The sequence below is a fragment of the Pelecanus crispus genome, chromosome 3 (assembly GCF_030463565.1).
Source record: "Pelecanus crispus isolate bPelCri1 chromosome 3, bPelCri1.pri, whole genome shotgun sequence".
Classification (NCBI taxonomy): domain Eukaryota; kingdom Metazoa; phylum Chordata; class Aves; order Pelecaniformes; family Pelecanidae; genus Pelecanus; species Pelecanus crispus.
Genome location: NC_134645.1, coordinates 94838929 through 94971658, shown reverse-complemented (window position 1 = coordinate 94971658; position 132730 = coordinate 94838929). Strand labels below are relative to the sequence as shown.

The 132730-nt window shown below is 43.2% G+C and overlaps 1 protein-coding gene across 1 annotated transcript; it reads left to right on the top strand.

The window, feature by feature from the left end:
• The first annotated feature begins 22861 nt into the window (after window positions 1-22861).
• SH3BGRL2 (SH3 domain binding glutamate rich protein like 2) lies at window positions 22862-75316 on the top strand. The gene is made up of 4 exons (XM_075707948.1): window positions 22862-22945; window positions 46181-46366; window positions 68695-68775; window positions 69923-75316. The coding sequence occupies exons 1-4, from the start codon at window positions 22901-22903 to the stop codon at window positions 69935-69937; spliced, it is 327 nt and encodes a 108-aa protein (XP_075564063.1). The 5' UTR covers window positions 22862-22900; the 3' UTR covers window positions 69938-75316.
• Window positions 75317-132730: the final 57414 nt, after the last annotated feature.

Genomic DNA, 132730 nt, shown 5'->3' with positions numbered 1-132730 from the left:
AATACCAAAGAAGATTCCTTTTGGCTCGTGTAGCCTTCACACTTTCTCATGCTTCCCTCAGAATAGGCTATATGATACTGCCTCGCACATTGGAACAGATGCATGAACATTTATACACATCCCTCTACATGTACACCAGAGGTAGTATCTTGCATCTATACTTGCAGAAAAGCTTTGTTCCAAATCCAGGAATTGATGCTAAAGAGATTTTGGATCAAAGCAGTTCTGCAGATCTGGGTAGCCAAGAGTGCCAGTTTAGGCTGCTCTTTCCAGTAGCAAGGTAGATATTTGTTCCCTCTCTCCACAGCTATGAAGGTGGCCTACGATGTGACTAAGATCTCAGTGTTAGAGCATGAGTATGGATGTAGTTAGGGTCCAGCTGAAGGTTTTGGGTTTTTTTTAACATATGTTGGAATATTCTCCTGCATACAAGATAGATTGTGTATGAGCACATACTTCCCTTTGCCCTCAATTATCTGCAGTCATACAATCAAAATATTTTAAAGTCTAATGCAAATAAAATTAAATGTCAGTCTGTTTTGATGCTATAAATATTCATGGTCTCCTTGTACTTTTTAATGCATTTATCAAAATAAGATATGTTTTTGTTGGAGGCCAGCTGCTTTTCTTACTGCATGCTCACATACCCTGAGAAATGAGAAGCCCAAGATCACTTTCAAAGCTTGTGTCCCATGCCCTGGACTCTAAAGTGACCTGAAATCTTTTCACTGTTTCTTTTCTCAAGTGCTCCCAAGTCATCTGCTGAAAAGTGACCGCTCACCTTTTACAATTTAGTGTTACAGCTCTTTGAAAGAATGTCTATTGATGTCACTTCTCATACTATGACTAGTTGCGACCCCCTCAAGGGGATTTTCTTGAGCATTCTCTGACTGCGGTGGCGTTGGAGCTGTGACGGCGTTACTGACACTCCTTTTGTGTCTCTGACAGGCAACAGAGAATGGGCTTCCGTGAACTCAGCTGAACTTGAAGATGTATAAAAGAAGCACGTTGGGCATTGTTCGTGGGGAATTGTTTTTAACAATACAATTTTCCAAGGCTGTGAAATACTGAAATATTCAAGGGAAAATATAGTGCAATGAAAGAAACATTTACATATACTTCACACCACTAGTTGATTTCAGGAATTTTACGAATTTGTTAAAATTCTTTGGTTTAGTATACCTGCTTGGATTTTGAGCCTACAACTGCCTTGTGGAGAAATACTAGGTTAATAACAAAAGTAGTTGCTGGTGAATCACAGGAATATAATTTACAATCTGATGAATTAACACTTCCACATGATAAAATAAGATGCTCCATTACTACAATATGAAGCTTTAACTGCTCATGTTATGGATATAGGTGTGTTTTAACAAGGTCCCAATTTAAAACAATGTAATTCTTGCTTATGGGCGGCTAGCAATAAGTATTTTATAAGCAATTTAAAAAAAGAAAAGCCCAGTAAAGCCTGGGAAGGTGCAGAAGATTCTGAGGAAACAAGTATTGAATGTTCAATTAGAAAAAAGTATTATTTGAAGGAGACATTTCAGTTAAGGACATCTTTCTCCAGAAGACATATGCTAATGGGAGGAACATTTCATGCAGATTGTTCAGGATCTGGCAGTTTTATGTTAAATGCTGCATTTGTTCTTAGAAGGTTTTAGTAACATTTTTCCAGAAAACTGCTTTTTGAAGGACAAACGTGGTATCTGTGGACTTGTTTCTGCTGCTTTTGCATAATCTACTATTTCATATTCACAATATGCATATTAGTCTTTGAAAAAAAATTAATGCAGTGACCAAATAATTTTGACATATTCTTTAATCAAAAGCAATATGTGTTGCTTCTGAACATCCATCTCTTCTGGCTTTAAAATTCATTTCTATTGCTAGGATAGCAAATGAATTGTGTTCTGTCTCTGTAGAGTTTAGTGATATAAATTATGTTGTAGAGAAATAAGGTCAAATGTATCTTTGAAACCAGGAAAAGGAATGGATGTTATATCAAAATAAACCTCGGTGTTGAATGTGACTGCTTGGAAAACATTTTTATTGTCCCAGTTACACAAGCGTCGTATAGGGACGAAGAAAAATCTTCCCCTTAAAAAAAACTTCATTCAAAATATAAACACATCTTGATTATTAGTGTTAGACTCAGAAAGAGGCCTAGGCAACTCACACTGCTTCTGGGCACCTGATTGTATCATCAAAATTTTGTTTTATGTTTTTTAATGCAAAAGGGAATGCTTCCAGTGAGGGGGGAGAGGTGCCAACATCTCAGCTCACAGTCTTACGTATCACAGACTTTGGGCAAGTAGGAGGTAGGGATTTGTGCCCACTCAGTTAGAGGAGGGAGTTGAAACTTGGGTCCTTGGATTTCTGGATGCGCCTCCCGAGTCAGGCTTGTTAAAGGAGTGTAGGCAGACCGAAGTTATCCCTGAGATACGTCCCGAGCTGCCCATCACTGCAAAGGCTGAGATGCCTCTGAGCATAACACGTGCCTTGGGAACATTGGGCACTACTGATTAGGACAGCAGCTTGGAGACAGCATTCTTGACTTAATTACCTTAATTTGTTAAAATCCTATTTAGGGTAAGTCTGAGCCTTTACACCTTGAAGTGTATAAACTCTTGCAATGTATACATCAGCTTACTGGAATTCTCTTTATTGGAATTAAATAACATTAAACCAACATCCTTTTCATCTTCTCAGGATTTGCAGTAGTTTCACTTTTTTTTGGCAACAAAAAAGCTAGAATATTCTATTATTCATGTTGCGCCTCCATAGTGTGCTTCAAGGATGCTTTGATTGATGAAGACTGCTTTCTGGATGTTTTTTCCCTTTCTGTTTTTATAACCAAAACTGTCAATCCTCTCCTAAGACCTAGTAAATGATGAGATCAATCATTGTGTAGTGGGCGGAAAAGCAAGGACAGTGACGGAGCCAACCCTGGACTGTGGGTGAACAAACAGGGGAGAAATATTTCAGATAGTTAAAGCAAAATCCTGGGCCAGCTCAGAGAGATTGAAGGACTGCCCGAGGGATGTTTACAAAGGCTAATGTTAGGCTTGAGGGGCTAGTCCTCTGGACAACCCCTATCATCAGTAAAAAGGGAGAGACGTCCATCCAAGCAGAGCAGGTGAAGTAGGCTTTACTCTCATTTGCTTTATCTCTTTCTGTTCACCACGCAGGGAACCTTCTGGTAGCCCAGCACAGTGGCATGAACTGCCTCGCTACTGGATGCACCATCCAAAGTGTGGTGAGCCAGCTACTACAAGATGGGGGAAGGCGGTGATGGGGAATGCTTCCTCAAGAAGGGACTGGATTCACCTGTACCACAGAGCAGATTCTCCTCCTTTCTTTCTGTCCTGCACCTTTCAAGGTCATTTCCAGTCTGGGGCAGCCTCTGTGTGACAAGGATAGCTGGGTATATGTGCCAAGGGGATAATTAGGTACTGATCGCTTGAACTTAACTTACTGCAGTTCTGGAGATGGAGAAAGGGTCAATTTGTAATTGGGGCCTTAAGTCCATTTTAGTTAAAGTAATAAAAAAATTACAAGAAGTATTGATCATTGGGTGCGTATTTTGGAGAGGAAAGTGGCATCACATCTTTCTGTGCCACAAGTGAAACGTGACAACTGAAATAAGGTAGGCAGTTCTGGTGTCCACACTTGAAGAAAGGTTTTGAAAAACTAAAAAGGCTTCACAAACACATTTCAAGAATCACTGGGGCCCATAAAACTTGATGTTACAGGGAGAGACACCCAAGAGAAGATTCAATACAAAAAAGGGTCGAGAGATCATTTGATAGCGAGTTCTGTTGTTCCTGGTGGTAGATGGCTTTTGGTCTAGCAGTAAAAAGGTGCAATGAAACTTAGTGGTTAGAAGCTGGAGCTAGTTCAAAGCAAGAAAGTGCACATTTTTAACAGTGAAAGGAAGTGCTTTTACCCAGATGAACTGAGAAGAGATGGGGGAGTTTTAAGGCGTGAGTGCCCCCAGCTGTCTGCTCTGTCCCACTGCCGCACGTCACTGCTCTTGCAAGAGCCTACAGAAGGAGGTGAGGGGCTGTATCTGGGGTACTTCAGAGGAAGTCTGGTATTTTTAGTCAAAGTCATCTTCACTGGTGACTGAAGCTGCTGTTCTGGGGAAGGGGGAATTGTATCACGCAAAATTACCATAGCAGTGTTTGCCAGAACTGGTGGGTTGTGTCCTCATTACACCATGAGAACAATGTGGAAGGCCTGGTTCACTGTGACTACGTGTCCCTTGGTGAGGTAAGTGTGACGATGCAGGCTGGAGTAGTTCTCAAAAGCAGGATGCTGAAATCAGTTAACCTTGTGATTTTAACTAGCTCCAAGGTCATTTCCAGTCTGGAGCAGCCTCTGTGTGACAAGGATAGCTGCGTACCCGTGCCAGGCAGATAATTAGGTACCGATCGCTTGAACGTAACATATAGCTAAGTGCGTGCTAGGATACATCATACATCATTGTATGAGCATTAACTTGAGCCAGCAATGCACCCTTGCGGCAAAAGCAGCCAATGGCACCCGGGGCGGCCGGAGGGGGAGTGCTGCCAGGAGGTGAGGGAGGTGACCCTTCTCCTCTGCTCGGCACTGGTGGGGCACATTGGGAGTGCTGGGACCAGTTCTGGGCTCCCCAGAGGCATGGACATACTGGAGTGGGTCCAGTGAAGGGCCATGAAGGTGATGGAGGGGTTGAGGCATCTGACATACGAGGAGAGGCTGAGCAATCTGGGAGTGTTCAGCCTGGAGAAGAGAAGGCTCGGGGGGGGTCTCATCAATGCCTGTAAATACCTGATGTGGGGAGTAAAGGAAAAGGAACCAAACTCTTGTCAGTGGTGCCCAGAGACAGGGCAAGAAGCAATAGGCACACTTTGAAACACAGGAAATCCCATTTAAACGTAAGAAAACACTTTTTACTGTGCAGGTGATCAAAAACAAGAAGTTTGCCCAAGGAGGTTTTAGAGTCTCCATCCTTGGAGACCATCCAAAACCTGACTGGACACAGTCCTGGACAACCTATTCTGGCTGAGCCTGCTTGAGCAGGGGATGGGGGTGGACTAGACGATCTCCAGAGATCCCTGCAACCTCAGCTGTTCTGTGATTCTGCGATACCAGAATGCATATTACATGTGAGGAGTGCTGGGGCTGATGACACTGGTCCTAGTAAGATACGTTATCATTTGAATTCTCATGTATGCCTTGTTTTGATTAGGGCTTTTCACTGTGGCATCAGCACCCAACTGCTGTTGATTAACCCCTTGGAATTTCTTCTGATGGGGTTTTTTCTCCGTGTCCTATTGCCTGTTAGGACTTAGGTCCAGATCTAGAAATTTGATGATGTTTTTTGTTCTTAGGTGCATGAGCTTTGTATTTGGTTTGTGTGGCACAGTTTTGGGAGTGGGGGAGCTACAGGGGTGGCTTCTGTGAGGAGCTGCTAGAAGCTTTCCCTATGTCCAACAGAGCCAGAGCTGGCTCCATGACGGACCTGCCACTGGCCAAGGCCCAGTCCATCAGTGACAGTGGTAGTGCCTCTGAGATAACGTATTTAAGAAGGGAGGGGAAAAAAAAAACTTGTGAAACTGCAGCTGGAGAGAGGAGTGAGAATATGTGAGAGAAACAACCCTGCAGACACCCAGGTCAGTGAAGAAGGAGGGGGAGGAGGTGCTCCAGGCGCCAGAGCAGAGATTCCCCTGCAGCCCCTGGTGCAGCCCATGGTGAGGCAGCTGTGCCCCTGCAGCCCAGGGAGGTCCATGGGGGAGCAGATATCCACCTGCAGCCCGGGGAGGGCCCCATGCCGGAGCAGGTGGATGTGCCCGAAGGAGGCTGTGACCCTGTGGGAAGCCCATGCTGGAGCAGGCTCCTGGCAGGACCTGTGGACCCATGGGGAGAGAGGAGCCCACGCTGGAGCAGGTTTGGTGGCAGGACTTGTGACCCCGTGGGGGACCCACGCTGGAGCAGTCTGCTCCTGAAGGACTGCACCCTGTGGGAAGGGACCCACGCTGGAGCAGTTCGTGAAGAACTGCAGCCTGTGGGAAGGACTCACGGTGGAGAAGTTTGTGGAGGACTGTCTCCCATGGGAGGGACCTCATGCTGGAGCAGGGGAAGAGTGTGAGGAGTCCTCCCCTGAGGAGGAAGGAGCAGCAGAGACAACGCATGAGGAACTGACCGCAACCCCCATTCCCCATCCCCCTGCCCTGCTTGGTGGGAGGGGGTAGAGAAACTGGGAGTGAAGTTGAGCCCAAGAGGGAGGGAGGGGTGGGGGGGGAAGGTGTTTTAAGATTTCGTTTTTATTTCTCACTATCCTGCTCTGATTTGGCTGGCAATAAATTAAACTGATTTTCCCCAAGTGGAGTCTGGTTTGCCCGTGATGGTAATTGCTGAGTGATCTCCCTGTCCTTATCTCGACCCATGAGCTTTTTGTTCTATTTTCTCTCCCCTGTCCAGTTGAGGAGGGGAGTGACAGGGCGGCTTTGGTGGGCACCTGGCATCCAGCCTGGGTCAACCCACCACAGCTTGCATTTGGGTTCACATCTGCATTAACAAAACTGGACACTTTTTTAATCTCAACAAATGATCGGTCAGTCTGTATAATAGAACTGTTGGCTTTGTTGTTTTCCACATTAGCAATTTGTGTGTCATATTACAAATTTTACATGCAGTAATGCTATGTTTTTGAGGACATTGACAAGCGTATTGAAAAAATTCATGCCAAAACAGATCCCTCTGTAAGCTCACAAAATATGCAGTCCATTGGAATGAAAACACTTCAACTACAGCATATTTTTATGACCTGGTTGTTAATCAGTTTTAAAAAATGTTGTTTAATATGTGTTACATCAATTTTGTGTAGAGTTATTTTTTAAGGCAGGATTATGTCGTATGTTTGGTAAAGCCACTATTTCAACCACAATCTTCATGATCAGTCTAATGTTTAATCTCATTAAAACAGTATCAAATTTGTTTGACAGTCTGAGTTCCTGGGAAACCGCGTCGACTGACATTAATAAATCCGTAATCGGTTAATTCTTCCATTAGTATCCCATACCAGCATTTCTATTTGTTTACTTGATGACACTTGCTAGCTAAAGCTGCCTGTAGTTCCCCAAGTGACTGTATTTATCGTCTGAAACTATTGGTTCCACGTTAACGTCTCCTATATGAAGGCTGAAATTCAGATTATTGAAGTACCCCTGCCAAGCGACCTGCCGACAGAAGCACGGGATTGCCATGCAGACCATTTTGCCTTAGAATCATAGAATTGTTTAGGTTGGAAAAGACCTTTAATATCATCCAGTGCAACAATTAACCTAACATTGCCAAGTCCACCACTAAACCAATTAATGGTAGGGTAGCAATTTTGTGTTTCCTGGCTTGGTGGCTGGATTATTTTAATGAAAGTAAAAACTAGGAATCATTAAGATTGGAAAGGACCTCTAAGATCATCAGTCCAACCGTCAACCCAACACCACCATGCCCACTAAACCATGTCCCAAAGTGCCACATCTACCCGTTTTTTGAACACCTTCAGGGATGGTGACTCCACCACCTCTCTGGGCAGCCTCTTCCAATGCCTGACCATTCTTTCTGTGAAGAAATTTTTCCTAATATCCAACCTAAACCTCCCCTGGCACAGCTTAAGCCCATTTCCTCTCGTCCTATCGCTAACTACTTGGGAGAAGAGACCAACACCCACCTCACTACAGCCTCCTTTCAGGTAGTTGCAGAGCGCGATAAGGTCTCCCCTCAGCCTCCTCTTCTCCCAGTTCCCTAACCCTTCAATTCCTTAACCCTTCTCCACTCCCTTAAAGGCGATGGACGCACTATTCGCCGCTCCCCGTCCCCTCCCCACACCCGCCCCGGAGCGCTGCCGGTGGCCGGTCCCGGCGGGCGTGGCGGGGCGTGGCAGGGCGTGGCGTGGCGGGGCGTGGCGGGGCGTGGCGGGGCGTGGCGTGGCGGCGGACGCAGTATCGCGGCGATGCTCTAGGTGGGGCTTCAGCACCAGCAGAAGCAGGGAGCTGGTGAGAGTAAAACCAGCCCTTGAAGGCGATGGAGGGATTTGAAACAGCTTTGTCCCGTCTCTAAATTCGTCCTTGTTCCCTTGGTCTAATTGCCTTTTTTTACACTGGCTCGCTTGCCGGGCTGCTTCCTTTTCATTGTGCTTAACGAGACAACTTTTTTGTCTGGTCCTGTTTATCTTCCCTTAAAAATCATATGCGTGTGGCAACCAGCCAGAGCACGTGGAGAAGGTTTGCGCAGCAGTGCAAGGGTGCAGTCTTCTTAGAATCATAGAATCACAGAACGCTTTGGGTTGGAAGGGACCTTTAGAGGTCATCTAGCCCAACCCCCCTGCAGGGAGCAGGGACAGCTTTAACCAGATCAGGTTGCTCAGAGCCCCGTCCAACCTGGCCTTGAATGTTGCCAGGGATGGGGCCTCCACTACCTCTCTGGGCAACCTGTTCCAGTGACTCACCACCCTCATTGTAAAAAACTTCTTCCTCATATCCAGTCTAAAACTACCCTCCTTCAGTTTAAAAACTAAAAATACTTCTTAGCAGAAGACACATCTGCAAGTCCTCTGAACTGTTTTGAACACCTCAACCTCCCGTCTTACTGTGCTAGTGGGGAAGAGCGTCGCCTTGGCCCGACACCGAGGTGTCTGCAGGCAGAAGGAGAGCTGGCCCAGCGTGTGATTTGGGGTCTGAGCTGTAGGCTGGGACTCTGCTCCTGCAAGCAGGGAACCGAACCATGCTGGGAGCCTCTTGGTGGCACGGCTGCCAGTTGCTGTGATCTGCCCACTTCCATACCTTTAACTCTCTTAGCCTCCACGGGACTCTTAAAGATGGAGACTCGATAAGGTGGGTGATAACTGCCAGACTCAAAAGTTTGTGATCAACAGTAAAAAGTCCAGCTGGCTGCTGGTGACTAGAGGCACCCCTCAGGGATGGATACTGGAGCCAGTGCTGTTTAATGTCCTTATTACTGAGCTGGACAAGGGGATGGAGTTTGTCAGGGCTTTGAGTATATTCTCCCACTCCTGGGATTTGGCTGCTGGGCTTGGGGCTAGCTCCAAGGACAAGAGGACGAGAGGAAATGGGCTTAAGCTGCGCCAGGGGAGGTTTAGGTTGGAAATTAGGAAAAATTTCTTTACAGAAAGGGTGGTCAAGAATTGGAACAGGCTGCCCAGAGAGGTGGTGGAGTCACCATCCCTGGAAGTGTTTAAAAAACGGGTAGATGTGGCACTTCGGGACATGGTTTAGTCTAGTCTACCCTTAATTGGCTTAGAGTAGACTTGGTAGTGTGGGTTAATGGTTGGACTGGATGATCTTGAAGGTCTTTTCCAACCTAAACGATTCTATGATTCTCTGATTCCATGCCTGTGCAGCCAAGAGTGACCGCTGGGGATTTGGGGGGGGGCTCTCAAATGTGCTGTGGAGGGGTTGCAGCCAGGGCCCACCCTTGCCATTGGGAGCTGCTTTCAGCAATGACCTGCGGACGGGACCTCAGCTCATCCACAGGCAGCCCCGTGGCTGTGGGCCAGCCTGGCGACTGCAGGGTCTGGGCTGACCCCATCGCCGCCCCAGCCCAGCCCTGCTGGCTTTGCAGGTGCGGTGGGGCTGGCCCCAGCCAGTGGGACCCTGTAGACCCCACTGTCACCTCCGGGGATGGAGTAACCCCGTGCGGCAGTGCACGCTGGGCAAGTAGGGGCCAGGAAGCAGCTCTCCAGAAAAAGCCCTGGAATCGTGGTGGACGACAAGTTGAACATGAGTCAAGCGATGCGCCCTGGGATCCCCAGGACAAGAAAAACACTGAAAACCTGGAGTGAGTCCTGCAGAGGAGCACCAAGCTAGTGAGGGGCTGGACCACAGGATGTCCAAGGAGAGGCTGAGGCCTCTGGGTTTGCTCAGCCTGGAGAAGAGACACTTTGGGGAGAATTTAGTGCTGTCTACAGTCCGTTACCTGCTGGGATTGTACAGAGAAGATTGATCTGGACTCTTCCCTGAGGTACCTGGTAGAAGGACGAGAGGCAGCTGGACACACGTCACCACATGAGGAATTCTGACCAGATGTTAGGAAAAAATTGTTCACCACGAGGGTGGTCAAACACTGGAGCAGGCTGCCCAGATTCGTCGTGGAGTCTCTGTCCTTGGAGATATTCAGAACTTGACTGGACACAGCCCCAAGCAACCCAATCTAGTTGCCCCTACTTTGAGCAGATTGTCTGACTGATGACTTCCAGAAGTCCCTTCCAAACTATATTAGTGTGTGAGTCTGTGATTCTGAAATTGTGTAGCTGTATCCAAACCAGCAGTGCTCCCTGGCCTGTACTGCCTCCCAAACTGTGCACGGGGATCGCTGGGGAGAGTGCTAGCTGACTAGGGGGAAAGCCATGGCATTGGTCACGGTCACAATTTAACAGGGAAGGAGACTGAGTTCCAGTGTCTGGTATGGTTTAAGTAAATAAACACAGTTTCCAACAACAGAAACATAAATATCAATATGGAAAATAAAAAAGACTGTTTTATTTTCATGCAAATGCGGTTAGCTTGTTCATTCCATTCATTTAATTTATGGCAATAGTTACAAATGTGAAATCCCGATCCTTGCCAGGCTGTACACCGGACAGATATCACTGAGGGCTTGTGTGCACCATTACGACTATATGCAAATACCTTTTCATTACCAATGATATTTCATTTACCCTTTTGTAAATTGAAAACCCTTTTTGAAACTGAAAACTTAAATTTCAGAACCGAACTAAAGAGTTCTTACTTTTGACTGATTTTCTGTAAAAATACGTATATCTAATTATTAATTCCTTACTCCTTTTTAAGTTCCATTCATATCAAGATTTATAAGACATGATGACTTTTAAGATTGCCCCTTTTTTTTTGCATACAGAAGACTATTTACTATATACATATTTTTCAGCAGGTTTTCTGGAAAAACAGAAAGCTGAGAATCTTTCCTGCACCTTCCAAGTTCACAGTGTCATTCCTAGAGGGGGGATATAATGCAAAGCAACTGAAAATGCCCTGCCATCAGCCTTTCTCTGTTTAATCTATTAGCCACTCAGCTGTATAATGTATTATCTGACACACAGCAATAAGCAGCTTAGCTATCCGAGATCATATTAAATATGTTCGGTTTAGCCTAATTCTGCAGCACTCCATGAGGAGACACCCTGAGGTCCATCTGGAGCCCTTTTGAAATCACTGCAGCCATAGGGATGGGGACCCTCCTGCATGGCTCATGGCCTTGGAGGAGAATATGCTTTCTGATTGTCTGGTCCTTCTTTCTTTTCTAAAACCCTTTCTTCAGCTCCTGTTCATGCACTTAAGAAATGAAATATTCAAGTGAGCCCATGCCCTAGAAAACAAAAATATCCCTACAGCATATCATCCAGAAGTTTATAGGTTAGAATGGAACTGCCTTGATCTATTGTTTAATGAGTTCTGATGGAAAAACATTTCTAAAAGAACTCCTACCCTGCATTTTCCATACTTTAAAAATACATCTTTTTAGTATTTTGTTGATAGTTTATTGGAATATTGACAGTCACATCTAGTCCCTATATTCTCTCGGTAATTACTTGTAAAATTCATGTCACCTTGCAAAAAACCCTGAATAATCAGATTTCTCTTGAGTCTGCCGAAAGCCCCGACACTAATACACAGGTGAGGTAGCCGTCTTTGCCTCTTCTGACACCTCTCTGAGGTTGAAGGGATAAAGACTCCGTAATGACAGATCCTCTCAGCCCCCTCTGCACTGTGGCTCCAACTGTTCCTGGCACGGATGTGTGGACTCCTTTTGCTGTTCAGGGAGCTCCATCTGCAGCTCAGTGATCACAAGCTGAATTTTAACCAATAGATATAAATAGATTTGATGGCAATGATGAATGTGATAGTCATCCCTAGACAGTAACTGCCAAGAAAACAACGATGTTATTTAAAAAAAAATGAAAATGTTTGGCTTTTTTTGGGGGGGGGGGAGGGGAATGGAAACAGACTGAGGTGGAAGGAAGTAGTTAAGGCAACTATAGAACTCAAAAACAGTATTAACTGATATTAACATTGGCTAAATATAATTAATGCAGCACTGGCTAAAACATAGGTCTACCAGTATTGGTGGGTGACCCTGAAGTAAGAATTAGTGACTACTGCTTGTGGTAGGAAAAGGAGAACAAGCACAAGTTTCTGCTTTTTTTGCTTGACTTTTCTATTCATTCTTTGCATATTTTAAAACACAATCACAGCCCTCAGATCATCAGCTTTAAGAAAAAATCTGCACAGGCTTCTTCTCCTTATAAAATCTAAAATGCCTATTTTAAGGGGATTGCTTGTACTCCTTTTGGTGGGAAATTACATTCAACATTGGACTTAAGGGTCATATGACCTCAAAAAAAGATGGGTGCCAGTGCTGAGAAAACTGAATAGCGTGGTACAATTTCTACAGGATTTAAAATTAACCTCACTGCATGATTGGCTTACATTTCTAATCCGATATATCAGGCTAAATATAGCCTTTGAAGACAATTTCTTTCCATGCAAATAATCACTGCAGGCTAAAAATGAGTAAAAATGTAAATTAAGAAAGAAAAATGTTAAATTAAATTATAGACAAACTGTCATCTTGCTAGAATATTGACCTGAAACTGCACATATAGAAAACACCTCCAAGGGAGAGAAGGCACTAGGGAAAAATAAATGAGAAATTAGTATATTTGGATACATATTTATAGAGGTAGAGTTTCTGATGCTGTCAGCAATTTCTGTCACTGTTGACTTTCAAACATGTCGTGTTTTATTGCTGCATTTTAATCATTAACTATGAATGGTGCCCCTAGATGATGCAGGATGCAGGAGATATGAGTCATGCATTATAACTGAAACAAACTCTTTCTTTTTTTTGTTCGTTAAAATAAATAAATATGAAATAGTTTTAAAAAAAAATCAGGACAGCAAAGCCTTTAGGAAGAACTAATGTTTTAGGAAATGCTACAAACCAATACTACAAAAAACTCCAAGGTCAGAGAAGGAACCAGAAAGTGGGGAGCTGAGATTAAGACTGTATGCAGGTTTCTTTGGTTTCTTCTCTAGTCTCCTAAATTCCCAAAGAATGTCATCAAATGTATTATGTAGGCAGGTGCAATTCCAATTTAGTAAGCCCATACTAATATTTTGTAGATAAGAGAGCTGCTTCTGTGTGAGAACCAGCTCTGTGGCACTAAACCCATTTGAGAACAGTCTTTCATTTCCCATATTAGTGTAAGACATGAATTTCCATGTGACAGACAAAAAAGATTTGCTTCACTGACAAAGGTTCCTATCTCTGTTGGAATTCAGTGAGCTCCAAACATGGGAGAAATATTATAACCCAGTTCACTTGGTTTTATTTATTTGTTAGTATAACTTGTACCAAACAGTATAAATAGCCCTTAGTTCCTGAGGAAGTTCACGACACTGTTTTTGATCAGCCTCACAAGAAATTTGCTCTGAATCCCTAAGGAGTTTATTCTTAATACGTGAATTCCAGCCTATGAGAGGAACTACATCTTCGGCTGTTATCTTCATTAAATCCAAGTCCTATAAAAATCAGTCTCATTTAGTTCAACATCTAGATGAGGCTTTCAGATAAACAGGTGAGACAACCCAGGCTTGGAAGTGACAGCAACATGGAGATAGCGTGAAGATACCACAGGTAAAGCTGAATCATAGCAAGATGGAGATGTCTATAGGTATGAAAACCATGACTAACAATTATCTACTGCTTGTCATGCTTAATGGCTGCATCCCAGTGAGTGACAAAATGGAAAGAACCCAAAAGAGGTATTGAGAGAGGGACTGTTAGAAATTGCTTTAAGGAAGATATACCTGCTGCACATTAGGTTGGCGGCACAACTCAGAATCAGCCCAGGCTTCTCAGCCTGTAGGCCAGTATCTGACCACTGGGTCATGATATGGAAGGTTTGTAAGGCCCTCACCAGTCATAACCCAAAGAGAAGTCTGCTGTTTGAGTTCGCATTGATTCACAGTTGTTATCTCACAGCCTGAATCTGCAACCCAGTTTGCTGAGTATCATTCATTTACACAGCTAGTCCCATTTATTTCACTGAATGCTACTTGTCTGAGTGAGGTCTACTCGACAGGAGTAAGGACTGCAGATATGGGCTTTAGTGATTACATCGGGAGGCAGGCAAGTGAATCAAAATGAAGATGCTGAACTGGCTCTGTGGGCATATGAAACAATATTTTTCCTTTCTGTGAAGTCTTCCATGAGGTCTTTGCTGGACCCTTGCTAGTTCCACTGATGATGTGAGGGATCTCAGGAGGAATCCTTCACACTGGCCTCCAGTGGAGCCTTTTCTGCAGTCCAAAAACTCTGAGAAAGGGTTTGTTTTATGTCCTGTTATCTAGATTCCATTAAGAAATGCCACATACAATTATTATACCAAAGTATCCATTGGGATGAGTTCAATATTTCTCAGACTTTCCTAGACTGTGGTTATCAACATTAAAAAGTTAATATTGAGTCCAAGTTATCTCCTGTTTTTTTAAATAGAACTGTTTTTTTAAGTGGAGAAAGTAGACTGGGCATCACAGTTATTTACCCACTTAGGGTGTGGTATGGCTGTACTATCAGATTTGTCCATTTGTGGTCAAAAGACCACTTTCTTTATACAAGTAAGGAAATAATTGATAAAAACAATAGGTTTTTAAAAAATGTACCTTCTTTTTCAGGAGTTATCTAAGAGCAGCCTATGCTGACCAATTCATGGCTAAAATAGGTTATGAGTGAGACAGGTATGCTGTCTAAAATAAGCTAGTTTGCATGCATTGCTCTTGTAAACCTTAAGATTTGAGCTGTATTTCCACTTGCCAACCAACCTCCTTAATATTTTTTTCTTTTAAAATTTAGTCCAATCTTCAGCATTTTTACATACCCCAGGGTCATATTCTGCACTCAGATTCATCTCCAAAAGTATCTGAGAGCAAAAGGTTGCTGTTAGGTTTAGCAACATAGTTGCTTGGCCATACCTTCATTAGTTATTTTATATCTGCTGTTCTGAAAGTAATTCTAGTCCAGTCCAGCTGCATTTAGAAGAAATCAATAGCAGCTTTGACGTGCTTACCCTTGCCATGCCATTAGTACAATAGCAGACCTGACCCTGCTGGCTGCATGGTATGTCTGTTGCTTAGTGAAACAGAAACTATGTATCTTGAGAAGATGATTTTGATGAATTGAGCAAATAATATTTGTTGCAGCAAGATTAATTTTGCTAACCTCTCATAACTTCTCATTTGGCTTGCCATGTTTGTTTTACAGATTTCCGATGAGGACCAGTTGTGTGCTTTTCACCATCCTTTTCCAATTAATTAAAAAAAAAGGGGTTGAATTAGTTTTTTGTTCTTACCATCTAAGTCATGCTCTGAATAGTCTGGAAGCTGTCCTAAGCTGTGCCTTCACTGACAGAAGTAATACGTACTTACTGGGTCAACCGGCAGTTGTCCCAAAGGAAAAACATGGACACAAAGCACATCATTTTTTCTGCAAAGAAGAGCTGGTAAGGTCAAATGTGACCAGGGGTAACAGTACTGAGTTTTGTAGCTAAATTTTGGGAAGTGCTAAAAATGCCGCTTAGCATTTTCACCACTTTACATTTTAGAACTGAACAACAGTTATAGGTTAATTAGTCCTCTATGGAAAATATTACTTCCCAACCACCACCTCCCCAGTACCTTTGTGGCAGTAGAAAATAAATCTCAGATAGCTCTGAGACAGAGTAACAGCTGCATGAAGATCTGATCTGGGAAAACATGGTGCAACAAACAGGACATGTAAATGCAAAATGTAACAAAATTTATGCTACAAATCTGAAAGGAATAAATAAATGTTAGCAAATTTTGCAGAGTTACTTTACCAAAGAATACAAAAAGTGTATCTGCTTTGACAGGCAGGTCCATGCTTAGCACAAAAGAGCCCAGGTTGAGACTAAGAAGACGATGCATGGAAGGGCAGTGATTTGTCTACCCATCTCTTGAGAAGTTGCATGTTTTTTTCATTTATTTAGCTGCCATTTAGCCTGGCTTACATTGCCTCCTACATGCTCCTTTGCTTAGCACGTTAGTTGCCAGGCCAGGCAGCTGGTTTCAGCCCAGTGTGCTCCTGCTCTGAATCCACATCTCTTTCACTCCTGTCCAGGCAGGAGAGGGTCCTCTCTGTTCAAACTATCTCAAGAAATTGCAATCAGTTCCCACATAGGTCAATACAACCTGCTTGCAGCACATCCCTAATCACCGCTGCCACATTTTCCTTTTCTGCCTTTTCCCTCCACCAGCTCCAGCTCCCCTTCTTCAGTTTGGGAAACAGGACCCACACGCTTTCCCCACCCCAACCTCTGTCACCGTTCTCTTTGGCCTCTGCCCATGAAGCCTGCGATGCTGACAAGGCATCACACCCCTGTCAGTCACACGGCATCATCTCCAGAAAGATGGGATACACCTGCGACAGGGCCTGGGCCACCCATGCTGCACATGGGGACACCTTTGGCTCTGAGCTGAGGATTAGCATGGGCCAAAGACTCTTCCCTGCCACTTCCTAAAGGCCACCTCAAACCTGTGTCCGAGTACAGACTTGTGTCCCCATGATGTGAATGTGGCCTCCATTTGTGGGCTTGAACCCATGCTTGAAATGCACTGCACACATAATCTTTATCCCCAAATTTATGTCAGCTTTCCAAGTTTGAGATTTTTTCCCCTCTCTGTTCTGTGAAACATCTAAAAAAACCTCTAAGCACTATAAAAATAATAACTATTCTTAGTTTATTTGGTGCATACACTTTAGGAAGGTTGCCAGTACTCATGTACTCAGCTGCTTCTTATTCTCCACAAGATTACTCGTTCTTTGTCCTTGTATACATAAATATTATTGCTGACCCACTTCTTCTGCATCCTGCAAGAAAGGAATCTTCTAAAGTGCCTTGTCAGAGTGGAACTGGACAGACATGGAAAACCAGCTGGAAAACGGCCAGAATGAATGTGGTGGTAGATTGCTTTTCCAAGGGCTTGGCAGAAGGTCCCCCAGAAAAGGGCTGGTGGGGATGTAATGCTCTATGACTGCTCCCTGAGTGCACTTTGCATCTCGAGTGCTCGCTAATTTAAGTTTCGTTGAAACTGCAGATGGGGAAATGAGATTTGTGGGGGCTTTCATCCCTCACCCCTCTGCAGTAATGTAGATTACTAAAGGTTGTTCAGATTAGCAGAAATAAAGATGAATCTTTTCCCTAAACTGAAAAAAAAAAAAAAAGAGAAAGCTGCTCACAAGTTTGGTTTCACCAAGAAATGCAAGCCTACTGGGCTTGACATTGTTGATCCTGATTTATCTGCAATATCTTGGGCTGAAAGAGTGGATGGGGTAGAAGGCTGGGCACTGACTGAAACCTGCCTGGGTTCCTGCTCCTCAGTCAGAGCCACCAGCTTCAGCAGTGGTGGGATCTTTAAACACCCAAGTGCAAAATGAACTCAGGCACTTCTTACACAATGAAGCTGTAAGTTTAAGGAATGATGAATGATTTAATACAGAGCATGAAAGATGTTTTTACTTCCAGGTTCAGTTATTGCAAGTCAGATGACTGAGCTACATCAGACGATGAATTTCACAGGAAAATATTTTTCTTTTTGAAGGTCCTTAGTATTAGGAATTCATGGAGGGAATCAAAGCAGCCACAGATACTAACAACTAGTCATGCTTCAACTAAAGGGCAGCAGATTGTGACTTCAACTAAAGGGCAGCAGCTGAGAAGAATGGACTCTTACATAGTTTTGGAATTATCTAGGTATATTTAGATTTAAATGGCATGAAGGAACGTTTACTCAGCTCTCTCTGGTTTGGGTTTTTTTTTTCCTGTTGGTTATAAAGAGGTGGTACAAAGAACAGCCGTACCTTCCTCTTTTCCTCAACATGCCACACATTTGTGAATGCAAGAATCAAAACCTTTCTCAAAATTGCTCCAGCTCTGTCTCTTCCCAAGAGCCTGCTTTAACACCTGTGCTTTGTAGTAGCTTCAGAGTAATTCAAGTCAAAAGAGAAAAAGCTTTATCATGGGATGTTATCTCTAAAATCCATCTGGGGGGAAAACTGTGAAATGCTCTGAATGTAAACCTCTGGCCACAGTCAAGGTTCTGGAAAAAACAGAGTCCTGCATGAAACTGAGTTTGTTACTGGGACACTACGGTGTGATTTACAAAACCTCTGAAGCCATTTTTGCAAGGGATAGGGTGACCTTGACTAGGAGCTGCTTGACCTGTTCTGCATGTAAAGGACTCATAATAGTGTGCACAACCCATGACTGCAGGCATTAATGCACAACTGAGAGAGGGTACCCTGGAGGTTCCTTGTGTGATTAAATTGATACCTTAAAAATACAGTGGCTTCTAGGATGTATGTGGAGAATCAGGCTCCGAACAGCATTATCTCATGCGCTTTCAAGCTGTGTCTAGCCAAGATATTTATACGCTGTCAACCACCACACTGAGTGCCATTACTCAACAAGTGGAACAATCCTGTACTTACATCACATTACTTTGGCCATTTTGTATGTTTTAGAGCCTTTAAGTTATCTGCTTTCTCTTGGGGTTTGTGGTGCGAGATCAGCTGATGACACTCCATAGCTCTATTGCAGCTGGAGTATTCTGTTTTCTCCACTATTTATCTTCTCCTTTTGCTGCTCCCTGGCATGACAGTCAAATTTCTACCAAGGAGGATTGCTCAGGACTGTCAGAGCTTTTAATGATACTCTAAACCAGTAATTTTCAACATGTTTTGATACTTAGGATTTTTAGAAAGTGATAAATACCCCTTTAGAAATTTCAAGTATGTGGATTGTTGCAGAGTCTATGTGAATTTACTACTTCCTAGCAACCTTTCACAGAACCCAGAGAAATAACTGGTGGGTACCAACAAATCACAGACCAGAAAACATCTAAAATGCCTCAGACAGACTGCTCCTTTCAGGTGAGAGGTGAAGCGATCTTAACCACTTTTTCAGTTCTGAGTATAATATTCCATTTCTCCAGGATTTTTCTCCTATGCCTGCTGCATCTTGCTATACAAATAATCTTTTATCATAATTAGAATCTTCTTTGTCTGAGGTTGTACTTTTATACTTCTGTTTTCACATATTCGCAAGCCTTGGTTTTGTGTGTTCTTTGTTACATTAGCAGCAGCAAAGTTTTGTTTAATCTTCCATGAAGATCTGGCATAACAATGAATCATTCTTACCATGAAATCTTTAGAAACTACCCCTTGCCCCCTATAAATTCACATTTTCAACTCCAGTCTGCACCTTCTGTAAACATGGAAAACTGCTCATAAATCATTTTAACGATGTTTTTAATTTATTACGTTTCTTCTACTTAACTAAATGTTTGCACAATTTGGTCTTCAAGTCTCTAGAACTGTACAATAGAAATGGAGTTAAAGGTATGGCCTCAGGATATTTACCAGCAGCGGCTGCAGGATGGAGGGTGGTGGCCTGTCTTAACTTGTACACCACCTGAAACTGCAAAATGTCACATGGCGATGTCCAATACATTTTACCCTCCACAGAGTAATAGTTTTCTACTTAGGAGCTATGTAAGGTAAGAGGCTGCTCTACAACCTTTGAAATCTTCAGCTTCTCAGTCTAATATTTCTTTTTCCTAACTTTCTGGATTACTTCCACGACAGAACTAGCTTCTTTGCATGTATGGAAACACTAACAAAAGAGAGAAATGAAAAAGCTGTCTGGATTCTCAATGCCCATGCTACATCAAAGTTGACACTGAGAAGTTATAGGTGCAAGATTTTTAGCCTGAAATATTATAAACTTACTTATAAAAAATTGAGAATTACAAGAAAATTCATTGAAATACAGCCTGAGATTGTTCAAAATCTGTTTCAAATGGTGTTTGAAAGGACACTTTAATTAAGTTGCTGCATTCATGGTCAAGTAGTTGAATGCAGGCAGGAAGCCCCCTGCTCTGTCTTTGATGGTGTCTCTAAATATGTGTGGAATAAGGATGCTGAAGCGTTGGCTAGAAGCTGTGTCAAGTGTGGTGGATGGAAGATCTCCATGAGCTCTGGCACTTTAGCTCAATTTGGGTCTATCAGCTCTGGCCATGAGTTTGGCTGCTCAGGCTCTGTTTTGAAGTTCAAGCTGTATGAGTCTACTCACCCAAGGGCCGCAGGAACAAAAGGGAGACTCTAAAAACAATCAGAAGAAAAAGGTACATTGGCTTGGCTGGCTGGCAATCAGTTTGGGGCATTCAAAATGGAGCAGTGGGTTTGGATTCTTCTAACGGGTGCTGGTTTTACCTGATTTTACCTTTCCTACCATCTCTTTTTTTCCCCACAGCTTTGGAGAATTTATGCAGCTCAGTAATACTTTCAAGTAGACTGAAATTACAGTTGTTTGTTTTCCACAATGGGAAAGGAGACTAGATTTGTGGCTTTTGGAGCTGACAAAGTAGATAGCTCTTACAAGGAGAGGAAACAACCTTAAAAGTACCTTAGTTATGGTTTTTGCAGTCCCATTAGTATTTCTTTATTTTCTTATTTACATCTCATGCTTTTTTCCAGTTAGTGCTATTGCACTCTATTTCAGACCCTGCAACCAGTTATTGGTCATGTGTCAAGGTTGTCTCTGAGAGGTAGGAGCATCCTCTTCTGTTTAGTGAGAGTGAAAGATGTTCAGCACCCTTCAGAATTAGACTTCACTGCCTTTTTTTCTGTTTTGCTCTATGTAAAAAGTATATTAGAAAGCAGGAGTTATTAATATTATAATTTAATGCTATATATTAATGCTGTGAGAGAATCAAATACAACCAGCTGTAGTGAGTTGCCCTGATTCTATTTGTTTCATATAATAACGGTATGGCCAAACTAGAATATTAAAACCAGTATTTTCTAGTATGGAGTAAATAGGGAAGTAATTGGTAGTAAACAACTCCACCTTTTTAAGAAAATTTAGAGAAAGACAGGAAAATATCTTGTCAGAAATAATCCTGAAGTGTGAAGGAAATTCACTGAGAAAAGTAATGGGGATTTTCCAGCAAATTCCTATAATTACTCACCAATCAGAGGGTTTTAACAAGTTGCTTGGAGTTACCTTACAAACCAACATAAAACAAGTTTGCCTCCTTTGCTCCTTTTGCTGGTCGTTCAGCGGCAATTAACCAGTAAACACTTGTTGGTCACTGGTTTGTGGTTCCCACAGGAAGAGTTGCGCTCAAATGAAGGGACGAGGACTGAAGCCAGAGAATCTTAATCTTTGTACCCAAGTTTACTCCGATGAAATTTACTCTGTTTTCAGCAAGCACTCTCATGAAAGCAAAGTAATGTGTAGTTATAAATCTTTGCAAGGTTGGTACCTGAATTCACATTACAGTATTGGACTTCGTATTGCTGATTTTGAGCTCCACTCCAGAGGACAGTGAAGTCAGTGGAAAGCTTCCCAATGACTTTCACAAGATATAAATCAAGCTCAAAACGAGCCCTGAGCATCCTGATTATTTTTTTATGGCTCTTGCTAGGTACCTCCCATGAGACCTGCAGTATTTCAAAATAAATGATCAATATTAAAATGTAAAGAAAGCTTTAAGGATGTATTTGGCAGTGAGTCGAGGTCTGCGCTTAGTCTGGAAGGTGGAAGTTCACTGAGGACGGTGATGATGCAAAGGTGTGAAGAAGCCTGACACCATGCACTTCACCATCGGGGTGAAACAGTGGGAAGGGAGAGTTTAGTCAGAGGGCATGAGTAACCATCTGGCTGTGCGTAGGGAAGTAAGAAGATGAGGGTTACGACTGTAGTAACGTGTATAAGGCTGCCAGCTATGTGGTTCTGAGTCTTTAAATAAAGACAGGCCATGTCCTCACAGACCCAAAAGCTGATGAGGGCCGTAGGGATTCCCCTCACCCACTTGCAGATGAGCTGACTGATGAAGGGTTATTTGGGGTTATCTGCTTATCCTGTTGATTAATAACATCTGTTCCACGGCTGACGATATTGAGAACTGTACATCTCTACCAGGGAGTAAAAATAGACAGCGCTGTTTAACTCCTTTGAGACGTATGGTGTAGGAGAGCCCTCTCGCCCAGCGGCCCACCTCCCTCGCGTTTGTCCCTTTTGCCTGCCCTGACAGGAGCGCGCCTGCACGGCCCGTCCAGAACGGCACCATTTTCCACCCCTTCGCCGCTGTAAATGGCGGCCAGCGGGGCCGGACCCAGGCCTGGCGGAGCAGAGCTTGTGCTCCGCACGGGGTAGGAGGCCCAGGAGCAGCCGGGCGAGCCGAGCTGTCAGGGAGGAGCCGCCCTTATGGCGGAGGCTACGAATTTAAGCGCGCTGTTCACCGAGCGCTGGGGCCACCTCGACCTGCGGCCAGCGCACCTGGAGGGCGGCACCAGCCCCTTCTCAGCCTCTCAAACGCCCATGGCGGCGCTTGGCAGCCCCGGGCGTCGGGGGCACGGCAGCTTGGAGCAGGCAGGCTGCCGGCTGGGCTGGGTTTTGGCGGCGAGGCGCGACGCAGAGCGGGCTGTCCCCCGCCCGGGGAGAACTACAGCGCCCGTCGGCCCCTGCGCGCCGCCCCCACCTTTCCCGCCTCTCGCCGTTATCGCCTGACTCCTGTCAGCGAGCCGCCGGACCCGGCTCGCCCGGGAGGAGCGGGGAAAGGGGCTGCTGCAGCTGCCGGCCGCCCTCGGGGGGCGGCGGCGGGGTGGAGCGGGGCGGCCCCGGCCCGGTCCCGGTCCCGGTCCCGGTCGGGGGAGCGGCGTCCCCGCAGCCCCGCTGCCCCGTCCCGTCCGGTCCCGTCGCCGCGGCGGCGGCGCGGCTCATGAGGTGAAGATGGTGATCCGCGTCTTCGTCGCCTCCTCCTCGGGCTCGGTGGCGGTGAGTGGGGGCGAGCGCTTGGGAGACGGGAGAGGAGCGGGGCCGCTGCGGCCGGGGCTCAGCCGCCGGGGCCGGGGACAGCGCCGGGGCGAAGCTGCCCGCTGGTCGCCAGCCGCCGCTCGCCGTCCCCTGGCGAGCCAGCCCTCAGCTCCGACAGCTCGCCCCGCACGCCGACATGGACCCGAGGGTCAGCAGGCGGCTGGTCTGAAGGTGCCGGGGTTGCGTGCAACGGGGGGGGGGGGGGGGGAAAATGACAGCTCCCCCCCCCCCCCCCCCCCTCCCCGCCGGGAAAGCCGCCAAAGCTTAACTTGTTCGTAAATTGCCTTTGGCAAACCAACCCCCCCCCCCCCGCCCAAACCTCTTTGTAGGGGCCAAATATTGGGTGTGTTGAAAGGGTCTTAAAGGTGATCAAAGTGGGCTAAACTTGCCCGCTTGGGGCGGGGGGGTGTGGGGTGTGGGGTGTGTGTCAGCGCCTTGGTGCAGGGGGAGAGCGCCCGGCGGCGCGCTGCAGCCCGTCAGGTGCGGTGCCTCGGTGCCTGCCAGCGGCTGCGGGTTTAAAAAAATAAATACAAGGAGAGCCTAGAGACAAACTTCAGGCCAGTAGCACCTCTCTGCATTAACAAATACTCTGGAAAAGGTACAGCTCCTTCCAAAGTCGGTTTTGAAAGGCATCGCTGCGTCCTCTGCTTAATTGCAGCTCTTATAGCTTTCTCTTGTTGAATTAATTATGCATATGACCTATGAATTTCCATATTTTCATACAAAGTGACAGCTCTGATTTCCGTTAAGGCAATCTGAGCGTAAGCGTTCTACTGAATTTGTCCTTTAATGAGAAACATCAGAAGGATTTAGATATAATTGCTATTCTTTATGCTTCAGCAGTGAAGGCAGTGGCATTTTTGCATTGCGGAAGGATGTAGCACTGTATTTTCCCATCAGAAGGCTTATTGTATGTTCACTTACTTCAGCCTTTTGCTGTGCAATACTTGTTTTCAGTTCAGTGGCATGGTGACAGGTACGTGTTCTGATATGTTTTGGCATGAAGTGATCAAAATGCTTAGTGGCTGCATTACAGCTAATAAAAACTAATTATCCATTTCAGTAGCCAACTGAGTAAACACAGAGCATCTTCAGAACTCTATAATCCATGTTCATCAAGCATCTATAATAGAAACATCTCCTTCTCCACATGGGCCGTTGGTTCATGCTGTGGTAGCTCAATACTGCTCAGTTTAGTTTCTGTTTCATGCCTCATAGCTTGAACAGTAATGTGTAGTTTTATATGTTGTTTTTGTTGAAGAGGGGGAAAGGGCCACATAATTAGCTCACCCATATCTCCTGTTCTGACCAGTCTGCAAATAGGTTATTGATTGGAGTTTTTGATTCTGCCCTCTCCTTCCCCTGTCTCTGCCTGCAAGGTACCTATTCCGTTAGCAGCAGCAATATAACCCTCTTCACTATCTGTTAGCCCAGCAAACCAAATCTGAGCTTGACAAGCAATTTAATTTACACATCAGTTCATTTGCTGACTTTCTGTGGGTTCGGCAACAAGCAGATGACACATAATACGGATAACAGTTTGCATACTGGTGATAGTCAACTTTCTTCATCTAGGCAGCAGTACGTCCGAGTAGAGGCTAGCCAGAGAATAGAGAATTTAGTGATTGAAGGTACTGTTTGTTAAATAGGACCACAGCTGTGACATCTCTTTTCTGTCAGTTTTTCTTCATCTGTGTTATCATAGCATTTAGGAACCTTCATTATGGGCTAGGTTCCTGCTGTGCTCAGTGTCACATCACTGACGCTTCTTACTGTGGGCTTTGCAGGGGGTCTCTATAGCTCACGGCTAAGTGATTGAGCAAAATGACAAAGTAAAAATTATTATCATCTGGTTATGTGGGAATCCACATCTGGAGAAAAAAGGCAGTTACTGTATTGCACGTCTCTAAACAGGGAAGTTTTAAACTTATTTTCATCCTCCTGGAACTAAACATTGGTGAAAGGAAACAAAAAGTGTTTGAGTCACATAATTCCTTGTTGTCTCCTCCAGCCTTCAGCACAACTAGGCTAGCTACTTTTTGGGATCCTGTGCCATTCATGAGACAGGATGATTTCCCTGTCTAGAGAAATGAGTACCCCTTATAGATCCTACTCTGTCTCCTGCTAAAAACAGTGTCAGAATCCATGGTTTAATTTGAACCTATAGGTCAGCTTGAGTCAAATTGTAGGCTGCCTGCTTGTGAGAGTGAATGTGGCTGAGATTTAGTACCTGTCTTGCTGTAGTTGACCAAAAACTTCTATATGTAATATTTGCTGATAAACTAAGAGCAATGTCATAGTGACATGATTCACTTTGCTAATCTCGCTAGAGGTATTTTGTTAAATTACTCTTTATTTTAAAATGAAAAGTCTATCTCGTCTCTAGGGTAAGCTTTTGGTTTTGTTACCGCACCAGCAGCATGCTGTTAAAGCAGGGGCACTTGTCCGTCCTCTTTCCTCTTTGTGCCTGGAATAAGACTGGTTTGAGTTTGCAGAGAGGGAGGGGTGAAGACAGTGATTTGTTTAAATGAAAATAACATGCAGCAATTTCCTTATGTTAACTGGTGAAAGAAATGATATTACCTAGAAAATCTAATGAGCTAATCTCTTTGTGTGTGACTTCTTTTGAAATCTTCAGAATACCCAGGTTAAATTATGGGCATTTGGCAGAAACACTCCTGAGAATTACACTGGTTGTGTAGTCAGCAAAGGCTTCAGTTTGCATAAATACAATGTTTTCTGGAAACTTTTGAAATGTTTATTGATCCTGATACTTGGTGCAATTTATTTTGTGCTAAAGAAGATAAAAATACATAATAGTCATGCATAATTCTAAGTGTTAAGCGCATAAAATCTTTTTGGGGTCATTCTGGAGGATGAGAAAAGGGAATAATTAGAGTGGATGAGAAGCAGCCAAGAACAATGTGAATCTTCCCTCCATTTGGTCTTGGACTTCTCCCTGCAGCGTGTTCCTCACATCTGAAGGTTCTTAGACCCCTGAGAGGTTAATGATAGTAACTATTTTTTGTTGTTTTTTTAAAATAAAACTTGTGAATATAAATGCCTCATGAGCTTAAAAGAGCTCACAGATCCCAAGACCTAGTTATAGCTTGTTGTCATCTTCAGTGTTTACGGAAGCTGGACTGTGGGTTTGCCCTCTAGGGATGCTGTAGACAAGTTCCTGAGACCCTGTGGGAAGGGAGGAGAGAGGCGCTGTGTGTATGTGTACATTTCTAAATAACCTCTTGTTGTTTTAAGCATGCATTAGGCAGATCCAATTGAATCACAATGGGAAGCCTCTGAATAGGCAGGCAGGCATGTTTCTACAAGCTTTACCGGCTCCTACTTTTTCTGACCTGAATTTCTACTTGTTGTTGGTAAGCTGTGTCTCAAATTCCAAGCACTTCTTTGTAGGACTGGGGAGGCAGGCTTTGCTACTCCTCCCTGATAAGGACAGTCAGTGTTCTTTTATGCTTAGGAGAAAGGCTACTTTAAAATTAACATTTACTTTTCTCTTTCAGCAGTGTTTCACTGTTTTCAGGAAATAGTTTCTGCCCTCTTTTTTCACCAAATCATTCCAAGGTGACTGTAATTTAATGTTTCGCATTTCTAGTCTATCAATAAAAATTTACACTTGTGCTGCCGTACTATGTATTGACTCAGTTAAATGGTTTTCGGTGTTTTAAAGCAGCTCTACCTTTGACAGGAAGCTGGTAGTGTGAGCTAAGTAACTCTATACCTGGAATTCCTACAGTTATCTAGAAATGCCAAACTAGCAGAGACTTCAGTCCTCTTGCAGGCAGAGGACTGAAGATCACATAAGGGGAATGTCATTGAAGAGCTTCCAAATAATGGAGAAACTTCAAACAACTGTCTCACTTGTACTTTCTCCTCTGTGGTAATAATTTATTGCCTTGGAGCTTCATCTGTTAAGCCAAACAGATGTTACAGGGGAATTACTGAAATAATGGAACAGCAGGTAAAGTCCCCTCTGACCAGTGAGAGATTAAAAACACTTTCCCATAGAAATTTTTGCATGTTTGTGACATGTGAAAAACACATAACTGAAATTAATTCTATTTAGTGTACAAGGGCAAGTGTTGCTCAGCCACTTTCTCCATGAGAGCATGTTTAGGGGGACAGGAGGGTTTGGGGAGAACAGCACCAACCTGAAACGAATAGACTTTTTTAAATGACCAAAACTTGGACTTTGACTCTTGCTACTGAAGAGAATTGTGGATTTTTTACTAGGAAGCTTGATAAGATAGGTGCACTTATAGTTAAATTGTTTCTATAGCAAATATTGGTTTTATGAGACCAAAGCTCTGCTTTTGTTTAAGCATATTATGGAGGTCAAGTGACTTGGAATTTTTGTTTCCTGGAATGACTTTAAAACACAGTATGAAACATCAGAATGTCAGAATAATTGCAGTCATGTTTGGTTGGTTCACCTGTTGTTGGATAATGTAATGAAGACAAATACAATGCTAACATTCTTAAGGCTAAGCTTGTCTCCTAGCGATAATGATGAATTTCAACTGCACCCTTGTTTGTACAAAGTCATTGTAACTCAATGTTTCTTATAGCACTTCTCATCAAGAATGTGCTTCTTGTTGAGAGGTGTGGAATAAATTGACTTAGAATATGTCACTTCTAGAATATCCACCATCTAACAGGCTTTTTTGCCTCTCTGCACCCCAAAGCACAACAGTCAAAACTGAAAGTGATTTGGTTGATTGATACAAGTGCTTTTTGTGAAAATTGTATTAGTTATGGTGGTCATTTGGAGGGATTTACAACTTGTTGCTTGTGATTTACGGAAATCCAACTACCTATGATATAAAATATTAAGCTTTGCAAATTATAAACATTATCATGATTTTTTTTTTAATATTAGAAGTTTGTAAAATCAGATCATAGCAGCAGGTAAATTAGCTTTTCAGAAATGAGACAATAATCTTTACAATTAGAAGTGATCTTGCAATATTCACATGGGAAATAGCAGTATTTTAAATGCATAGCCACAGTATTGTCTAACATCTGTCAGCACGCTGAGGATACACCTGTTGGATTGGATCCTCAAAGCCTGATTTATGAATCTCACATGAACATCATACTGTGTCACTTCACTTGGTCAAGATGGTGGTGCTTTTGGTTGTGCACCTACAGAGCAGTACTGTAGCAACAGCAGCAATACTGAAAGAAAAGTTTGATCCTTGCTCAGTCACAGGACACGTCATGTGTATCCGTGTCTTGGACCTTAGCAATTATATTGTTCCCACAGGAGAGATCTAGGGACTTTCTGGATCTAGTCCCTTTGACTGACAGAATTAGTACCCTCACCCTTCCTCAAGTTTCCTGTTGTCAGGTCAGGTGGCTCATATTCATCTTTGCTGGCTTCTGTCAGTTGTGTTTTGCAGGGTTCACGTGGCAGAGGGAGCCTGAGAGCCTCACTCACGACTGTGAATTCTGTGAGGCAGGGAGGTCAGCGCTGAAGGCTTTAGCTATTTTTCACCCTAAGGACTCTCTGTGGATCTAGCTCTCAAGTCTGTATTCCAAAGAAGTCTAAATGCTAGTTACATCCTCCTGCCTCGTGATGGAGAGAAGTAAGAGCCTCTCAACAGTGGTTCAGGTAGCTTAAAGAATGTGTTCAGGATGGAGCGGGGTGAGAACCCTAATCACAATGATACAGGTGGAATTTAGACCATCTGTGGATGGTGTTCAGTACCTAACTGTTGCGCCATTCTTGTGTGCTCCAGCGCTTTTCAAATATTTACATTTCTTCTTGGCAGATAGATTCTGTCAGAAATAATGCTACCTTGAAGAACACGCCTTAGACTACATAGCGTCATGAGCAATGGGACCATTCCTGACCTTTGATTACAATTACAGCTGTAATAAAACTTCAAAGGAGGTATTGTTCTGACTAGGTTTCTGAAGACTGTTTGGAGTGTGTTTTGACTCTCTGTATACTGACCTGCTTTGTAGAGGCATATGGTTCAATGTCTCTAACAACTATATAGTGGCATTTTCATTAAAGATTTAGCCCTCTATTTTCATAGAATCATAGAATCATTTTGAATATATTCACATGGGTTGGAAAGAATAAAATGAATAATAAAAGGCAACTTGTTCATTTTGAGAAGGTTTTTCCCCTCTGTTTTTGTATAGAGTACAGCAGTGTCGAAGTGCAAGTCCCTGAATCGGTACTTCACTGATGGTGACCTATTCTTAATCTTCCACCCATATCATCAAAGCCCAGAAATTCTTTTTCCTAACCCTGATCATAGAGTCAGCAGTCACAGGAGGTCACATATAACTGAATTTGATTACATTAAAGGAAAAAAAAAATTGAAGTAATAATTAACTTGCATGCAATTTATTAGTACAAATTACTTTTGGATTGCTTTTATTTTCCACATTGTTTTGTGAAATGAAAATTAGTTTGGGCACACAACTCACCTTTCTGTTTTCTGGAGGGTACAACCCAGGAGGAAAGGCAGGGAATGAAGCATTTGCCATTCTTTAGTTGTCCCCATTTTGTTGTCTGGCACTAGTACACCAACATATAAACTGCCACGTTTACAGTTGTCATCATCACATTATTCTCTGCCAGCATTGCTCTTGCAGAGAGAAACTCCAGCAGAGGGGCAAGGCAGGCAGCTCTCATGCTGTAACACATCGGATCACTGCAACTGCTCGCTTCAGTGCTGCTGAACTGGAGATCTTAGTACCAGCAACTTTAGTCTGGTGAATTCAAATTGAAAGCAGCACGCTTTCCCATATGCAGCCTTCTGCAGGCTCGGTGTCTGGTTTCTTGTCACTACAAAGGCTGCTTAGCCAAGGGACAATGAACTCAATTCCATTAGGTTTGGGCATCACACAACTGCTTTCCCAAAATTTGTTTGGCTATTCTTTTGTAAACCTAGGTGAGATACTCACTTTGCCTCTGGATTTTTATTTTTTTTTCTAAGAAGTCTTATTTCAGCAAAATACGCTAAGCACCAGAGCATCAGTATTTTTTTTTTTTTTTCCTTTTGGAGCTAAGTATCTTTGTAAAAAGAGATATTAAAAGAAGATGTTGAATTGAAGTCACTGCTGGACTAATGTGAATCCTGTGATTTGCAGTCATTTACTGGGATGTGGTGTCTAGTGTAGTAAATTCTTGTAAGATGTGATCCAGAGCTTGTTGAAATTGGTGAAAACATCTTAATTGACTGACTGGGCTTTCCTCCAAGCCAGGTGGCTTCCATGCTTACCATTAAACCTAAATGGTGTCTCGTGTGTGTGAAAAGTTTAGAACTTCAATAATGTGTAGTATTCTAAATGTTTTTATCCACGCATGTAAATGGTACAGTGCTGCTGCCTCCAACTTGGAATTGCTCAAGTACTGTCTGCAAACATAATATGTTCTTAGCAGTAAGGGGAAGTGAACCACGGGATATAATCTTCTGCCTAAAATGAAAGAACTCAGTCGTTGGTAGAAGGGTCGGATTGGACTCCTAAGCCTCTGTCCTTGGGCAAACCATAGCAAGTAAGTACCAGTTGCATGACTCACGGGCCACATTCTAGGCAAGAGATGGATTTCCTGAATCTCCACCATTCTGGTGGACAGTGAGACTACAAACAAATAACCACCTCTTGCAAAGTTATGCCTCTTCTATTCCTGAATACTTCCCCATTTTTAAAATCTAAGGACCTATAGATAAAATTCAAGAAACAGTGAAGACATACCAATAAATGTGAAAGTGTACTAGTCAAAGTTACCTGATAGTACCAAAGCCCAGCAAAGCTTGCCAGTGTAATGGGACAATATTTATTTAGAGTAAATTACCTTTCTTAGTACTTGTAAGAGCTTAAAAAAAAATTCCTTTGTTTTAACTGATACATTGAATGTTCTGGTTCTAATAGTGTTGTCAAAGATGAAGTATACTGCTGAATAAGTCCATTTCACTTGCTATATGAATGCTTTAGTTTTTAATTAAAATCCAGGCAAAAATTAAGTCTCTGGTGCAACATGTTTAGTTGACCTCTGTTAGATTCTCTCTGGTACTCTTCTGTACAATCCGTCTTCCAATATAATTATTTCAGACAGTTTATACTTCTGTTTATCCAAAGAGGGAAATGTAGAAGAAATAAAGATTTGTGGAAAAATAGTCAGCATTTAAGGAAGTTCTTTATTGTATAGAATCAGGATCACTTTTGTCTTTAGCAGTCTGAGTGCAACTTGGAGATAAAGAATTGTCACTAAGCTGGTAACCTAGAGTGTGTATCATTTTACTAGCAAGTACACTAAGGACAAGTTTCCTCACTTGCAGCCTCAAGTGCTGGCCTCCTAAGGGAGTCTGTCCAGAAAGAAATACTGCAGTCTCTGTTTTGCTTGCAGTGTGAAAGCTTGATAAGAAGAGTAATTAACACAGAAATACTGTAGTCCTTGGAATCTATTCTTAGTTGAAACCTACTGTATCCAAAGCCATGATCACGTTCCAGTATGTCAGTGTTTTTACCAGCTTAATGTTTTGATAAGTTTTACAGAAGATAGTTAGCATTTTGCAAGTTCCTTTAAGTTGGTGGATTTCCTTCTTGGCAAGGTGAGGGGAAATGTAGAGGCGCTAATAGTGTGACTTACCTGTGACTGTCAATAGAAGCAGTCTGCAGTTAGCTGCAATAGCTCAGAAGAGCTTCCGAGTTCCTCAGTAGCCGTGAGATTGTTTCCTTAATCTTCTCTCCTGGGGTTGGTATGTTGTTTAGTCAGCACCCGTTGGATGGGCAGATGGAGTCAATTCAGAAAGCTAAGTCACTGTTGACCCTCATTTCTAAAAACAAACATCAGATTCATTTTAGTGGGACTCATGTAGGTGAGCAAAGTGTGACTTCATCTTTCAAGGAATGACTCAAAGTTGTTGGTGAACTTCAGACAGTTTGACGGGGAGGAAGGGCTGACTGAGATGCCAACATTGTGCAGGCAACTCATTTAACACAGTTTGTCTCATAGCAGAGAGCATGGATACAAAACCTGCTTTCTTGTCTGTCTTGGGCTCTAGGCCTCCATCTGTGAAGTATTTTGGGGTGAAATCTTTTGATTCTTCTGTTCAAGGCCGTGGCAGTCCTTCCATTCAGGTGTGCTACTTTACTGTAAGAGTTACTTATCACCATTCTGAAGGGGCTGAGTCTAAAGCATGTGGCTATCCTTCTTTTGGGGTGATAAGAGCTACAGTGATGAGGAACCTTCTTAAAACAAGTTATTTCTATCTTGTTAGTGGAGGAAGAGAAAAACAACTGGACTTTGCAACAGTAAACAAGCTTATTTAGTCTAAATTTAATATTCACTATAAAGTAATTGAATTTGGCATGGAGGAAGGGAAGTGACTGTCTTGCTAGCTGATGTATGAAGAGAAGCTTTTAGGAGATGCAGGTTGTTCAGTGACTCACATTTATCATCAATAACAGCATGCCCTTCTGCTCTTGCCCATCTCCCTCGGGTAGGATAGAGCTTGTCTTGACAGTTAAGAGTTCCAGGATTTGTTGTTGTTGGTTTTGCTCTTTTACCTCTGGATAACTAATCCCCATCATTCCTAGTAAGGCAGTGTGGAAAACTGCAAGATGTTTCTCATATTACTGCAAGGAATAAACTTGCAGAAGTTAATGCCTGGGAGTGCCCTTTGCGTATGTATCAACCTGCCTTTTGTTTGAATATACATATGTAGATGTGTAGTTTTGCATACACACATAAATATTGATATATATATTTATGTGTATATATATAGTGTGTATATGTTATATATATGTGTGTGTGTGTGTTTATGTTTCTTAACCTTGGAATCACCAATAGACGCTAATTATCACTTGGTGAAAAATAAACCACAGATTTTTTGCATCCCCGGAAGAGAAGATAATGTCCTGGTGCCTCACATTGGTTGCTCAAGATACGTCAGCATCTGTCGAGGCCCTGTCAAAAATGACTGCTCCTTTATTTGAACAGCTGGACCTTATGGAATTGTAACCATGGATGTCTGTCTTTTGTGGAAGCTAGAGTGCTAAAATCATGGTGCTTGCTCTGCTATCTCTGTTATTCCATGTGTCTGGCCTATACTTAAGAGCTTTACTTATGTAACTTACTTCAGATAATGAGGTGCTTACAAGACATCAGAATAGTTATACCAATATAAGATACCCACCAATATAGTTGTGCTGGCTAATGTGGACATACAGTGGCATAAATATTTCCCTTCCTACCTAGGAAAAAGGTAAACAATGTTATGAAGATTTTTATCTGAGAGCTCTGACAGGGCTAGCGGGGACAGTTGAAGACCTTACTGCTGACAGCTTCCAAGTTGCTCTTCTGCCTGTTGCAGAGCTCCAGGACAGAACACGTGCCTGCATTCTAGCCTTTTCCGTGGCAGCCTTGTGTTTCCTTCATGGGTGCTGAAGGTGGGCTAGTAATACATTGAACTGTGAAACCGAGCATTTGTAGCACCAGGACATGTCCAGTTTTGCTACCCAGTTTTGCAGGGGTGATGGTAACTTCTGGCAGGAGGAGGGTAGCAAGCTTCTGCTTGTGACAAAGCCTTAGGCAGCCACAGGTCTGACTTTCTGAATGTCTCATTTCATGGGATTGTTCTGCTGCAAACTGCCAGCCGGGTTGCCCTCAGAGCTTTTGTTTGTAGGCAGAGCCCTGACACCATGAACTTGTACTCCATATGAAATACAAATGAAAACATGTGATTGTGTATTTTCCCTTCATACATGCTAAGTCTTTCCTGTTGGCTTTTGGCTTTTTATGCTTTTACAAAAAGACAGAACTTGGTTAACTTGCACATGCTAGGAGATACGGCCCGTTGTGATCCTTTTCACCAATCTGCTATGTAACATTGGTCCTCTGAATTCACTGGATAGATCCCAGCTGAAGCAAGGAAACGTGACTCAGAAAAAAAATTCATCAGAATTTAATGGTGGAAATTCCATCACAACTTTCACAGATTTGTTTTATTTCCTGACATTTTCATATGCTGCAGAGGATGATACTGAGTATTATCTGTGCAATTAAAACCTTTATGAGTGAGTATTTGGAACAATTTAATAGTAACATTACAAATAAATTAAACACTGGTTTCTTAATCATGGAATTGGGGTCTGTGTTTTTTCAGAGAAAGGCAAGTGAATTTTTGTGTGTCTTCATTTGAAAGAAAGCTTCTTTTGATCTGATGAACAATAGAGCATCAGCAACTGAAACCTGTCATTACTTTGCTGCAGGGTTAGTGAAATTATCATCCCAGTCTAATCTAAAGAAACACAATTCAACTATGCATTAAACCTTTGATCTGGGTCTGCATCTCCTCAGGTCAGACGATCTTCCTGAAGCATCTCTAATTGAGTGATCTGATATGTTTATATAGAAGCACAGACCGGAGTGGCATTTGAAGGATTTAGATAGCATCAAATTCTTCAGTAGGAACCTGCTAGGAAGCTAAAATTAGTTAGAAAGGAGATACAAAACTAGGCTTTGATCAGAAAAGACAGCTGCCTTGACGGCCCTGATGTGCAAGTAGTCCCTTCCTACTCAGTGTGACTGGCTTGTTTGCAGCAAGGTCTATTTTCTGGTAAAGATTCCCAGCATCATGCCCTAGGAGAGTCTGAAAATCTGTGGGTTTATTGAGCACAGCATTCAGCAATACCTTTGGCTATGTGGAGGTGACTCCTGTTGACCTTAAAGGAGATGTGTCTCCAGTTTATGGGGTAACAATCAGACGGCTGCTGTGTTTGGGGATGGAGTTAGTCATTAAGAAATGGGGCTGCAGAAGTAAAGGTAATTTGCACATGCGGAGCTGCAAGAACACACAAGCTACAGGGATATAGTTGCGTTCGTTGAAAGAGAAATAACGTTGACATTTGTTAATAAAGTTACAAGCCTCATTCTGCTCTCACTTGAGTCAAAGATAATTCTGTTATTGATCTGAATAATAGCAGTGGCAGTCAGCCCTATTTTAGAGAATGATATCAACAAAATCCATCATCCTAGCCTTACAAAAACATACTGATAGGACTTTGCAGTAATACAGTCCAATTTTAGCTGAAATCTGACATTTGTCTAGAGCTGAAAATGCATTTTTCCCTTGCTATTTCATATACTGCTGGGAAAACCTGAAAATAGCCGTAAAAACTTAGCACAACAAATTCTGTATGACTAGCACTGCTGTTACTGATGTTATTTTAAAGTACGTTATCAGGGGTGTGTGTATCTGTAGTTGGCAGAATGACACATCTGTGCTGTGCGGATAGTAGCTGTCAGGAGAAAATAGTGAAAGTATTGACAGCTTTATTTCACAAACTTGTTTTTCAAATTCTTTGGAGTGTTTTTGAATCATAATATCTTCTCATCCTTCAGGATGAGAAAACAAATAAATGCAAGCATAGTTCTTCTTAGGGAAAGGCTAGATGTTTTTTCCAAGTGTCCAGTCATTCTCTCAAATTCATGGTGGGGGATTAGTAGCTGTGTGGGAGAAATATGGATGTGACCTTGTGTTTATGTGGGAACAGGGTTCTCCATGAAACCCAGGATGCCACTGCTGGGCTAGGAAGTACGATAGTCATGGAGTTTGCTTTAAAGTCTCTTTGAACTTTACCATCCTGTCAGGAGACTCTTTGCTGCATGTGGCATATTAGGGCTCCACATTATTCATCAACTAACTCTTGTTTCAGAAATAGCTGGAGCTGCAGTGGGTGTAACTGGGTGTTAGGCTATGGGTCCTGAGTGACAAAAAATAGAGGGTGCAGCCTCTCAGAGTAGGAGGTGGGCAGCGGGACTTACATCTTGAGCTAACAGAACTGAGATGCCGCCCCGATGAAACAGGGCTAATTACTTATTACGTCTCATGGGCTGCTCGGTGTTTTTATCCATTCTAATAGATAAATATTCCTATGCCACTGGGTTTTGATGCTTAAAGCTAATGAGAAGAAAGAAACATGACCTATTTTTTTTAGTGCCAAGAAGTTTGCTTTTCTATCTTGTCTGCAGTAAGTACAAAAAATACAGCTGGGGATGCTTTATTCATTGTTACAAAACAATGTGACCGATAAATACGTAGAACGAGTTCACAACAATTTCAGTGCTCTGCTGACTCACCATGTCACAAAAAAAAGACAATTGTGTGTTTTCATCTTAAAAGTTTAGGTGATAAACATGTTACATAATAGGAAATGTGTGTGAATTTCTTGTTAGGGGGATTTTTTGTTTTTAAACTTTTATTTTTTCATTGCAGAATTTAGAGTAGAATAGAGTCTTTCAGTTGGAAGGGACCTACAACAATCATCTAGTCCTACTGCCTGACCACTTCAGGGCTGACCAAAAATTAAAGCATGTTATTAAGAGCATTGTCCAAATGCCTCTTAAACACTGACAGGTTTGGGACATTGACCACCTCCCTAGGAAGCTTGATCCAGTGTTTGACCACCCCTCGGTAAATAAATGCTTCCAAATGTCCAGTCTAAACCTTCCCTGGTGCAGGTTTGAACCATTCCCACGCATCCTATCACTGGATACCAGGGAGAAGAGCTCAGCAGCTCCCTTTCCTCTTCCCCTCCTCAGGAAGCTGTAGAGAGCAATGAGGTCACCCCTCAGCCTCCTTTTCTCCAAACTAGACAAGCTCAAAGTCCTTAGCCACTCCTCGCAGGACATTCCTTCCAGCCCTGTCACCAGCTTTGTTGCCCTCCTCTGGACACATTCAAGGACTTTAACATCCTTCTTAAATTGCGGGGCCCAGAACTGCACACAGTATTCAAGGTGAGGCTGCACCAACGCTGAATACAGAGGGATAATCACCTTTTTTGACCGGCTGGTTATGCTGTGTTCAATGCACCCCAGGATGGGATTTGCCCTCTTGGCTGCCAGGGCACACTGCTGACTCATACAAGTATTACAGCATTTGCTTACTTTACAAAACCTGCTTATAAAACTGCTCTCTTCAGTGCTATTTCAATGAACTTTAAACAACTACCAAATATTTAACACATTTTAAGAAAATAAAGAAACAAAACATAATTACCGTGTTTTTCTTCCCTCCACAAAATCATAATTCTACCAAGCAAGCTTGATTCACACTAACAAGGTGTTATCTCTTAAATCTCTGCAGGTTTTCAGCTATAGCAGTGTTGGACTTCCATGTGCAAGACATTAAACTATTCCCTGCTCTCCTAACTCTGCAGGAGGAACTGTGAGATTTCTGTTTATTACTGCAGGACTAAGGACTGAGTTTCCAATAGTTCAGAACTTTACAGTTCTCAACTACCTTGCTGAACTTTACTGGGAAGCAAAGGATATTCTTCAGAATCAAATAACTTACAGAAATCAAAATAAATAAACATATGAGTAAATGTAATGGAGCATAGAGATCAGAGATCAACTTGCATTTAATTAGGAGCTACTAAAGATTAGCTGAATTAATAAAGGTTGCCATTATCATACTTGTGTTTATGTGTAGTATACATTTTGAAAAGGAAGATAGATGTTGCTTGTTGAAAGGGTTTCTTTCATGATGCAAAATACTTGCTATAAATATGCCACTTTGACAAAAGAGAATAGTACAAGGAGGAGTGAAATGTAGAATGCTAAAGGAGATTTAAATTATTTTCTGAGAGGTTTCTGTTGGAAAAATGCATGAAAGTAACACTGTTTTTAACCACTCTCTTGAATTACTGAAACGTATGGTAAATTACAAAAAACTCCATCTATCTATTGAAAGAAGTTAGCTGCCAGCTAGGGTTTGAATTGTTAGTCTTTTGAAGTGAATTATTCTGTTCCTGCAGGATGGTTCCATCAGGAGAAGTTTTTGATAGCTGAAAATATGCTTTATGAATCCCTGAAATCTTCCAGGCTGCTCAAAGTTTCTCTTGTCTTTTGTGCTAGCCACTAGGATCCCCAACCTTGTTTAAAAAAAAAAAAAGTCCTAGCACATAGTTCTAATAATTTTGAAACTTCTTGGCTTGCTGTTGGCTGAGACATTTTTAAAAACAGACCGAATTACCAGCATGCTCTGATAATCTGCTCTCTGTTTTATCTAGAGGCCCAGCCAAAGAAGAACCAGTATGCCTTCCCAGGGTCCTCACAAGAAAGTACCTATGACTAGGAAAGATCCTGTATCTGTAGCACTAATATAATTTCCAGCATGCATTTTGTCAAATAGAAATGTAAAAGTTTTCAGGGTAGTGTAATTCCACAGAATGCAGCTCTTGCTGTAGGTTACGATCCAAACTGGCAGTAGGTTTTGCAAGCTTCCCAGCTAGAACAACCAACAGTGCATCCTGATGTTCAATCTGGCAGGCACCTGCTGCTTGCCAGGCTAGGCTGGGAACCCTCTCGCTACGCTCCTCAGTCTGCATGGAGTCCTCTGGCTGCTAGTCTGTCAAGGTCTCTCTGATTTGGAGCTGCCTGCCTGTACGCTCAGTGGGACTTCCAAGTTGTGGTTCAGTTCCTGTTGCAAAGTCTTCAAGTTTCACTTTGTTTTAGCCTTGTTTTATTTCCACAAGCAATGCTGTTCTTTTGGTTTCACATTGATGTGACAGAATACAAATTCACATCATTAATTGGAAGATTCAGTAGTATTCAGTAGTATTCTTATTCTTTTCATGGGAAGTAATGAGCCAAGATTTGGGTCTCATAGCATCTGGTTTCCTTCAGTCCATCAGAGACTCATCTGTAAGTGGATTTTTAACACTGTAGGAACACATTGTTACTACTGCAACAAGAAAATTATGATAGAACCACTTACTTCATTTGTATACATCATTGGCAAGTCTTATTTCCTGAAACAGAAGAAATAAAGAGAAGTAGACGGGAGTGACTTGAGAGGCTTTCTCAGCTGCACACAGCTCACAGGCCCCTGCATGGCACTGCCTGTAGCTGATATTTCTGTAGAACCTTCTCTTTCTCCTTTCTTGGTCTTTCCCCTTTTTCTGTTCGTTCCATATCTGTCTCTCCTTTTCTTTTACATGCTTACTGAAATGATACCAAGTAACCCCCTGAGCAAACTCTCATCATCTCTTGTTTTGCACAGTGATAGATGTATTTGTACTTGCTAAATGACTCCTTTGTGTTTCTGAGTGTTACCTTGTTACTTGCACAGAGAACAATAGTTTCGTAATTAAAAAACCCCCTTAAATAAGAAACTTTCCCCTTCAGCTTGTAATAGACATACATACACAGAAATCAATTTAAATACATTTTATCATAGTGCAACATCTGACAAGGAAAATACAAGGTTAGCAGGCATTGGGCATGGAGCAGTTTATTGTCTTCTGTAGCTTTACAGAAAAAGAAGATAATATGTTTTCCTTTGCTGACTGCTGGTGATTAGGAGTCTTTTAAAAAACAAACCTGGATCAGATTTTAATTACATTTCTTAAATACTGGACTCTTTCAAAGACACCATACATCTATTGCACAGAGGTAAAGGTGTGCAGATTGCCTGGCTAAGCTGTGTTTCAGCAGCTCCCAGGGGCCTGCAAACTTATTTTGCATAAAGCTGAGCAGATTGCCCTCCCAGTGCAATAGAGTATTTCATATGGCGCATCCTTAATTATGTCTCTGTATGCAAGCGGAAGATTGCTGCTAGCAGGAGACCAGGGCAGTGCAGGCTGCATATGGCCACTGTTCAGGGATTGTTCTATTTCTTTTCAGATTGAAAAGTTCCGTGGTCAATTTTTAGGATATTGAAACATTAACATACAGTTTTTCTTGAAGATGAAGCGTTGAAGGTGTTTTTAGCTATTTGGAGGTCTGTTCTGAGGAGACTGTATTTTCCTTCTATCACATGTAATGCAGTATTTGCTATGGCAGGCAGGCACTTTACTTTTGGGAATAGTTATGTAATGCTGATTTTTTAAATTTTTATTTTTTAGATTTCTTCTTTACTACCCTCCTTCATCTCACCACAGCTTCTCATCTCCTTTTTCCCTACATACATAGCTGAGTTGTATTTTCCTGTGCCAAGAACAATGAATTAATCATATGAACCTTTGTAAAGGTCTGTCACCGCACTACCATCTCTCTGCAATAAAAATTGGCAGGGGTCAGTTGTGCTCTCCTTTCCTAAGCCAGGCAAAGAAAGAGAAATTCTGCAGGAAGTCTCTGTCACTACATGTTGCGAATGTAACAGGACCATGAGGATTTCCACGTCAGCCTTGGTGAATGTGTGAGGTTGCTTTTCATTGCTTCTGTATGAAAGCAGAAACACAGTGGAAAGAGAAGAAAAGAATGCAGATGTTGCTTAGTGTGTTTGTGAGTGGCTTTGCCGCCTCCTTGCTTTTCTAAGGAAGGTATGTGTAGGTTTGCAGTTAACACTGTTTAGAGTTCTGTTCATTTGATGTGGTTGGGGCTTGCGTCTCTTCGTTATAGCATAGTATCTCCTTATTATCTGGGAATATATGTGAAGCTTCATCTGTATGAGAAGTGAAGATTAGTAATCCTCTGCAGTAACTATATTACATTGCAACAATCCCTTTGGTTATGTTTGCATGACTTGTAAAGGCAGAAGCTCCTGTTCGGTGTTTTCAGCTGTGGGAGTGAGCTGGAGCTTGTGTTTATGTAACACAAATGCTGTTTATTCAGTTCATATTTCAAATACCTGTAGCTGGTCATGCTTCAGCTTCTGCTGAGCCATTTTCTTAGGGTGCGGTTTTGCTACTGATATAAACAAGTAAGATTATGGTGCTGACATTATTGATGCTCCTTCCCTTGTTCCCCTGGTTCCTGCATTATGCTTGTGCAAGGATAGCTGCAGGAGCTGCTTGGCAGGAGGGAGGAACATTGCGTCGTCTCAGTGACAGCCAGCGGTGAGATCTGCTTAGCTGTTTCATCAAACTGCACCCTAAAGGTGCCCCTGCCAAATGCAATACATTCAGTTTTCAGCTGAGTCAGTGAGTGGATAACACGGCTGCTGCAGTTCTGGAGTAAGGGCAGAGGTCAGGAAAGAGTAACAAGATTGAAAGAGAAGGAAGGGAACCAGCAGGACCATCTCTGTTTTTCGAGGCACGGTCTAGATAGACATAGACCAGTCTGTGAAACAAGTCTTCGAGGTGGACTTAGACATGCATTCTGTTTTGCTTTTTGAAATGTCAGACTTCTAAAATGTGTTTGTGGTCTGACAAGCCAGCTTAGAAGATACTCATCATATGGCCTTGTTCTCAGCATGTGTGAATATTTTTTGGGGTGGGATTTTGTGTTAGAAAGCAGGCTTGTTCTCAGGATCTGTCTGCAGTGAGTGGACAGTTCAGGTTAGGCTTTTGGTCCTTCAGCTCTGGGATGAAGAGGCTGTAGGACAGTCAGTGCTGCACATCTCGCTCCCCAGCCAATGCACTGAATGGTACCTGCTGTCATTCCCTCCACTTGCAGGCAGGAGGACCGAAGCCCAGGGAATGCCTCATCTCCAGAAGGTGGGGGTTAGAGACCAGGGCAGAAGACCAACCTCCTGCGTCCACTTTGTGGGCACTGGACACTCAGCAACATGCCTACTGACACTGTGAAGGGATTTGAAACTGAGAACGTGTCTGCTTTGTCCCATTTATATTAACTGGGCTAATGAAATAAGGCAGAGAAGTTCTCTTACATCATGGCTATTTCACAGTTCCTATTAATACTGCTACTTGAGTCATCTTGCCTATAGTATAGTAGCAGTAATATTCATTTATCCTATCTGGGTTAGATAAATCCTGGACTAGTGAGATTTTTGCAGTGTATTGAATATCTTGGTTCAAATAGTGTAGAATAATGAAATACTGCTGCCATTTAGTAGTGGAGATACCACATGATACATACGCCTCTGGTTCAGCAGCTGTCAGTAGGCAAGCCTTTCTAGTACAGAAGATCTTCTGAAAACAGGTTCAGGAAGCATGGAGAGGATAAAAAAGAAGGAAATTGTGACCTATTGGAAGTGATGAAAAGCTTCCAAGGAATTTTAGGTAGAGGATGTGATCTGATTTTGCTAAACTTCTGGTCCAGCCTGGACATGATTTGTGACGGTAACATCCTTATTCTGCTGTTAAATGAGCGATAGTATTTATCTTTTTACTGGAGATCACTGTTCAGGTTGGCTGGGAGGTCTGTTCCTCCCCTCCCCCCATATTAGTTGTGTGGGAAACAGAAATCTTGTAATGGAAGAGTTTTCAGGCTAGCCAAAGATATAAAAAGTAAAGTGGCTGAAAGCTGGAAGTGAGGCGAATTCTGAACAGAAGCAAGCAAATATTTTAAGTGAAGGCAGTTAATTAACTATGGGAACAATTTGCAAAGGCTGGCAGATTCTCTGTTAGTTCAGGAATGCATCTTTGGGCGAAAAAATGCAAAGAAACTCTTTACTCCTAAGAGGAATTAATTCAGGGATGCTGAAGGTCAGAACAGATAATCCCAGTAGTCCCACCTGGCCTGGCCTGAGGATGTCTTTGAAGTATTTCTCCAAAGCAATCTGGAAGCGTATCCTCCTGTTTCCTGTTGCAAATCAGTATAAAGAAATGAAAAGTAGGGGAGAAAGCCAGGATACTTTAGCTGAGATAGACTTTTTTTGTAAATGGGGCTACTGAGCAAATGATTAGCTCATTTTAGCAGTTCTGTATGTCAAAATGGACATCCTATTTTTCTGCTTTTTAATCCTAATAAGGATACCAGCTCCAAATACCAGGATAAAATGGAGATGTCTCTGGGAGTTTTTTCCTGTGCTAAAATTATGGGAGACAAACATCATGTTATGATAGTAGACTGTTAGCTCTATCAAAGTTTTCTTCACCCTGTTAAAGAGATTAGGATCATATTATGTAAAGAAACACAGATTTTGTTTCAAAGTCAGTGTCACTCCTTAATAAAAAAATATGATATTGCCTGTTCCTAGTTGTATTTATGGCTAATATTCTTTCATGCCTACTTTTTCATGACTATTTTTTTAAAAAAAATCAACACTGAACTGCCTGTTTGAGATGAGATGAATAGGATGCATATGGAAGCTGCAGTCTCTTTATAGAATACAAAATTAAATGGGGGATGTGTTTGCCTCTGAAACTTCACAACGGATATATATTTTGATGGTGTATCTTGCAGTGTCTTCTGATGTGCTGAAATGTATTAAAACCAAAATATTTTGATGCTAAAGCAGTCTATCCTGTAAGAATACAGATGCTTTCCCAAAGCAATGTATGAATAGCCAGGAGCAAATTTTTCTGAACATGGTACCGCTGATTATATGAATACTCTTTTCAGATTCCTTTTGGTTGCATCACCCTCTGGAAACCTCGGAAGCAGCCAGGTACGAGGCTAACTTTCACAAAGAGGACTGAAGTATCCACTTCCTTGGTTTGTCAAATGAGGATGTATTTTTCTCCAGGGGCCCCTTGACAGGAGCTCAGATCCTCTGCATAGGCTAGTGGGGAAGGGAGAGCTGACACTGCTCTTCGTGCCATGTTGTCTTTGCTCAGTGTTTCATGTGGCCGAACGCTGGAAGTGTTTATAGCTCAGAGTAACCACGGATGAGAGCTGCCGGCAGGATTGTGAGGTTGACTCACTCCTGCGGCACAGATCCAATTGTAGAGGAAGACAAAGGTCCTGTGGTTTTCTTGGGGAATAATCAGCTGGCTTCTGTTGTGGCAGATGCTCTGAGCATCCATCTTAAACAACAAGGCATAATTTAATAGGATTTTTAATGTAACGAATGCTCTTGTTTCAGTTTACAGACTTCAATCAAATCACTTGGGGGAGGAGTAGATGCTACTTTTTTGGCTAAAAATTTTCAGGGCATTTTGTTTAAATTTATGCAGCTGGCACATCCACAGCTGATTACTCATGCAGATGTTGTGTGGAGAATTGCAAGGCTTCTGGCTAAAAAAAAAAAACCCACCCCACAATTTATTTCACTTCAACATCTTAATTAGTTTTATAAAAATAAAAAGGAGAGATTAGGAAATATGGGCATGGTGTGAACAGTAAAATATTAGGGAGCTGATTAAATCTGAGTTGCAGCTAAACTTCTGCCCAGTGTGCAGACTAGTGGAAGACAGCAGATGAAAATGGGTACATGTAGATACATGTGTACTGGTACGTGGCCTGGGCCTGAGCAGTGGAGCTCTCTGGTACTGTGAAACTCTTAGAAGAACGGTTGCCGGCACGGACAACTTTGGCCAAGCTGTCTTGTAAGCTTACTTACAGTCTCACAAACAGTTTGTGGCCATGATTTAGGTGTTACAGCATGCCAGGGGTCATTCCCAATGTGCAGTTTGCATGCGGCCACTCTGAGAGGGTGCAGGTTTAACAGACTTGGCCAGAGGATGCCATTTGGCCTCAGGGCCAGAGAGGTAGCCCAGGCACTATGTAGTTTGCTAGTTGCTCTGACCAGTGCAGGAGGGATTTCATGTTGGTTTTAGCCGTGCTCCACTATAAGGAAATGACCTCTTCCACACATCATTTTAGATGTTTCATTTCTGTTTGAACAAATACTTAATATTCGTGTTAAGAAAATCTCAGTCTATGTCTCTTTTGGGCCTCCTTTGCAGCTTTTTTTGGAAAAAGACAGAGGAAAGTCTTTTCATCTTTCAATTCTACATTGACAACAGAATTTGTCTTAGCAATTTTTAGGGAGACAGTGAAAGGCTTTGGTTGTCTTTGGTACCAGCAGTAATGATGATGCAGTAATTTTGCTGATGTTGAAAATGCATTATTTACACACAATTTTAGGAGCTGCCTTCTGTATGAGAAAGTGATCCTTTCACGTATGCCTAAAAACCACCACCAGTATATGTAAGAAAAGGAAAAAGAATAAGACACAGAGACACAAACTTACTATGCAACCCACTTCTTAAGAAAGACGGTAACCATTTAAGAGCTTTGTCTTTGCAGTTTCTTGGGATGGCTACCCTCTTATTTCAAGGAAGCAATTATCTCCAAAAGTTATGTATTTTTGTGCTGCATTTAGGTAGACAGAATGGGTTGTGTGACAAGAACAACTAGCACATGCACTTTAAAAATCCTCTGATTTCCAAATAGTATCTAGGTCATATGATACCCACAGGCATGATTCATCCACCTGGGCTTTATGCCAGTCAGCAACTGCGTGGATCTGACACTCCAGGAATACTGTAAAATTATTAAAGCTGTATTTTTTTTCTTCAAATAGCATTGTTGAAGATAACTGTAAAAAATACAGCATGTAATTTATAGTTCCTTTCTGAAAGAATTAATTTTATTACCTAGATGCAAAAAGTTCAGTGTGGACTGAAGAGAATGCAGAGCAGACCTAGCTGAATGAGCCCAGGTAGCTTTTCTTGGCCCTACAGACTTTCATTTCAAAGGTTGCTATCTTGATATAAAGTCCTATTTGAGGCAGAAGTAGTCTTCACCTGAGTGTATCTGCTTGAAGCCCAGCTAGCTGTTAAGGGTTGGTCTTAGTTACCTACAATGACCTAAAGACTGCCAGTGTTCTGCCTCTGTTAGGCTTTATATAAATATGATAATCTCCTTGAGGGGCAGAAACCCCAATACACTCAGTACAAACCTCATGCATTTTTTTGCAATGAAGTTAATTTTCAAGAGATGAGATCATGCTTATTTTTAGGCATGTGTATTATGCAGACAGACACTCTTAATTAAAGATTCAATAAGCCTTGTTCAGGGAACCATCAAGCTGCATTTTTAAAAGATGTGTAGGTGTCTAGGAAAACAAAAATGTGTGTAGCTGGGGTGGGTTTTTTTTAGGTGTACCAACATGTTTATCTCAATGAACACATATCGGAGTAGATTCTTAAGGGGGTTGCTAGGTTGCTTACCTTGCATTTCTGGGTGCCCGTATACTTCAAAAATGTAGGCCCTAATGACTTTCAAAACAAGCTACCTCTTTTAACTCCTACTTCTGAAGAGTCCCATACAGATTTTTTTTTTTTAAAGGATCTTTAGAGAGTAAAGGCTGAAATTCCCACAGTTGAATTAAAGAGACAACCTTCTAGAAATGAGGTGAGGAAGTACAATCTTTGCCAACTTGTAAAGAAACAACGTTTAACTTTTATGAACTTAAGAGTGAAAAAAATATTTTCTCCTTTGTCTTCCTGAATTTGTGACTTCCCCATCCCATGAAAGTGGAACAGGAGAGGAGGAATGTTCTCAGGTTTGTAAGCATGTCTGCGTTACGGTGGACTTGCTCTGAGTATTCATTTTTTTCCCTTTCTTTCATCTAGATAAAGAAGAGGCAACAAGATGTCGTGAGGTTTCTGGAAGCCAATCGCATAGAGTTTGAAGAAGTGGATATCACAATGTCAGAGGAGAAAAGACAATGGATGTATAAAAATATTCCTGAGGATAGGCAGCCCGCGCAAGGCAATCCACTGCCACCACAGATATTCAGTGATGATCGGTACTGTGGAGTAAGTTGCTGTTATGGTTGTCAATGGACAATATATTAGTATACCCTGTTAGCCATTTAAAAAGCTGGGAGTTGCTGTTGAGCTTTCTCTAGTAGTATCTGAATTAATGGTGACAGTTTGTGGTGGTAGGAGCAGGTGATGATCATACAGTGAAAATTCAGATCATTCAGATCTGTAAATCCTAAAGTTGTCTTCAGCTGGTGGATTCCCTCCCCGAATGTAAGAATTTGTGATGTCACATGCCTCCTGTACAACCTGTTGATGGTAAAGTCCCTTGTGAAGCCCCACTATAAGCTGGGGATTTATGGTTTTCTTGCTGCTTGGGTCTAGTCCAAGCATAAAAATTCAGAAGGAAATCTTTGGCACAGTAAATGAGAACATTGGCTAGATTGAGTTGCATTGTTATTGTAATTAAGCTCCTTCTCTGCTGCTGTCATAATGTAAATTTTATTTATGGTCAGGGAGCCCTTAAACAATCAGACTCTCTAGGATAAAGGAAAACTATTTGCTGTTTGAATTGTAGAACAGTCTTACTTTTCCCTAAAACAAAGCAGCTCGAGACTTTTCTTTCTTTGCTGAAAGACTGCTAAGCATGAGAGCCTGTGAATCTGACAACAGGTTGATGGGTGGACTGGTTTCTCTGATGGTGTAAGCTGCAATAACTTCTCCATCTGCTAGTGCAAGCTGAAGCGGTAGCCTTTGATGCGTTAAGAATGGCACCATATGAATGTTTTACTCTCCTGCTTAGCCAGCATGGTATGCTGCAGCTCTGAGTCTTGGGCACTGTTGTAGTCTGGGAGAATCTTCCCAGAAGTTTTACTCACCTTTGAACAAAATGTTGTAGAAAGACCACAGCTGGGCCCTCTTAGCCTTGCTGCATCTTTTCATACTTCCAACCGCGTGACTTGTAATTTCTTTAGGAGGAAGATTTGAGGTACCTGTTAGACTAGCTGATAGGAGAAAGGGAGGTTTGATGTGCCACCCTGGCTGCATGAGGAAGTGATTGGGTAAAGTTTGTCTGTAAATTCAGTAGGAGAATGAAATGGGCAAGAGGGTCTCTGTGGTTATAATAGCTGGACCAGAGTAAATGTGCGTATCATGTGGGTTTCTGACTACAATGTAGTGGAGATACACCCAAGCTGGTTCTAACAGTCCCTGCCAGACTCAGCGGTGCTGTAACTAAGCTGCTTCTGGTGGATGGATTGTTCAGATCTGCTGAGAACCTGTCAACTGCAATGCAATTGTTAGCTTAATGAAGCGTATAAGAAGTGATTTAGGATCCTCTGCAACAAACAGATTTGGTATGATGCAGCAGCTAACTGGCTTCTTGAAGCAAGGTATTTAACATCCCTCCCATATGTTTTGTATTGGCCTTACTTGTTTACATCAGCAGTAAAACTCATATATTCCTTCCTCCAGGTAAGAAATGTCACTTAAAGAAATGTATCTGGGACATGGAAGGGATTTTGACCCTCGCTTGTGGAGCAGCCCCTCACATACAAATAACGACATTTACATTGTTCTGTGTGATTTTAGTTTGCCTGGGAAATACAATGTTTCAAGCTGTTGTTTCTTACCCTTTCAGCTGGCCTTTATAGCATGTTTTAACCTAGTCTTAGAAATCACTGTTTGGAATTAGCAAGGAAGATGTCATGCAACATGTGAGATGATCTTGTTAATCTGTCTGCTCAGCTGCTAGCTGTTTTGGTTGAGCAGAGTTAATCCTATTACTAGACCTCACTGTCTGCATGAACATGTTTAAAGAACAAACATGGTTTGAAAGAAACTATTTTCTAGGATGAAGGAAGAAAGATGTGCAGGGTCTCCCAACATTCATCAGTTAGCCTACTGCATTAGTTAATGAAGCGCTTAGGTTATAGAGTGGGGGCAAAACATTAGGCAGGAGACAAAGGAGACCAGTGCTGGAAAGGGGGTTAAAACATCACAGTTAGATGAAGTCAGTAGACATTGCACAACTTCTCTCTGTCATTTCCACAGTGAGTTTTTTCATATGTTTATCGTGACATAAATAATAATAATAAAAAAATCACTATTAAATAACTTAAACCAAAAAAATACCCACTGAGTTTTCTGTTGGTTGAGTTAGTGAAAATTGTGGCTTATCATTCCTGATTTATGTCCAGGCAATTTCTAATCCATTTTGCTCTTTTAAGAAACACTGTCTGTTTTTCTGCCTGCCAGTTCTACAGTCTCACCAGGAAACTGCCTATGTACTCATTCTGGCTTATACATTGTTATTGACAATACAGACTTACTTACGATAAAAGCTGTTCAGATCCATTGCTGTTCCTTCAAATGTATGAGCCCTAGACAAGGCAAAGCAAAATAGGTACACTTTTTATTTTGTTCATGTTATTTCAATAGAGATTCACAAGGATATGGTGTACAAGCCGTGACTCTGTCATGTTCATAGCCATACTGTTTTTTCTGTGTTAGAAAAAGCATTAATATTTTTATTTCTCTCCCTGTTTTCACTTGTAGTAGAAAACCTTAGCAATGCACCCAAGGGTAGTATCTCAGAATAGATTTTTCTGGCTAAGGACATTACTATTTGAACTAATCATTTTTCAGAATGTAACTGCAGTATAGAGGAAGTTTGTCTTCAGTGTTTTCGGTAAGTATCCAAAATGGGTCGGTGTCAGCCATTTGAACATGTGATAGCTGGTGTAAGCAGGGAGAAAGGCACAAAAAGATGGCCAATGCTTACTGTTTCACAAAACAAAATGTCTTGTACCGCAGGGGGAGGGATCCTTCTGGTACCAACAGACAAACTCTGTGTTTTGAAGTGTGAGCAAAACCTTGACATTTTTCTGAGTCAGTGTAATCACAAATATTATTAATCTATCTTGTCCTTTTCTCAGTCTTCTGAGATGCATTCCCCAATTTTTCAGTAACAAGTTCTGCTAATGGATTTTGAAATAAAATACTCAGCAAGAACCATTTTTATTTCCTGCAAACAAGATAAGAGCTGTGAGCACACAAGAACACAAATCATTTTACTGATAATCCAGTGCTATGTCATAGCACTGACACTATGACAACTTATGCATTTTTATGACTTTACAATCTGTTGTTTCATCTTAGTGACATTGCTATAACATTGTAAGTGTGTGAGAAGAGAGTCTACATTTCAGACAAATCAAACACATGAACCTGCTCTTCTAATTTACAGTAGTGCAAATCTGAAATTACTACAGTTAACTTGTTCTCATTAGTGCTATGTAAGAGTAAGGAGATGATAGCGCTTATTGCATGTTCCAAGAGGGAACTCCTGCACTTTGCAGAAAGAAAAGTAAAGTGGGGCTACTTTGGAAAAGATTAAAAAAAAAAAGGGCAAGTAGAGCCTTAATAGGAGCTGGTGTGTTGGGTTGTGTTATTGGGCATTGAAACCAGTTGCATCTTGCCCAATTCTTACAAGGCTCATCCTCAGTTAGTTTGAGTGGCTCCTGCTGTAGTACATTGACATACAGCTAAGGCATACAACTCAAATCACGGATTATTTTCCCCCAAGGTTAAACCTCCTTGCAGTACACACCAGGTTTCCCCATCCTCCTGCATTACCCACCAAGTGCACCCTGTCCCTTGAGCAAAAGGAACCCCATGAACAGGTTTGCCTTTTCCTGAGGGAGGAGCAACCCACCTTGTCTTTCCCAGCCACTGTTCTCCACAGCAGAGAGGCTTTACCCTCTTGACTTGTTTGACTGCAGTGCATGTTTCGCATTCATAGATAACCTGATGTTCAACGGCTTCAGTGGTCAGGTCCACCCCTCGATCATGAGCCCATCTATACATTGCATCTCTTCCTAGGTGTCCTGATGTGTCACACGCCCACTGAGCTATGAATAGCTCGCCCTTATGTTCCCAGTCCAGGTCCTCTGTAGCCATTTAAATTCTGGCAGCCTGGTCTACCTGTTCCATGTTCTTCAGTGGCACGGCTCTTGTGCATGTAAGTATCTACGTAATGTACTTCTACAATGGGGTTCTCTACCCGGGCAGCAATATCCTGCCACACTGCAGCCGCGCAGATGGGCTTACCTCTGTGCTACTAGTTAGTCAGCTTCTGCTGCTGTAGCCACCCCCACAGGGCATTTGCTGCCATCCATGAGTCAGTATAGAGAGAGTACTGGCCACTTTTCTCTTTCGGCAATGTCCAGGGCCAGCTGGATGGCCTTCACTTCTGCAAATTGACTCGATTTGCCATTGCCTGTGATAGTTTCTGTGACTTGTCTTGTTGGACTCCACACAGCAGCTTTCCATTTCTGATGTTTTCCCACAATATGACAGGACCCATCAATAAATACAGCATATTGTTTTCATTTTCTGGTAATTTATTATACAGTGGAGCCTCTTTGTCATGAGTCACCTCCTTGGGCAATGCTTTGAAATGTCTGCCTTCTGGCCAGTCCATGATCTCTTCCTCCTGCTCCCCATCAGGGTGAGTTTTTTCTCCTTTACTAACTGGGTCCACCTGTGCTTCCATTGTTTCTTCTTGACTGCGGGAACAGCTGTTGTAGTTGAGAGTTGGCCACAGTGTCTGTTTGTGTGTCCTCAGATCCAGAGACCCTCTCACTCCTCTGAGCATGGGCATAGGCCTACCCCAGGCTCCAACATAGTGCTGGAAGTTGTGTCTTTACGGTATATGCAAGGCATCCTTCCTTCAAGTGGTCTTCAGGATTCAACAGGATTCCAAGTCTGTTCAGCAGTGAAGTCCCAGACCATCGGAGGTGAAAACTGCTCTAGGCACCTGCCCAAATTCTCCCACACACCTTCCCACTGGGCATTGGTTGCTTCAGGGCACATTCCTGTGTGGCATTTGCAACTGGTTGGTTAACCTTACCAAAAGCCAAAATCAGCTTCACTGCACTCACCAATACACCCTTCTGGTTACATAGGGGTGTTCAATAAACGGAAGGGCCTTTGCAACAGGGGTGGAAACCTCTCTCCTGGAGAAGAGAAAGATGCCATTCTTCATTTCCTCCACAAAGTGGCTTCTGGAGAAGAGGAGAAAGGTGTAATTGCTAATTGTTTCCACGAGATGGTTCCGAGTACTGGGATCGCAGCAGCGCAGGGGCCAAATACCAGATTAGGCTCAAGGCCAATGCTTTTGTCATGGCTCTCCCAGGTAAAGGAAAATAAAGTGATAAGCAACATGGCAAGCAGCAAAAGCTGAAAAGAGTCAATAACAAGCTCTCAAGTCTGATGTACAGAAAGAAAGGGAGAAGCAACAGAACAACTGAGGGGAAAAACCAAATCAGTATTAAGAACAAGCAAGTCAGCATTGTGAACAGCAACATGAAGTAACAGCCTGCCAAGTAACAGCTAAGCAGGTATAACAGCTGGAAATTCAGTCTAGCGCACACTGATCAAATCTGTCATTATCTCAAACCTTTTTGAGTCCCTTTTCAGGAGCCAAAAAGGACTCTTGTGGGTTGACCCCAGCCAGCAACCATACAGCTGCTTGCTCCCCTCCACTCCCCTAGCAGGATGGTGGAGAAAATAGGAAGAGCAAAAGCAAGAGAACTCATGAGTTGGGATAAAGACAGTTTAATAAGTGAAGGAAAGGGGAAAAAACCCAAGTAATGCAAACACAATCACTCACCATCTCCCAAAGCAGACCGATGCCCAGCCAGTCTCTGAGCAATGGCTACCTTGGAAGACAATCTCCATTTTTTTATGAACATGATGTTACATGGTATGGAATATCCCTTTGGCTGATTGGGGTCAGCTGTCCCAGCTGTGTCTCCTCCCAACCTCTTGCTCACTCCTAGCCTACTCTCTGGGCATAGCAGGGGGGAGCAGAGTGAGAAACAGAGAAGGCCTTGATTCAGTGCAAGCACTGCTTGGCAATAGCCAAAACACTGGTGTGTTATCAAGGCTGTTTTAGTCACAGATCCAAAACACAGCACCATAGTGGTTGCTGCGAAGAAAGTTAACTTCATCCCAGCTGGACCCAGTAAAAACAGGAAGGTGAAGACTGTAGTTAATTTTTTAAGTTTTTACTAACTAAATCCTTTGCTTTCAAGGTTACAGAAAAATTTCTAAATGCTCTACCTCCCATTGTGAATTTATTTTCCACAGCCAGATCAGTGATCTGCATGCGAGTTATTCAGATTTTTCTAAAGTACTGCTGGTAGGATCCAACATGGTACTAAATATTCAGTATCCTGCAGGTTAAAAACACTATTTAAAAGAATGAACAAATAATTACTTATCCTTACTTAGTTATTACTTACTGTTACCTTTTTTTCACAGACCATGCAAAGTCCAGACAGATGGAGAGATCACTGCAGATTGGTGCATTAGGGACAGATTCACAAAGGGACTATAGCATGGTGCCAAGTACTGAAATGCCTATATTTTGGGCATGTGGCTTCCGGAGTGGAATTTGCAGCCCCTAGCTAGGGCTCTAGCTTGTTCACATGGTAGGTGAGGAGCCATAGGTATAGAATCATAGAGTGGTTTAGGTTGGAAGGCACTTTAAAGATCATCCAGTTCTAACGCCCCTGCCATGGGCAGGGACACCTTCCACTAGACCAGGTTGCTCAAAGCCCCATCCATCCTTCCAGGGATGGGGCATCCACAACTTCTCTGGGCAACCTGTTCCAGTGCCTCACCATCCTCATAGTGAAGAATTTCTTCCTTATGTCTAATCTAAATCTACCCTCTTTCAGTTTAAAGCCATTACCCCTTGTCCTATCACTACATGCCCCTGTAAAAAGTCGCTCTCCAGCTTTCTTGTAGGTACTTTCTTCAGGTACTGGAAGGCTGCTCTAAGGTGTCCCCAGAGCCTTCTTTTCTCCAGGATGAACAATGCCAACCCTCTCAGCCTGTCTTCATAGGAGAGGTGGTCCAGCCCTCTGAGCATCTTTGTGACCTTTCTCTGGACCTGCTCCAGCAGGTCCAGAGCTGGACGCAGTACTCCAGGTGGGGTCTCACCAGAGCAGAGTAGAGGGGGAGTATCACTTCCCTCGACCTGCTGGTCATGCTTCTTTTGATGCAGCCCAGGATATGGTTGGCCTTCTGGGCTGCAAGCGCACATTGCTGGGTCATGTTGAGCTTCTCATCAGCCAACACCCCCAAGTCCTTCTCATCAGGGTTGCTCTCAATCCATTCTCTGCCAAGCCTGTATTTGTGCTTGGGATTGCCCCAACCTATGTGCAGGACCTTGCACTTGGCCTTCTTGAACTTCATGAGGTTTGCACGGACCCACCTCTCAAGCCTGTGAAGGTCACTCTGGATGGCATCCCTTCCCTCCAGTGTGTCGACCGCACCACACAGCTTGGTGTCATCAGCAAACTTGCTGAGGGTGCACTTAATCTCACTGTCCATATTGCTGACTAAGATGTTAAACAGCACCAGTCCCAAGGAACACCGTTCGTCACTGGTCTCCACTTGGACATCGAGCTGTTGACTGCAACTCTTTGAGTGTGACCATCCAGCCAATTCCTTATCCACCGAGTGGTCCATCCATCAAATCCATGTCTCTCCAATTTAGACAAGGAGGTTGTGTGGGACAGTGTCAAATGCTTTGCACAAGTGCAGGTAGATGACGTCAGTTGCTCTTCCCTTATCCACCAACACTGTAAACCCGTCATAGAAGGCCACCAAATTTGTCAGGCATGATTTACCCTTAGTGAAGCCATGTTTACTGTCAGCAATCACCTCCTTATTTTCATGTGCCTTAGCATAGTTTCCAGAAGGATCTGCTCCATGGTCTTGCTGGGCACAGAAGTAAGACTAACTGGCCTGTAGTTCCCCTGGTCTTCCTTTTTTCCCTTTTTAAAAATGGGGGTTATGCTTCCCATTTTCCAGTCAGTGGGAACTTCACTGGACTGCCACGAATTCTCAAATATGATGGACAGTGGCTTAGCGACTTCATCTGCCATGTCCCTCAGGACTCACAGATGCATCTCATCAGGTCCCATGGACCTGTGTACCCTCAGGTTCCTTAGGTGATCTTGAACCTGATCTTCCCATACAGCGAGCAGTTCTTCATTCTCCCTGCAGTCCCTGCCTTTGCATTCTGTGACTTGGGCAGTGTGGCTTGAGCACTTGCTGGTGAAGACTGAGGGAAAAAAGTTGTTGAGTACCTCAGCCTTCTCCATATCCCAGGTAACCAGGTCTCCCATTTCCTTCTGGAGAGGGCCTACATTTTCCCTAGTCTTCCTTTTATCACCGATGTATCTGTAGAAGCTTTTCTTGTTGCCCTTGATGTCTCTGGCCAGATTTAATTCCATCAGGGCTTTAGCTTTCCTAACCTCATCCCTGGCTGCTCAGACAATTTCTCTGTGTTCCTCCCAGGCTACCTGTCCTTGCTTCCACCCTTTGTAGGCTTTCTTTTTTGTGTTTGAGTTTGTCCAGGAGCTCCTTGTTCATCCATGCAAGCCTCCTGACGTTTTTGCCTGACTCTTCATTGTTGGGATGCATCGCTCCTGAGCTTGGAAGAGGTGATCCTTGCTGGATCACCAGCTTTCTTGGGCCCCTCTTTCCTGCAGGGCTTTATCCCATGGTACTCTACTAAGCAGATCCCTGAAGAGGCCAAAGTCTGCTCTTCTGAAGTCCAGAGTAGTGAGCTTGCTGTGTGCCCTCCTTAGTGCCCTAAGGATCTTGAGCTGAACCATTTCATGGTCACTGCAACCAAGGCAGTTTCATTAAAAAATAATCCAGCCGCCAAGCCAGGAAACATGAAATTAATTATTACTCTACCCTTAACTGCTTTAGTGGTGGACTTGGTAGTGTTAGGTTAATGGTTGGACTTGACGATCTTAAAGGTCTTTTCCAACCTAAACGATTCTATGGTTCTATGATTCTAAGAAATGCTGGAGAAGTGGTGTCTGAAATTAGGCGTGTGCCTCACACCTCCCTCTTCTGCTTTCTCTGAAATCTCCATAACTGAATACACAACCCTTCTTAGGCTAAAAGTGCCTCCTGGATCTTTCAGAAGATTGGAAATCTCCACTTCAGAGGGAAAATGCACTCTAATTTTAACCGTACAAAGCTGCAAGTTAACACTTTGAAACAGCGACAGTTTTATATGCAGAAATCTGCCACTGATGTGAGATCGCTTGAAATTTGGGCCAACCAAAATTAAAAGGAAATCTGTTTCCAGGTGGGAGTTTGAGCTGAAGGGAAAATATTTACATAGCAGCCTGACTTCCCCACCCCCCCCATTTTTTTTCCTCTTGGAAGCTGCTCGTATGGTTTAGAGTGTTAGGGTAAGTCCTCATAGAGTGCCTAGTGGGCACAGTAGTAGAGACAGAGATATGCGATATTTATTGTCCTTCCCTGAAATATAATATATAGGTATCAACTCCACCAAAACAGTGAAGGCCTATAAACAAGAAAGAAATAAAATAGGCTGCTGAAAGAGGTGCAGTGTTCTCAAGAAACTATTCAGTGCACAGGCAATTACCGTGGCACTGATTTCTTTGACCTGTTAAGTATCAGTTTCTTCTGTTTTTTTTAAAGATCCTGGAAAGATTCATACACATTTCTTTTTCTTCCTTTTTTATGTGTCAAATGACAAATCAGTAACTACTCACTGATAAAAGAAAGAGGAAAGAAAGGATTTAACAAAACTGGCTAGAGGCCACTTCAGAGTTTCTGCCCTGGCCTGTCTTTGTGGAGTTTATCATTATTCTTGTGCCTACAGATACAGAGAGCTTGAACTCTGTCTCTTTGGATCCTCAAGCGACATGGCAGAATTCACCTTAGCACACCTGCTGTAGTGTGTTTACTTCAGGAGCTAGGGCAGTTGTGAGGCTAATTTGATATTCAGCAAGTCTACATTCGGTTCCCTGCACCCTTGGAGAAGTCTCACTCAACTCACTTAGCATCCTGGTGGTCCGGGTCTGTCTTTAGAAGAGGCATAATCTCACTGAAGAAAAGTTAGTTAGAAAAGTTAGCAATCTGAATTGCTCAGAGATCATGTAACAGCTGTTAATGATTGATGATGCTGAAACTTTCTTGATTAATTATTTTTTCCATCAGAGGTAAAGTTTCCTGTATGGCCAGTTTAAGCTGTTTATTTGAAATTGTTCTTAATTACCTTTTGCAGTTGCATTGGGGTAGTTTGTGGCTCACAGGTGTCCACAGACCCTAGGCTGAATGTGACTGACTTGGGGCCAGTGACACAGTACTGTTTATCTTCCTGATTAAGCCCTTTTCTCAAACAAGGTATGTAGAAGGCAAAGCTGGCATTGGAAAGCAACCCCTGCCCATGTGTATTCTGCATGTTGGCAAGATACTGTTCAGACCATCTACAAGGTCTGTATATGGTTGTAACTTACAGGCTATGCCTATGCTTTTGCTGTCCACTTCACTGCTTTTCTGCTTCCTGAGGCAAAGAACTTTAGTTCTGTGTGACATGAAGGAGAAAGATTATGGAGCGGTTCATATTGAGTGCGCTCAACAGGCATGTGCAGGTCAACCAGGGGATCAGGCCCAGGCAGCATGGGTTCATGAAAGGCAGGTCCTGCTTGACCAACTTGATCTCCTTCTATGACCTGGTGACCTGCCTGGTGGATGAGGGAAAGGCTGTAGATGTCATCTACCTGGACATTAGTAAAGCATTTGACACCATCTCCCATAGTATTCTCCTTAGGAAGCTGGTGGCTCATGGCTTGGACAGGCATACTCTTTGCTGTGTAAAAAACTGGCTGGGTGACTGAGCCCAGAGAGTAGTGGTGAATGGAGTTAAGTCCAGTTGGCAGCCAGTCATGAGTGGTGTTCCCCAGGGCTCTGTTTTGGGGCCAGTCTTGTTTAATATCTTTATCAACGATCTGGATGAGGGGATTGAGTGTGCCCTCAGTAAGTTTGCAGATGACACCAAGTTGGGTGGGAGTGTCGATCTGCTCGAGGGTAGGATGGCCCTGTAGAAGGATCTGGACAGGCTGGACCGATGGGCCGAGGCCAACTGTATGAGGTTTAACAAGGCCAAGTGCTGGGTCCTGCACTTGGGTCACAACAACCCCAGGCAGTGCTACAGGCTTGGGGAAGAGTGGCTGGAAAGCTGCCTGGCCGAAAAGGACCTGGGGGTGCTGGTTGACAGCCAGCTGAACATGAGCCAGCAGTGTGCCCAGGTGGCCAAGAAGGCCAACAGCATCCTGGCTTGTATCAGGAATAGTGTGGCCAGCAGGAGCAGGGAGGTGATTGTCCCCCTGTACTTGGCACTGGTGAGGCCGCACCTGGAATACTGTGTCCAGTTTTGGGCCCCTCAATACAAGAAAGACATTGAGGTGCTGGAGCATGTCCAGAGAAGGGCAGTGAAGCTGGTGAAGGGTCTGGAGCACAGGCCTTATGAGGAGCGGCTGAGGGAACTGGGGTTGTTTAGCCTAGAGAAGAGGAGGCTGAGGGGTGACCTTATCGCTCTCTCCAACTGCCTGAAAGGAGGTTGTAGTGAGGTGGGTGTTGGGCTCTTCTCCCAAGTAAATAGTGATAGGACGAGGGGAAATGGCCTCAAGCTGCACCAGGGGAGTTTTAGATTGGATATTAGGAAAAATTTCTTCATAGAAAGGGTAGTCAAGCATTGGAAGAGGCTGCCCAGAGAGGTGATGGAGTCCCCATCCCTGGAAGTGTTCAAAAAATGGGTAGATGTGGCACTCTGGGACATGGTTTAGTGGGCGTGGTGGTGTTGGGTTGATGATTGGAATGATGATCTTAGAGGCCCTTTCCAATCATAATGATTCCTAGTTTTTACTTTCATCATAAATATTCCAGCCACCGAGGCAGGAAACATGAAATTATTATTCTACCCTTAATTGGTTTAGTGGTGGACTTGGTAATGTTAGGTTAATGGTTGGATTGGATGATCTTAAAGGTCTTTTCTAACCTAAAAGATTCTATGATTCTATGTACATAATAAAAGGAAGTGTGGTACCAGAGGCAAAGTGTAGAGTAGCCAGCCTGACTGGTGTTAGAGCTTAACAACCAGAAACTCCACAACTCAGTAAAAATAAAATAATGCAAGAATTTTATCTTCCCCAGAGCAGTTAGAACTGATACCAGTAATGTCTTAGTGCTGATGTTTACCCTGTAGTGGAGGGAGCATATTCCTGTTGAGCATCACAGTTTTTGTTTGGACTCTTTCCTCTCTGCTTTCTAAACTTCATGAATAGCTGTTTCAAGGTGAAGTAGCAGGTATTTTCTCGTAAACCATCCCACCACATAAAGATGATAGCTGTCAAAGATTTGATACATCGCTGGAGATAACTTACTCTGTTTTCAGATACTCTATTTCCTAAATATAATGATACAGGGTGTTTATGTATTTTAAAACATCTAAAGGTGACCAGTATAAAGTTAGAATTGTCACCCTTACAGGAGATAGTAGGAAATACCACAAATTTTTTTCTTTTACATTTTTATATTTATTACATTGATGTTCTGCAGAACTTACAGATAATCAGTAAGTGTGACAGAAGCTACTAACAATTTTGTTTGGGATCCTAATTCTCCTTTGCATGGAATGGAAACTTTCTATTGTGCCATACTTTCTTGGGGAGAAGGGGTTTATTCTTTAAGGCATCATGACTACTTTGGTTAAAGTCTTTTATAAAGGGCCTGGTCTATTAAAATATACTGAGGAAAGGATAAGAAAGATTACTAGGTGACAGTAATACTTTAAGGGCACATAGTATTGCACAGGATATGGATGCAGGATGAAATAAGAAATTTAGTACATCACTGTTTCATTTGTAATCGTGCTAATATGATTATGTTCTAAGACACACTTTGAAGATACAGCGAAGTTATAATCCATTTATAAGTAAAAATGCTGTTAATACATTGCAGTGCCATTACAATTAGTGCAGCTTTCTTCTTTCTTTAGTAGATTCACATTTCTTCTCTGAAGGAACCACAGAAAACAAAGGAAAGGTTGAAAGATGATTCTGCCAGTGTCCACTTCCTAAAATAAAGAAATGGAAGGGGGAAATCTGTATTTCATTTAGTGCTGTGAGATGTCACCTAATATTGGTATGAGTAAAATGTTCCAAAAGGAAAAACAACTAACATGTGGTTGTCATGTCCCTTGTAAAGTTACAGCTACCTTAAAACATGTCCAAGTTAAAACGCATGCATGCAGAGCTTCTGTGCAGCACAGTCAATTTATGTCTCTTAGCCATGATTTCATGTAAAAGGATGACTATGGCAGTTAACTCCCTGACGTTTCAGCCCTTCCCTCCCTCAAACTCCTCTCATGGTCTGATTTGGTAAAATTCTTATCCAAACAGCTTGTAAAATAATATGGTGAGCTGGAAGGTGCACAAAAGTGGGAGGTGGCATCTGTTATCATCCATAGTACTTACTGATTCTGCCACTAACTCCCCCTGAATATTCCCCTGCCCCAGGTGGGCACTATGCCAGTTTGAGGTCTTCAGTGCTTGGATGGGGGAAGCCCTTCTGCACTTTGACTCCCTGTCTTAGAGGCGAGGCATATCGGTTCCTAGAGAGTTGATGTCTGTGTACCCTGTCACAGTTGCTGAATGAATGGCAAACATCACATCAGCCTGACTTTGTCATGTATTGTTCAAACAATAGAGCTGTAGCTGACATCTGCCTCCCTTTTATTAAAGCCTCTGTTTTTGGAAGCCTACAACAAGAGATTACTGAAATAAAAATCTGGCCCTTAGGAGAGGAGTAACAGGTTGCTTTGTAGAGTCAATTGTATAAGCTCTTTAAAAATCCTGTGCAGAGATCTTATCAGAAGGTTAGCTAATTGAAAACTGTCATGTTTAGACTGTCCTGTGTTGTGCAGACAAGATCTTATTTTTGTGTGTTTATATAATATTGAAAAAGACTCACACATGCACACACACTCGTTCTCCAAGGAGAGCTGTGCTGAGTAAGAGCTTTCCATTGTAATCACATCAGTAAATGAATGTCATCTGTCCTAGAGAACTGGACTGCCCTTTTCAGGAAGGATGCTAACAGCTCATTCTCAATGGCATGCAGTATTAGCTCAGTAGCAGAGTGCTGATTCAATGCATTTACGTATGAGTTCCCTATTATTACTTGTAGAGCAATTACCTTGCCCCTTTTATAAGAATGAAGAGCTCATGATTGTATATTAAAAAATTTTTGCCAAAGAGAAACAAATTCAAACAACATGCCAATAGACTTATCTTTAAGTGCTGTCCAATAATTAGTGAATTTTAAAAAATCTGTGTAAAAAGCAGTGCAAGCTACATTTGGGTGGGTTATTGTTTTTCTGCTTCTTGGTATGGTAAGCAATAAGGATTTGTCTGAGATGCGTAACAAGCTTGCTCTTTCTCTTTCTCTTGTTGCGAACTAAAAGCAAACAGCAACAAAGCGAACTTGCTCTTTTAAAGAAACTTACTGGGAGGAATTTTATTCATGGTTACTGTCTTTGAAACTTCATTAGATGTAATGTTATCCTAATCTCAGCTGCAGTAATGGATAGACAGTGTCTGTATAATTGCTAATTGTAAATGCAATCTACTTTGTGTTAGTGTTTTACTTTGACCCAATGCCATCACACTTCTGTTACATTCCTTGAAGCACAAATAATTATTTATGCTGAACTGCAGTACTGCCAATTTTAACTTTGGCGTGCAGTAAATAGTTTCTCCCAGCAGTGACAGTGCTTATTTAAACAAGCCTCAGTGTACCTGCTTAACAAAATGCTGAGCCAAATTAATTATGGCAGCGTCTGTAATCACATCACTACAGTGATCTGGTTTCCTAGCACCAGGAATACAACACACTTAAGGCCTCCACATCACAGTTGGGATACAGCTACTGCTGTAGCCAAGTTGAGCTTTCTGAACTTGGCAGTTGCCGTTGAGAGAAGCAGAAGATACCCTGGAAGTGGGATTTCTAAGGAGGAGAGAATTCCCAAGGGCCAACAGTTTTCGTACTGGAGTAAGCTGGCATAAAACCCATGTGAATGCCAGAAGGGTGTATGGCATTTGTGTCATAATGAGGAGTTACATCCAGATTTCCTGAATGGTTGTCCACTATCTCAAAGACTAAGTTGCTCTTACTTCACTGTAGCATTTGGGCAGTGGATGGCTGTTGGTATTTCTGCATAATCTGGACCTTAAAAGAGTTCTCCTGCCTTTGATTAATCTGTTTTTAGAGAGGTGCAAACCAGCCACAGCACCTTTTGGTTTCAGGATAAACTGCAAGGACTCACATTTTGAAAACAAAGCTAGCTAAGTGTGAGGCTTTTGTTTTGTTTTGTTTTCCTTTTACCAGCATACTAAGTGGACAATATCACTTGACGTTGCTGACTGTTTTAAAACTTTGTGTAAGGTATGACTTAAGATAACACAAGATAACAAGTCTCTAGCTACTTTTCTGAAACAAATATAACTTTAATGTATTTAGTAATTCTTATTACGTTTCTCTTTTGTGAACTTCAGCCTTCTGGTGAAGCCGTGTAACCATTTAGCATCCTTAGTGTGCCTTGGCAATGTGCACCATAGGTCCACTGAGCTCTGCATCTAGTACCAAGTCATCCTGCCACCACAGTGAGCTTCACAGCCTTCCTCCCATTACCGCCTGGGGTAACTTTGCTCCTGAAGACCTTTGCAGCCACAGCCTGCCTCTCTGTCCTGGTTTAGAGTCACTCAGCAGGAGCAGAGAAAGCAAAGAAGTGCTTTATGCCATGCCAGCAAGATTTTGCTTGTCTGTGTAGGTGAGCTGTTGAAACCTCAGTACAGTTAGCTTTGCTGATATTCAACAAAGCATTCTGGTGGTAAAACAGAGGGGCTGTGTCTTGCTCAGACTACTTGGTGATCAAGCTGCCATTGACTTTAAAGGTGAGGAGCCAGGCCTGAAGCAGTCAGGTGGTTGTTATCCTGTTAAGAAACCTTTTTTGACTTGAAATAGCTTTTTTTTGGCCTTGTTTATACAATTGTCACTTCTGTATCTCCTCAAACTATCCTGAGATATATTTTTTCTCCTAAATGGCATTTGTCATTCTCTGTAACATTTCATACCCTCGTCTTTGTGATTTGTCACCTGTATTTTTGTGGCTTTTCAACTTTTCCAGAGGGACCGAGCATCTGTGCATCACTGGTGATTCATGTTCATTGTCTCTATGTCCCCTTAGTTTTAGTAGCCTTAAATAGCTACTAATGTTGCCAAAATTTTATATGTTAATAATGTGTAATTAGCTGCTCTGGAAAGCACCAAGGATCATAATTTAAAGCAATACGGTCAAAATTATATTTGTGCACATAGTTGCCTTTTGAAGTGGGGCAGTGGGTGGCAGTTTGCCATGCTCATAGATTTTTAAGTCAACAGCTGCTTTCTGAATGCCTCCAGGGTGTCAGTGGGAGCCACTTCCTTGCACAGGGGCAAGACAGTGCTGCTCAGCTGATCCCAGCAAAGCCGCAGCACCCTCTGGCTCGGTAGAGCTGCTTGGCACAGTAGCAAGGGGACTGTAGTAACTTGCTACCAGCGGTAAAGCCTGGTGCAGAAACAGGGAACCACTGCCTTGCCAAAACCAGCGGATGGTGGTGTCTTTCCTCTGTGGGAGGCTGAGTGTCCCACAGAGTTTTTCCAAGTGGAACCCATTGGCTAGCAAGCAAGTTGGGCTCTTGCCTGTGTGTGAAGCTCTCAGCTTCCACTGAGTTTGGCACCATATTCATTCTTCAGCCTCTGCATCTACTGCTGGTAGCAGTGGGATGTTCTTTATGTGAGACAAGTATTTTCATGTCCTCACCCATGAATTTAGTGTCTTTACATGTGGCCCAAATCTGCACAGACTTTCTCTCCTTGAAAGGTAAGGTCAAAGGCAGGATGTTTTTGGAACATCTATTATCTCGCCTGTATTACAGGGAAAGCCAGGGATGCCCACTTTGAACTCCTACTGCATGCCAAAGCAAAACCAATGAGTCCTTGAGACTGTGTTCCTTGAGATCGTGCTTCTCAAAAATCTCTTAAGAAACTACCATACTAAAGTGATTTCTTTAAACTTTTATAGGACTATTAATGCATTTTTATAACATTTTTTTCCACATTTGAATATTTTGGGATCATATGTTTTCATTGCAGAGATTAGTAGGAAAATTCTCTTATTTAAAATTTTATTGCTACTTTATCTAAAAGCATGATGCTTCTATCTCCATCCCCTATGAAAGTAAGAGTCAATAGCATTTTAATATGTATTGCAATGCAGATATTTCAAAACATCGGGGAGACTGCTTCTGGTGGATAATCTCTTGCAGTTATTAAATATTCTGCTCCTTTTAAAATGAATCAGTCCACTGGGTTTTGTGTTCTTTCCAACATACACTTAGTCAGTTTAGCTCATTGTTTAACCTTCACAATTTTTTCAGTAAGTGAATCCAGGTTTGATAATCTGTGAAAATGTGGGAAAAGCATACTAAATCAAGCCTGAGTATTTCTGCAAGTAAAAATTGATAACTAGCACTTGCAGGAAGCTTTTTATGATTAAGTCTTAAATTGCTTTACAGAGGTTAGGGTAAAAAGATGTTCACGGATATTGGTGGATTAGCTGAGTCACAAAGTCATTGTCAGAGCCAGGAGTGCAGCCTTATTTCTTATGACATCATTTTCAGACTGTGAATCTCTCCCTACCGTGTTTTTTCTTTCCAATTTATTGACAAATAGTTAAAAGAACATGGTCTTAGAGCAGTGATGGTTTTAGAGCTAATTGAAGTACTGGGATTAAGACACTTCAGGAGAACCCCAGAACTTGAAAGTGATGGTGATGGTGATGAAAGATGATGACTCACCCAAACAAACAGAGAGCCTTCTCTTGAACAAACTGGTGAGATAAACAGGTGTCTGGGGGCTCCTGAAAACTGCCTGTGTGCTTAGGAGGAAAGGGTGGTCTTGGCAGGGAGTGAACATGATGTCATGCTGCTGCAGAAATGCTCGCAATAGCTGCCTGGCCGCAGGTTGGCTGCTTATAGTTTACAGGGCGTAATGATCAGCTTAAGGCAATTTAAACCTGCCCTGATATTAAAGGGGTGCCCTTGTTCTTCTCACTGTGGGTTGTACTCATCCATTCAGCTCCAGAGACAGTGTGACTCATTTGTACATGAACCCAGTGGAGAAAATTAAGGTTATTTCTCAGTTAGATCAGGTGCTGTCTTCCCATGTGGTTGCTTGTATAGCTCATGTCCCTCATGGCTTTTCATCTGCTTTAGCAGAACCAGGCTGGACCTTTTTCAGGTTTAACAGCGTCCACGCAGTTTTTCAAGTCAAGGGCTTAATCAAACATCCTTCTACAGAGCTTCAGTATTACTTATTACTCCTCTAGGTACTCAGTGATTACATTGTCCTCTTTTTATCCATGGCATTGTTGGGGTTGCTTTCAGTACTGTTTCGGCTTATGCCATGGCCCCGTTGTGAGATCTGTCTATTTTATTTGGACTTACTTTCTGGCTATTAATTGTGAATTTACATTAAAACAGAAATTAGCATCAGTTCATCACCTTTAATGATTTTTTAATTAATGCAAATGTGTCTGTTTCCTCTGTTTAATTATATGTTTAATTTCAAGGTTAGGTAGAACTGACCATACCTAAAATTAACAGTAAGGGAACTTAAAACTGTGTCTAATATCTTCATATGTTAGCATTTGAAAAAGTAATGGTAATAGTTCTGTTCTTATAATGATAAGCAGCATCTGTCTGCAAAGTTTGTTTTTGTCCTGGTTTCAGCTGTGATAGAGTTAATTTTCTTCCTAGTAGCAGGCATAGTGCTGTGTTTTGGATTTAGTAGGAGAAGAATGCTGAGAACACACTGATGTTTTAGTTGTTGCTAAGTATTGCTTATGCTAGTCAAGGACTTTTCAGCTTCCCATGCTCTGCCAGGGGCACAAGAAACTGGGAGGGGGCACAGCCAGAATAGTTGATCTAAACTGACCAAAGGGCTATTCCATACCATATGACATCATGCTCAGTACATAAACGGGCGGGGGTTGGCTGGGGAGCAGAGATCACTGCTTGGGAACTGTCTGGGCATTGGTCGGCAGGTGGTGAGCAATTGCATTATGCATCACTTGCTTTGTATATTATTATTATTAACATCTTTATTATATTGTTATAATTACTACTATTATTTTACTTTACTTTATTTCAATTACTAAACTGTTCTTATCTCAACCCAGGAGTGTTTCTCACTCTTACTCCTCTGATTCTCTCCCCCATCCCATCGGGGCAGGGGGAGTGAGCGAGCGGCTGCGTGGTGCTTAGTTGCTGGCTGGGGTTAAACAAGGACAGTTTTCCAGTCTGTGATGCTGACTGTTGCGGGAGATTCTACCTTCCTTTGCTCTAGAACTGCTTTATTCCTTGAAGTCTTTCATTCCCCTGGCAGTGAAAGCAAATAAACTTGACTCTTCCTGTAGACTGAAGTGAGTAGATGGTATTCACTGGAAATTATGTATCGTGCGTAGAGAAAACCATTGAACTGAAGACCAGATAGAAGAAATGCCTGTGCTCTCTCTCTTTTGTACTCAACACTGGTGAGGCCACACCTCGAATACTGTGTTCAGTTTTGGGCCCCTCAATACAAGAAAGACATTGAGGTGCTGGAGCGTGTCCAGAGAAGGGCAATGAAGCTGGTGAAGGGTCTGGAGCGCAGGTCTTATGAGGAGCGGCTGAGGGAACTGGGGTTGTTTAGCCTGGAGAAAAGGAGGCTGAGGGGAGACCTTATTGCTCTCTACAACTGTCTGAAAGGAGGTTGTAGCAAGGTGGGTGTTGGTCTCTTCTCCCAAGTAACAAGCGATAGGACAAGAGGAAGTGGCCTCAAGTTGCACCAGGGGAGGTTTAGATTGGATACTAGGAAAATTTCTTCACAGAAAAGGTTGTGAAGCATTGGAAGAGGCTGCCCAGGGAAGTGATTGAGTCGCCATCCCCGGAGGTACTTAAAAGATGTGTAGATGTGGTGCTTAGGGACATTGTTTAGTGGTGGACTTGGCAGTGTTAGGATAATGGTTGGACTTGATGATCTTAAAGGTCTTTTCCAACCTAAACGATTCTGTGATTCTATGATTCTATATATACATGTGTATGAAAGCTGAAAGGATCAGTAGACATAAAACTTTGTCCTGGAATACTGACTTATTGCCTGAGTCTACAGCACAGCAATATGCCATCTTTTAAGAAGACAACGACAAAAAGCGATCTTAAGAAGAAGGTTACTCCTACTTATGTCAGCTAATATGTCTGAGGCCTGGTGACCACCATACACTCCTGCTGGCCTCTCTGTGTCTTTCAGGGCAGATGCTGTTAGTATAGGGGGTTAGGCTGGGAAACCGCGTCTGTGCAGCTAACCCTTTCTGGGCTGAGGTTATTTGAATGATTATGCAACTGCAAAGTATCACTTTGCTGGGACAAGTGTTCACATTGGTATAGCAGTATATCATCATGGAAATGCTAGTAAAGCATCTTTGTCTAGTGCACCATAAAGGTTTCAAGAGAAATTCTGTACATCTGCAGAATGATTATGGATCTCGTGGGAGGTATATTATCTCTGCAATGGTGACTATGTATTTTCTGTCTGATCAATCTTTTATTTTTATATTGGTGGAGGGAAGAAAAGAGTATGAAGAGAGAAGTAAAGTCTTCATCTACAAGCACACACTTCCCTTACAAAGTTATTTCACAAAATACCAACCATCCTTCTGCAAGTATATAATTTGGTATATCTTATAATTGGGTCTGGCAGGTGGGATGAAGGGCTGTTCAGGGATTCACACTGCATTGTGAAGACCCAGAGAAATACTGGCAAGTAGAGTGCTTGCCCAGACCATTTTTGCTTCCTGCTTAGAATCTGAGAAGCCAAAATGTAAGCACAAGTGGATATTGGCTAGGCATGAGTAAACTCTGGTTGGAAGATAAAAGAAAGTTCCTAATCTTTTTGTATCCTATGACGGCCTTCCAAGAACAGCCAGGTCAGAGAAAGCTTTCTGCTTTTCAGTTACAGATTTTTCTCTTTATCTTACTTGGTCCCCTGTGATGGTGGGGTGGTTTGTGAGGTTACAGGTTCAAAAGAAGGCAGGAGTGGAAGGAGACAAGTGGGCAAAGCAGCTGCTGCTGGGGAAAAATTGAGGTCCAATTTCAGGGAAAGCACCTGAAACTGTAACGAGAGATGAGCTCTCAAAAAGTAATGAGATTAGAGGTTAGGAGCCAAAGAAGTGCTAACTTTGGGGTCAGGTGCTTTGGGAATGACTCTTGCACAGGTGGGAAGCATGTGGAGGCACAGAGACTGCCTGTTACTATTCTGTATTGAAAGCATGTATGTGCACAGTTGTATTTAAAGGGATTTCTCTTGTTGAATGCTTTCAAGTTAAGCGTAACTACTAATCTTAGATATTAGAAGTAATTGCTATGTAGTGATGAGCACATACCTGAAATTTCCTGTCATTTACAGGGTATTTTACATGTCAGAAGTGGTTAAGTAAGGATTAATATTTCCATTTTGCAGTTATGTGGAGGAGGAAAAGAGTCTGAACTGCGTGCCGTACTGTTTGCTGGTGGTCATAAAGGAAATCTGTGCCAGATCACTAAGAGAACCTGAACCTTCCTGACTTCTTGCCATATGCCAAATCCATTCACTAAACTGTGCTCTGTTTTTCTCTTTTTCCCTTGAAAACTGGATATCGTCAGCTCATCTGATGATAGAAGAGTAGCAGGTGTCCAGTGCAATAAACAAATCAGTAAAAGTAGTAGTAACACTTTGAGATCAGAACCTGATCTTAAACAGCTGAAGCCTAAAAGGAATTTAATCATGATAATGAAAGCTTATTTTTTATCTTTCTATACAACAAGTTTCTTTATGGTAACATTTTGTATTTAACTGTGTGGTTGTCCAAGGCTGAGATATGATTGCTGATTTCAAAGGATACAATGATGATGAAGTCTCTGTTCTACCACAGAGGAAATAAGGAGTTCAGCTGCTTTAGGTCTTCTTCTTGGAGGTTTCCATTTTAGGAAGATTTTGTTTGCTAAAATACAAATTGGAAACCCAGTCAGAAACTTACTTGCGTTCTTAGGCACTTAAATACCTTTAAAATATACCCACAATAGATTTCCTTTGAATGCAGGTCCATGTTTCTCTTTTCCTGTCAAATAAAGTGGTGAAAGGTGCTGTAGTTAGAGAATTTATATGTTTTTCTTTGTCATTGTAGTTGATATTATTGCAGTTTAGAATAGCTTTTAGGTTTGTATAGGCGAATATGCGTAAGTATCAGTATCTTCCTGATCATTATTACGTATCACCCGTTAGTCTAATACGTGGTGTGGTAAGATCAATCAGTAAAACACGAATACAAATGTTGACTCATCTTTTTTTTTTCTCTCTAGGATTACGATGGCTTTTTTGAATCAAAGGAGAGCAACACTGTCTTCTCCTTTCTTGGACTGAAACCTACTTTGGCATCAAAGGTCAGTGTAGTATTGCAGACTTTTCATGGAATTCTTGAAATATTGAGATTGAATTTTCTTTGAACCAAAAGAACAATGTGTGTGTTTGGATGCACCACTGCCTTGATCCATACCTTTTCCGTATTGAATTCATGCTGATAAGGTAATTGAAACTGTTGCCGTGAGAAGCAAAGCATTTTAAATGAAACCAAGCATATACATGGGGGTTAATTTGAGACAGCAGATAAATGAATTTTAAAGAATACATTCTTCTTCACATTATCGATGTAATTTAAAAGCAACTGACTTAATTATAGCAGGAGACAGAACTAGGAACTTAATCACTGGAATATCTGCAGCTTATGTCACCAAAACGTCATCTTACTGGGCCAGCCAGGCATAATGGCTTAACCAGGACAGCACTTATTTATTAGGCATTAATTTATTTTTTTAAATGCCGAAATGCTGGAGCAGTCAGGAGTTATAGCAACTTTCTGGATAAGAATTAAGTTTTAACAAATACATATATACAGGTCAGAACACAAAGCCAGTTAACATCTTTCTGTTGAGGGCAGTATAATAGAGGAGATTTTATTACCATATGGAAGCCTGGACACTTGTTCAAAGAGACTGTACGGTGCACTTTTGGGCAGTAGATCAGATGCAAGAGAGGATTTTTCTTCCCTTGGCCACTGTAGATACAGCTGTGTTTGGTAGCAGTACTGTTTCAGGCCTGGATGGTAGCTGTTAGGTATCTATAGAGTTTGTCTTCTCCCAGGGATTCACTTATTTCTGGACGCCGTGAGGCAGAGGAATAGGAGGGAACCTCAGTAGGGAACTGCAAAAGCAGGTTATTTTGGCAGCCTCGCTTCAAGCTTCATAGCTTGAAGAACTGGTCCTAGGAAAAAGATGATGTCCTACAGCAATCAGAAACAGCAGCTTCTGTGCAGCAATGTTGCTGGGAAGCAACCTGTTGTGGGCCTGGAGGACCGTCTCTATAAACTTGGCCAGATCACTCCTTCAGTCTGGTAGTACTTCAGTGATGCATCCTCAGCTGCTGTGTGGACCAGGGTTAGGAGCACCTTATATGCGAAGGTCATAGACACAGGAGACAAGAATTTATTCATAGCATTAACAATCTTTTTTTTTTTTCTTTTCTTCTAAATAGGAGTCAGAGCCCTAGAAGGCCTATCTGAAGTATCAATAAGCACATCTCCTGGATGAATGACCCTGTTCTTCAGCACACAACAGCTTCCCTAATGGATCACTGTGATAGAGCAAACATGCATCATTAGTAGTAGTCTGCTTGCCATGGGATGGTGCTCTCCAATAATGTGGAGTTAATCACATGTATATGAAACAGGATTAAGGCCAGGCTACTCATCTTCCTTTTTAAAAATACTCATTGTTGATGTTTCACTTTTGTCTTTGGATTGCTTTTGCAACTGGCACTGATGTTCTAACAGACACGTATGTTTGAGAAGAAGGAGTGGAAGTGTAGGGCTTCTGTTGTTTATGGATGTACTTATGTAGTCAGATTCCTTACCTTTTTTAATTCTTGCAACTACTGTAGTTGAAATTAGCTCATCATGATAGTTAAAGTGCTGGTGGTTATTAGAATGTTTGTGCTGGCTATGATCCAGAAGGTAAAAATTGTCAATCTTAAGATCACAGTCTAAGCCAATAACTCCCGTATTTTTTCTCTACATTTATTTTTTGTGATGTTTATGCTAGATCATATTTATTGTAAGAGACATGGGGTGCTAACCTTGTTCATGAAAACTTAATTTGTCTAATGATACACATTGCAACTGGCTGTTTAAAAACAGTTGTTATCATGGAGGAGGTGCCAAAGTGAAATATTTTGACATGGTTCCTGTTCCAAATGTGGGTGAAATCTGCAGGAAAGCATTTGGTGGAAAATACTGGGTAGTTCAGAAGAAGAGGTCTCCGAGCTAATGATAATATTAAGTTATCTCTTAACTGAGGAAGACTTAACACCCAAAGTTGCTGTATAGTTGGATTGTCTTAAAATGACATTTTGCCAAATCCTTGAGTTTACCTTCAATAACACACAGCTCCACCATTAGCCGCCTGAAAGTCAGGGGGATGCTTTGCGAGGCAGGGCTCAGTCCCATAGATGGTTAAACAGCCTACCATGGTCCACACCTAGCTTGCTCAACTGTTGTCCTGCTCATATCCCCAGGTGTGGAAGTGTGGAGGTGCCTCAAAGACAGTGAGAAATCTGAGCGTGTGCTTTGCTGGATGAAGCCACAATGGTCAGCTCAGCTGAGGAACAGGACCCAAGCAAAGGAAGTGGAGATTGTTCCAGTGGGACTGTGTTGATGCACATAGCAGAACTTAGGCCTGTGAGTTGCCAATAACCATTACAAAATGCATTCTAGACAGAAGTCAAATTGCATTATGCATTTTGAATCAAGTCTGGCTATGAAAATAACAGCTATGCTGTAACGTAGCTTTTACTCAAGTGATTTCATAATGACAGGGTAGTGCCATTCCAATAAATGTCCTTATGTCTTTGGGTAAGTGAAAGACAACCATTGTATGGGAAACCTGCTTTGCAATCACAGCATCACTCAGGCTGTGTGGCTTGAAGGAAGCCAAACTTGTAAAAAGTGTCAGAAAGCAACCCTGTGCAACAAATCACATGTTCTGTTAAAATCAGTAACCATGGTATCCGAGACATGTTAGTTGGAAGGGACAACTGGATGTCGTCTGGTCCAGCACCATCAAAATCAGGGCTGACATGAACACTAGCTCAGATCAGATATGGGTTTGTCTAGCAGAATGTTAAAAATATCCAAAGATGAAGAACTCATAACCCTCTAGGTAACCTGTGCCAGTGCTGCAGTACAGTCCTAGTGAAAACCTTCTTTTAATGTCCAGCCTCAACTCCTAGGCTGTAATTTGTGGCTGTTGCCTTTGTTACGTTTTCTGGCACTCACAGGGAGAGATTGGCACCATCCTTTTTGTAACTGCCCTCAAGATAGTTGTAGGCTACCATTAGATCACCTCTTAGCTTTCTTCTTACCAGACTAAACAAACGTGGCTTCCTCAGCCTGTCTTCACAGGCTGTGTGCTTTAGGCCCCTGGCTGCTTTGCTTTGGTGGAGGGTTACTCTTTCCAGTTTGTTCACATCCCTCTTGAACTGGAGAAGGTCCCAAAACAGTATTTTAGATGTGGCCTCATTGGTGCCGAGTAGAGGGGGTAATAACATTCCTCAGCCTGCAGGCCACACTTCTTCTGAAGTAGTGCACTGCATGCTTTCCCCTGTTTGCAGTGAGTACATTGCAGGCTTATGATCAACCTGGCATTCACTAAAATCCCCAGGTCCCTTCAGCAGGGATATTACTCTGTCAGCTGCTTCCCAGCCCGTACTGATGCTTAGCCACCACCAGGGGCAGAACTTTCTACTTGTCCTTGTCAAACTTCATGAGGTTTCTCTTAGCCCAGTCCTCAAGGTTATTGAGATGCCACTGGACTGAAGCTCTGCCAGCTGTTACCAACCACTGAAACAGGTTCAGGTGTCATTCACAGATTTGCTGAGGGTGCACACCAGGTCATCATCCCAAGTCCCCGCTGAAGACACTGAACAAAAGGAGAACTGTAGCCTTTCAGATTTTGGCCAATAGCTTACTCGCGACTACGGAGGTATGACATGAACAATGTTTGTGACTACAAGTCACTGGAGTAAAGAACAGATTACCTTCCTGTTCGTGTTGTCTCAGCTACAAACTGCTTACAGCTGTGTGGCTTTTCCCTCTAGTACAAAGGCAAGAAAACTTTAAAAAAGGAGATGTTGAAGGAGTCCATCCATAAATCAGTTTATCTTTGGATCCCCTGGTGCCTCCTCAGCTCTGTTAAAGGGCTAGATGGAGCAAGAGCACACACACATTTCAAGTCCATGGTTGTATTTACTGGTCAAAATCTTAGCTACAGCACCTTCTCTAGAGGAATCCTGAATGGAAGTTGATAACATGCATATACATATATGTATATATATGTACATGTATGTATATATACATACATGTGTGTGCATTTTTAAGAATTATGTTGTCTGTGGTAAGTTATTGTGTTGTCTGTGGTAAGTTATTGTGACATTCTTGTCATCAATCCCATATTTTCATGAGACTTGAATCACACTATAGAAGGGAATGTGACACGAGGTGGAGCTGTACATTGTTAACTTCACCAAGTTCAACATAACTATTCCTAAAAAAAAAGTTAGAGGAAAATATTTAACTTTGCAAATGAATACACATATAAATTTACATAATTACACAGCTGATTACAGAGAAGCCATCCTGGATTTATTAGGTACTTGATATATTGCAAACTTTGAGAACTGCCTGAGGTCCCAGTTTTGAAAAACTTACCTGTGTGTAAGTATATACACATGAGTAATCCTGAGTGAAATCCCAGGCTTACTGATGTGAAAGGCAAAACCACACTGATTTCTCCAGGGGTGAAATTAGTTTCACAAAACTCCTCTTGAATTTTGATAATTGTAGAATAGAAGCCTCCCATTCAGTGGAGAGCTAGTCCTGTTACGGCTGTTAGGTACACCTAGCTTATTTCAGAGCACGCATCTGGGCATAATCAGTTGTATGGAGGACAACACTAGCTCCAAAGATATCCTGCTTGCTTGTATGGATTGGCAGTGTAAGTCCCTCAGAATATGTGCTTTTGAATTATAGGTGGCTAGTTTAAAAAAAAAAGTATATATGTTGCTTGAATGTGAATTTGGTCTGTTGTGTGACAGCCTTATTTTTCTAATTAAAGCAAGTAGAGTTCTAGTTTGTTACACAAGATGATCTGGAATTTTTTAAATCAGTTTTGTAATAATGAAATGTAACTATCAGGTAACTGAAAAGATCTGTGGAAACTAGAGCCATTTATTGAAAGAAATAGCAAATTCTTAGTTCTGTTTAAAATACTTGCATATAAAGGTATGCTTGAGAACCAAATGATCCCAATTTTTAGCTAATACTTGTAACTACCCCACTTTTTAAAAAGGGAGAGCAGTGTGAATTAAACTGTAAATCTTTGTACCAAGCTGAAGTTGCTGTGTGGGCTGACGTGCACACGCACATTCACTGTATCAGTGGCTTTAATAGAGGTGTTTTTGTTTGTGCCACACACTACTGGATAGTGCCTTGCCAGAAAGAGGACTGTTTCTGTTGGGTCTTCTTAGATGGGCTTAAACTTTGAACTGAGAAAGGGGTAGTTTCTATATAGCTATTTTTCTAATAATGCAGTAAATTGATTTTGAGGCCTGAGTCAAAAGACACATGCTTTGTAAGGTTGAAACAGTTTTTGATGAGTCTTCTGAACTCTTGATTTTTCTTAGTATGGCTTTCTCTTTTTTTTTCTTTTCCTTTTTGTTGACTGTCTAGAATCAAATCTTCCAAGGGAAGTGGACCTGGAGTGAAGCCCCTAAATCCATGCTTATGCTTTAAAATAACTATCTGATTCAAGTGTTGAGCAGCCCAAGTGCTACCACTGAAATGAAGAGGAGCTAACAAGCTCTCAGTGGATTTCTTGGTTGTCCCTCCCTGCCCTGTCCCCCCCATCAGGCCATTTATTTAGGGAGTCCATTTCTGGGAATACCATGATTCAGAAGTAGGATCCTGAGATTTTAGGCAGTGCCCTCTGGCACTTCACAGGAGTGCAAGAGTGGGGTCATCACCAGGAAAGTGCCCAATCCCGTTAGTCTTCAGTGACTTGTCCGCTGATTTCACTAGATCTTGGTACGAGCAGTGGGAGGAAGAAGGAGCCCCGCGTGTTTGCCCCGCACAGAGAGCGGGAGTGGAAGGCACGGTGCAGAATGGCCCATGGCTTGTTGATGGCACCCTGAGCAGCGGCCCTCACAGGGCCCCTTGGCTGGCAGCACCGTGTGTGAAACCACACAGCGCTGCTCTCCAGCGGGACTCCACCTGCATCATGGCCTATCCTTCACCCTAAGGAATTTGGGAGGGGAAATGGAGAACAGCTTCTTGAGAGCAGTCCTTCAGCCAGGGCAGATCCGTCTTACTCCCTTCTTCCTATTCTTTACCTCTTCCTAATGTGCTTCGTCTTGTCCTGTGTAGACCTACCTGTGTGCAAAGTTTCCACTCCCGACCATTTGTAACATCCCTGTGAGGTCACAAACGCAGAGCTGGTGTTCACCTTTGCGGCGTCAGTGTTTCGTAACTCAGTGGGGGAGGGAGCACGTTGCATCCTAGGCTGTGTACACATGGAGTTTTAAATTATATATTAAAATCGTGTTCATCTAATAAAAAATGCAATTTAAAAAAGACATTTGAACTGTATTGTATGTGCCAAAGAAAATAATGAAAAACTACGAGTCTTTATCCTTGCTGCAGCTCCCTCTGGTGACAGCCTGGTGTGGTGGGCAGCCTCCACAGATGAAAGAGCGCCACAAAGCTCTTCGCCTGGGATGGGGGAGCCTGATTCTGTAAGATGCTAAGCACTTCTGATCCCTGTTGACTCAGCGGGAATTGCAATGTGCAAAGTACCTGCTGGGTTAGGGGCTAGGTCCTCCCCAGGTAAATAGCAGTAAAGAAAAAAAAGAAAGGGATGATTTCTTGTTGTCCATTTTTGCGCTTGGGTTAGTTGATAAATACCATGGAAATAAAGGACAGATCCTCTGGAGTGGCTTGGGCAGTGGGGCCAGGGAGTTTTCACGTGCTGACATTCTGCTCCTAGGGCTAGAATATTAAGCACTGCTTTTTCTTGTCTGAAAGGAATGTGAGTTCCTGTTTTGCCTATTTACTTTGCTAGTCCTTATTTAAATATGTTTTACATGGTTGAGTGACTGACCAAAGGAACAGGTTTGCATTATTGTAGTCCTCCCTTGATTCTCAGTCTAGTATGTAGTTTTTAATACCTTATTGTTCCTGTCTGAAACTTGCCCATTATCTCCAATGTGAACACTGCTATGAAAACTCTACCTGTTTGTGGCTTCTTCTGCACCCTGGAGCGAGGTTCTGTGCTACCTGCTCTAAGACAGGACGAGTAAAAGAGAGACGGGTGGGGAATGCAAGCCTTAAATGCCTGAAATGAGATCCTCAGCTGATGCAGGATCAGTAGCACCTCTCTGAAGTGAGCGGAGCTGTAGCAGCTCAGCTGTTGTGTCACGGTGGGTAGAAGCAGCCAGATTTCTCTGCAGGGGTGGGCAGAAAGTTCTTGATTTCCAGAGAGGAAGATGAAGAGATGTTCTGTATCACTTTGCTCGTGTAGCATCACCGCCTGCGCTCCATGTGTAAACCTGTGGCACTCCTACATGGCTGCCAGAGAATACACTGAAGGCAGTCAGTGGGCAGAGGTCACGCAATGTGGGATGCTTTGCCACTAGCTGTCATCTTCCCACGTGTCCCCAGCTCTGTGTGTGCTCTCTGTGCCAGGGGAGCATCAGCGGGCGAAAGTACTTAAAAACTCTTCTCTGTGTTTGCACATCTCTGTCTACATCTCCTTGTACCTACCCCAGACCAATCTGCCTGGGCTGTGAGAAGGTTCTCCTGAACTGGCACATTCACTTGATTTGCTTTTTAGGTGCCAGAAGGACTTTGCTTTTCATACCATAGACTTACCGAGCTGTTGCTGAAGGTACCCTCACGCTCTCATCTGAAGTAACCTCCCTCAGGCTGCATGGTGCAGCACAGGCGAGTGGTGGTTCCGGGTGCAAGTCCTCCATACATTGATTACTTTAAAGGTGCCCATTGCATGTAATTCAATCCCCTGATGAATTTGGGAAACATTTGAAAATTAGAGGATTTAGGAACTAGCACCCTAAAGAAAAGGTCAGCTGCAGCCTCGAAAAATTGTGCTTAGAAGGCAAGAAAGAAAGTGTTAGATTCTGACATGGAAAAAGGGAGTTCGGAAGCAGAGTCCTTGAGAAATGTGTGCCAATCCCTAGCTGCTTGGTTGCCCCATCCAGTTTAGCTGTCCACAGTATGTACATCTACAGTTGGGAGAGGCACCTCGTGCTCTCCAGGGAAAGCACACGCTTCTGGCCATGATTTACTTCCTCCCAGGGCAATATTCAAAAGTCAAATGAATTGTGTCTTAAAAATAATGCCACCTCTCCCCTCTAGAGGAGCTGAGATGCGAAGCCAGCCTAGTTAGGCGCAGTAGGGGGAATTCCTTCCTTTGTGTCTGGGGAAGCAGGCAGACCCCTGAATGCCCCATCCCTCTCCCCGCACTCCAGGATGTCCCCAGTGGGGTCACCCTGTAAGGGAGAGAGCCCTTAGGTGGTGCTGCTGCCATCCTCGGAAGACGCCTCACGTCATGCAGCAGCCCTGCATCTACCTGGGGATGCTTCCTGCTCCCTGCTGCTTGAGAGAGAAGGTATGTTTCACATAACGGGAATAAACAGCACAACGTTTCGGTGCCTTTTGAGTCCCAAAGATTGTACGCCTCTTCCAGGTCCGGGTGCCATCTCCCTTAACTGTGCTGCACAGCAAACTGCGCTTACCTTTTCTTTGCACCTCTTTGGAGATCAAGAGAAATTCCACTGAAATTGGTCAACATTAAGAGGTGTAAACCAGGAATTGAGCCTACATGTCTCTGCATTACAGCATCTTCCATAAGTAAATTTGGCAGAATAAGTTATTCTGCTGGGAGCCAACAGAAAAAAAACCAGTAGTAGCTTGGGGTTTTGCCTCATTTCTTTAGGTGAGGCACTTCGAGGATCAGCGAGGTTTTGCAGACACCTCACTGTGAAGTGCCAGAGCTGAGAGCATAGCAGGACTTCCAGCCCCAGCTGCCAAACAAAAGCCGTGGCTGCTTTTCCCTCTGCCTCCCAAAGGGACCGACCCACCGCTGGCTGCACCTACACACGAGGGATTCGTTTCCCCAATGTGCGACTGAAGGAGTAAGAAGCAGATCAGCGCTGGCAGGGAGAGAAACCTGCAGAGGGTGATCAGGTGCCCGTGGGCAAGGTCAGGTGAAGAGCGTGGGGAGAGCAGGTCAGGTTTGCTGAAGATAACAGCCCAGCTCTGTCCCAGCCCGCTCCTCCAGCTGCTGCTACCCATCCTGCCTCTTCCTTAAATACTTCCAGCTCAAACCTTCCCAGTAGCAAAAGGGTAATTATAAGTTTTGACAGCTTTTGCATGCATTTCCAAGATAACTTCAGCTAATTTTCTCTCTTCCCTGCAAATTCCTGTGCCAACTTCTTTTCCACAGGGCAAAGCTGCAAGGACAGCACACGCAGCACTGGAGGTGGTGTGGGCGCAGCCGCCGCCGGGCTCTTGGTCTCGCAGCACATGAACACTGGCCTGTCCTCCTTTTGTTTGCAAAATCCATCCCACGGAGTCTGCAGCCAGGGGTCAAGTGGCACTATCATCTCTTCCCTACTTCTTTTTTCTTTAGCTTCTCTTAATTTTACGGTTTTATATCCTTAATGGAGGGAGGAGGGAATAATGTAGGTGTGAAGAGGAGAGGTAGATGATGTACTGACCAGCCTTTCAGACGTGAGAACTAAGAAAGCTGAATCACTCTTAAGCGTGATATAAGCAGTGTGCTAATGTGTTCAAATGCATAACTTCTATCATTTAATTATAAATTGTCTAATTAAAGCTGTACCTGGAGAGGAGTCCAGTTCTTTCTGCCTCAGCTTCCTTTGCTAACATACCCATATTGTCCTCTTTTAGCTATCGCCTATTGACTGTCTCTGCTGGGAATGGCCCTTGCAAAGCCCTTCGGTGATGTCACCTGTCTGCAGCAGTGACATGGCCATATGTCATCTCCAGAAGACGGGAAATCTGCTTGCTGAGCTGGCTGTAGCCCCCTGAGCGCTGCCCCAGCCGGCGCTGCGACCCATGAAGGCTGGGTGTCCTGCCGCTGTCCCGCTGTGCTGCACCCCATAATGGCTGATAATGGCTTTCACTGCTGACCCCCGAGCTAATGGTCTTCCTACTATGAGTCTTTTATAATTGTTGGCACTGCCGGTGTAATTTTCCTTCAACACATTTTCTTCTCTGGGTTTTCATAGCTTTAAAATTTTCTGGTTTTCTTCCTGGTTTTGTTGGATATGCTTTCTCTTTTAGATGTCTTCTGTGAGTGGCATAAATTTGAGTTTAAGCCATGAGAGAGCTTTTACGTTAGGACAGCTATACAGCATTGCTGTGAAAAACGCTCTTGAGTCATTAAGGTAAATTGCTGTAGCATCAGTACTGCTCCAGCCGGGCTATAATACTTAAGCCCTAAGTGGCCATTTCATGTCCTTTGGAGCAGTCTCACTCTGAGCAAAGTGTGGGTATCCATCAAACCCACTTACACCTACAGAAACCGACAGAGGTGATGGCATTTTAGTGTAACAAAATTTCATGGTCTGCATTAAATAGTCAACCTAGAGGAGATCTCTCGGGTTACAGAGCCAAATCCTCTGCCATTTCTGTTGTCAGAGTCTGTTTCATAAAACTGCCCAACTCCAGCTGAAAGCACTAAACTAGGTCTGGGTTGATATTTTTTCCCTGTGTTTTTTTGGCTCTGCTATGCCAGTTGGAAGTTTGTCTCAAAATCCCACTTCTCTTGCACTAAAAAATAAACCTTCTTCCAAATTCCAGCTGATATTTATTCATGGCCAGCTTATTGCCATCACCCTCATAGTCCTTTCATTTAAATAAGTCTCCCTCTCAGGGATTACGTGTCGTGTGTACTTACACAGTAGTTTCCTCTACTGCCTTAGCTACATTTTTGTCAGGCAGAAGTGGCTGAGCCAGTGCAGAGTTTGGTTCTGCTGCTGGTGCCACTGATGTCCAGGGACAACTGAGATCCCTGGGATGAGATCACCCCTACACGATAGCATGGAGTAACTCCATGAAGCAAGTCCAGAAAGAGCTCTCTAATTGCTTCAGCTAGCAGAATTCGTAATTTAGAGGTGTAATGAAGACAGAGATGATCCTGGTACTTGCTTTCAGCGTCTTGGCAGAAGTCTCGCCATTTAACAGTTTCTCATTTTAGCCCTGACTGAGCTATTGCTCCAGTTTAACATATTTCCTGGGCATATTGCGTGGGCAGATGAAAGAACTGTGCTTGCTAAATACATGAATTAAACATTCTCTTGACAGACTTTAACCTTCGATTAATTCAAAGGTGTCAGAAAAACTGATAGCCAGGGATGTGCTCCTTGAACTTACACTGGCTGCAGGAGTGAAATACAGATCTTGGAAAGACCATGAGTAGCCAGCCATCTTTTTAAAATTTATTTCAGTTTAATATATAGACATATAAATCAAAAAACTTGGTAAAGGTGGATCCTAATTCCCCACTAATTCGATCAAGGAACATGACTCTCCATGGCAGACAGCAGTTACTCCAGCATAAAAACCTGTACGTGAGGGGCCTGAGACCTGTTGCGGTCGTGGCTTTGCGTGTGCTGTGGTGAGGGGGAGAAGGGCAATGGCCACTTTTCCCTGAGCATGTACACAATCTGTCTCCTGCCTTTCAGCAGCCAAATGCTGCCTGCTGTGGCTGCATGGGGCTCAGGTTCTCCCCCTTCCTGCTCCTCCGCCAGCTCTCGCTGCTGCCTCTCCTGCACCTCCCAGCGCAGTCCTGCTGCCTGGCTTTCCTGCACATCAAGCCAAAATCGTTGTGTTTTCCCCCCAAATCACTCTTGTGGTGTTTGCTCCAACCTGCTCCCTGCACGCATCCCTCAGCAGGCTCCCACAACTGAATCCTCCCCCGTTGTCATACCATCCTAGCTGGACTTCCAGCACATTTATCAGTGTATTTTCCAGTCTTCTCACTTTACACCTTGTCATGTCTTCAAATACAACCTCCGTGCTGGTGGCCTCTTCCCTTTTCTACCTTCCCCAAATTCATGTCAGTCTCCCTGCCTTGCGCCACCAGCTGAGAGGTTATGAAGGTACGTGAGATATTTTGGGATCTTTGATAAGGGGAGGTGTAACAAACACCTTGATTATCTTCTTCCCAGGGTAATCAATTGCCATTACAAAGCACCACCCATCAGAAACCACCTCTCACTGTGTTAGCCAAAACCCCACAGAGCAGGTGCATCACTGCCCCAAGGGGTGCTATGGAGTTTATGCTCTCCAAACCCCAATGGGACAGATGCTCTTATGGTTAATAATAATAAGAAAAACAGTGATCTATATGTCCTGAAACCACTGAGAATAAAGCATGAAATGGTGACTACTTCAGCAGTTTTTCCCAGCTAATGACTGGGGAGATTTTTGATCCCTGTAACTTCACAGGATCTTCTTTACCATTAAGACCTGCTCAACATCCTCTCAGGGTTACATACGACCTAAAGTTTAAATTAATCTGTCTTCAGGGGAGGTGATGGTTGAAACTAGAAATACATTCCAGGTTTTCTTAGCTTCCTCTATCCTATCCAACTGTGCATCACGATATCTGTTTCTTAGCCATGTCTTCAACCGATTAGAAATGACAGTCCTTATGAAAGATCCTCTTACAGAGACTTAACACTGTAGGGGATCAATAAAGGCAGACTAAATGATGATTGCACCTTCTTGAAGACCTTTTTGACATCCTGGGGGAATAAAAAGAGGGGAGGGATGAAGAGAGGGTGAAGTTAGAGAATGAGGTCTCTAGCGAATATGGTCTTCACATTGTGCTGACTGAAGATCTTCATATTAGAGATCTTTACAAAAATGTTGTCTACTTCCTTTGTAGAATAAAATGATGGAAAACAAGCCCATGCAATAAATAAATGAATTATTTTTCACAATAAATAAATAAATGAATTCGTTTTCACAACCTCAAAGAGAGTAGGTACCTTGACCATTTTTTTGTGCACTTTCACCCACCTCATTTTTCACTGAGAAAGGCTCTGATGGAAAATTCTTTTAGTAGCAGCTCCACTAATGGTACGTTCACCTTCATATGAATTAGCATAGCAAGTTGTTGAATAGCCTTTTGTTTCTCCTGCACCTCCTTATCTATCTGTTGTCGCAAATCCTCCTGTAACACCGTCAGCACTCGCTGGCATGGCTTTCCCCATCCTGATCGGGGGCTGCAGCAATCCTCCTCTGCTCATGTCTGAGGAGAGCATACCAGCTTTGGGAAAGCACCCCTGTGTTAGCTTGGTGATTTGGATGGCCTGGTCCTACCAGTGCGTAGCAAGAAACCATTTTACCAATGATTGGTAACCCACAGGAAAATTGGAGACTGGCCTTTTCAAAAAATCAGGTCACAGATTTGCATCTCAGCTTGGTTTGGAGGACAATCTCCTTTGGTGCTGCCACAAAGGGGCAGTTCCATCATGGAGACAATGAAGCCAGGGAAGGGGAAGGAGGGAAGGGTCTGGCCCAGCCATGTTGGGGTGTGGGTGGGAGAGGGGAGTTGGGATGTGCTGGCTGCCACTGACATCTAGAGGACAGCACGGACAGAATGTGTACTGTAAAGCTTGATAAAGTGACCAAACCTGGGCATGACGAGGCTTCCTTTGCCCTGGCACCGCTCACGGGCACAGCAATGCTTGCAGCTGAAACTCGCTGGCTTTCCAAACCGATGCTTGGGCTGTCTTTAAGCATTTTACCCAGTTTGGATACTGTCATTGCATATTTTAGTGTCAGTGAGACACCAGCACTGCTGTCTGCTGCAGGGGCCTTCTCATCTTCCTCTCCCCAGCAAACACACAAAATTTGAGCCTGACCAAATCATGCGGTACTGCTGGACAATTCCTAACAGGGAACACGCTGGCAACTCTGCAGGCTGCCAGCACCCACCATGACTGTGAAGCCCATAGGCTTTACCCAACTGGGTGAAGGAGGCCAGGTGCCAGCAGAGCCCAGTGGCTCTGACACTGGTGTCGGTGGGCGCATGCTTGGCACCCTGTGCAGAGCAAGGTGTTGGCAGGAGGCTGTGGGGTGCTGCCGGGCGCCGTGCAGTATAAGCCCTGCTACAAGGTACATCTGCCACCCTGCTGCACCAGGGCTGGGGGCTGGATGGGGCCCCTCTGGTTGGGGGAGCAACCAGGAGCATCACGAGATCCTGTTGTCATCCATTTGTATTATGAATATTTTATGCCTGCCTATAAAGAATATGTTGTTCAAGCCCTCGTTAATGCAAGGTAAGCCAGCTTTTTAAATTAAAGAAAATAAGTAGGGAGGCTCCTAGGAAATTAGTTTTAATTTGAGAGACATATTTTCACAGTAGGCTCCTCTTCCTGGCACAGCTAAAGAGGATGAAGATGAAAGTTCTTATAGACAGGCCACCTTCTCTGTGTCTTTCTTCCGGCACCAAGCTTTTGCAGATGTAGAAAACAACTGAAGAGGCTGAAACAGCAATTCATACCATTTCTGGAAAGCTTTAGTGGGATGATTTTTAACTGTTTGCAGTTCTTTGGGCTGGGCTGGTTCCTTTTGCCCCAGGAAGCGATCAGTAATCACTTCAAGCCAAGGAGCTGCTTCTTCCTCTCAGGGTGCCTGAGCAGGTGCACAGAAGCTCATTGCCCTGCTTAGACCATACCAAAATGGCACTTAATGGGGCAATTGCCCAGGATTAGTGGATTACCCCACACCTTGGTTTTCCAGTACTCTTGAACAGGCTGTCCTCATAAAGAGACTGTGAGCAGGATAGTAAAAGGATGAGTAAACTGTTTTGCACAAAGATAGTACATGTTTTTTTAGAGGGATTTTAATTGAGCACTGCATTTAATTAGCTTTTCCCATGCTTTCAGCTTTGCCCTCTGGATTTACAGGGCTGAGGTCAGCGAGGACAGGTAACGTGGTAGGTGTAACCCGTGCCACTGCTTCCCAGCAGCTCTGCACGTCAGCTGAGCAGCGCTCCTGCCAGCCACCCCCATTGCTGCCTACTTTGCAGCTTGGAAGGCTCCTACCCGTTTGCTTTTGCAAAGAGTAGACCCCAGTGGCTGACATTTCCAGGGGCTTATTTTATTTTATTGGGTTGATGAAGGATCTCCAGCAGAGAAAGGTCATCAACGAGTGTGGTCCTCATGCCTGTGGTGTTAGAGATGGCCCTTCTGCTGTCCCTGCACATCATGCCAGGAACAGCAGACAAACACAACAGGAAAAAGGGTGAAAACCTGTTCATCTGCAATGAAAGTGTGTTACGTGTGGAAAATAAATCAGGCAGTGGACACCTGATGGTGTTTCAGTAGAGCTGGATGACACAGTGATTGACCTCATCACAAAGCTTTAAGATTGCGAAGGTCTTCCAGTTGTACCCCAGGACAAAACCCCCAAATCTTTATTGTTTCACTTTACAAACCCGCCAGTAGCTGCTACCCTTAGACCAAGGGAAACTTCATCAGTGGACGGCAAGAGAAAGTTTACTTTATTCCTCCTCCCTACTCTCCCAAACAAGGGGCTGGCAGGTACAGTTTCACCATGGACCCTGGTGAAGGAGGTGTATGGACGAGGCAGAAATGGCCTCACTTCACGGGACAGCACTCCCCTGGCACTGGGGCCACCTCTCCGGAGTGCTCCTGCATGAGGGCAGTGGCTTTGGGGGCCGTTTTGCACCACCTGAGACAGCCGGCGGGGAGGACAGTGCCCAGGGGGAGACTGACGGAGGCGGGTCTGGCGGGCTCAGCTCAGCGCCACGCAGGGACACCCTAGCGCTTAAGCCGGTTGCTAAAGGAAATAAATTTTAAAAGCAGATGGTTTAATTAGAGTGCCAGGCTCCCTCATTGTAATGCTGTGTCTCTAGATATTTTTACTGTTTTATTAACAAGTCTCTCGTATTTATTTCTTTCCCGTTACTTGACAGATGCTTTCATCAGGGTTATATAAAGTCCTATTTTCATCCCTGCTTTGCCTAGAAATAGATTAAAGAAAAGCTGAAATACAGATTAATAATGATATGCAGAGCAAAATATTTACCGCATACATTTTTAAAATAAAAAATTCAATTTTAATCCAGTTTTACAAGAGTTGAAACTTCGCAGCAGTATCTGTGTACCTGGGAGTGGTTTCTCCAGGGAAGCAGCTGTTTCGCTGAGGCTGACAGGAGCTCTGCACTGCCGGGGAAGAGCTGGAGAGAAATGCCTCTCAGGCACACAGAAATGGGAAAAACCCCTCAGAGAATTTCAGTGCTGCTGTTGTCAGAAAGCAAATTAGGCTGCTATTAGACAGGCTCCCATTAAAACGTGTTGCTCCTGCTAGATCTGTTTCCGAGCAGTCAGACCAAAATTACATAGGGTGACACAAGTTCACCAAAATTCGCTGGGTAAAGTTAGCCCTCCTTATTGCTGGGTTCAAAGAAGCACTCACAGAAGGCAGAATCTGGCTGGTAATGGTGTCCTTGCACACTTGGTTGGCTGGACAGTCAAAGTCATCAACAGATGTTACAGGTACATTTTGAAAGTAGCTATGTGCTTGCTTTCAACCCAAGTTACCTAAAGTACAAGTTCTTTTAAAGCAAACCATGGTCATAGCAGCCACCAGACATAGGTAGCACAATTTTCAATTGTTTGAATATTGGTTACAACCCTTCAACATTAACAGTATCAATCAAGATCACAGCAACTCTATAAATACCTTCTCAACACCCCTACCTCATCAGTTGGCTTCATCACTGAGTAAATATGTCATCATTCTGCTTACATTAATTACAGTCCAACAACAGAATGCATCTTTTGGCTTTATTGGTTTTTTTTATCCAGTTTAGAAAAGGTACAGAGGGATGCAATTTAGCCCCATATTAAGATATCTAAATGCATGTTCTTATGTGAGCAAGGTATCCAAGTTCCCTTTGCTGCCAATGGACATCTAGGGAAGGCTCAGTTCAGCTGCCTGAATACAGGCATTTGGGTATCTAAGCCTGAACCTAAATCCTGTCTTCTGTGGGAAAGGTAACTAATCTCCATATTTTATCCCATGCCCATCTCCAATGCACCAGCTGTCACAGATCCCAGATCTCCAGAGATGCATTTTCTTCCTGCTTGTTCTACTACAGTTGCCCAAAACTTTAATACAGGCAGTGTGAGGCAAGGCTTTGGGGATAGAGGGAAATGAGAAAATGTCTACTTGAGGTCATTTAGCATTTTACAGAAAAATCTTATTTCAGCATAAAATGAAAGGCCAATCAAAGCTAAATTTGCTCTTAAAAGAACTTTGAAAGTCTCAGCTGTGCTCAAGAAGATTTTCTCCAAACCTGTATGTTTACATTACATTGATCAAAATAAATGTAAGTTCAGAAAATATTCAACTTTACATTTATTTTAACTGGCACAACTATATCTCAAAGATGGTTCATAAATAGGCCCCATTTATTATTATCTTCCTCAAATAAACATCTGTAAAAAACAAAGATGGTCTAAGGAAGGCTATTTAGCAGCAAATCAACTCTTGCCAGATGCAAAAGTATCTCCTCATAGCACCTGGAATCACAGATCCTCACCATGCAGTGAACAACTCTGGATTTTACCTCCTGCTGTCTTAACACCAGAATGAGAAATGCGTCACCATGTGTGAAGCACAGGTCATGGCATCACCTGCGGGTAACAAAGGTCCTGTCTTCTGAGTGCTAATATGGAACCTAAAAAAATACATCATGAGCGTGCTTCCCTCTGCAAAGGGCTGGATTTATTTTTGACTGAAAATATATTTATTGCTAATAAAGCACTAACATGGTTGTACCTGGTTTCATGTATCAAAAAAGGAGCAGAATATCCTTGAACAGTTCTTGAGGGAAGGACCAGAGAGTCAGGCAACAGGACAATGTACACGTTCCCTAAGAACTTGCTTTTAATGAACAGTATTTAATGAACAGCAAGCAGTATATGTTACAGACTCTGTGTAGTTTAACTAAAAAGAAGCCATAACCCTCTGGAGTTTCCAAGTGCTTTGTATGAACAAAACAATTCGGCTGACATCTGGCTTTGCAGCAGATTTCCCATAGCATCCAGCTATTCCAGTTTATTCATAATTAAATGACATCAGAGACATCTGCTTTAAAAGTGGAAGCAAACCTTCCAGAGAGGTTACAGCTGCATGGTCTTTATTTTATTTTTCAAAGCGATGGGACCATCTTCTTTTCAAAATGACCTTTAATTAATCTTCTTCTAACTACCTCTATAAATACTACCGTTGTCCATGGCTTGTTAACACAGCAAATTACTGAACTAGAAACAATGCAGAATGACCTTCTTTTTGAGGAAATTATTGGGGATGCAGCAGCAGCAGGAGGAAGGAGCACAGTGCTTAGCAGAAATAACACTGGCACGAGCAATGATAAACTTTAAAAATGTTTTCTATGAAATGAAGATCAGGTAAGAAAATGATCAGCTCTTTATTGATACCAGATTGTAGGGGAAAAAAAAAAATCTTACATGGACAACACTCAAAAACCCTTCTACTCAACTGGCATTTCATCTAGTTTAGGTGTTGACAGGAAGGAAGATCAAGCAATGGAGCAAGTGACTCCTTTCCCACTAGCCAACTCCCTTCATAAAGTGTTTTATAAGTGATGATGCATAGAAATAAAGTCTTGTTCATTTGGGAAGTGAAATATCACTGCCTGTTTTTTCTCAGTCCACTTTTGTTTCAAAGAAAGCCCAGGTTTCTTCCGTATTTTCCACTACCCTCTTATCGGCTGTCCTGATCATAACACCCTATTTTCAGCTTCATGTAATTGCTTGTCTTGAATTTGCAGTCAGTGGCATTATCCCTCTGAGAAGGTAACTGGCTGGCTGCAGGGACAAGAGAGGTCACCCAAAGCTTGTGTTCCTACTAAAATTTCTACAATAACTGGTTTATCACCTCTGAGGAAAATATCTGCCAATAGAAAATACCTTTCTCAGGTACTTATAAAGCAAAATTGCATTGGCCCTGCCAGATGTCAAGTAACACGGCAAAACTTTTTGGTTTTTTACTCTTCTCTTTATCCAAACCCAGGTTTGGCCACTCCTCATGAAAGGTGTATCCTCCACAAAACATGTTTGCTCCCTGAAACAAAGCAGCAGTGCACACATCTGCTCAAGTGCAAACTTCGGAAGAGATCAACACCCTCTAGCAGTGACAGATCCAGGCAGACCTGAGCCCCAGAGATATTTTGTGTATCCTCCAGTCAACAGGAGGTTGTATCTGCCCCGTTGCCCTACCCCTGCTGCAGTGCCAGCTACTGATGCTGTGCTCAGCCTGGGTGTCCCTCCTACACCAGGAAAACATCATCGTAGGGCACTGAGTTGCAGAGGATCAGGATGGTGTTGAGATGGTGCCTCTGTGGGACACGGGACGGTGTCCCGAGAACATGTCCAGGCTAACAATTTGTGACTGAGCAGTTTTGCTCAGGAGAGCAAGATGCGCTGTGAGCACAAAAACAGAGTGAAAAAAAACATGTTATAGAATAAGCTTTGACATGTTTGCATATGGGAGAGGAGCTTACCTGGAGCTGAGTAGCGGAATCAAGACACAAGCAGGATGGCATGTCTCAGAAAGCATGTAAGGTAAGCAAACTGAAACCAGTATGAACCAAATAGTTCAAGGGGAGTTTGGAGGCCTTTTTTGGGGAATAGAGCCTTGCAAGGGTAGCTGTAGCTAGGAAACCGTATCATTAATGCCATTTAATGCTGAGATTCCATATGTAATGGTATCAGAAATATTGAATTTGGAAATGGCTGTAGCAAAATAAGGATAACACGGTGGGTTTTTTGGGTGGAGACTGGGTGGAGAAAGGGAGGTAAAGGTGGTGAAGAGGAGAGCAGAAATGGGCAAAAAAATGGAGAACAAGGCATGAAATCAGTCAGTGAACAACAGGAAGTGGGATGTTTGATGGCAGGAGCATGGACACCTACAGGCAGTGCTGAAGCTGATGGGCACATCCCAAGCCCACCGGGACGCTGGAGGAAACCCCTTGAATAGGTCGCCAGACTCTCCATTGGGTCTATGTCCAAAAGACTTGTGTGGGAGGCTAGAGCAAAGAGGGGTGGAACTGCACTGCAGTAACATGTGGCATGGGAGGGCACAGGGAGGGGTGGCAGAGCTGAGCACCCTTTGGAAACGACCAAGGTGTGATCTGCTAGACTGTTACAGCTTCCGATGACAGCTTTCAGTGTCATAAACAGACAGATAAAACTGCAGTCAGACACTGGAAAAATCATACTGCTATCACCCAGTCTAAGAAATAAATATAATAAAAAAATTAATATGACCTATTATAAAAAAAATTAAAATTTTGCATGAGTTTTTGAACATCCTTCTTGTTGCTGAAAAAGCATTTCTGCATTCAACAGGCATTTCTCAATACATGTGCAGTTAAGGTGAAATATCTGTTGACAGATACATAGTTAACTTGGATTTTCCTCTTGACAATGAATGCTGATGAAACATGTATGCATTTAGAAAGTGGCAGAGTAGCGTTCATCATTTATGAGCTGGCTGGTAAACTCATAATGTGGGACTGTTCCCTCTTAACCATCTGTTCTGCAGGTAATGGTTCAGCACTGAGCACTGTCCTACCAACAATGCAACATTCTCTGCAGTCTGGCACATCAACACAGGCCTGGGAGTGCAAAATACAGAAAGGCTCTCATGGGGTTAAGCAATTAGTTAAGCAATCAGAAACTCTCCAAGTGCACCTGTAATCTACTTACTCATTAAGCTGGTTGGGAAGGAAGCGGCTGAGATCCTGCTGACCTTGCCCAGGGGGTCATCTCAGTCCACACAAATTTTGGGAGGTCTCAAACTGTGCAAAGGTGGTGTGTTGGCCCCACTCAAAATTACTGCTACTGCATCAGTCAGAGACGTGTTGCTATGTTGCCTGCATGCGTGTTTAGAAGAAATCTGCATGTGGTGATGATGATAATCAGCTGTTAATTTGGAGAGGTTGGCAAAATGGTTGGAATGGATCGTCTTAAAGGTCTTTTCCAACCTCAATGATTCTATGATTCTATGATTCTATGAAAATAGACAAAAGGCAAATAGCCATTGCAGGAAGAAAAGGTGCGTTTTCCAGCAGTACTAATAACATTGAATTCAAGCGAAGAGCAGGGACAACTTTTCCTCACTGAATGCCTTGAAGTACAAAGACTCCTATGCATTATATTACGTTTAGATTTTTAAAATATATATGAGTGTGATCCAATTTGAGGGGGCTGGCTGGCTTGAGGGGGGCAGGATAGAGTTATACCTCTACCTTTGCACGGGGTTTGTGTGCAAGGTTTTGGTGGTGGGAGGGCTACAGGGGTGGCTTCTGTGAGAAGCTGCTAGAAGCTTCCCCTATGTCCAGGCTCCTGTCAGGACCTGTGGACCTGTGGAGAGAGGAGCCCACGCTGGAGCAGGTTTGCTGGCAGGACTTGTGACCTTGCAGGGGACCCATGCTGGAGCAGTTGATGAAGAACTGCAGCCTCTGGGAAGGACTCACGGTGGAGAAGTTTGTGGAGGACTGTCTCCTGTGGGAGAGACCCCATGCTCGAGCAGGGGAAGAGTGAGGAGGAAGGAGCAGCAGAGACAAGGTGTGATGAACTGACCACAACCCCCATTCCCCGTCCCCCTGCACCGCTTGAGGGGAGGAGGTAGAGAAGTCGGGAGTGAAGTTAAGCCTGAGAAGAAGGGAGGGGTGGGGGGAAGGTGTTTTAAGATTTAGTTTTTATTTCTCATTATCCTACTCTGATTTGATTGGTAATAAATTAAATTAATTTCCTTGAGTTGGGTCTGTTTTGCCCGCGACAATAATTGCTGAGTGATCTCTCCCTGTCCTTATCTCGACCCATGAGCCTTTCGTTATATTTTCTCTCCCCTGTCCAGCTGAGGAGGGTAGTGATAGAGCAGCTTTGATGGGCACCTGGTGTCCAGCCAGGGTGAACCCTCCACAATCTTGAAATTGCAGTGTGATATGATACCATTGCATACTTGTTCAAGTTATCACTGAAAATCTGCCGTTATACAACTTTTTCCTTACTTTAAATAGTTATTTATAACTCAGATGTGGATGCTATAGTGACCATCTACCTGATGTAATATTAGGTCTTTTATACTCCCTTTTCCCTTCCAGGAGTAAGCCGATCCCAGGGATTCCCAAAGTTTGGTTTTACTGGGAAAGATCAAGGTGAAGAATGCACTGAGTACATTGGCTTTTTCCATCACCTTCCCAGGGATGGAGGTGAGGCTGATGTGTCTGTAGGTCCCTGGATCCTCCTTCTTAGAATCATAGAATCATCTAGGTTGGAAAAGACCTTTAAGATCATCTAGTCCAACCATTAACCTACACTACCAAGCCCACTCTAGACTAATCAAGGGTAGACCAGACTAAACCATATCCCGAAGTGCCACATCTACCCGTTTTTTAAACGCCTCCAGGGATGGTGACTCCACCACCTCTCTGGGCAGCCTGTTCCAATGCCTGACCACCCTTTCCGTAAAGAAATTTTTCCTAATTTCCAGCCTAAACCTCCCCTGGCGCAGCTTGAGCCCATTTCCTCTTGTCCTATCGCTAGCTACTTGGGAGAAGAGACCAACACCCACCTCACTACAACCTCCTTTCAGGTAGTTGTAGAGAGCGATAAGGTCTCCCCTCAGCCTCCTCTTTTCCAGGCTAAACAACCCCAGTTCCCTCAGCCGCTCCTCATAAGACTTGTTCTCCAGACCCTTCACCAGCTTCGTTGCCCGCCTCTGAACACGCTCCAGCACCTCAATGTCTTTCTTGTACTGAGGGGCCCAAAACTGGACACAGTATTCCAGGTGCGGCCTCACCAGCGCCGAGTACAGGGGGACAATCACCTCCCTGCTCCTGCTGGCCACAGCATTCCTGATACAAGCCAGGATGCTGTTGGCCTTCTTGGCCACCTGGGCACACTGCTGGCTCATGTTCAGCCGGCTATCTACTAACACCCCCAGGTCCTTTTCGGCCAGGCAGCTTTCCAGCCACTCCTCCCCAAGCCTGTAGCGTTGCATGGGGTTGTTGTGACCAAAGTGCAGGACCCGGCACTTGGCCTTGTTGAACCTCATACAGTTGGCCACGGCCCATCGATCCAGTCTGTCCAGGTCCCTCTGCAGGGCCATCCTACCCTCGAGCAGATCGACACTCCCACCCAATTTGGTGTCGTCTGCAAACTTACTGAGGGTGCACTCGATCCCCTCATCCAGATCATTGATAAAGATATTGAACAGGACTGGCCCTAAAACAGAGCCCTGGGGAACACCGGTCGTGACCGGCCGCCAACTGGACTTAACACCATTTATCACTACTCTCTGGGCTCGGCCACCCAACCAGTTCTTGCCCTTGTTGAAGACAGTACCAACATTTGTTTTCTTCCACTCCTCAGGAACCTCTCCCAATTGCCATCACCTTCCAAAGATGATCAAGACTGGCCTTGCAATCACGTTGGCCAGTGCCCTCAGCACTCATGGGTGCAATCACATCAGGTCCCATGGACTTGTGTGCATCCAGTTTCTTTAAATGCTCCTAACCTGATCCTCCTCCACAGAGGGTAAGTCTTCCTTGCTCCAGACTTTCCCACCGGCCTCAGGGGCCTGTGATTCCTGAAGGCTGGTTTTGCCAGTAAAGACCAAGGAAAGAAGGCATTGACCCCAGCTTTTTCCATGTCCTCTGTCAGCAGTTCTTCCCCATTCATCAGCAGGCTCACATTTACCCTGGCCTTCCTTTTGCTGCTGATACTCTCTAAGAAGCCATTTGCTTTATGTCCCTCACCACATTCAGCTCTGGAAGGGTTTAACTGGCCGCCTCTCTTTCCATCTGTGCTGTATTCCCACAGGGACCATCTGCATTTAACCTTAACAGAATCTACTTTTTTTTTTTTTCAGGAATTCTGCATGAATTTCTATAATAATTTTATATCATTAATCTACTCCACATTGCATTTATTTTAAATTGGCACCAAAATATGGGCAGATATTTGTATGTGAGTATTTGAGATGACTCCTCACTCCTTTAGAAGCTCTTGCCGAAGCAACAAGCTGTTGCAATGTTAAAGGTTCAATGTTCATGTTATCATCGTTTATGCTTAATATATATTTTCTTTTTCTAGGATGAAAGGAAGGGAATAGAGGATAGTTGGAATTTCTTCCTGCACGTGTTTTCATTTTTTCTGAAGTTGAGCAAAATGGATTAGAGTTTCTCTGAAGAAATATTTCCCAATTTGGACTCTTCTTTTTCCAGGCTTTGAAGTGTTTTTGTCCCTGTAAAAAAAGTAAAGAAACAATTAAACATTCTTACATTTATATTTGTTACAATTTTCTGTGGGGACACAGGTTACTACAGACGTATGAACTTCACACCTGTGGGACATCAGTGGAACAAAACCCTCAGACATGCCTGTTGCCCTGTCTTGCCCTGACCATGTGTGGATGACCTCCACATCGCTGTGGCTCTTGAAGGGCAGTCTGGAGTTTATTGCCATCTCATAGCATTTGCTACAAGATAAATTTCTTTTTGCTGTGATGCTAGCTTGAGATATTCCCACCCCAAATGTCTTTGCCTGAGGCCACTTGTTCCCCTTCTTGGTTTCTCCATCCCCAGGCACTGCAGTTTGTTGCCACTTCAGCGGAGCTGCTGTTCCTCATCTCCCTGATGCTGTTTGCAGGTGGACCTCAGTGCACAATGGCAGAATGGGGGACAGAAAATGAATGGGAGAAAGGGAATAGCGGCACAGACTTCTGGCTTAAGGAGGACTGGCTTAATCCAGCTTTGCATGAAGCCAGTCTATTATGCAACTATGATTTTGGAGGTCAGCTACTTCTTCAGAGGGTGATGAAGTAGCCACAAAGTCTATGACGTTTTGAAGGATTGTTGTTAAGTCTTCACCCTACCAAGTCTCTCGGTTTATCTCAAGGAAAAAAATTGTGAAATTAAGTCATACTCTATTTCTCATCTTGCACAGAAATGAGAAACCAGCATGCGTGGGAAGTGGAGAATGAGGACAGATTTCCATATGTTGGGCTCCAGGAATGCTTGAATTTGTTTTTAAGCTGGATTTGGTAAAGGTTTGGGCAAGATTTATTCACTGTTTTACTGGAATTACAACTCCTTTCCTAATTTAAAAACATTGCTATGTCCTACCCCATTCACCTTCGGAAAGAGACTGAATTGTTTGTACTGGTAGCAAACTTCAACCCTTCCCTCTCTGCCGACTTGCCCAGTCATCACTACAGAGCACAGCTTCTTATAGGTCCCCCTGAGGAAAACCTATACATGCATCCATTGGGGAGGTTCAGTATGGCTCAGCAGGCAGGAACAGCCATCTGCTATGCCTTCCGATGCTTAAACAGACCTCTGGACATTCTGAAATGGTGTCCCCACCACCATCCCTGCTCCCTCACAGCCTGCTGCCCTCCAGCCTCTTCTCAAGGGTAGTTACTCCTTCCTTTCTGGTGCTTTAGTATTATATGTGATGGACCAGGCTGTGCTAGTATGGACTCCTTGCAATCCCCCAAAGGTCCCCATGAAGAACCAACACAGATTTCCCCTAAAAAACATGGCATGGGATGGGACTCAGTGATTTTTACCAGCTATATACTGAGTTAGTTTAAAATGGCAAGATTCACGCTTGGACAGAAGCATATGGATTAATTCTCTGTATTAATTTATTGTTAACTGTGTCTAGAGGCTTTCACTGATATTCTAGTTTCTAAGTCCTGACGTGATAAATACTACTTTGCTTGAAGACAGTTAACAGTTTTGACTTGTTTAGTGATGTTTGTCCTAAATATCCACTGGGAAGAAAGCATTATACATCCATGAGTCTAGTTCATCTGAATTCTGATAATAGCTTCATTTCAATAATTTATTATTTCTAATTTAGAAATTAATGACCAAAGGTACACATTGCTCTCTATTTTTTATATACTTTCTCAAATAATGTTTGTGTTTTCATTTGTCTCCTAGCCTTCGTCAGACTATTTATCAGATTTGAATTTCCAGCTTAATTTTACTAATCTTGGTATTCCCATGCTTCACTTTCCTGGCATCAAGAAGAAATTCAACAGTAAAAAAAAATCAGATAGTTGCTCTGTTTCTTATTTAGTAAAACTCATTTCAGAATGTGATAGCTAAAATTTGGTGAGACTACTTTTCTCCAGTGGCAGAAGAAGCAGCCCTTGGGTTTCCATTAGCATTCAAACCAGTTATTAAAACAGAGCAAAACTGCAGTGGCACAATGCAATGTACCGGCAATGCCCAAAACAGTTTCTGCAACACAGAAAAGTTGGGAAAGTCTTCGCAGCTTGGATGCATGTCTAAAGAAAATGTTCATTAATGTACAGATTTACAGTTTCCAATCTAACAGAAGGGGCTTTCTGCTCACCTGCGTGGTGACATTGCTTTCGCCAGCGTGACCACAAGAATATTTGTTAGATGAGAGGTGTGCATGGAGTCGTTATACATCATGGGACACTTGTATCTCTCCTCCATATAACATTGTCTTGTTTCTAAACAGATTTTTAATTTATGGCTTATAAGATAAAAGGGACTTAAAGCCAAAGCACGGCGTTTCAAGCACTTCCTCTATAATTACTGTAGCAGGTTGCATTTGATAATGCATTTGATAATTCCAGTGACCCCCACTAAGTCTCTGATATAGAGGATTTATTCAGGGTCTCTCTCCCTTCAGTGGGGGTGTTGCTGCTCTCTTGCTTTTAACCAGCCAGTTTTCACAAATTTTAAAAAACCTAACAACACTTCTGTTTTCCCTCTCAAAGTAGTTTGAATTATTGATCAATGAGTTCAAAGTCATAGGGGAGAAGAAGGTTACCTGGGAGAAGCAGCTCAGGCAGCCAGACCATCTCCTTCTCTCCTGGGCAGTGACTGAAACAGCCTTATGGGAAAAAGGGTTAAAAACAGGGGTTCTGGTAAGCCCCAAAAGTGAACGCCAGCTTCTGATTGCATTTCAAAATGGACAATACTGCATGAAAGTAAGTCTCACTAACACCTTTTTTTTCAAAACATAGTGAGTTTCTGTACAAAACAGGTACAATCAGATTTTTTTTTTCTAAAAAAGAGGTGTTCAAGTTATAAATTAAACAAATGTTGCTTTAGGGTAGGATTGATTTTCCATATCAAGATAATAATTCACTGCTAATTGCACAGCGTGGATGACTAATTACTTCAAACCAGATACAGAACAACCGATTTGGACATGTTTAGAAAATGCTGAAATTTATAGAGCCTTGGCTGATTTATTCAATTCACTAGGAAAATGGCTGGATGGGAGCGAGAACTGCGAGCTCAGTCCCCCAGCATCAGCTCGGGAAAGGCGCTTCATGCTCCACCCAGCGTGCATCAGGGCAGCTAATTCTTAAACAAATTAGCTTTCAATATTATTCACAGTTTATATTTGACCCTCTTACCTTCAGAAAGCACAGAGGTTAAATGACTGATTTAAACTCCCGGTGGAGGCAGGGTACAGCCCTGTCCCCAGCAGTACCGGGCAGGCTGCTGCTGATAATTGTTCCTGTGAGTCTTCTGCAATGAAAATCTGACAAATTTTGGCTTGGTCCCATCTCTCACACCTGACTACCAAGTAATCCTAAATGACCAGGTACCAGCTCCTAGATGGCTAAAATTAATTAAATTTTGTACCTTTTTGTTTCTGGTGACATATTAAGATTTTATTGTAGCTGGGGAAGATTATGAATATACAGCTATAGAAATATGCTCTCAGGAACCCTTCTAATCCACCCTCCAGCTCCAGAGCAGCTAAGCTATACCTAAGCCATTCCCAACAGAGGGCTTCACTATCCTCACGGCTGGAAAGCTCCTCCTAGCATTTCAGCTATGTCTTCCCAGATCCCTCCAGCTCGTGCTCTTCGTCCTTCTCACAGTAGACATGAGAATGGGTAATTCCCTTTCTCTTTGTGAGAGTCTTTATGAAATTTTTCTTTGTATCCTCCTGCACTCGTCTTCATCTTTGGGTAACCCTCTCAGACCTGTGGTCTTGCTGGGTCGCTCCTGTCTCCCTCCTCTGGGAGATGTTTCCCTCAAAGTCTTCTCCATTTTCCAGGTGCATTCATCATTTATAATTACAAATTTGAAATCTTAAATCCAATTGTCATTTACAGTTCTGTCTATCTTCCATTTCTTGGCAAATAACTTGAAAAGTTACTTCTCAGTCTGGGTCTATGCCGCTCTATTCTTCTAATCCATTTTGCATGATTTTTAGTTGACTGCCACGGATAAAGGAGCGTGAAAGTAAGCTGTGTGATTGAAAGGTATCTTTCATAAAAGCAGGGGATACAACCTGCTCTCAGCATTTCACTGAAAGCTCAGCTCTATTAGCATGTGTTATCTCTGCTGGAAAACAGTCAGATTGCTTCTCTGGGTGATTTGCTCCTGTGAAGGTTTCTTACTGCTAAGTCACAAAGAAATGGCAATGCTGGAGCCTGGTTTTCCTTGAAAGACAACGCCCATTTTGTAAAGTATCTTATTTCCTAGGTAGTTAGAAAAAGGGGGAAGTTTACTCTGTAGTGCCTATTTCCATACCAATTTTTTTTCCAAATACTGTTATTTCAGTAATTTTCCAGTGATCAGCCCTATAAAGTGAGGCAATTCTGTGTCTCATTCCACTGTGATTTTAGATGCACTTTTTGAGTTCCCATGCTTTTTTTTTCTTTTCTTTCCTAGTGAGAGAAGCAGAAGAAAAATCAGAGAATTTTAGAGGAGCATTAGCCGCCTTCTGCCTGGAAGACTTGTAGCCAAACCTTGCTGCCCTTCCCAACCCAATGAAACCAAGGTTTTTTTCCACTTTAGTTATAATAATATTGTAACCACAGTACAGAACCCAGAGTTTTTTCTCTTTATTTTGGCTAAATTCAAAATTTGGATAAATTTCAAATTACTGAGAAGCAGAGTTAATTGTGGTACATATAGGAGCAACTTTGGAAAACATGGCAATAGCATGCACAATTTTGTTTGCATGATGAACATGAGGTGCTTGGCTTCGTACGTGAAGACTAGCAAATCAAGTGTTTGCTACTCACCTAGCTAAGGAGGAGACAGAGGGTATGATACCTTAGTTAAGCGGCTGAGGCATTGAGGATGTGCATGTTTCATGTCCCCCTTAAATAATCTTAAATAACTACTGGAGACAACACATGTCCCTCCACACCATATTCACCCAGGCAGATAGTTTGGGGCAGCCCAGTGCTGGAATCACCTCCTGGTTTGAGCATTTACAAAAAAGCTAGTGCACCCCAGATCCTTTTTGGTCAGTGGAGGGAAGTGAGGTGAGGATGGTCTCCTCTGGGACGCTGGCTACTTCTGCAGTGGGGTTTTGCAGAGGCTCAAAGCAGCCTGTGTGCTCTGAAATGCCTCTGGAGCAGGTCTGGTGGGTGAAATAGCAAGTAAATTCCCCATCTGGTGAGGTGGTGGTTGTCCAGGAGCTGCTTCAGCCTCAACCAGGAATGTACCTGAGGTGCTGGGAAGAGTTATTAGCAGAGACAATGCTACAGCTGTCAGTGTCCCAAAAACAGGTGGCAGAGGCATGTGCATGAGTATCTGAGGAGTAAATATTTACAATCAAGCTGTATCTACTGGGAGTTAGGCGGTATTTATGTGAGTGCTTGTGTGGAACAAATTTAGCCAAACTGAAAGATATTTTTTGCACCATACTCACTCAAGCTCTGTTGAAAATTATATCCCTTATGTTTGTGGTTGCAGGGATGTGAGGAGCCCCTGGGCTTGGGAGGGTGATGCTTCCAGTGTCTCCACAAGTCACATCAACAACATAGTTAATATTTTCCAGGCTCTCCAATAGGTTAGAGGAAACAATCTGTTCTGGATCTCAGAGAGATTATTGAAGAGTGAGGCTTTGGCTATGCATTCTCAAGTTCCTGGAAAGTGTTGGCAGTCACAGTTCTGTCCCTTTAAAACACTATAATCATAGAATCATTTAGGTTGGAAAAGACCTTCAAGATCATCTAGTCCAACCATTAACCTACACTACCAAATCCACACTAAACCAATCAAGGGTAGACTAGACTAAACCATGTCCCCAAGTGCCACATCTACCCGTTTTTTTAACACTTCCAGGGATGGGGACTCCATCACCTCTCTGGGCAGCCTGTTCCAATTCTTGACCACCCTTTCCGTAAAGAAATTTTTCCTAATTTCCAACCTAAACCTCCCCTGGTGCAGCTTAAGCCCATTTCCTCTCATCCTATCGCTAACTACTTGGGAGAAGAGACCAACACCCACCTCGCTACAATGTCCTTTTATTGCTTTCTATCAGCAACCTTTTCAGACATGGTTAAGTGGAGCATATGGACTTTTTTATAAAGCTCTTCATTAAATAAATTTTTTATACAATAAATATAATGTAAACTTAGTAAAGAAAATAAACCCAGCCATCCTTCTGCTTGGAGAAAATTTGAAGCATTGGGTGACATGGTTGCAAAAAGCAACTAGTGTGGAACTATTTTTTTTGTTTCCATAATGGTGGGCCACATGATAAAGTAGATTTTGAAAACTTTTGGGTTGGGAATTGCAGGTCAGATCCCTGGCAAACTCCACTTCAGTCCCTGTGAGGGTCCCCTTTTCGCCCTACATCCGCACAGGAGGCTGATGCAGCAGAGGGAGGCTCAGGGGACTCCAGGGTCCTGTCCTCTCTTCAGGGACATGGCAGCAGCACCAGGCACACCCATGTACTGCCTGGAGGGCAGCATTGGGTTTGGGGGCTCGGCACTACCCTGTTGGTGCCAGGGGAATGTGAGGTGCTGCATTTTTAAAATGCAGATATGGTACCTGGTAGCGGGTGTTTTTCATCACAGCCTCCTACCTCTTCTGAGAACCAAGCAAGGAGTGCTTGAAATAGAGCGTAGGCGTTGCTTGCTGCTGTTTTTACTTACACCATTACCAGTCTGTCTTGTTTTTCCTGCTGCGTTGTACTGAGTCCTTTGAATTAGCAGGACACTCGGTGGTGCAGAAGGCAGTTGTTACGAGCAAGTGCCCGTAAGTGTCACTGGTGAGTAGGTTAAGGATGGTAGCGCTGCTCACATCCAGCTGCCAGAGCAGTACAGCAGTGGTAAGGGCTGTTTTATTCTGACATGAATTTTGGAACAATAGTTCACTGTTCCTGAGCATGATTTGGATTTTAAATAATTCCTAGTGATTTGTATGACCGATCTGGTTTTGAGTGATGCTCACGGTCTCTGCCAAACTTTGTTCCCCACTTATGAGAATGATGAGTTAAAATGAAAGGAAAAGAGTCTCTGACTTAGCTGATTTTTTTCCCCCATCTACTGCATCAAAATCCCATCCAGGCTTTGTCATCTGCAGCCTACTTTGGGGCAATATTTCTAGCCAGAAACGTGCATCTGAAAATGTAAATGCCTTCAGCTGAACATTCAAGCTATCCAGTGGGCCACCTCCACCAGGTGCCTTCTCCGGGTCTGAAACCAATGGCAGCTCCTCGGAGTAAGGGCTAAACCTACAGAAAGGTGCCGGAGTTGTGGCACACGCCCTTTGGCATCCTGCCCCTCAGGGATGTGCTGTGCCCATCACATGCCCAGACTCCTTGTGGGACATGGCCCCTGAGAGCGTCTCAGCTGCCCAGACAAACTGAAAATTGCCCAGAACAAGAAGTAGAAAACACCAGAAAGCAAATAAAATAGACTTTGTTTGGCATGCTGTATATAGTCCTGATCTTCCACATTCATGAAAGATGAAGTTAAACTGGAGCAGGGGCAGAAAATGGCTATTAGGCTTTCTTTCTCCTCATGAGCTTCTTATTGCATGCCATTGGAGCAGCTTGGTTTGTTTTAGGTAGCAAAAGTAAGGCAGAGAGGGGATGTATTTACTGCATTTGGACACTGCAAGGGTGGGAGGGGATAAGCAGAAAGGATGGAGCTACTTGAGCTATAGACACCATGGGCACAAGAACAAGTGATGTAAACTGGCCATGAACAAACTTACACTGGGAAATAAAAGATTTCTAACCATACATGATATAAATTCTGGAATAACTTCCAGCTAAATGCAGAAAGCACACCTGCTTTCAAAGCAGAACTTAAACAATAGTGGGAGGGATGAGCTAAGGTAAGCACATAAGCTGCCTTACTTACATATTAGAATTTATTTTTCATGGGATAGCTGGAATCATGACACAAGGGGCACATTGCACGGGCCACATTGCTAGCTCCCTGTCGGATGTTTTCTGTGTCAGTGGGCCCTAAGGCATGGCAGTGCATGCTCAGCTGGGGAGGTCCACCCTAGCCAGTGACCAGGGGAACTGGATATTTTTCAAGGATGAGTGTTTCAGACTGAACTGGGGAAGCCAGGGTTTCAAAACCATAATTCTGTGTGTCAGGGGAGCACCTGCGCCTTCTGTTTGGATCAGCAGGTAGGCTCTGAGAAAAGCTCTTGGGTCGGTAGGACCTTGCAGACAAAGGAAACGCCTGGTTTGAAAATCCTCCCGTGGCTGAGACGGGAGATAAAGCTTTGAGCAGCTTAATGGTGTCAGGCTCTTTCTGGCTGCTCACACGGTCCCCAGAGGAAACGCAGCCACCGTGGGGAGCGGGGACGGGTGACACGGTGGCTGGCAGGGTGCCTGCGCCACGCACATGCTGGCGACAGGCACAGGCAGTCGGGCACCTCTGCTTTTGAGGCGACATCTGCTGCTCCGTCCTACATTCAAACACCCGTGAAGCCTTCCAGAGGGAGATATTTTTATTATTTCACTCTTAACGTTCCAGATATTTCCAGAATGTTGCACCCTAAAAATGCCTTTCCTTCACCTTCTGGCTGCTCCTCCACTGAATGCATTGGAAGGGCATCATCTGTCTAATAAAACCAGCTGAGCATCCCCACCCAAAATGGTGCCAGTGTTTGAGGACTGGAGCTGGTGCTCAGGTCTCCCGCCTCAGAGTGGTGCGGTTCAAGCCCCCGGCGTTGTGGACTATAACAGCATGAAAACATAAGTGCATGTATGGCTCTTGCAGTATGTTTCATTCTTCAGCCAAATAAGATATAATCATGTTTCCTTTATGTGCTTTTAAAGGCCCTAATCTCTGTAGGAATAAAAAGAAATTATTTGGTAGATTAATGTAAACACTTCATTATATAACCAGAGTTTTTATGCTTGGGACAAAATATTTATGCTTTCCATCAGTAGGAAAATACATAACACATACCTGCCCATTATTAATCATCTTTATGTTAAGAAAACCTTTCATTTATGGTTACCAAGTACATTTTGTGTGATTAGGCTATTTTAAAACATGATGAATGGAAATTTTACCTCTCTTCTGCCAATAAGGCAATTTTTATACTCAGATGATATTTACATTATAAATAGCACAAGCCAACTGCATTAATACTAATAGAATCATTTGTTATTGCTCTCTCAGCACTCCTCATGAAAGCTAGCTTCATTGGATTTAAATGCAGCCAGAGCATTTGCCTGAGAAGGTATTTGTATGCCACAAACACCCCGCTCCGCGACGGTGTTGGGGTGCCAGCGGCAAGGCATGTTTCCCTGCATGTTAGCTTCATATGGAAACAAATCAGCGGTCTTTCACAACTGAAATTAGACTATTTCTCCCCTCCTCCCCTTGCTGATTTTAAATGTGGTTTTCACATTAATCTTGTGAATAAAGCTTGGAGGCACCTATATTACATTTCCTTGACCGTTTATATATCCAAATTTCCATGAAAGGTAAATCAGGACATCTGGCTCACTGCAGTCACAACACTACTTCTTTCCTCACTTCTTCACACAAACACTATTTCCTAGGGAGATCTCCAAGTCTAATGAGATGCTACGGTAGTTAGACAAATGCTGCTGGGCGATAGTGCGAAGTATGCTGCTAGCATGATTAACCCACCGCAAGCTCTCTTCATCACAGAAATACATTTCTATGCCGAAATACATTTCTACACTCAACCCCTTCAGCAAACAAAAGACTAGTTATAGGATGAGGGCTGAAATTACCCTCTCTCATATTAGTTTCCAATAGTGCTTAAGGCTGTGTGACAGCCCTGATGTGAGTGGGGATACAGAAAATCCCAGCGCTGGGCCTTGCTGTGGACCTCCAGCACCATCTGGCAACATCCCCCAGCTCATGGGGAGTAGGAGGTTGAAGCTTCAGCTCAGCACGCTTTGCTTTACTTCTCCTTGGGTAATAAGATCACACACACACACCCCCTCCACCCAGTCCCCACCCCCAATCCTAGCCTCCCCCCGCCCCGAGCCACACGCACGCAGAGCTGCACTAAAAGCACTCCAAGGAGAGGTGGTGGACCTGCTGGGGTGGTACTACAGCCTGCGCCAGGCCCTTGGTGTGTGGTCGTCACCAGCCCCTGCTTGGCTTTTCGTGCAGGGCTGCTGCCCGGTCTGGAGCTGGGGAGGCAGCTTAGCCCCACTTTGGGAGCAAGCTGTTCAATATTTTGTTTTTCCTCACTGTTGAACATGTGGCCTCAAGCCTTATTCACTGCATGCTAGCCAAACCCTGCTCTCAAATACTAATTTCCTAATACATTTTTCCTGTGGCATTCATTACCCCATAATGTGACTGCTTCACAAACATTAATTAACTTACTTTACAACATGCCCGCAGCAGTGGAGAGGTACCACTGCCCTCGCTTCTAGCCCTTCTGAGGCACAGTGTGTCGAACACAGCTACTACCAAGGGCTGGCCTGAGGCGAGCTCACAGCGGGGGCAGGAGTGAGAAGGAAACTTCAGTAAATTTTGCTCAAACATGTATGTACATAAAACCCCCCTGAACCCCTTAAGTACCTTAAGTCAGAAAGAGATGCTCTAGCTGGGCATTATTCTCTGTCCTTTCTGACATGCCAATGCACTGGGCTAGGACCGTGGCTTCCAGTACCCTGGGAATCGGCACTGTAGTGAAACCAATGGGGACATCTCCACCTTCCTTGTAACTCCTGCAGCTTGCTCATCACAAACATCAGAGCAGTGAATCAGACTATTGGTGGCAGGAGATGGCATCTACATCATCTGGAAAAAGACCCCAAACAACTGACCAAAAGCAAAACAACGGCGAGCTGAAATCCTAACTTTCTGTTTTCAAGTATCTTGCTTTATTAACTAGTGGAGAAATAAGTATGAAACAGCCGGTAGTCACAAAGGGATGTGTTCAGACCATCTGCAACAGAGCCAACGTTGAAGACAGCAATGACTGATGTAGACTCTCTACTGCCGTATTCTACCCCTATGGTTGATGAGGACAGTTGGGCAAGTTGGGTTAGACACGTAGGCATGAGCTATGTGGATATGGCCCTTTTGTCCCTGGACTGCGGAGACCCAGGCATGACCACCCCAGGTTTTTGGAAGTCTGAACAACTCGGTGCTTTCTGGTGTGGGAGATACTAAAACTTACCTTCGTGCCATAGCAGGTGGTTTGATTATGTCACGGTATTATCAGAGACACGGAGTGAATCGCCATCTCTCTGTGAAGAGAATATATATGAGGAATAACTGGAAGGACCTGGCAAATGGAAAACAGCAACCCTGAAATCTGCAAAACTGCGGTGCTGTGTTACTGCTCTGTAACGCTCTGCTTACCAGAAATGCACCCGCATCCTCACTTTATGGGTCTTCTCACATTTGGACTCCAGACACTTCATTGCTTTTAATATTTAGTTTTATGTGCATAGATGCTCAGTGACAGTCAGATTCTAATTAGACAGCATTATTTAGAAATGTAAGATTTTCCAAAAGATGTAATTTGAAGTGCCTTGCTATGGTAATTGGTGGTTTTGCTCATTCCTAGATTACAGACAGCATAATTATTTCACATCATCTTCCTGCTAGTTGGAAAAAATCTGTTTACTTTTGGGGGGGGGGGGGAGGAAGGAGACCAGCTGCTTATTTATATATGTTGTTTTTTTATGCTGAGAAAAAGAGACATACAATAGCACAAACTGTCCCATTTCACATCTTCTGGTATGCATTAGCTGCCACTAGAGATAATCACAGCTTTGTCTCTTCCAGGTGTTTCAAAATTTCTCCGTTAATATAGTTTGTATACAACCAACATGCATTTCATAATCAATACCTTGACAAAATGTGTTTTAGGGTTATTTTTTCTGAATCAATATTGCCATTATTTTAACACTGAATCAAACTTGCTGGCTTTTGCAATTACAACACTAACCTGATTTGTACAGCTGCTAAAGTAAACTTGGAGAATTATATCAGCAAGCAGCATCTCTAACCTCTTTCATGTTATTTTTTTTAGCTCCATTAGAGCAACAGTAACAAAATACCCTTTAAGATGTTGTCTTTGTTCTCTAAATCATAGTATTCAACGGAGCTGAGATGAATGTATGTGGGCCATTATTCCATGGGATATTAGATTGCTTCAGGGGTAAGTTCTGAGCAATGGAAAGTTGAAATAAATAAATCACAGCCCACAAAATCCTCTCATCCTTCTACCATGTTATTCTCTTCCAAAACCTCAGCTTGATTTCACGGTCACAACTGCAGTACCAAGGTGTCTCCAAAGCAACAGTTTAATTTTTTTTTTTTTGCAACTGCAGAACATGGCTTCTGCTTTTGTGTTGCTTTACACTGTCTCACAATTATATTTGGCTCCCCAGTGCCCACAGTTCACCCAAAATCTTTGGGGCAGGGATCTTTTCTCTAATATGTACGATGTCTCTCATGAATCTGGTGTCCCTAGGCACTAAGGTACCACGTATCATCATTAATAAAATACCCATGCATGAGGTAAGACTATGACAGAGATTTTGAGGAGGCTATTGGAGGTTGCAAGTACTTCTTTATAACAAATCCTTGGGGTTTAAGTAGAAATCTAGTACGTTGCTGAAATCCACGAATTTTAACCTTATTGCCAACCTCCATCATCTGTCATTAAAACTGTACTTCGCAGAAGCTGATCTGTCCAAATATTTCAGCTGTGGTTTCATTGTCCATTTTATCACTGCCCAGCAACCACAACAAGCTTTAGAAGCCTAAAAAATAAGATTTCCAAAGACTTTTGGGACTAGAGATAGGTAATGCTATCTCTTGTCATAAGATCTAATCAACTGTTTTGAAATAGTGCCATGCCTTGACACTATTTCAAGATTGCTCCTGGAGGAGCTTGTTTCTGCAGTGGCATGTTTTGACGGCTACAGTCTGCAACCGAGGTGCGTGGGTGTTCAAAAGAAACAAACAGGTAAAGTACGGCACTGCAGCATTAAAAAAAGAGTCTCCCCGTCTCCCTCCCTTAACTTTGAAGCTGATGTGAGCTTACTGTTGCCATTGTGGAAATGCAGGTGGAAGAGAGCAGGTGTGTACATTTCCAGACCAGTCTTGTGGGAAAGAGGGAGCATTTTCCAGGGACTCCCAGATCTGGTGGCTCCTCTCCATCAGCCCATCCTACCATCAGCTCTGAGGGATGAAGGCTATGGGGAGCCATTTGGGACCTGTGGTGTTCTCCAATTCACTAACAGAGGGTGCCCTGATCTTGGTCAGAAGAAGCTGGCCCAAAGCTTGCTCCTTTCTACAGACACATTGCAAAGAGCCTCTTTCAAGTGGCTCTAAATCAGGCTTGAAGTTATAGCTGTGAAAATCTCCAGCATGGGCTCTCGTGGGTTGTAACCGATGTCCAGGATCACTCAGACAACATGGGAGAGGCTGAAGCAGTGAGGGCCAGCCTAAACGTGCAGGTGAAAATGGAAGGGTGTCATAGGACCACCTCGCGGGACCCCAGGCAACAGCGCAGTCTCCCTTAGAAAGGGTCTGGACTCTTTCTGGCGACAGAGTTTTTTTCACCAACCATTTTGCATTTTTGCATGTATCGAGGTGATTACAATATCCCTGCCTTGTGGTGGACCTTAATTATACTTTCAGTCTTCCTTTCAATCAATTTAATAAATTCTTTATTTATTTCTCTCAGATATTCAAAGGACATTTCTGTCAGACTAGATAAAATGCAGCCGGGATACTGGATCAAATCCTGTTACCTGATTATCTACCACGTTTAAACGCGGGTGGGGGGAGCGGGAATTTAGGGAATGTCCTCTGCGAACTCTGCCAGGCCACTTGAGCATAAGGCCAGAAAGTGAACTCTGGTCCCTTTCATTTACTAACAGAAATATGGCCACTGATTTCAAAACAGTCATTCTCAGTGCCTCAGTGCCTCCCTATGGCTGGGGCTGGGGAGCTGGCCTGTTTGCAGTCACTTCCACCATAAATGTCCCGTGCAAATTTTGTGCATACTTCATTTCGATGGTAGTTCAGCATGCCAGGTGTTTCCGCAAATTTAAGAAGTGTTCATCTTTGGGTGCCAATGTGCATTTTTATAAGTCGACCTCTTAGCTCTAAAAATTTCAGTGCTTCTTTCTGTGAAGATACTTCCTTATCCTGTGGCGGTCTTGTCTAGATGAAACATGTAAGTGAGCAGAGGTGCCGCAGGAATAGTAGACTCCGTTGCATAACTGTTGTCAGCTTAAATGATTTATGAGTGCTAAGATAATGGACAACTCTTTTCAGCTGCTAACTACACATCCTGTGTTTGTATGTGGTGAGATAGAAGGGATCTGGGATCTCAAATGTTGTAAATCAGGCAAACCTAAGCAGATTTACACAAGTTGGCCATTTAGGTGAAGGCCATTATGTTTTATTTTTGTGTTTGTTTATTTATTTCTGGAACTCAGAAATGCTATAGGTCATTCTATAATCATTGTTACAATAAATAATAAGCGGTACGTACAGCTGGTGGGAAAATCACACCAATACTTCTGTGTCTGGGGCCATACAGTGAACCACGCTGAGGAACCAATCTGGTTAAGAGTAATCCATTAAAGAAGGTTCATTTAAGACCCAGATCAGGGTCATTTTATGGTCCCACAAAAGCTGTGAAGGCAAAACTGAGGAGGTGACATGGGACTGGTAGTGCTGAGAGACAGGGCAGGACAGGAGCCATCAAAGGGAACTTCTGTCAAATGGCAGCCTGGCAGGCAGTATAGCTGGTGTCTTCAGTAAGTCAGCTGCTAAGTTATGGGCAATCATTGACCTAAAATGTGCTTTCAGTAAATCTATACATCTATCTAGTACAGGCTCAAGCAATTTAACTGTACCCCACACCAGTATCTGACTGGTGCAGCCAAACCTGCCCAGGCACACTGCACTGGGAAAGGATTTGGGATTACACGCTACTGAGTTAAGAGGCAACATGTGAAAGGGAAATTAACATTTATTCAGAGCCAACTTTAATTCGTTCAAAATAGCAGAGGTTTTAAGTTCTTAAGGCTCCCCGGGTGTTTAATACATTTTAAATACTTGATGATGAATTAAACATGCCAAGATTTTCCCTTTGTCATATTGATGTGGGTCTGAGGGGAGATAAAAAGCTGGATTTGATGTCATTGTTATGTAATTAGACTTGTTTGGCCTTTCATTAGCCAGTGCAATTGTTCCCTCAGACCTGTCCATGTAGCGTGATTTGTAATTCAGCACAGAATAGGTTTCCTTGGCTTCACCTAATTGCTCAAATTTTTATTTGTCAACTGTTGTAGATCACAAGCATTTTCAGTTCTGCATAGACAGGCAAATGCTGCTTAAAATAACCCACATCCTGCAATTCTTCCCTCAGGAGCTTATCCATGAACATTTTCAGTGCACCGATTAATGAGACCAAGCTTCCCCCTCCCACTCATCTGATTAAAATATTTAAAGGAATACTAGACAAATTCAGATTTTCTAGCAAGTACTAGACATGCTCTTCTCTGTATTAGCCCAGGATTAGCTCTTGCTCATCTTGATAAAAGAGGGAGAGGAAATCTCAATAAATCAGAAGTCTGCTACTGTCTAAGTCTACAAGCTACTGTCTAATGCTCTCCTCCAGTGAAGGTGACAGGCTATAACATGTGACAGATAGGTGTCAGATTGGACCAAATATTTTGAAACAAGTGATGAAATAGGCAGCAAAGCTATTATACAGTGTAAGTTAAAGAAGTATCTGTTGCAACTGGATTTTTTAAAAAATTAATAATTGGGTCTGCCAAAATGATTCAAAAGTCTGTGGTTCAAATGGAAAATGAGAAGTCCCAGTGTGAGAATTTAGGGGTCTTGCCATGAAATCTGTTAACCTCACTGTTTGTATACGATAAGCATGTCTGACGTTCAGTAACGGGATGTTACAGCAGGCATCAGGCGCTGCCCATTTCAGCTGCCATATGTGAATCACACAGATTCTTCTTGTCAAAGGCAATGGTCTCTCTTCATCTGCTCATCGCTTTTGACACCAGCTGCACTCTTAAACACAGGACTAATCTGTATATTCCTAGGAGGGGTATAAAATTTATGAGAGTGCCAAGTGAACTGCATCCAAATGGGCCACTCTGAGGCCAACAGTTAATAATGAAAAACATTTCCTCTACAACAATGATTTAGGAATCCTAATTTTCATATATATGGACATGAAATCAATGGGCAGACGTGTGCTATGCTCAGCACAGGTAAGCAGGTATGTTTGGGAAGGCACGAATACAGAGCAAGAAACAGCGACTTCTGTTACAAGTATGGCTCTTGCAAATATGTATCCATATACTGACTTTAAACTGCCTTTAAATGTATGTACCTCTACATCCTCTACAACCTTTAGCCCCTTGAAACTCTTCGGGAACCACTGTCTGTTCGTCAAATACTGTTAGTGACATTTTGGAAATGGGGAAGAGGGAGGCTGAGGACTGAGTTCCCAAAGGCAAGCTGGAGCTGAAACACAACAGCTGTCCATGCCCGTGGCACCCGTGTCATGCCCCAGGTTACGCACCATCTCTGACAAAGCCCAGAAACAACCAGGAGCCTCCCAAAGCCAAAAGCACCTCCTTGGCAGAGTGGAAACCGCTCAGCAAACCTTCCTCTGCTACACTTGCAAGCAGATAGTACGGCTTTGCCCCAGCCCAGGAAACCTGCGTGCGAGGATGGGCTGGGGCTGAGGGTGGCCTCCAGCACTGGCCAAGTCAAAAGAAGTGAGGCTGGAGAAGCAAGCGCTACAGAAAGCAAGAAGTAGACTGTCTTACTGGAAAGCTCTTCCTGTATTTTAAAAATATGTATTTTTTCAGTACCTCTAGTAAGAAGATTAATGGGAATTTTAAAAAGAGCTTTCAATCCTACAATTTTCCTCTGATTTTTCCGCTAAGAGAGAAAAGTGGCGTGTGGGAAGAAATGCTGGCAGGAGGCATTTCTGATGGAGCCAGTGGTGACCAGGAGCGGGATGCAGCTGCTCAACCACAACATAATTACTTAATCTCTCTATCAAGAGAAAACCCTGATAAGACAGTATTGACCAAAGAGGGAAAGTTTAAAGCTCTGCTGATAAATGCTGAGTGGGAATGACAAGCTGCTTGGACAGGAGATCCCCGTGGGAGATGGCACATGAGATGACAGTGACATCCAGGTCTTCCCACTCAGCTCTGGGGCTTCTCATCTCCCAACAGAGATGTCCCCTCTGCGGTGGGTCCTGGGGTCCACAGGGGAGGAGGGGGTGGCTGGAGAACCATGGGCAATGTGGGTTTTGATGCCAGCTAGCTGAACATGAAAGTGAAGGTATTAATGGTCCTACCAGGTTTGGGAGCTTGAGGTGTGAACCTCTACCCTGTTTACTGTAGTTGATGTGGCACCGAGCCTTTGCCATCCACTGGCCAGCCGAGCTGCCCTGCAGCGCCCTGGCTGGGCGCATGGGCTTTCCACACAGCCCACCCACCAAAACGGGTGGGAGGAGGAAAAGTGAAGGGAGAAAGGAGGGTGAGAAGAAAAGGCCAGGAGAGGTTCGTTGAGAGGAGGTGCAGGGCAGGCAACAGAGCGATACGGACATGAACGCGCAGGTGGAGTGAGCGAGCCACGTGCATGTGGTGTGCCCGGTACAGCTCCCATCCCTCCAGGTCAGGAGAGCCTGCTCTGATTAATGATTTCATCAGCACGTGGGAGAGATGCTAAAGAACTTTCTCCTTAATCCACAAGCAGGGCACAAATAGTTTCTGATGGAAAACAATATTAAAATTGTTGATTTTTACAGAAAAAAATAACATCCATTAATCAAACAAATGGCACGCTCTGGAATTGAGCAGTGTGGGAGAGCAAATTGATTGCGGGAGTTGTCTATTCGCCCTACGCCTCTCAGCGTTTCAAAGTGTACATAATACCCAGCTTTATTATTTGCCGGCCCTTTAAGTTGGAATTGAAATGCAATTAAAATAACACTTGAGAGAGCCATACATTTTAATTAATGGCCTGCATTGCTGAGAAGTTGGAAAACAAAAAGAGCATTGCCCACTTGCAATGAGTAAATCAAGACAGATGCGTTCCTGGGCATCCATACATCAATATGACGACATAATCTAGTAAAGCGAGAAACCCATCTCTGCTGTAATATTACTCGTTTTCCTTCAGAAATTTAGCCCAACGGGTGCGTATGATAAGTTGAGCGCCAGCTGAACAGTCTCAGTTTTTAAAAATGGGACAAAATATATTTAAGGGCATGCGGTTCTCCCGCAGGCCTCCAAAACCAGAAGGAGCCCCTGTGAGGCTCAGCCTGCTGGAACTCCCCTCCCCGCTGTGCTGCTCCTCTTTTTGGTTTGCAGCTCTCGGAGCTCTTGGCCTGGGCTGCCAAATTGGTGGCTCAGGTGCAGCAATCGCAGATGGGGGTGACACCTACGAGTGGTGTGAGTGGTGTGAGAAAGCCCCGTGATGTAAAGCCTGGGGTTTGCTCCAGCTCAACAAGCTTGTTGGAGCCTGGGCCAGAGTGTGCGGTCCCCAACAAGCACGGACACTGCTGGGAAGTATCGCGGCTAATCCCTGCTGCTCCCAGTGGCACTGCTCCCACGGACAGCTTGGAAGCAGCATCCCTCTTTTGGAGGGTACCCTGGTTATACAGTATATATATGTATATATTCTTATGTAGATTTATGCCAAAGAGTGGTACCAGGCAGGTTTGCAAGCATAGATGTGGACTTTCTCTCCCAGTCCCTAAGTTCATGAATATTTTACGTGATGATCATCTTGTACATAGCATTTACCTGGAAACGTAGTGACACACTGAAAAACAAATAATGCCACTGCACTTTGCTAAAGATGTAGCAAGAAAAGGGAGGGCTTCACATGACATAAGTCACAGAGACTTTCTAGAGTATATCCACCCACACATCACAGACCAGTTATGTTTTGGCTAAGGAGCAGGGGCTACATAGAAGAGATTTCTTCAGCTCTTTATAAGAGGAAAACCAAACTGAACCAAACCAAAACAAGGTCAAACTCTTAGTAAAAGCAGAAACTGAAATGAGAGACTGGAAAAAAGCAAACCTAGCAACCATTTAAAAACACATTTAGAGACCTTAAAATTACAGACCACAGAGGCAACAATTTGCAGAGGACAGCATTTTTTAGGGTAAATTGGTCTTTCCTGGACTAGGGAAACTCCAGGAAAAAGTGGCAAAAGAGGCACTTACGAAGCAGGATGACAGAGGAAATTGGCTGTTGTCAGTATGAGGTAATGAGCCTTAAGAGAAATAAGTTGAGCTGTCCTGTCCCCACGTTCGTTTCTCAGCTAAATCTGACCATTTTGGAGAAGACGTGGACAGCCTTTGGGGCTATAATCCAACAGCAGGCTCTGATCTAGGCACCCTCAGCAAAACACAGAAAGGACTGGGATAGAGAGGTGAGAAAATGCCACTTAACAAGTCAGTGGTCCTGCATTATGAATGCTTTAGCCAGTTTTGGTCACCTCACCTTAAAACACATGAGGCTGAAAGTGATGGGCTCTAGAGAGGAGTCAGCAAATGAGTGAACGCAGGGAAAAGCCCTTCTTACTTCCACCTTAGGGTGGAGGCAGCTGAAGGTTTTCCATCCACCTCGAAAGAGCAGTTTGGCTTTTGACACTTGTTCTATGTCATGGAGGGCTGCAAATCACAAAGTGACCTACCATCCACCTTTGCAGAAGTACATCCTCCCCTGAGCAGCCTCCTAAGAGAAACACTAATGCAGATCAGCCCACTGCCACAGCCAGGGACAGCAAGGGGTTTGCTTGTGCAGCCTTTGGCAAGAGTGTGTATTGGTAGAAGCCAGCTCAGAGAAGAAACTGCTATGCTCTGGATACAAGGAAATATCCAAAAGCTGCCAAGAACAGCTAAATATTCCTTATTTTATATCCATTGGTTGAGATGTACGGATTTCACGGTAAGTGAATGTGGAATATCTGCTCCTCTCTTTAACCATGAAGCTGCAAAATCAGGTTTTATTTGTGTATGTCCTCCTCCTTTTTCTCCTCTTGGGAATAACCAGACAATAAGTTGCCAATATTGGCTGACAGGACCGTTGACTCTTCCTGTGGCCACTGCTTTTCCAGTTGGCTCACACCACGTTACTGAGCAATCCAGCCCAGTCAACCCATTTAGCACATGTCTACAATGAAGTGTCACAGGGGCCGTGGGCAGGTGTAAGCATGCCTCTGCCTGGTCTGCAGGTCTTGACTAGGCAGGAGACGGAGACCTACATGTTCAGATCAAGGAAGACCTTGGCGTGTGTGTGTGTGTGTAGAAGGAGAGAGTTCCATGTGCACTGGTTGGGGGGACCGGGGAGGAAGAAAAAGCAGGCTTTTTCCAGACTGGCTTTTATCAACTCTGACTTTTCATTAAATATGGTTGGAAAATATTTCTCAAATGGGAAATATTTGTATATTTTGTTGGTTTGGTTTTTTTTCTCAGCATTTAATAGGTCTTTTTAAATGCATCACCAAGGTTTTCTAGAAACATAATAACATGCCCCAACTTCCGAGTGCGTGATTTATCCCTGAGATCAGAAGAAGGTGGGCAGCCCTTAATCCACACCTGTGTATTCACTGGGAAAGCAGGAAAGCTGAAGTACTTCATCTTCTGGGAAGTCTGCTTGAGCGTGCAGATCTCCTCCTACCTCCATCTTAGCAGAAACTGGAATATCATATTGTCATTCAGGCTTGTGAAATGAAGCCCAAACAGGCCCCTTACCAGCTCCGTTTTGTTTTATGGGGTATCAAAAAGCTGGAATGGGGGAGACGCACAGGAAAGGTTACTAGCGGCTGAAGCAAAGGGTCGTAATTAGAGGCCTAGATAAGTGCACTGAAATGAAGGCAGGGAATTTGGATGAAACAAAAAGACACTGTGTAATTATTACAATAACTAACGTGTTGCTTTATAAACCATGATGAACCACATATTTAGGATTCTGCTGTATTCTGAACTTTGATTGACTCACACAGTTGTGTCTTAATTGCCAACTTTTATAGTAAGACGAAACAAACACAGTCAATCTGAGTCCCCAAATCTATGTGCTGTCATTGATGCCAAGGAGAAAATCCCCTTCTCTAATGATCAAAGACTGAAGGTGAACTTGAACTTTCCAGCAACCTGAGGTGGAGTTTGAATAAGAATTTTTAATGAAAATGGCATGAGCCTTTGGATCAGGTATCCAAGATGACATACTAAAAATAAAGGAGGATATCTTCCCTTCTTTTGTCATCTGCCCATACCGCTGTGGACGCTTAGACCTGGCCACTTTCCACCTCAGAGTGCCATCCAGCTGGCCGCTTTCTGCACATTTGCTGCTTTTGTCCTGCCTGCTCTGCAGGTGAAAACCATGAAAACCAGCTGGTGGTGTAACTGCTAAAGAAATGACAAGTTCACCCAGCTGGTATGCTAGAGAAGAGGGAAAATTGCATTATCCCAAACTAAAAGTGGATAAAATCCATTCATCTACAGTTACCTTTGACTATACCTTTGCTTTTACCCTGAATTTTGAATCCAGTCTTCAAGTGTATTTAAGCAGAGCGTTTGCAATGGAACATAATTGGGAACAACTCAAATATGGGGAGAAAAAAAAAAAAATCCCCAGGAAGCTACTGGAAGATCTTCACTTTCAGCATTTTAGCATTTAAAAGCTTTCCTTAAGAGCTACACCATGTTTTCTGGCAGCAAGTCCTTACAGTGCTCCCTCATCCATGCTTACAATCAACACTGGTTATTTTTGCCACCGTCACCTCCAGCCCTCTCAGGTACTCTCCCCACTGGTGCGTTCCTCAGAGGAGGCTCTGACAGAGAGAGAATCATAGAATCATAGAATGCTTTGGGTTGGAAGGGACCTTGAGAGATCATCTAGTCCAACCCCCCTGCAGTGAGCATGCAGTGCATGTACTGGAAACAGGTAAAGCCATTTCACGCGTATGTCTGTGAAAGAACCAAACCACACACCTAAAGCTACTTATATCTATTAACTGGGGTTTGCTAATTAAAAATGAAAAGCGTAAATTTTTTCAGGAATTCATCCCTCTTTTTTGTTTGTAAAGCCAGCCAGCTTGAATACCTATCCTTTAAGGATAAGCTTTCAGAGGAAAAAACAGGACCAAAACCCTGAGCTTCTGAAGATTCAAGATCCGGTACACCATAGAAAGTCATAGCCAGACTCAACCTGGAGGACAGTGACTCAAAATGTTTTCTTGCCTCCCCACTACAGCCTTTCAGTGAGTAAAGCCACTCATGGTTATAAGGCACCATTGATCGGATCCAGCCTCAGGAAATCCCAACACTATTGACTGATTTCTGGAAGGAGAGGACGGATACCCTAAATGTGCCCTCTTTTTATACACCTTCCCCAGGCACTGAGCTTGGTGGACCTTTCTAGGTCATTTCTAGGGTCCCCTCTGGTGTGGCAGTCCCTATGTTGCTGTAACAACCCCCAGATTTTCTTCTCGCTGCCTCCAAAAGTGGCACCTGCTCTCCTAGACATTGCATGTTAGTCTATGTTTGTCAGTTTTGCCTTCCTGTTTGCTTATTGCTAAGAAGGATTTCAGGGGTGCAGGCAAGCCTCCCGCAGCCCACCAGGACCTTTGAGCTTGGTGCCCATGACCCATGGCCATGAGCAGATGTGATTCAGCACTTCTTCAGCATACTGCAGGTTAATGGCAAAGCAGCCGAAGTTTGGGCTGCCCCCAGGAAATTGGGACATCCAGGAAAAGAAGAAAAAAGGGCTCCAGGATGATTAAAGTGACACCCTGCAGGACTGACCCACTGCTGGGGCGGAGGGTCCCTTTGCAGCACCCCGAATGACATTGATAACACCTGTTTCCCTGTGGGGCAGCTCAGGGGCTGAACAGGTTAACTGAGAAAAAAACACATTAGATCTTAAAAACCAGTATTGGTGGGCAGCCCTGCGCTGTGTAATAGCAAGAAAACCCGGCACACGGCTGGGTAATCCTGTGATATTTTGAAGAAATCGTGCCCCCTGCTGCTTTAATTAGATTTTTTTTTAGCCTCAGCTCTAAACCTGGTGAGAACATTCAAACATACTGATTAGCGTTCAAGGTCAATAACTCAGATGTCCTGCTGGATAGTAAAAATCTTCTCTTTCAAACCTGAAATAAGATGCTTATCATTGATTTTTTTGGAAGCAGAAGACAAAAGATGAATAGCATATCCTTGCAGGGCCAGCCTTTCTGAGACCATGCCTAACATTTTACATGCTCTTTGTAGCATTTAATAGGGAAATAAAAGCCTGGAATAATAATACAAACAGAAATTTGTGACCAGGGGATTCACCAGGTTTATAAAGCCTCTGTGAATGTTTGTGACTTACCTGCATGGTAAAATCATCTCATTTTCTAGCCTGCCTACAAAGGACAGTCATTGGCTGCCCATTTAAAATGATCATGAGTGATTAGCACAATAAAAATAGATCGCTGTGGAATATAGCAATCACTGTTGTTTTATGAGATGTTTTTTTATACCCCAGTATCTCAGATCAACTCTCTCAATGGTCAGCAGTATAAAAAAAAATGCATGTTTTCCCAGAAAACCTCAGCTGTGTCAAACCTGCTAGCACAAGTTTCACCCCCAAAGCTTCTCTCCTTGTAGGTTGGACTGCAAAAGCAAGCAAGAAAGGAAGAAAACCCAGCAGTGTGCTGTCATGGGGGTGCAAACTGGGCTCCCAGCCAGCCCCACACTCCTGTCCTGCAGCTCCCCGGGAAAGGACCACCAACCCCCCATTTCCCATTACCCCATTTCCATCTGGCAGCTTGGGGTCACTGAAGCTGTGCTACAGAGATGTTCCTGCTGGTTTTAAGCTAGTCCAACATTTCTGTCCCCTAAAATCCTCCTTACTGTGCTTTCTGGTCCTGTATTGTGGTCTGCTGTTGTTGATGCAACTCTCAGTGACATTTTCTTTTGGCTTTCCTCTCCTTGTCGCTAGATTGCAAACCTCCTTTCACTGGAAAGTCATTGAGTACCCTCTAGTGGATATTTTTGGAAAATATAGCTCAGCTCTTTATCGGTCTCGGGAGACTTAGCAGCAGCTCTCCGGAAAGCCTTGTGTTTATAGTTAAGATACACAGGGGATGGATTACAGTAAGTACAGCACATTCTAACAGTTGCAAATTCTTACAAGAGCTCCTTCTCTTTAGTTAAATCAAACATGAAGGGCAAACAAGATTAAAAATCAATACTTCAGCGAGAAACTGCTTGAGTTTTTTGAACTAGTAGATGTGTACAAGGGCAAAAATACCTGTAAGGAAAAAGTGATCTTCCAATAGTATTAGTTTTCAGTTTTGAAATAGCCTGGGATAGCATCGTGCCCCTGACTTATGGCATCCAAGGACAGGCTGGAAATTATGTCAGGGAGATCCTGGGAGGAGCAAGGACATATCCCCATGACTGGCCTCCTTACCCTTTATTTATTACTTTTATTAATAATCCCTTTTAAATTAATCATCCTTTTAAAATCAGCTAGTGCATTTGCTTTTTGCTTCCTGTGAAGTGTATGTGGTGGGTTAGCCTTCTGAAACAGCTAAATGCCCACCCAGCCGCTCCCTCGCTCCCCCTCCTCAGAACATGGGATGAAAAAGGTCTTGTGTCAAGGTAAGGACAGGGGGATCACTTGCCACTTACCATCGCAGGCAAACCAGACTTGATTGGGAGAAAAATACTTTAATTTGTTGCCAATTAAAATAGATTTGGGTAGTGACAAACATTAAAAAGATACCTTTCTTCTCCCCCTTTTCCCAGGCTCAGCTTTGTTCCCAACTCCTCTGTCTCCTCCCCCTTACATTGCACAGGAGCATGGGGAATGGGAGCTGGGGTGTTGCGTCAAGAGGGCTTTGGAAGGTACCCAATTTATCGTTTTAAGTCTGGTCATGTTCAGTGCACTGAACTATCACGATTACGGATTCACAAATAACGCAGGCACCTTTCGTCTAGTCGTGCTGCATGAACTACCACAGCCACACTTAAAGCGTCTGGTCGCGTTCAATGAGAACTATCATGGCTAGACCAATAAATCAAAGCAATTTATTAAAGCAACAGACACACAGGTTCTTTGGATTACCGGCGATAAATTCACTGACTGCAAGGCACATGCAAATACACAAGCATGGATAACACAGATGCATCAAAAGACATGAAGCGACTCTATAGAGGTTTCTAAGTTTCCCAGGAAGGCACTTGGTATAACCAAGTGTTAGAATCTTACCCCAAAGCGTCCCGATGGGGGGGGAAGAGAGGCTCAGCCTGTCAACTGATCCCAGAAGTCAGAGTGGTACACGATGGTATCTTCCCTAACATCCCCTCTCTCTTAGGCTAATTTATATTATTTTTTACCTTTCAGGTGGAGCTTGAGCAACTCTAGTCATACATACTTTGTTATGATTGGGGTAAAACTTTCTTGCTTCGTTTTAAAGGTATAGGCTAGGAAAAATTCAAAGCACAGGCTCAGTGAGGAGTGGTCGCACCTTAGAGGTGGGTAGCTTCTGGGATGGAGGTGTGTTTTGGTATTATAATGATTTTATAATGAGCAAAGTTTTCCAAAAGGACAGCATTTTGTCAAAATCATGACAGACTGTTGGCCCAGGGTAACAAATATGCAGCTTATCGGTTCCATGGTACTTTCGAGTTCCCATATCATCACAGATATGGGTGGTGTCTCCACACCGCTCCACCCTCGGGGCAGCTCCTCTTATAGCCAGTGCACCAAGTTCCCCTGCTGTTGCTGACATCTAAGGTTGCAGGCCTAGGGAACTTTCAATGGAATGGATTCCTTGCATGCCAGCTGCACTCCACCCTGGAAGCTTCTTCAATGCTGTGCCTTTCCTAAAATTGTGAATCTAAGTTTAATCTCTAAGTCACCTCCAGCAACTACTCCATGCTGGGGTCAGCCCATAACAGCTCCTCTCTGCTGCTCCTTCCTCCCCTGCTGCAGTGTGGGGTCCTCCATGGGCTGCAGTCCTTCAGGATAAACCTGCTCCAGCATGAGTCCTCAACAGCATGATGGATACGTGCCCCAGCTCCTGGAGTACCTCCTCCCCTGCCCCCTTCCTTCTCCTCCTCCAACCTTGGTGTCCCCTCTGCTGTTTCTCACTTTTTCCCTCCTCCTCTGCCCATCCAGCATTTTCTGCCCTTTCTGATACAACTTACCAATAATATTTTCACTGAAGTGTTGTATGGTACTGAACCAAAAGATTCACAGAAAACCAAGTATCTGCCTACACAGAGTGCAGAAAAACTCTCCGTGCCTTTCTCCTCCATCACAGTGAGCAGCATTAGTTTCCGTTCCTGTGTTCTATCAGTCCAACCCCTCTGTCAGCAGTCTCATTGGTTCACCTTGGGTTGATGCCAGACTAAATGTCATATAATTACCAGGCTCATCTTTATGCCTTTTTAACAGTGGCTTAATACTAATACCCTGTAAGGCTTTAGGAATTTCCCTGGTACACCAGGATGTATTCAAAATGAGGATGAGTGGGCCAATTATCTCCTAGGCAGATCTTCCAGGCCTTCCGAGTATGTAGCAAGACTTAAACCTTTTTATGTCTAATACAGATTTTTAATGTCCTCACAACGTAGCAGCTAAAAAATGTGACTTCTCTCATTTAGCTTGAATATACCGTCCTGCTTCTTTCTAAATGCATAACAGAAATATTTATCTGTCTTTACCTCTTCTCCTCCATCTCCTTTGTAGGGGGTTGCTGTGAGTGCTGCCAGCTGGTTTTCAGGGATGGCTGTCAGGCTTTGCCCTTTGCGTGTCTCATTTCTCTCCAGGAGCACAAGCTCCATACTGGTCTGCTGCATTTTTCACAAAAATAGAGCACCTCTGCTGGTTTAAAAGGCTTCTGGACCCCTCCTGGTCATATGTTCACTGTTCACCGCCTTTTTTAACATCGTCTTCCCTTGCGGAGCTTTTGGCCGTGGCTCCTGAAGCTCAACCTCATGCGCCACTCTTATACCAGACGTTGGTCACTGTTGAAACTTCAATTTCTGAACACCCTGATGGGTGGAGTTTTGCTTTTGCTGGGAATCACCATTATTTCCAGCAAGTAGCTGGCTGGCCATTTGTCATGATTTGACAGTAAACCAGACTCTCTCTATATACATATAGGTAAAAGATGGGCCAGCTGAGCCCCGAAGCCTCTCTCTAACCTCCTACTTCGGATCCTCCATAGTCCACTCTCTCCACTAACAGCTGAGACACCTTGTGCTGGTTTGGCTGGGATAGAGTTAATTTTCTTCACAGTAGCAAGTATGGGGCTATATTTTGGATTTGTGCTGGAAACAGAGTTGATAACACAGGGATATCTTCGTTACTGCTGAGCAGTGCTGACACAGAGTCCAGGCCTTTTCTGCCTCTCACCCCACCCCACCAGCGAGCAGGCTGGGGGTGCACAAGAAGCTGGGAGGGGACACAGCTGGGACAGCTGACCCCAGCTGACCAAAGGGATATCCCATACCATATGATGTCATGCTCAGCATACAAAGTTGGTGGAAGAAGAAGGAAGGGGGCGGACATTCGGAGTGATGGCGTTTGTCTTCTCAAGTAACCGCTATGCATGATGGAGCCCTGCTTTCCTGGAGATGGTTGAACACCTGCCTGCCCATGGGAAGGAGTGAATGAATTCCTTGTTTTGCTTTGCTTGTGTGTGCAACTTTTGCTTTACTTATTAAACTGTCTTTATCTCAACTCACGAGTTTTCTCACTTTTACTCTTCTGATTCTCTCCCCCATTCCATCAGGGGGGAGTGAGTGAGCAGCTGTGTGGGGCTTAGTTGCCGCTGGGGTTAAATGACACACGCCCAGCCTCCCTCTGCCCCATCCCTGAGTTGGTCAAGGCTTCCAAAGGGGCTATGACCCTGCAGAGAGGAGCCTGCACTGGAGCAGGTTTGCTGGCAGGACTTGTGACCCCATGGGGGACCCACACTGGAGCAGTTCATGAAGAACTGCAGCCCGTGGGAAGGACTCATGTTGGAGAAGTTCATGGAGGACTGTCTCCTGTGGGTGGGACCCCACTCTGGAGCAGGGGAAGAGTGTGAGGAGTCCTCCCCTGAGGAGGAAGGAGCAGCAGAGACAAGGTGTGATGAACTGACCACAACCCCCATTCCCCATCCCCTGTGCTGCTGGGGGGGAGGAGGTAGAGAAAAATGGAAGTGAAGTTGAGCCCAGGAAGAAAGGATAGGTGGGGGGAAGGTGTTTTTAGATTTGTTCTTATTTCTCATTACCCTACTCATTGTTAACTAGCAATAAATTAAATTAATTTCCTCAAGTTGGGTCTGTTTTGCCTGTGACAGTAATTGCTGAGTGTCCTTATCTTGATGCATGAGCCTTTTGTTGTATTTTCTCCCCCCCATCCAGTTGAGGAGGGGAGTGATAGAGTGGCTTTGGTGGGCATGTGGTGTCCAGCCAGAGTCAACCCACCACACAGGGACATGCCTGGCACATGCCAGCTCAAGCACCGAAGAGCCAGTCTGTTTCACAGAGCAAGCAGAAGTGTTTGTTTCCACATGATTTCAAGCACAAGCAACAGACACGTATAGCAAAAAATAAATTGGCTTAGCCAGCGCTCCAAAGGGCGTGAGCTGCCACCCATGGTAATTTCAATATGATACCTGCCGCCTTGCCCTTTGCAAAAGGCTGCTCCAGTGATTCACGCGTTTCTCTACCGACTTTCCCAGCTTCTTAAACCACACCACTAATTCTTTGTCTTGGACCCAAAATTTTCAAATGGTTTTTTTAAAGGCTGCTTTTTTTTTTTTTTCTCTGTGTGTGCGTTCACAGAGCCTTCTTTTGAAAGAGAGGCGTTCCCAGCCTGCGCCCCGAGAGACAGGGCCGGCAGTGGGAAATCGCCCTCCTGCCCTGCCTTACTCGCTTCGCTCACGCTTGCTTTTCCCCACGACTGCTTCCCACAAAGGCACGGAGCCGTGTCCTCCCTCCCCATGGGTGAGAGTCGAGACACGGGGCCGCTGGAAACTCTCTGGCTCTCCCCAGGAAGGGGTGCCTTCCCCTTTTCTGATTAGGTGGCAAAGTTAGAACGCTGGTGTACAGTCAGGCTGCAAAGTTACGATGCTGATCCAAATGGAAAGCTGGCACGTGCGGGTACCTCCTCGCCCTGCTTTATTGCGAGGTGGAGGAAAGCTGGGGGCTGCAGGAGCGTCGTGCTTCCATACCCTCCTCTTTTTTTAAAATTAGCACAGATGGCAATGACGACTGTTTAAGAGGAACTCTGCATCTCTCTAGCCCTGCAAGTGGAGCCGTAGGGGGCTGGCGTGGTGGGTGGGCACCGTGCTCAGCGACGCTTTTCCAACGCCTCCAGTGACTGATCCACTTGGCAAAGCAGCTCTTCCGGTAAGATTCAGCTCCTTAATCCTTTTTTTCTCCCTCTCCAGAAGTGACAACTTTTCTGTTTGCACCCCCATTGCATCACCGCCCCCCTCTACAGCTGCCCTGCATTTTTTTGCCTAACAGCGTATGATTAATCAGCTCAGGTTTGTAATAAAATATGACGCCCATTTAATAGAGTGAGTCACCTGTAGAGCCAAGCAAAAAAGCCAATGGGAAGGATGGCAGGGGAGATAACGCAGGGCTGTCAGCAGGCGAGGGGCAGGCCTGCCTCGCACAGCCGGCACTCCGCGGCGGCCGCCTGGGTGACACCAAGACCAAACCCGCTCCTGTTTCCTCGTTGCTTGGTGACGTTTTGGCAGGTTTTCTTGCCTTACCCAGCGCTTCTGTGGCAGGAGCGAGATTGGTCAATCCTTTCCATAAGCAATGGGCATGAGCGGAGGGTTAGGCTGGGAACTGGGAAACAAACAGAACGGGTGGAGCAGGGAGGTGACTGCCACCCCCGTGGGGACACCCGCCCTCCGGCCCAGGGGAAGGGGTCGGGCCCCACCGAGGGGGTGAGACTTTCAGGAGGAGCCACCAGCCTCGTCCCTGAGGTGCTGCTGGCATTTCAAACGCTGGGCTGATCTCTAGCCGTAGCATTTTTTGTCGCTGCCTGTGGTACAGTCACATCATTAGTCTTCATTTGGGGGTGATAAAATACACATGTAAAACCCACAGTAAAACCAGCCGGTCACCAGCACTGTGCTTCATGAGCTTTGGGGTCGCAAGACAAAGCAGTTCTGTGGCATTATAAAAAAATCTCCCTCTTGCAGCTCAGAGATTGTCAAAGCTAACGAGGAGTTGTCCTTATGCAGCTGGCAAAGGCTTTAGGGCTTGCATACAAACAGCTAAACCGACGCATCAGGGGCCGCTCCTTAGTAACACCAGGAAGATGTTGGGGGTTTGTACAATTTACTTTGCAAAAGTTGCAGAAAAATAGAGCAACAGCAGATTAGTTTCATTTTAACATTAAAAATACAGAAAATAGGTTGTGGAGACTCAACATAAGAGATGATAGGTGCACCTTGGAAACAGAAGGATTGACAAAAGTGAAAAGTGCAACATCATAATTTCAGTGTCTGAAATATCACACATTGAGTGCATATATCCAACACTACAGTTGTGTTAAAAGCTTTTTAAGCAAAATTGTTTTAGCTTTTTTTCAGGTAATTACAAATATTTCCATATGACTGCTTTTCAGCTGTTTGTTAGAAAAGGCTTATCTACAAAACTTTCATGATGCAAGCTAATTACATCCCAAATGAAAAAGATTTTGTTATTAATGAACAAGATGGTAGGATTTGGCGTTTGCTTTCAGCATTCAGTGAAATTCCTACTTAATGCTGCGCAAACTAATTTGGTCTTCTATCCCAGACCAGAAACTGCAAAAGTTGTGTCGGTACAAATGGTGCGTTGCGGGATGTTCATTACACGAGAAGATTCAGGCTGTTCCGGGGACGGGCAGGAGAGCAAAAGCTCTGCCAGTTCTCTGTGTGGCCGTGCCCAGGGAGGCAGCAGTGGCCGGGGCACCTCAGTTCCAGTCTCTCGGTGCAACGAGTCCTGTACAGAGCTTGCAGACGCAGCAGCGGCCTTGTGTTAGCCTGCCACGGCTGCGGAAGGAACGGGATCAAAGGAGAGAGTCATCACTACCCAAGTTCTTGCAAGTCTTGTTTCTGGTTCTTTCCCAAGTATTCCAACCACTTCGTGAATGTCTCCTTTTTTTTGTGGAAAAAAATTAACAAAGAGCTAGCACTAACAAAAACTACCTACCCCGCTTTTTATTGTTGAATTAATAATCTCCCTACTTTATAGTGCTGCCAGGAGGGACAATGGCATTGTTAAGGCATGACACTACACTGCAGAAAGGGTGTCTGCTCAAAACTTGTTCAGTCCTCTCTCATCCTTGCCTGTAGCCACTAGAAAACATACAAACCTCCTGCAGTTAAACAGCACGGTAGCCATTCCAAGTAAAATATAGATCTTCTCTTTTGGTTTTCTTCCCCTGTTAAGGTAAAAAAAAACCCCAAAGCTAAACACCTGAAAGGGGCCTTTTACTGATGCTGAGAAGCTCCTGAAAGAGCAGCTGAAAACATTTGCTTTTGGTGGTAGGTGGACACTAGAAAAGCCACTTTAAGATTACCCATCAGTTAACTTTTTAAAGCCAAGGAGGTGGAGTTGCAGAAACGCCCTACTTACTGATGCCAGAACATTATTTAGCTCTTAGAAAACATCAGCAGTTAGGAAAGGCTCCAAGTTTTCCTAAGGAAACACTGTAGTGAAATGCATCATCAAGCGGGCTGCGCCTTCACCACCACTCACCTGTATCTGTCCCTGTGCAGTGTAACCTGCTTACAGCTCGCAGGTGGTGCAAAACCCGCTAAATCCAAAATGTTTTGCAAGTGGATGCAGTCTCCAGCTATAGGAATCTTCACCTTCCCCGCTAAATTGCATACAGCAGAAATTCAGCACCTGCTATTTCTATTTATTTATGTATTTAAATCGCTGTTCAGTCAATCCAGTAAGTCTCCAAAGGTAAACCGGTCCCAAGGAATAGGAATGACCAGTGATGAGAATGTCGTAATTTTAAAAGGGGGTCAGGGCCAAATATTCCTATGATTTCTAATTCTTTCACCTTCCACCGGATGCCAAGGCAATCCTGCTGGGCATGTATGGATTCCTCCTTTTAAAATAAAACACTGCTTCTGCTCCAGAATTTCCAGCTTCAAGAACTGAAATTCTGGCTCGAATGGTCAGACTGCATTATAACAGCTGAAAAAAGAAATAAAGAAATACAATTAGCCCACCCCCCATCTCTGACTGAGTGTATCATTAATCTCTTTTCTAAAGCATTCTTCACTACCATAAAGGCTGTTTTATCTAAGCAACAAAGAGAAACAAGTTCCAGCTGGGGCTTTAAAACCTGAGATACTGATTTTCTTAAAATCAATAGCATTAACTAGGAATAATGAGGACATTTCTTAATTTGGTTGCTTCTGCTACTAAAATAGCAGAGGGCACAAAAAGAACAGTAAGTAATAACCTCAGTGAGCCCACTTGAAGGATTCTTCTTCTTTACCTTATTCCTCAATGCTGAGGAAAGAGATGACAAAGTTGTGTTGAAGGTAATGACTTTATTTATTTAAATCAAGGATTTAGGACACCAAAAAAGCTGTATTTTTTCTGAATTCCTCATTCCTAAACATAACTTTTGCAGCTAATAGTGGCACATATCTCTATACCCTGGTCTAGCCACAGTGCTGGAAGAAAGCTGTTGACTATATCTACTTTTTGGCAGATTATGGATTTTTTTTTTTTTTTTAATTTATAATTCAGATCCAGAATACACTGCTCACCAGATCATAACAATGTTGATAGCTAATCTTTGTGTCTAGCATTATGCTTACAAAGAGTTTTGCTCAGTGAACAAGGTACTGTACAGCGTTCCGTGCCTGTTCTAACAAACAAAAGAACCACCACATTGCCTCAAGATGTTATGCTGCCAAAATTGCTACACCAAAATTTAAATTGAGAACAGAGCCCAAAATCACTTGTCTGGCTAAGACAACGCGTTATTTTCAGCATCCTTGCAATTCAAAAGCAGACAAACCACTAACGCGTTGTGCATCTGTGTGTAACCCAGCATATGTTCCTACCCTCCATGAAAAACATGCATCAAGACGCCATGTGAAGAAAATACCAAGAATATTTTGGTCATATAAAAATACCTACATAGGCCCCAATCAGTTGTTAAAATTCCAAAGACAACACATTACAGACAAGTAAATCTATTCCTTTTATTTAACGCATCACCTACCAGAGCTGCTGAGCAGCCATCTTCTAATACCTGCAATGAACCACTGAGAGCCCAGTGCTGCTCCCTGGTAGCTGGTGGAAGGACCAGACGCTCAAAAAGTCAAAGACTCAAGGTTTTGAAAGGATAAGAAATTGCCTCAAACAGGTGCTAAAAAATGAGCTGAACCATATTTTTGCAAGGTAACATGCGGGTCTAAGTATAAAAAACAAACAAACAAAATAATACAGGCTCACATCATTTAGAATTCAAATTGTCGTCCTAATGGTTCGGTTCCTAACAGCGCAAGGATTACACTAAATCGGTACTTCTATAGCTTTCAACAGGCTTTTGACGAGACCTTCTAGATCCGAGGGATTTATAGACCTGAGACAGACAACTTATGCCAACTGCTTATCATTACGGTACTACAGGTGTGTTCCGTAGTGCTGGTGCAACCAGAGGAATTCCAGAGAGTCTGAGCTACAAGTGTTGCACATGCAATCTCATACCTGTGCCCTTATCAAAAGCATATTTAATAAAGCATCAGAAAGCAAGGGGGTGTGAGGGGGGAATCTTCCCATGCACTTGTCTGCAGCACAAAGCAGTTTTTTTCTCAGTAAGGAATCTGCCACAGCCAACACTGTGTACGTTCAACATATATTGCTACTTCTCCCAGTGTTTTACTAAAGTAATTATACCTTCATTGTAAAGTCTTAAAAAAAAAAAAAAATCTAAATAGAAAAAAAATTTTTTTTTGGTACTTAGTTTCTATTATTCTCTGAATAGTGTGCAATGTGAGGTCTAGATGGTGAGCTCTTATAAATTCTGCTAGCTTTTTGGAGTGTCCTTAGCTAGTGAAAATTTTCACTGAAATAAGTGAAACTTCACCTAGAGAACACCAAAAAGCATCAAAAAGTCAGGATGAGAATTTTTTCTTGTGCAAGAAAATATTTGTACAAGTTACCTGACTTTGAAATAAAACCCAAAAGTCAGATTTATATAAAAATCCATTTTTTATTAAACTCTGATCACAGGATAGGATAGCTCAGTATAAAATCTCTAACAAAGTGATTTTATAGTGCAGTAAACTCTCTTGTCTTGAAGCCGTAAGCTCTGGTTATGAGTGTACAATACGCCTTCGTATCACAGAATACAAACCTGGACTTTGTCCTTGTAGCCCCCTATTTGTTAAGCAGGAAGACAAAAATTTAATAAAAGCTGCTCCTTTTTCTAGTTTATTGTACCCAGAATACCCAGTTTTGTAGTGATGCTCTGAGACCATTATACACAAAGTATTGTTACTAGTCAACCCACTCAGACTGTGTGGCTGCTGTTAGGTATTTCGGACTGTAAGAAAAGTCACTTCAAATGCCCCCGTGACAAAACCCAGCAGTAAAGTATTTCCTGAACACACGTAGCAATCCTTGTCCAAGGAGCGGAAGAGCAGAAAGGCATGCATAGCGTTAAAGATAGCGAAGGGGAAAAAAGGGACAGTTTTCAGTAAAAAACTGGCTACTACATGAAGCCTCACTTTCTGAAGAAATCCTAAAAGGTTGGTTGGGGTTTTTTTGTTGATGGTTTCGTTTTTTTGGGGGTTTTTTTCCCATTTAACTGGAGCATTTCCAGCACATTTGGTTTATGTCAAGCAACTAGGAACTGAAAAGCATGCTAGGCTCTCTACAAATACTGAATCCAGAGCCACATTTTCTTCAAACTCTGTACCTCAAGCTGTCAGTGGAGTGTTCAAACACCCCCTGCCAAGTTTGGTGATTTGAGAGTAGGCAGAACTGCAAAAACAATTTCCTCTTTGGCCCAAGGACTTCTGCCCCTCCTGCCAAATGTGTGGAAAGCAGGTCAGACACCAAATCCCAGGGGAGAATCTGCTGTCCAGTAAAGAAAATTGGTAACGGGCTGGATAGACCCAGATTGCTGTTCCCTGTGCCCAAGAGCAGCATTTGAGGAGAAGCCGGTGTACCAAGTGATGCCAGAGACTTGAAACCCTTGACTGTACAACACCCCGGAGTCCATTTTAACATTTTACTCACTTGCAACTCCTACAAGATCTTTCTATGAAGCACATCCCACTCTGGAATAATTTAGTAAGCAAGCATCTGACCTGAAGACACATTTACAAAAAGAAACAAAGCAATAATAGGAGCTCTGCAAAATATGTTTTTAAAGTTATATAGCAATTTTCACCTTCACAGAGCTTTGTGTTATTGCAAGAAGCTCCTCAGCTCTGAAAAAGATTATTAAACAGAAAATACAGAGTAAATATTAATTATTTGTGAGTCCTGCCAATGCAGGACTATGACGTTTGTCATTACTTCCACTACAAGCATTTGTGGTTAGATAAATAGCTCACTCTATTGTAATTTAAGACAACACAATTTTTATGTACTTCAGAATGTACTTATGCACAAGTACACTACTTGTATACTGTTACAGCATCTATAAATAATAAATATACAGCAGTAACAGTTATAGAGTAGTCATTAAACTCCTGCAACATCTAGAGGCAAGAGCAAAGACTGGAGGAGCAACTGCTCCATGTTCTCTAGCTTTTGGCCCAAGTTATTTCTTGTATTTCTCTAGTTTTCTCTCATAAGCACACCCCAAAAGATACCAGCATAAAGGTGGTTTTCTCATGAAACAAATTAAGACGATACCACTGCAAGAATAAGAGTTCTCAGTCTAAAGATAGGGACAGACAACATTTATCTTCGAATCATTTTAAGAATCAAAGATTTCTTCTCATTTAGCACACTAAAATCTGCCTGGTATTGATTTGACATATAGCAGTGATGCCATACGAGCTCGTATCAATTCCCACATATAGAATCAAAATGCAAATAGCTTTTTCCCCTCAAAGCTGTACTGTCTGTACGGTGCTCTGGCAGAAACTACTGGCACTGTTTTAATACTATCAGACCAGCGTGCACTAATCTGGCCCCGGACAACTGGCACCGCAATGATCAGAAGTGCCATAATCCTCCCCATCAATAAGCATCTTTGTAATTAAGTAAATGCGATGTCACTGACGCGTCAGGCAATCAATAGAGAAGTGTGTGTGCATTCATTAGGCTACCTAGAAGTCTCAAGCATAAAAAGACACTGAAAGGCGCTAGTCCATAGAAAGAAAGCACTGCCTTCAAAACTGTCTTTGGGTACATGCTTCTTTTGCATCCAAGACTACAGCGTGTGTTCGCCCAGTCTCTTGTGGTAACTCCAGTGCTTTGAGCTCAGCCAGCGAACCGGTAATAAAACCTTTCCCCCAATCCCAATTTTCTGGATGTTAAGAAGCAAGTGACACAATAAGGAACACCAAACGTGAAAAACAAAGGATCCGGCCTTTTCTATACAATCATCTGATGAATCTAACTTGATCATGGGTGCTTATTTTTAATTACTGGTGGGGAATTAAGTATTATGGAAAAGATGCCTGGACAGAGTGCCTACCATCAGCATGTGTTAATCATGTAAGGAACAAATCCTGCTCTGAACACTTCATGTATTTTCTGATTTCAGGGAGGATGTAAGCAATGAATTGAAGCAACAGCTGCAAATCATGCAAAATATAATTGACCACACCATGTTTTGCTAAGATGGCAGACTAGATTCTCTGCTACCTGACATCCGGAGTAGCTATTTGCTCTCAGGTCCTAGGAGTGCAACATGGCCACAACTCAATATGTTGATTGCAGAAATCATACTTGGTGGACTAGCTATGAAGGAACTGAACGTACACAGCAACACATGATCGTGAATTACACCTACTGCCAAGATTCTCCAGGGTGAGAGACATCATATTAACACAATGCGGTATCCAGCAAAAGCTAAACCTCTTGGTTAATTATATTCCTAATTGCTAATACTTCCAAGACCAAACAATCTGGAGCCTTGAGTACAGCATGCAGATTCTTTTACTACCACCTTCTCAAAATAGAAGATTGATTGAGAAGGTTTCTTAGCTAGAACCATTACATTCAGGCATTACATATATTTTTCACTTTGCTGATCCTTCCCTCCCTCTCCTGCATATCCAAGGCACAAGCCGTACTGGGGTAGTAGCAAAGGCCAACTCCATCCGACACTTTCAGTTTATCCCAGCCTTGAGATGACGTTTGGGTCAAATGTGATGCCCATACATGCGTTCCATGGCCAGAATATATTCCAGGGGACTTGTTCTTTTGTTTAAATCCTGTTTTCAGTCAGTTCCCTAGGGGTGACTTCAAAGCCACTAGACTACCACTTTGGGACAATATTCAGAATCAGAAAGTCCCCATAACCTTAAAATGGAAGGATGTGCAACAAAAGTGTTTCTCTCAAACTCCTGGGCTACATAACAGATTATATTGACATAACCTGTGCAACACCGTAAAACTAGCAAGCATCTTGAAGCAAGACAGGACACAGAAGAACATTCTATGGAATGCATAAAACCAAACTCAAACAGCATGAAAAAAGTAGTTTTTATTTTTATTGTTTACAAAAGCATGAACACCTTATGCAAAAGCAGCATCCTGAACCGTACATTTCCCTCATCCTCCTGGGATACTGGTGAAAAGCGAGTATTTTCTCTCTTCTTTAAGGTTAAACGTACTCTGCTGAGGTAAACGGGAACCACCCCACCGATTTCCATGGAGCTCCGACTGCTTACGTTACCAAAGGGGCCAACTCCTCAGACCGCAACACAATGAGATGTCATATGGGTGACTTGCTCTAGGTGCCAAATGGGCTTAGTCTGTGCTTCTAACCAGGATGAATACACTATACAGATACTAAATAGGCTCTCCATCTCTCCAATTTTAACTGAATGGATCTAATTTTAAATATCTGTTTAAACATTATGATTCTCATCCCACACTAACCTCATACAAGGTTTAACTTTATGCACCATGAACAATTTTACTCAAGTTTTTTAAGAGATAGCAAGTGTGCTTATAAGCTATTTTAGGAGTGAGGCCTTTCAGCACAATAGCTATTTACTCCTTTCTTACCTGCCTCCCCAGCACATGGAGGTCAAGCGCTTACTCTGAAGAAACGTGCCCTAAGGTTAACCTGAAAAAAAAATGTGCAGCGTTTTTATTTTGCCTTCATCTTTTTCTCCTGATCTGGAGCTGGAAGTAGTTAAAGGTCATATAATCAAATAGGTCATGCTTTTGAACCTACAGAGAAACATTTATTTATTAATAAAGTGTTCTGTTAAACAGAGAATTTGATTGCAGTGACTTCAAAGACTTACCTGGAGCAAATTACTCGTATTTCCTAAAATGATCCCCACTATAAAACAGCGTAATTCCTCAGCTCCTCCAAGCTGAGGTCCCTCCCCTCAGAATCTACAACCGATGCCTCAAAGTATTTATTACACTGGGAGAAATGGCTCTGGCTTGTCTGCCAACCTATGTCTAAAATGACTGACAAATGCTATTTATGTCTGCAAGACTGATACTGGATCTATGGATCAATGAAAACTGTTTCATTTTACTGCTTGAGCTGTAGGAATTGTGCTATCAGCTCCTGCCAACTTCACATTAAAGAAATATAATTTACTTCACATATTGAAAGAACCTGCTAAGAACCCCTATATATATACACACACACACACACACACAAAATGTATGTGTACACATACATATATGCACCATTTGTATTTATTTTACACTGACAAAGTGCTAAAAGAATCCAGTAACTGTCACTGCTAGAGATGAGGCTAATGAAATAGTACCACTTATATGGCATCAAATAATTATCAGACTCTGGTCCAAGAGCTTCAGAACTGTTAGCAAAAAAGTATCTTTCATTGGCAAAAAAGAAAAGTTCCAAATGGTTTGAATTTCACTTTTAAATGAATTGGAAGCATTTAGGAAAAAAAAAAATACCATGCAAAGTAGATTTTATAATTTAAATTTCAGTTCTGTGTATAGCACACACACACATTTATACATATATTCTATTACTTTCATGGCAAAATTCTGAGGTGCCTTGGACTCAATGATGACTTCAATGAATCTGGCAGTATCTCACATGTGCATCATTGCCTCAAATTTGGAAAACAAAGAGCTGTACAAGTTCAGCCCTGTATTCTGTGAGTCTGGCTGCATAGTCAGAAGCAGAAGTATTGCACTCAAGATCACGCCTACAAAAATGCACATTTAATAAGGCCATTATATTCAAGATCATAATGGGACTTAAGTCACATGAACAATCAAATATATCATAAATAGGCCTAGGAAAACCATATTGCAGAAGATGGACTCCAAAGAGCAGTGTTCCAGCAATTTAATAACTGATTTTTTTTCCATGAAATGCCAATCTCTCAAACTGGTTTTACCCACAGGGCCAGACAACATGATGTGTATGTATGCATGCATTCTCACAATACGTTATTTCATTTTTTCTTAGAAGTTACCAAGTGCTCCAGAGTTTGAGGGTAGGATTCTACTCAAGTTCTGCCAGTAAGGTTCAAGCTGTTATCAACTTTAAGCAGCTTCCATGCATGATGAGGGGAGAGATTTAACTTTCAGTTATTTAAATATTTGCCAACATGCAAGACGTAATTCTTACTTTACAAAGCGTAGCAAAGACATAATTGAATCTGTACTGGAATACTTCTCAGTATGCTCTTT

Excerpts from the sequence above, each read along its gene's own strand:
- SH3BGRL2 (XM_075707948.1), top strand. The coding sequence starts at position 22,901 with ATGGTGATCCGCGTCTTCGTCGCCTCCTCCTCGGGCTCGGTGGCG. Across the intron at positions 22,946-46,180 it reads CCTCCTCGGGCTCGGTGGCG|ATAAAGAAGAGGCAACAAGA; the intron begins GTGAGTGGGGGC and ends TCTTTCATCTAG. Across the intron at positions 46,367-68,694 it reads GTGATGATCGGTACTGTGGA|GATTACGATGGCTTTTTTGA; the intron begins GTAAGTTGCTGT and ends TTTTCTCTCTAG.